Below are 144179 nucleotides of genomic sequence, written 5' to 3'. Positions count from 1 at the left end.
ATCATTGAGAAAAAATAGTTTATTTTGGGTAAAACTTTCATTTTAATAGTGGCTATTCGTCATATTAGAGAAATAGGAAGATTATTCCAGCGCTCCAGGTCACTATAAATGCTATCCAGAAGTGGAGTAAAGTTTAAATGAATTAAATCAGTTAATTTAGGTGAGATTTTTAAGCCTAAGTATTTTAAATTACCTATAGGAAATGTGTAGTGTGGGTCCTGGCTTGCAGGGTTCCATGAATTTTCTGTAATAGGTAGAAGTGTTGATTTTGTCCAGTTAATAGAATAATCTAATAACTGTGAGAATTTAGTTATTAAGTTAAATACTTCCCCTAACGAAATAGCAGGCTTTTCTAAATAAAGTAAAATATCATCGGCATATAGATAAATTTTATGTTCTGTTACCCCAGAGTGAATTCCTTGAATCCTTCTTTCCTGGCGTATGGCTAATGCAAGCGGTTCAATAAATATTGCAAATAATAAAGGGGACAGTGGGTATCCCTGTCTTGTGCCTCTCTGTAGAGTAAAACTCTGAGCTATAATCCCATTAGTAGTAACTGTAGCTTTAGGAGAATCATATAATACTGACACCCAGTGAATAAATGACTTCCCAAAGCCAAATTTATTTAAAACAGCAAAGAGGAAGGACCAGTTAACTTTGTCAAAAGCTTTTTCTGCATCCAATGATATAATAACTGCCTTTTTATCATGCCGCTGTGACATGCTAATAAGGTTAAAGAGCCTCCTAATATTATTAGTAGAGTGACGATCTTTAATAAAGCCTGTTTGGTCGCTATGAATGATTGTCGGGATTACTGTTTCTAGTCTAGATGTGAAAGCCTTAGTGATAATTTTAATATCAGTGTTAATTAGTGAAATCGGACGGTAACTTGATGGAAGGGTAGGGTCTTTTTCTGGCTTTAATAAAAGTTTAATTGCTGCTGTATTCATCTGTGGGCGTATGTGACCATTAGTTTTAATTTCTGTTACTACTCTTAAGAATAGTGGAGCAAGCATTAACCAGAAGTGCTTAAAAAATATAGCCGGATAACCATCCGGGCCAGGTGCTTTGCCATTTGGCATACTATCTAGAGCACTGTACAACTCATTTATAGTAAGTGGCGCATCTAACATATCCTTATATTCAGTAGTTAACTGAGGTATATTTAAGCTACTGAGGAATGCCTCAATATGCTCTGGGTTAGGCTTATTCGTTTCTGAGTTTAGGTTGTGATAATAGTTATAAAAAATGTGATTAATTTCTTCTGGTGATTGTGTACATTCACCAGTTGTCCCTTTAATAGCCGTTATAAGCGATTTTTCCCGATTGCGTTGAAGTTGGTTTGCAAGAAATTTACCTGATTTGTTATTATATTCAAAGTTGTTGTATCTCAAGTGTTGTATTATAAACTCTGTCTTTTTAGTTAGCATATCGTCTAACTGTATTTTTGTATTTTGTAAGTCAGTCCATATTTGGTTATTTGGGTTTATTGCGTACTCATCCGTCAGTTGTTTAATTTTATTATTTTATTCGCTACAGCAAATCAAATGCCTCCATCTAACCCTGTCCTCTGCATCCTCTGCTCTCACTACCTTCATGTCCTCTTTAACTATATCCATAAACCTCCTCTTTGGTATTCCTCTAGACCTTCTGCCTGGCATTTGGAAACTCTGCATCCTTCTGCCAATATACTCACTATCTCTCCTCTGGACATGTTCAAACCATCTCAGTCTGGCCTCTCTGACTTTTTTTTCAAAGCCTCTAACATGTGCTGTCCCTCTGATGTACTCATTCCTGATCCTATCCATCCTGGTCACTCCCAAAGAGAACCTCAGCATCTTCATCTCTGCCACCTCCAGCTTTGCCTCCTGTCTTTTCCTCAGTGGCATGGTCTCCAGACCAAACAACATCACTGGTCTCACCACAGTTTTATAAACCTTTCCTTTTATTTTAGCTGAAACTCTTCTATCACACATAACACCTGACACTTTTTTCCACCCGTTCCAGCTTGCCTGCATACGCTTCGCCACTTCTTTTCCACACTCTCTATTGCTCGGGACTGTTGACCCTAAATACTTAAACTCCTCCACCTTCTTGGTCTCTTCTCCCTGTAACCTCACTCTTCCACTTGGGTCCCTCCCATTCAGACACAGATACTCAGTCTCGCTACAACTAACCTTCATTCCCCTCCTTTGCAGGGCAAACCTGCACGGCTCTAGCTTCTCCTCCACCTGTTCCCTGCTCTCATTACAGATCGCAATGTCATCTGCAAACATCACAGTCCATGGAGATACCTGTCTAACCTCATCTGTCATCCTGTCCATTACCATAGCAAACAAGAAGGGGCTCAGAGTTGATCCCTGATGTAGTCCCACCTCCACTTTAAACTCCTCCGTCACACCTACAGCACACCTCACCACTGCCTTATAGTCCTCATACATGTCCTGCACCACTTAAACATACTTCTCTGCTACTCCAGACTTCCTCATACAAAACCTCCAGATCTACAAAGACACAATGCAGCTCCTTCTGACCTTCTCTGTACTTCTCTATCAATATCCTCAAAGCAAATACTGCATCTGTGGTACTCTTTTTTTTTGGCATGAAACCATACTGCTGCTCTATTGTGTGGCTCATCAGCTTTATTCCTCTGTAGTTGCCACAACTCTGCACGTCTTCCTTGTTCTTAAAAATGGGCACCAGTACACTTCTCCTCCATTCACCAGGCATCTTTTCACTCTCCTGTTAAACAACCCAGTCAGAAATTCTACTGCTACCTCTCCTAGACACTTCCATACCTCCACGGGTATATCATCAGGACCAAGTGCATATCCACGCTTCATCCTCTTCAATGCCCTTCTCACTTCATCCTTAATAATCTTTGGTACTTCCTGGTCCACAACAGTCACCTCTTCTATTCTTCGTTCTCTCTCATTTTCCGCATTCGTCAACTCTTCAAAGTACTCTTTCCATCTTCCCATCACACTACTGGCATCTGTCAACACACTTCCATCCCTATCCTTTATTACCCTAACCTGCTTCACGTCCTTCCCATCTCTTTTTCTTTGCCTTGCCAACCTGTATAGATCAGTCTATCCCTCCTTACTGTCCAACCTAGCATACAAGTCATCGTAAGCCCCTTGTTTGGCCTTTGCCACTTACGCTGCATTTCCCTGTACTCCTGTCTACTTTCTTCAGTCCTCTCAGTGTCCCACTTCTTCTTAGCTAACCTCTTTCTCTGGATCCACTTCTGCACCTCCTCATTCCACCACCAAGTTTCCTTATCTCCTTTCCTTCCAGATGACACACCAAGGACTATCCTACCTGATCACATTTGCTGTAGTTGTCAAGTCATTTGGAAGCACCTCCTGACCATCCAGAGCCATCTCAACTCCTTCCTGAAAGTCATACAACACTCTTCCTTTTTCAGCTTTCACCATTTCGTCCTCTGCTCTGCCTTTGCCATATTTGTCTTCTTCACCACCAGAGTCATCCTACACACTACCATCCTATGCTGTCTGGCTACAGTCTCACCTACAACTACTTTGCAGTTGCTGATCTCCTTCAGATTACACCGTCTACACAAGATGTAGTCTACCTGTGTACTCCTACCTCCACTCTTGTAGGTCACCCTATGTTCCTGCCTCTTCTGGAAGAAAGTATTCACGACGGCCATTTCCATTCTTTTGCAAAGTCAACCACCATCTGTTCTTCTGCGTTCCTCTCCTGGATACCAAGCTTGCCCATCACTTGCTCATCACCTCTGTTTCCTGCACCAATGTGTCCATTGAAGTCTGCACCAATGACAACTCTCTCACTTCTCGGGTTGCTCTGCATCATTTCATTAAGGTCCAACCAAAAGTTTTCTTTCTCCTCCAGCTCACATCCTACCTGTGGCGCATACCCACTAACATTGATCATCACACCTTCGATTCCTAGCTTCAGGCTCATCACTCCACCATGATAGAATAACTTGAACCCTACTCCTAAGCTTTTAGCTTTGCTCCCTCTCCACCTGGTCTCCTGAACACACAATATGTCCACCTTCCTCCTCTGCATCATGTCAATCAGCTCTCTACCTTTTCCTGTAGTCCCAACATTGAAAATCCCTACTCTCAGTCCTAGACTCTTGGTGTTCCTCTTCTCTTTCCTCCTACAAACGCAGCTTCCTCCTCTCCTTCTTCGACCAACAGTAGTCCAGTTTCCACCGGCACCCTGTAGGTCAACAGCACAGATGGCGGTCGTTGTTAACCCGGGCCTCGGCCGATCCGGTATGGAAGTCATATATTTGATTTGCATGTTTGATTTGGTCAAAGTTTTACGTTGGATGCCCTTCCTGACACAACCCTCTGTATTTATCCGGGCTTGGGACCGGCATAAGAAGACACTGGCTTGTGCCCCCTTGCGGCTACATTTGTGGCCCCTTGCAACCCTATAATATAATTTAAATATAAATGTGCTAAATATGACAGATATTCAACTACTGGTAAGACACACATATGACAAGGATTAACATCCTTATAACTTCATTAATCACACAGTGCTTTCTGGGAAGCACGAATATGCTAAATAGGTAGATATGCCACTACAGTGAAGTAAGCTTGATGAAAATCGGTTTGTGAAATGAGCAAGTGACGACGCATTGCCGCAGAATGATGATGTATGCGCCAATTCTCACGTGACTGCGCGCCAACCGTCAGTCTGTCCACAACAATTGCAGATAGCCGTGTCGTAGTCGTTTTGCGCAGCCACCTTAGCTTGCTTATGCTTTTGCAGCAAAATATTTGGCTTCTTTATTCCAACGTTCAACAAGCATCGTACTTGAATCACCCGCCATTGTCACTTCTCCTGTGTTCGTCTTTTCATGTTGTTTCGACACATGCAAAGCCATGTTTGTTCTGTAGAGTGCAATAAAGTTAGAAAAAAAACTGTTCGTCTCCTTCGCTAATTCTTCTTCCACGCTTTCCGTTAACTCCCTGTGGCTGCGCTACAGCGCCACTCCAGACTTGGGATGTACATTAAAGCCGTCAAATGTCCTCAGCGTCTTTTTTTGGTCACACAAGTCTTGAAATACTTCTGTGTGTACGACATTTGTTTGAGGAACGAAGGCAGCTTATCTTCCGTCTGGACGGGGCCTATGACTTGGAAAAACAAATTGACTTTTCCATATTAATCTTAAATTATTTTTAAAAAACTAGTTAAAAATGTTTGATGCATATTTCTTCTCATTACAGTGTTTTTCTAGTGAGGCATGCAGAAAGTAACTCGATTATGTAGGAAAGACGACATGGGGCACTTCTGAAATTCCAGTCGAGCAACCAATCTTTCCTTATACCTCCTCCTACAGAGGCCGGCATGCGCATGCAAGTAAGCTGGCCGGGAAAGTTTGTCACCACCAACGATCCGAGGTCAACGGCCTCAACTCCGGAAAAGTATTCCACATATACAGTAAAGTACTGGTACGTGTGACGGTAAAGCATGAGCTGGATGCTGTCCATCTATTCGTCCGCCCGTATGAAAGCCATTGGGCCATCTTTCCCACAATGTATCACAGACACTCAATGTCAGCCGGCTTGTTAAAATTCACAAGCGCCAGGTGGAGTCCAGTAAAGTGACACACTATTTCATGCACACAAACACACACACACACGCACACCACAGCTGCCCAGAAGAAAGCTGATGGGGGCGTGACTGCCAGTGAGCGCCTACGACCCCTCCGACCCCTCCAACCACCACCAAACATTCGCACCAGCTGTACACCAGTTTGAGTGACACTGGAGGCAAGGTGGGTGAAGTGTCTTGCCCAAGGACACATGACTCAGAGAGAGCGGGATTCGAACAGCAGAACCTTTGGTTGCTGGACCCGCTCTACATCCTGAGCCATATTCGCCAGCAATTACAGTTATGTTCGTGTATGAAAATATGATGAGACCGAAAACGTGCGTTTTATTCCGAGGCGTCTCGCCTGCCCGCCCACACGATTCCAAATGGAGCTTGACCGTCATGGAAAAGCAAAAGTGACTTTTCCAAAGCAGAGGTTCTGCGTTCCCCCTTGACTCCCACCTCACTACCCCGCACACTTCATGCAAACGTGCACACACGAGGAACAGGAAGTGGTTATGTTTCCTGCTTATGTGTTCAGGCAGGAGCACTTGACTTTGTTTAATTGTCCTTGTGCTCGAACCTCTGGTGATTACAATACTCACTTTGTACACGGAAGAAAGGCAAAACTTCACAGATTGGACCGCTGTCATGCCTAACACCACACTCATCATCATCAAAGAATAGGCACATTTTCACCCTAAAACAGACTAAACAAATCTGACCAAAATAATTTTAGCAATCAATCAGACCAATTAATAAGACAAAAACAGAAAACTGATAAACTTATGTATAAAAAAAACCCTGACAAATCAAAAAAATATATAATAATAATAATAAATATTAGAAATCTGTCAGAAATCAAGCGGAAATGGCAAAAATTTGGCAACCTCCACCCAACAAAATAGAAAATAGAAAACTAGGTGAAATTACAGCAAAAAATATGAGCAACGGAAAAACGAAAATGGTTAAAAACTGACAAAAATGGGACAAAAATTATTTTCATATAAACAAAAATTGTCCCCAAAAAATTTGGGGAAAAAATGGGTTTAGCTGACAACAATCCAACTAAAACAGTCACAAAACAGACTAAAGTCTCAATAGATTTGCAAAAATCTGACAGATCTGATTAAAATAAATAAATCAATAAGAATAATTGAGCAAGAACTGCCTAATATAGTATTACATTTTTAACAACAAAAATCTGACAAACTGGATAAATATCTGGGGGGGGGGGGGCATTAAGCTATATATATATATGTTAGGGGTGTTCGAAAAAATCGATTCGGCAATATATCGCGATATTACAGCACGCAATTCTCGAATCGATTCGATATGCGGCCGAATCGATTTTTAATGGGATTACTCGGGGTTAGGATTCACACATTAAGCATGGAAGAATGTTATATTAAAGGAAAATTAAGCCTTAATATTTTATTTAAGTGCTGTTCAGACATGAAACAGACTGCAACCTGTTTGTTAAATGCAGTGGCTCAGTTATAAGCCTGAATTTTCAGATAAATAAATACATTTTCATACAAATCTTACGGTGTACATGTACAAGTTTACTGATTAGTATTTTCTAAATTTGAGTTTAAAAAAAATCGCAATAATCAATTTATAGATTTGTATCGGGATTAATCGTATCGAATCAAATCGTGACCTATGAATCGTGATATGCAGGTACTAGGCAATTCACACCCCTAATATATATATATATATATATATATATATATATATATATATATTATAAAATGTTTCGGCAAAAAATATTTCTGAAAGAATGGCCAAAAACATGTCAAAGGATTTATCAAAGTTGGGCAAAAACTAACATAAATATGAGTGACAGAACATCATAAATATGTAATTTAATAATAATAATAATAATAATAATAATAATAATAATAATAATAATAATAATAATAATAATAATAATAAACTAAAGTTTGAACAAAAATCGACTGAAAATTGCCCCATAAAACATCGGGCAAAAAAGCAAACAACAAATGTGGCAGATGTTTACGGTCATATTTGGCTACTGCCGTGGCTAAATCCGGTGGTCAAAATATTAGAAACAGCTCATGTGTCAATCAAATGGCAGCATTACATAATGTGTCATGTACCTTTGGTTTAACAATGTGAAGGTCTTTAAAATAATGTTTTCTTTTTCTTACAACACAACACGTCACTTGACGCCATTGTTCACCACTTGTCGGTGTGAATGTGGAGCGTCCGTATGACTGACACCTCCTTTTATACTGGCCCCCAAAATAAGAGACACCTGATTGGTCCGCCGATGTATCATGCCCGGCCAATCGCAGAGCGACACTTCCTGTTCTGCAAAAGATGTTTCCTGGTGATAGTGCGTGTGTGTGCGTGTCACGTGAGTGTGTCTTGATGCTAATGTAAACAAAGTCCTGCTGGCTGCAACACGTGTGCTCATGCGTGTGACTGGCCTACACTCATCAACTATGATAATACGTAATAATATATACTGTAATAATTTTTTTCAAGAATTGACTGGCAACCAGTCTGTTCGTCTGTTCCTACGTACTGTGAAATTGTAAACAAATGTTTCAATCAAGTGTTATTACTAAAACACAAGCACACACACGCATGCACACACTAGGCTGTTTGTAATATTTTGATATGAATATCTTTACCCTCTTAAAGTAATGGCCTAAGACATATTTTGACAATTTTCTTTTTTTTTTGCCTTAAACATCTCAGGATGCTGGCCACCTGTGCTAAAACAAGCTACATCCTTAGTTAAACAAATTAGTCAATTGTACCCCTTAAGATGAAGTTATTAATACAAATATGATCACTATTGTATGTTTTCTGAAAAAAAAAGATGAAAAAACGTACTCAGGCATTTATTTTAGGCGGGCAATTCCATCTTTATGGAATGTGGTTTGGATTTGTTTGAGTGTTTGTTGGATTGTGTACCTACCTGCGGGGCACAGGTTGTGCCCTGGTGTTGTCGTTGCCTGGGGGACACAGGGGAGGCTGCCTTGTTGGGTCGAGATCAATGGCGCCCCCTTTGGATGGGGTTCTCATGCATGTCAGATCCACCACACCAGCATCTACTCAAACTCAAAAAGAAATTGCTTCTCCCATTGGTCGCTGAATCAGTGGAGGCTGGCATTTGTTGATCTCACTCTGCTTCATCTATCCTTAATTCCTTCCTTTAGTCTTTCCTCTGGTCTTTTGATGTCTCCCTAATCCTGAATTCAATGGTATCTGGGGTTGGTGAAATATTCTAGATTTGTAACTCTGTGGGTGGAGGGTGGTGCCTGGTTGGTGATGGATTTCACTTTGTTTATTTTTTTTCCTTTGATCCTTCCTCTGCTCTCCTGACAACTTCATAGCACTGGCGAAACTTTAAAGTATCTGGTTGTTAAGGTGAAGGGTCTTGGATTTATAACAGGTTTCAGGTGAATTAAAGCACACACACACACACACATACGCGCACAAAAAATGATGATGAGATGTTGACTCGGGAAGGCGAATGAATAAAACTGGGCAAAAATAAATAAATAGAATTGGGTACTTAATGAAGTGTCCAGCGCTGTTGTTTGGTCCACGAGTGAATTCTGCCTAGCAACAAGTTCTGAAAAAACATGAGCCTGAGTAATTTAGCCAAAAACCTAACTTGAAACCCTAATGTCGCACCCAAACCTTGGTTTGAAACCCTAATCCATGTTTAAAACTATATATTATATGTTATACCTTAACCACGCTTAGAAACCCTAATGCTGACAGGACATTTTGTGAATAATTCACAGTAAATAAAGGGGTAATTTTCTGGAGTGTGTATGTGTGTATCTGTGTGTGTGCCCGCCTTTGCGTCTGTCTGCAGTTGGCGTCAATTAAAACCGTCCAAACCACAGAAGAAGATGAAAATTTCCCCGCCGGCGCTGCGATTGCGATACGCGCCAGTCTCCTTTTGCACAGCAGAACTGCGCGTCCGCCACCACCGCTGCACACGAAGACATGTACACAGTATGCACACACGCACACAATATACAAAGATGTGTCAGCACAAGCGGAGTCCATAAAAAAAGTCAGAGTCGGACAAAAAAAAAAACACGCAGGAAGACAGTGTCGCAATTTGGCACATAAGATCGCCGGAACACTATCAAACACAAGACAATCGGGCAGTTTTTGTTGCCACTTCCCGAATTAGGATGTCAAACATCCAATTATCTTACGTCGTTTAAGATTGTTCCATAAGAATATCCGTTGGTTTGAGGTATGTTAAAAGTGGTTTTGTCCTGATAATATTGTCCAAAATAGGTTTCAAACTCATTACATGATATGTTTGACATTTGAACGTAGGTTTCACGTTCTCACCAGGTCATTATAGTTAACGGAAACTAGTGAAATAACAAAACAAAAAAACAAAACAAAAACCATTCGTTAGCAAAATAAAATAAAAATGACTCTTAAAATTGATGAAAAAAATTATTTTACATTTACAATAACAAACTAAAACAAACTATAATTATAGTGAAATGTCCTTTGTTTTTGTCTTTTGTCAATGTATTTCATTTGGGATTTATTTAGAATATTTTGTTTTCAGTATTATGTACAATTGTACGGTATACAGAAGAAGGAAGGTCGAAGAGTTGTTTGAGAATTGCAGTACTACACGTTATCCACTTTATTCCTGAGGGCTCTCATGGTGAAACGATTGCTATAACGGGTGTCGTGTCACGGACCGGTTTTCTTGTGAATGTTTTAATTTGTATTTATTCGTTTTCAAAACGATTCTAAGCCCCCGTTACATTTAAATAATGACTTGCACAACTTGGGAACTTGTTACGCCGTTGCCATTTGTACGAACAAGCAAGGAGTTGAATCTGTGACTGAAAAAAAAAAGAGGTAGAGGGAATGATATAGTGAAAAGTGTGAATTTCCAGGATCAGGATCGCAGAGGAATTTGTCTGAGGATCTTTACTTGAAATGTCACATCAACCACCTATACTGAGTCGTTTCATTTAGTACACAAAAAGCACATCGAACCTGCTTGCTTTGCAACAATTATCGCGGCAGAAGATTTGCCGGGTGTCAACATCAACATCATACTGTAACAAATTTCTGTAAAATCTACAGTAAAAAATTACAGCATTTTCTTGTTTTTATTTTATTTTACAGTATTTAACTATATACAGCAATGCATTATGGGTAAAACAAGTACAGTAATTTGCTTTATAATAATAATAGTTTGGTCCACTTTAAACGGATCAGAGTTTGTTCCCAGGTTGATCCGGACCTTTTGTGCAGGTCTGAATACACACAAACAAATCCTGGTGCGGACCAAACAAGCGGACCGAGACTAACTTTTTGAGGTGGTCTCGGTCCGCTTCCAAACGCACTAGTTGCCGTTCGCTTCGCAGTCTGAATACGAACCACGGCTGATCCGCTCCAACTACAGGACATATGCGCCTTTTTGGGCTTAACAAGCCACTGTAGCCAAGCATCACGGGTGGGAAATATTGCCTGGTAGTGAATATTGTGCTAAATTCATTCATAATCATCCGTATTCTGTTTATCCACGGTGTTGTCAGCATGTTGTGGTGGGCACTGCTCCTACGGTTACTGCACACAATCGACGATGTGTTCCAAAATTAGAAAAAGCGTGGCGGAACCTCTGTTGAATGAGTGGACCAAACAGTGCAGGTCTGAATACACCCTTATGTTTTGACATGTATTTATGTGGATTACAGGTAAATGCTGTAAAGATTGTTGGGTTTTGGCGGGTATCTCTATAGGAGAGGAAGCAAGGACAAGAATTCAGGGAGTTGGTGAGTAATATTTTAGCATGAGGGCAGTCTGCATTGTCTTCACATCGTATTTCTCAGATAAACAGGTAACATTACAGCTAACATTCATTTGTGCATTCGGCTGCAGAACAAGGTTTGATTTTACAACAATGGCAGCACGTGGTTGACTGGTTAACATTGCAGAGGATGTGAGATTGAGTCCGGGCTTCGGCCTTCCGGAGTGGAGTTTGAAATGTTCTCCTCGTGCCTTCGTGGGTTTTCTCTGGGTGCTCCAGTCTCCTGCCACATTCCAAAGACATGCATGGCAGGTTAATTGAGCGCTCTGAATTGTCCCTAGATGATGGTTGATCCTCTCTGTGTGCCCTGCGATTGACTGGCAACCAGTTCAGGGTGAACCCCACCTACTGCCCGAAGCCAGCTGGGATAGGCTCCAGCACCCCATCAATCCTTTTGAGGAGAAAGTGGTTAAGAAAATGAATGGATCGATTTTACAACAACATACTGTATTATTCATTTACAGAAATTTACTGGTTATTTAGTTGCCAGTACATTCCTGTAAATTAGAATACAAAAAAACTGTTGTAATCTAGATTGCAGTGAATTGCTGTTTTCTAAAAAACAAACAAAAAAAACCAAAGCAAATCCACTTGGTAACTGTAATTTAAATACAGTAAATACTGCAATAGATTTTCACAGTAATTAAATGTCATTTTACAAGAATCAGTCAATTTGTTACAGTGCAGGTATGATTCTTATGTGTAAAATATGGGAGACACAACACTTTAGTTTGAAACCTTTTAGAACGGTCACAGCAATATATTGTTTGTATTATGGACAGCAAGCGTTTGCCATTAAATTGTAGTGAGCACCTTTGTAGAGATTTGCAGCGATTAACGGTGAAGTTGACATAAGATCGCATACATTTTGTTTAAGATTGATTGCAATTTATAACATTTAGTGATGTGAAGCTTGTTTACATCAAGCGTTAGCCTTCCCCGGCTGGTAACGTAGTTAACATGCAGTGGGAACGAGTGGGTTTGGCTGGTTGTTACGTCAGCTGTAAGCAAAAAAAAAAAACAGTGTCCAAACTCTTTTATCAAAACGCGACCAACTTTAGTCTTGTGAAGGTACTGATTCGCCTCACAGCTTTTGAGATTGCTCATTGCTTAGTTTGGAAAGTAAACATGCGATTGTACATTGTCGATTACCTATTTATTATAATTTTTAAAATCTCATTCCATTACCCTCCTACATTAGCAGGAAGCTAAAGCTGCAACAACCTGCGTTCCCACATTGCACATAATTCACGCAAAGGCTCACGGGGTGTAGGAATAAGGTGGATAAAGTGATATTGATTGTTTTTTCTTTTTCCTGGTATTGCTTCAGAGACGTATGAAACAGTTGAATAATCTGTTAAGATTTGAAAATGTATCCTGTGTTCATTCAAAACCCTCGAGCCACTGATCCTCGTCATTGCCGTGTCGTAGTTCCGTCTTGGAGCGGGCGAGACGATTGCCGGTGTTTTCCCAGATTGAATGCCGACGATGTCTGCTGCTGTGTCAGCTGCTTGCAAGCATTACGAGCAATACATGCCCACAATCGTACACACACACGCACACGCACACACACACGCACGCACACACACACACACACACACAATTGTATACATACCATCTGTGCATGTGCGCGTGTCAGTTACAGAATAATGCATTACGCACACGCACTCACACACACCCCCCCCCCCCCCCACACACACACACAATCAGTACCATCTGTGCATGTGCGCGTGTCAGTGACAGAATAATGCATTTCCTGCACATTTATTTCAAACTCGTCAAGCCTTCTCACGGTACATGAATAAAAAAACACACATAAAAGAAGTCAGGATGAACTCTCAAAAGTGGAAAAAGGGGGGAATGTGGAGTTTGCAGAAAATCACAGGAAGTGTTCAGACCAAAGTATTTGGACACCAACAAAGATGGACAAATTGTGGTGTTCAGACAAAAGTATTGGAATGTGAAAAGCAAAGAAAATGTGAGAATCCGGACAACAATATTGGGACACGTGAAAGTAAAAATATGGACTTAAGACAAGTATTGGAACACCCCAAAACTGAAAAAGTGTAGGAAAATAAATTGACGTTTGGAAAAAAGTATTGTTTGCAATCTTTATGAGAGATGAAACATAAACAAAGGACAAAGATAATGTGGTTGCAAAAGTGTGCACACCCTCTCATTACAGGGATGTGTTCCACATTAAGCAGTGACATTGAAAGTCATGTTAAATGTGAGCCAGTGCACACTTGACACTTTCCAGTTATAAGAGAGCGTGCACACTTGTGCAGCCACATTATTTTACTAGTTTCTTTTCACTTCTCTTCTCTAAATGTGTTTAATTGAGTTGTATAGGCCACATTAGTCACGTTTTTTTTGTATGACAAAATATTGTTATTCAGATTTTTTATATACAGAGTGAGTGTTGTGAATAGCTGTTGCGGTTTTCACCTTCTTGCTTGAATGATGTCACAGCAGCAAAAGAACCTCCAATGTGTTTTTTTGTTTTGAATGCTGAGCTTCACTGATGATGTCACACACACTGCGCCCTGTTCTTCATCCTCCTCATCTTCCTCACTGTCATTCCCACCAGTGGGACTCAGCGAATGGAGGCCATGTGTTCACGTATACGTTTGACGGACAGGCCGAGTTGCACATGTTAAATCATTAAGCGTGTTTTCCCGGTTGCTCGGGGTGACCGTACCTTAACACACGCTGGAATTTGACACGCTTGCTCCAGCTGGGTAAGCCCGCCGCCATCACCCAAAATGGAGGAGGGAGGACGAGTGTCGGACGGGTCTGAAGAGAGACGTCGCCTTGGAACAAAAACAGTCATAAAATATATATTTTTTACTTCATGAGTATAATTTTTTTTTCAAGAATCCCACAATTTTAAGATATTTTTAATATGTAGTTCATGTGTCTTAGTTACGACGGCGTATTAGGGCCATGTATAAATATATTTTTTAGAGGGTTGGGGCAATATTCTGAGAAAAAAACCTCGCAAAATTGCCACTTTAGAAAGTCAAATTTGCGACTTTACAAAGTGGCAGATTTGCGAGACTTTCTGAAGTGTCAGATTTGTGAGAAAAAAACTCAGAAACTTACAAGAAATACACATAGCGTCGCTATATTCTCATGTGAAGATTTATTGGTGGTTAATGGGACACTGTTTATAAAATGAAAAGGCAGAATTGAGACGGATTGATTCTTAATTTAAACTTTACTCATCATACACGGCAGCTAGCGCAACAATACTTCTTGATCCCCTATTAGCTGACGAACAATAACCAATCAGAAGCTAGCATACTTTAGGTAAACGCAAGCGAATGACGGAGAGCAGCAGATTCGACACACCAATTTAGATACTTGTACAAAAGAAATACCAAAATGTATGAATGTGTAAATAATAATTCTGGAAACATAAATGTACAAGTGAATATACATTTTAACAAATTAACTGAAATGCTTGATCCTCAGGGTGTGGACCTTCGCAAAGTGAGGCGTCTGTGCTGGCCATACCCAACGCTTCAAATTGCGAATGCTTAACATCATATGGTTAGTATCTCCTTATTTGAAAACCTGACCGAAAAGTATTGGCACAAACATCCGAGTAGTGCACTACGTGTATTCCTCCTAAGTTTCTGAGTTTTTTCTCTGGCAAATCTGCCACTTTGGAAAGTCGCAAATTTACAAGCTTTTTTCTCGCAAATCTGCGACTTTCTATAGTGGCAAATTTGCCACTTGATTTACCATTTTATAAAGTCGCAAATTTACCACTTTATTTGCCACTTTATAAAGACGCAAATTTACCACTTTATAAAGTCGCAAATTTATGAGTTTTTTTCTCAAAAAATTTAAGTGCCAAATTTAACACTTTAGAAAGTCGCAAATTTACTAGCTTTTTTCTTGCAAATCTGCCAATTCATAAAGTGGCAAATTTGCCACTTTATAAACTAGCCAATTTGCCTCTTTAGAAAGTTGCAAATTTGCCACTTAATTCGCGATTTTTTTCTCGGAATATTGCCTCCATGCTCTAAAATATATATATATTTAGACATAATATGCCGTCGTACTTAGTCACCCTCGTCATACTGTATTTTGGGGATTTTTTTTTTACTATGCACATGTTATTTTTGTTACTTTAAAAGAGACTTATCAACATCCATGAAATTCGAGATAATAGACACACAAATGGCAGTCACTGAATGCACACTGCGGTCACATACGCACACATACGCACGCACACACGGCGGTCGATGCATCGGGGTTCCCCCAATCTCTCCGGCGGCCTTCTGATGACTTCCACATGTTTGGCAGCCGTCCCGTCACTGACGCCTCTTTTCTCTGACGTTCCCCTCATCAGGAATCTGCACACATTTTTCACCTTCTTCCGTTTCCCACTTTCTCCTCTCGCCTTCTTCATCTCACCTCAACGCTTTATTTTCTTGAATTTGGAAATTGCAGATGAATGTGCACACACACACACACACACCCCAACACACCCCCACACGCACGCACACGCACACACACACACGTACACACATACAAACGCGTTTTGTTAAAGATTAAAAAAAATAAACATCACTGACGTCTTGTGTGAAAACATGGAGTCATGTTGTTGAGCTCATATTTTTTGCTATTGCTGCACCCTTGCATCATCTACACACGCACACACACATACACACGCACGCGCTCCATGTATTTAGACAATAGTTCAACAAGAACATTCATACTCCTTGACATTCAACACTAATATATATATTATTTTTTTTACCTCCACCAGGGAGCTTATCTACATTGGCATAAAATATAATAATAAAATTATTTGGAAATGTATGTTTCATTATGTCATTCTTTGTGTTTTTTGCAGGTTTGTTCCAGTTGTAACGTGGACATATGCGTTGAGGCAATGACGTTCAGTAGAACGTCGGACCTTGAGGGTTTTGTGATGACTCATCAAATTTTGCTGCCATGCTGCGGCCACATAACCTGTCAATAGCCAAATTGATCATTGTGATCAATATCAATCCGAGGCCGCTCTAATGTGATCTTCTCGGGAAAGGCGGGACAATATGTCAAGCTGATTAGGCAATGCGCACGGCTTGTGCACGTCTACCAAACTTTTGTTTTGTTTTTACCAATTACGGCAACGGATGAAAATGTCATCGTCATTGTTGGGGGAAAAAGCATGAACATTACCAGTTAAAAATGCATGTAGCGCCTCTCGCTGTTCTTCTTTCAACAAGGAAACTGTGAGTATTTCTGCAAAAACAGAATTAATTGCAGTGTCCATGCATTTGTACATGTTAGGTTTATTTTAGTGCTGTCAAAGTTAAAGCGTTAACTAATTGATTAATCACAACAATTATCGCATCAATCATGTATTAATGCAGATTAATCACACTATGAATTTTGACCGCAGATGATCCTTTAGCTTGACAGCGGATGGTTATGTTTAAGGTAGCACAAGTAGCACATGTTTGCGTATGACATTCAGAATATTTATTATATCTTAGTCAAAATATTGGGGTAATTTTTTTTCATTTTAAATTCTGCAAGTAATTAATTGATTAGAAAAAGAAGAGGATGAGAGCGTGCAGTGGATCGAAAAATGTAGAAGGCATCCTCATAACATTAAATACAGAAAGCATTAACACATAATAGGTGCTCTTCAAATTTGGCATTCAAAATGTTTTGTTAAAAAGCCTTTTTAATTAAGTAATTAATCATGATTAATCAAAATTCTAAGATGTGATTAATCTGATAAAAAAAAAATCTTGCTTGACAGCTCTAGTTTATTTGTTTCCCACGGCTTCGGCGCTTCTTGTTTTCATCACAGCCGCATATCAAGCCCCCAAACACAATACCGCTTTGTGATTGGTCCTTACAAAAAGTGTTCGGGATCGGTGAAAATCTGCAGGCTCGGTACAAAATAGAGATGGATTCAGTTAGCAGCGCAAGTTTAGCGGCCATATGCAAAGACAAAAATTTGAATTGTGTCAATGTAGTTTTGCTGACTTGCTAGCAAGCCAACAAAATCTCTTGCAGGATTATATTTTTCTTGAGAGGGGAGAGGGTGATTTCTAAAAAAAAAAAAAAGAAGCTTTGCTTTTCAGGGAAGCAATGTTTTTTTTTTGTCTTTAAGAATATTGAGGAGAATAAATGGTAAATGGACTGCTTTGTATATAGTGCTTTATCTACACCGTAAGGTGTAAAGCAAAGCGCTTTACAAAGCCTCACATTCACCCATTCATAGACCGCTGCCATGTCCACTGGGAGCAAATCGGGGTTCAGTGTCTTACTCAAGGACACTTTGATATGGTCACAAGGGCTGAGGATCGAAAGCACAACATCACGTTTGGGAGACGAGCCCTCTACCATGGAGCCCAAAAAATTCTGAATAAAAAAAAAAAAGTATGACTGATTAAATACTGAGTAAGTATTTTTGCATTAAATTACTTCTGAAAGAAGTAACAAGAGTTCACCCCCACACAATTTTTTTGTGAGTAGCAGTGTGCAGTGTTAGTTTGTATAGACATATAAAACACAAACAAACGATAAAACATGGGAATGCCACACAAACACACTACACACAAACATACACACTGACCCAATCTCCAACACACAAGCATGCACACGCGCACAGGTGTGTAATGTGTATCTGTATTGTGAGTGGAGCTGCGTTAGCTTTTCCACTAAAACAATATCACCTGCTGGAGCTTGGCTTTTGAAGTCAGCACTCATGATGGGAAAAAAAAATAAGAATCACAATCACAATATTAGGACGACTAATACGAATATTTCAGCTGTCCTGGGAATTGTCATGAAGCAGGAATGCGGGCCTGCTCCTCACAACCGGCGTGATCGACAACAACAATACGGGAATTCAAATACAACAAACATTCCGCAAATGGGACACACACACACACACACACACACACACAAACTCACTTCATATTCACACGCAGACACACAACATTCTGAATGCTCAGACACACAGACACGCATACACTCAAACATACTCACTCACTCACTCACTCACTCACTCACTCACTCACTCACTCACTCACTCACTCACTCACTCACTCACTCACTCACTCACTCACTCACTCACTCACATATTTGTCTCTAAAATCATCTGTAAAGGACAACTGTTTTATTTGCTAAATTTCTGTCAATGTTGGAACTCTTATTTTCTAACTTCCTTTTTGAGCGGAAGTTTATTTTGAAGGAATGCGGAAAGGGAGAATGACGTAGGAGACGGCTAAGGCTACGTCCACATTGCAGACAAACGCGACCCAGATCAGATTTGTTTGCCCAAATGCGACCTTTATCTCATCTGACTTTTTTATGTCAGTCTTGTGGCGATTATTTGGGTTGCCGTAATGGCTTATGAGAAATTTAGACGATACTGAGGGGAGTTGTAATTTCCTCAGCAACCTCGGGGGCACCATGTTGACTTTGCTTGTTTGTAGGAGCAAAATAAACTATAAAAATCCTATTATCAAGTATTCATAATCTGAAGTTGCTACTTTAGTTAATCATGGAGTTCTTTGCTTTCATAAGAGAATTACTAATCCACTCAGTAAACACAAATGATTCGGCAGAAATTTAATTTCTAGACAACAAATTTATTTAGTAAACACATATGGAGGTAAATTTGGTGCAAAACTAACTTGTGCAAAAAATTTGTACCTGTAGAAAAAAGTCTAAATTTGTATCTGTAAAAGTCGTGATTTGTATCTGTAAAAAAAATGTGTGCCTGTAAAAAAAAAATTTGTGTCTGTAAAAGAAATTTGTACCTGTAAAAAAAAAATGTGTATGTGTAAAACAAATTTGTATCTGTAAAAACAAATTTGTATCTGTAAAAACAAATTTGTATCTGTAAAAACAAATTTGTACCTGTAAAAGTCATGATTTGTATCTGTACAAAAAAAATGTTGTACCTGTACAAAAACTATAAATTTGTATCTGTAAAAGTTGTGATTTGTACCTGTAGAAATGACAACTTGTAGTCAAAGAAGTCGCCACTAGGAGTCACAAGTGGGTTTTCTGCTGCTGTTCAGTGACGTGAGTTTTGCCCCATTTGTCGCGCTACAAATGGAGCAAAACTAATTTGTACTTGTAGAGCGCCGTGATTTGTACTCGTAGAAGAAGAGGGCGGGCTCTGGAGGATTTGGGCGGGCTAAAGCTCAACCTCATTGGTTGAGCGAACGACCGTGGGTTGAACTCAAATGACGCCCATAAATCCGCAATTCCAAACAGAGTAGCCACAGTAGTTTACGCGTCATTTTGGAAGAAGAGGACGTCCCAGGCGTGAAAATGTCAACATGGTTCAATATACGAACACCGTGTGGAACAGCTTAAACGTTGGTTGACATGCAGAGCACTCCAAGTGGGCAGAAAGAAAGAAGTTTTAGTATGAAGGTAAGATTTATTGTACGAACATAGCTCGTAATCCGGTGCTAGCTAGCTAGCTCATCTCATGTTGTTGTCACGAAAACTGAACACATTGAAGTCACGATTTGTATTTCAAGATTTGAAGCCTACCAGTGTAAACATACGACCAATAGCTTGTACCTGTAAAAAAAAAAAAGTGGACAGTACTCAGCTACTTGTATTTGACTAACATTATATTCAAGCATCTGTACTCTTACTATCATAATAAAATGAAAACAAAACGTTTTTACTGCGAGTGGATCTTTAAGCCGCTCCAGGTATTTCAACCTCAATCCTTTATCCTCTGTATTTAATCATTTTATTTCAAATATTATAATTTATTGATAAATGTCAGTATTTTTTCAATGTATGCTTTGCAAACAGTTAAAATAAAAGGCTCTTACACTTTTAAACATACACATTTGCTTTCAACACTGAAGCCAAATAAAAATAATGCAAATGGGAATGTTTATAAACAATGTCTGTGTCTATCAGTATTACCACTAGTTCTGATATTAAGATGTGACAAAATCTTTGTTTTTTTTCTGGCTAACAAGATAAAGCTAAACATTTAACTGATTACGTATAATGTCAGTGGCTGTGTTTTGATGACACAGCTAGGAAGCTATGATTATTTTTTATTGTATGAATATGCTGACCCAATCATTCTATTCGCACAGATGCCAGCATGCAGTCAATCAAAGCTACTTCTTGATCAATCGCGGTGGCACATGGTGTGACATCAAACCTGCTTCAAAGTGGCTGTGAAGTCCAACAAATGAGAATCCTTGATACACTGGTTACGGTTCTGAGATAATTTCACTGCAAACACCTTTGGGAAAGTGAAGAAATTATGCTTTCTAAATGTCTTCCAATTTTGAGTTTGAAATGTTGCAGGAGTACAAGTTAATCCATATTGAGAGTTATTTGAAATAGTCAGATCAAATAACAACATGTATCATTCAATAAACAAGATTGTGCATCATTTGAAATGTTTTATTTGATGTCCAGAAGAGCCGTTTCTGCATCCATCCAAGACGAGAACAGTATTCTTCTCACAAACAGAACAAAAGTTATTGATGGAGCTGTATGAGGAATTCAAGACTCACCAAAAAAGGCAATACTGCTGCTATCACTAAGACGAGGGAAATATGATTGGCAAAAAAAAAAGAAAAAAGCAGAACGACTAAATATATAAGTTATAATTGTTTCATGTTAGATGTGTATTTCACATTAATCGTGTTATTAATTATTGATTTAATGTAAAGCACCTCGAATTTACCTACATATTCATTCTTCACTGTTACATCTCAACAGTAGCCAAAAGCGATCATGGCAGCAAGTCGGCAAGTAGCCTATAACAATATATATATAAAAAAATAAGACTAAATAGGTGTTGCCCATTATTGTAGCCACCAGAAAAAAAGACTGACCACTGCCACAGGTAGATCTGCAAAATAATTCTCCATAATCCAGTTTGATGGAATACCCCCAGGTGGCATCTCCTGTCTCTTGGCTGCTTTCTGATGGAGTGGGTCATCCTTTTCACTGATGCTTCAGCAGTGTCTCCAGCAGTTGTCTCCACCTTTTGAGCAATATTTTGAAATATATGAGATTCTCATTTAATTAAAAATAAATAAACTAACATTTGACCTAGTTACTTTTGTTAAAGTAGCTGCGTGACAGTGACACTGCTCACATCTTAGTAATACAGATAGACTGGCATTTCAAAAGCAGAATAGCCAATATTTAAATAAGAGTAATGTTACATTGGAAAATGTAACTAAAGTAGAAATTAAAAGCACAGAAAAAATACTTGCACAAATATTTGAGTACTGTGAGTGATGAGTAAACTAAGTGTAAGAGCAAAATACTGACATTTATCAATAAATTATAATATTTGAAATAAAATGATTAAATACAGAGGATAAAGGGTTGAGGTTGAAATACCTGGAGCGGCTTAAAGATCCACTCGCAGTAAAAACGTTTTGTTTTCATTTTATTATGATAGTAAGAGTACAGATGCTTGAATATAATGTTAGTCAAATACAAGTAGCTGAGTACTGTCCACTTTTTTTTTTTACAGGTACAAGCTATTGGTCGTATGTTTACACTGGTAGGCTTCAAATCTTGAAATACAAATCGTGACTTCAATGTGTTCAGTTTTCGTGACAACAACATGAGATGAGCTAGCTAGCTAGCACCGGATTACGAGCTATGTTCGTACAATAAATCTTACCTTCATACTAAAACTTCTTTCTTTCTGCCCACTTGGAGTGCTCTGCATGTCAACCAACGTTTAAGCTGTTCCACACGGTGTTCGTATATTGAACCATGTTGACATTTTCACGCCTGGGACGTCCTCTTCTTCCAAAATGACGCGTAAACTAGTGTAGCTACTCTGTTTGGAATTGCGGATTTATAGGCGTGGTCGTTCGCTCAACCAATGAGGTTGAACTTTAGCCCGCCCAAATCCTCCAGAGCCCGCCCTCTTCTTCTACGAGTACAAATCACGGCGCTCTACAAGTACAAATTAGTTTTGCTCCATTTGTAGCGCGACAAATGGGGCAAAACTCACGTCACTGAACAGCAGCAGAAAACCCACTTGTGACTCCTAGTGGCGACTTCTTTGACTACAAGTTGTCATTTCTACAGGTACAAATCACAACTTTTACAGATACAAATTTATAGTTTTTGTACAGGTACAAAAAAATTTTTGTACCGATACAAATCATGACTTTTACAGGTACAAATTTGTTTTTACAGATACAAATTTGTTTTTACAGATACAAATTTGTTTTACACATACACATTTTTTTTTTACAGGTACAAATTTCTTTTACAGACACAAAAAAATTTTTTACAGGCACACATTTTTTTTACAGATACAAATCACGACTTTTACAGATACAAATTTAGACTTTTTTCTACAGGTACAATTTTTTTTGCACAAGTTAGTTTTGCACCAAATTTACCTCCATAAACACACATATATCAGTCACAGCCTAACCTATTAATGAAACGGAATAAAAAAAAATTGAATCAAAGATAAAAAGAAAACTTGCAACCTAACTAACTAAGATAAAAGAAGGTAGATGAAAAAGGTAGATGGGGGATAAAGATGGAAGCGTTTGACCTGTCAATTATTTTATGTTTGAATAAAAGCGTTGCACGTATATGATCATCAGATTGCAATGGAGCGCAACTCACGGACTTATTCAGTCGCACGGGAGAGAGAGAGACTCAAGCGTCGATCCTCTGGCTGCTGGTCAGGTGCGCGCGCGGCGTGGAGGCACGTGTGTGAGCGCTGCAGGGGCGCCTCGGACTCACGGCTGGAAAAGACACGCGCGTTTTGGGAATGCGCTGTGTGTTTGCGAGTCCTTGCTTGATGCGCGCTTTTGGATACGCGTTGTCGCTCAAAGGAAGAAGCCGTGTGGTCACCCTCAGCGACCACGTTTCTTCTATTTAATTTTTTATTTTATTTTGTATGTGGGTGAGAATGTGTATGTGCGTGTGTGCGTGCGTGCATGTGAGTGTGTGTGTATTCATTAGTTCACCAAAAACCTATTAAAAAAAAAACATACGTTCACCTAAACCGAACACTTCCAGCCAGAGTCGTGAGGCCGTCAGGAAACCCGAGGAAGGACCAAAGAAAAGAAAGGAAAGTGAAATCCAGCACCAACCAGACACCACCCACCACCCCCCGGGCCACCAACCAGAGTCCTTCACCAACCCCAGAAACATCTAAATTCCAACAAATTAGGGAGACCTCAAGAGACCAAAGGAGAGACTGAGGTAAGGAAGCAAAGTGAGATCCACAGACACCAGCCTCCACCGATTCAATGACCTGAGGAAGAAGCAGATTGTGTCTGAGTTTCGATAGATGCTGGTGTGGTGGATCTGGCATGCAGGAAAATCTCCACCAAAGGGGGGACCGTCGACCCCTGCCAGGACAGAGCAAGCGCAACACCTCAGGGCCCCCCAGGCTGCGGCAGCGCCAAAGGACGACCCGGCCGGAGAGCAAACCCAGGAGCAGGAGCGCCCTCCACCCCAACACGGCCCGCGCCCCCATCCAACGCAGCAGGACGGGGCACTGCAGGCCCGCCAGGCACCCCACCGGTCCACAGCCACCGCTCCCCCCACGAACCCCCCGCCCGCCATCCACCCCAACCCAGCCACAGTCGCCCCCAGGCCCCCAAAACACCCAGACCCCCCCCCCCCCCGCATCACTCCTCTGTAGATATGAGATGGTAAAAATATGAGCCATGACGACGGATTTATAAAAGTCCGTGGCCCTGACACACTGGACCATACGTTTTGTGTCAGTAAAATGATTAGTAATGAGTAATCGTAACGGGGCTCGATGGCGGCAAAATTAAAGCATACGCCTCAGTCCATTCACTTTTCAGTGTGTACTTTTCTGACTTTTGACAACATCATACTTCATCATGTTTGTCGTGAGAATGCGTGTACCCTGGCTCTGTCAAAGGACCCCGGCTCAAGCATAGCTGCCCTCGCTCGCTCCTATTCATAAATCGTCTACCGGTAAAACTGAATATATTTCCCCCCCAGTACATATTCTTGGAGGTCCGGATGAAAGGGTCTGGGGGCCCGGATCTGGACCATGGTCCGCTATTTGGTGACCCCTGGTATAGAGGAAATGTAAACATGTCTGAATGACGGCGTCATGTTTGTTTTATTTTCCAGCTCTTATGCTGTAAGAGGTTTGTGTATGAGACAAACGAAAGGAGAATTAAAAGGAAACTTCAGACCACCAGCAAAGCTTCATTATTTCAACCAACGCTACATCATCTTTCCCTCTAACATTGTATTACACGGTGCCTGTTGCCAACATTTAGGGCGGCTAACAGCGTAGTGGGCATAAGTGGGTAAGTAAATAAGTTAATAAAATAAATAAAACAAGTAGGTAAGTAAATAAAATAATTAACGATAAATTAATAATACAAAATACAGCAGAAACCATAAAACAGTTAAACAATGAGTCAAACACCAAAGAACAAAGATGTGTTTTAAGAGAGTTTTTAAAAGTAAATAGAGAGGGAGGTTGCCTAATATTTAACGGAAGGTCATTCCAAAATCTATGGGCAAAGATTTGTCAAAAATCTCACTCATGTTTCTAGAAAGGAAAATAATGTGCTGCACAATTTAAAATCAAGTTAAAAAAAAAAAAGTTGATTATCTAGAAATGAAAGTTGGTCGATCATTGTTACGCCCAATTCACACTGACTGCGAAACGGACGAGGTGCATTTTCCGTATGGCTGCCGCAAAGAATAGAAAGCATTCGAGCCTGCATGTCAATTCACACCAGCTGCAGTGCAGTGCATATGCGGTGCGGAAGGGATGCGGCGCTGCGGAAGTTTTCCGCAAGCTTTCTATTTTTTCCAGAGCCCGCATGCAGATTTTCATGAAGCTGAAAAAATTACACGAGACGGACAGGAAGTCGAGCGTCTGCATCAAGGTAGATCTTATATTTCAAAATAAAATCGTTTGCGAATAATTTTTTTGGGGGAAGGAAGCTAGCTAACTACATAGCATGACTTGAGTCGGACATTTAAGACAAAAAAATGAGCTCAGAATAAATTAAACATGACATAACAACACTATTTAAACACAAAACTTACTTACCCATGGTAGAAGAGCCATGGTAGAAGTCCCAGAAATAATGTCCAAAAGCATAGAGATGTGACAACAGGCAAGTGTGGCTATACATGGTTGTTATCGCGTGAACTCAACTCTCCAGCGTGAACCCCCTTGATCTTGTGGTCTGGAGGGGGTGCAGATTTTCGGACACGGACAGCTCACGCAACGCACACTGTGCGGATGCCGTACGGAAAACGCACTGCGTCGGTTCTGCAGTCAGTGTGAATTAGGCGTAAAGTGGAAATATATTTTTAATGTCTTCTGTAGCCTATTCATAATTGTTGTTTAACCAAGCAAAAATATAAAAAATTTTATCCAAATTATTTGATAGAATTTTCCATAGGTTATTTGAATACCAAATTATTCGATAGCTGCAGCACTAGATCTGATTGCAACTAGCAGTGCTATACTAGTTCATACATAGCATAGATGGATAATGAAAGAGATGACCAGACACCTGACACTCGAGGAGGACTGGCCATCGGGAATTTCCCAAAGTTTCCCAAATGCCCAGTCAATTTTCAGGCCAGTGGCCATTCACCCAAGTCGATATATATTAATCGGCACATGTCGACCCGCCGCTGTGCGCTCTCCCTTCCCACGGCAACAAATTGCGCATAGAAAAGGCTGAACGTAAATGGCACTGAACTATATCTATTGATGATCATTTTCTCTTTCAATTCGTAGTTTCATATCTTGTAATGTGTTTATACAGTATGTTCAATAAATCAATCACGTACTGAGATGCCATCAGGACATGAAAAGCCTACCTAACCTTCATGTGCATGGTGTACGATTCTTGTAAAAGAATGTCAGATGAGGAGAAGGTGGTGCAAGCGTGTCCACTTGGAGAGCGTGGGAGTGTGTTCACGGGAAAACAAGCGAGTTGTGACAGGTGCACAGCTACTGAGCTGCTACCGAGCTAGCGGCTCAGCCCAGCCGGACCGAGCCAGGCCGGGCCCCAGACGCACAAACAAGAGACGGCTCTGTGCATTTGATCCTCTGCCGGTCACAGTGACCCCGGCGCCTCCTCAAGTAGGATAACAGAGACCCCGGCGGAGGCAGCAGCACGAAGTCAAACACTCACATCACATCTACACAGTGATGCGTAAAGTGTTTTTTTTTTAATATGAAAAGTAACTATACTTCATAAAAACATACAGTCATGATGTCATTAATTAATTAGAATGTAAGGAATGTGACATTTTTTGCCACGTCTTTTTCTTCAGTGGACATTGTGCTGCAGACATACCTTCATACATGAAACAGATAGTTACAAGAATGCATGCCTGTGAGTATTGTAATACTGTTCGTAAGGGTGCAACTGAAGATTTTTTTTAACAATCAATTAATCTGTCCATAATTTCAGGATTCATTCAGCGAATATGGGGAAAAAAAGAAAAAAAAAGGATATGATCCTAAATTGTGAGCGTATAAAAATTCACAAACAAATTGATCATGATTTGTCAAGGTTGATGTGTTGTGGTTGAGGACCCAAACGCAGGGAATGCAAAGGCAAAGACCCCAAAAAAGGTTTCTTTTTATCAAACAAAATCAAGGAGGTTAGCAAGGCAGGACTCGAAGAGGAACAAAACAACAAAAGTCCAGATCCAAGCATGGTGAGACGTGGGGGAACAATAAGGCAAGAAACTGAGACGTTCACTGACAACAATCACGACAAACGATCAATGGACCGATCAATGGGTGGATGGGGGGCGGAGGTTGGGGGGTCGTGGGGCGAGCGGGGGCTGTGGACCGGTGGGGTGCCTGGCGGGCCTACAGTTCCCCGTCCTGCTGCGTTGGGTTGGGGGCGCGGGCCGTGTTGGGGTGGGGGGCGCTCCTGCTCCTGGGTTTGCTCTCCGGCCGGAGATTTCACTTTCCTTTCTTTTCTTTGGTCTTTCCTCGGGTCTCCTGACGGCCTCACGACTCTGGCTGGATTCTGAAGTGTTCGGTTTAGGTGAACGGTATGGGATTTTTTTAATAGGTTTTAGGTGAACTAATGAATACACACTCACACGCACGCACACACGCAGATGCACATACACGCCCACATACAAAATAAAAATTAATAAAAAAAAAATTCAAAAAGAGCAATGATGATGACATGTCAAATCGGTAAAATTACCGAATGAACTGAGCTCTCCAGAAGAAAATAAATATATAAATATATATATATATATACACATATATATATATATATATATATATATATTGCTGTAAAAGCTAAGGAGGTTGCGCAAAATGACTACTACACGGCTATCCCTATTGTTGAAAGACTGGCGACTCGCGCGCAGTCTTGAAAGAATTGGAGTATACGTCATCAAACTGGAGGAGTATCCCGCATATGGTGTCCACATTGGAACGTACTGGGCGCATTTTGAAATCTTTCCACTCTGGAAACTTCCAAAAGTGATCGGTTTTAAGCTCCCAAACTGTGTCGCCGTGTGGACGAACTGCCCAAACTGTAAAAAACTTGTGTACATTGGAACGGGCTTTTGTGTGGAGGAGGCCTAAATACACCAACACTCATTGACATGACAAGACACCTGGGCAAGACACTGGTGGCAGAGGGCACTGATTGGTTGACACACGAGGAAGGTAAGGCAAACACAGGTAGATCACATAAAGCTTGATGAGACAAGAGAAGGACACAGGGACAACATAACAAAACACAGACACAGACAAAGGACGCAGGGCAAAAAAAAAAAAATATATATATATATATATATATAAATATATATATATATATATATTGTCCCCCCTCGGGTTTTCTAAAATAAAATATGTAAATGACCCTTGTTTTTGCATTTTTGTATTGCAGAATCGCGTTGTTTTATTGTGCTATTATAATACAGTTAACACTTTTATTTTGAAGGATACAGGAAAAGGTCTCATAAACCGGTAAGAACTGACGTAAGTAACCGACGTACTTGGTAGCGCCGTCTTCCAAGTGCAGAGAAGACGTGTGCGCGCCACAGGAAATCAGAGAAAACTGAAGTTTATAACTAATTCAGTGAACGATTCTTTAGCACCTGGCTGAGAAGGGAACGAGGTTCGTATTGGAGCAATGTTTCATTGTTTAACTAATGTTGCTATATTTCATGTTCATTGTGTAATTTACTGCATAGTAAAACGTTACCGTTTTCAGCCACTGGAGTGTGCTAACGCTCCTTGGTAAATATTTAGCAATGCTATTGCTCATGATTCTTTTTTATTGACTAAGAATCTGTATTTCTGTATGGTTTATTTTTGTTTTAAGGTATTTATAAAGGCAACAGGCAAGGTTAAAATGTTTATTTACAATATAAATTTTACTCAAGAAATTGTCAAGGCTATAAAAGATAATAATTTAAGGCAACGTGTCCTCTTTTGGGATGACAGACCATTTTTTTACGTCCTGTTGAGGCGTCCGGGGTTTTTATAAATTCATGAAAATGTCCGGTTGGCATTGCGTGACTAATAGGAGGTGAAATACGGTACGCGTAGAAGAATCAGATGAACACCTTTTTTTGTTTTTTAACTTTATTGCAATTTACAGAACAAACATGGCTTTGCATGTATTGAAACAACATGAAGAAGACCGACACAGGAAAAGTGACAATGGTGGGTGATTCAAGTACAACACCGCTTGTTGGATATCGGAATAAAGACGCAAAATATGGCGGTTCGCGCGCAGTCATGCAAGAATTGGAGCATATGTCATCAAACTACGACAATGCGTCGTAATCGACCTGCGACTATTACGTCATCACTGGAGGAGTATCCTGCATATGGTGTCCAGACGGAAGCGTTGAATCGGTGGAGGCTGATGTCTGTGGATCTCACTCTGCTTCATCTATCCTTCCTTCCTTTCCTCAGTCTTTCCTTTGGTCTCTTGAGGTCTCTCTAATTTGTTGTAATTTAGATGTTTCTGGGGTTGGTGAAAGATTCTGGTTGGTAACCCGGGGGTAGTAGGTGATGTCTGGTCGGTGCTGGATTTCACTTTTCTTTATTTTCTTTGATCCTTCTTCGGGTCTCTTGACAACTTTACAACTCTAGCGGGATTCTGGAGTATTCGGTTTAGATTAACTGTATGGGATTTTTAATAGGTTTTAGGTGAATTAACACACTCACACGCACGCACATTTGCACACACACATACCCGCACACTTACATTCTCACGCAAGTACAAACAAAAAAAAAAGAATGAGAGAGAGCAATGATGATTACATGTCGAATTGGTAAGATTACTGAATGAACAATACTGAGCCCCCCCCCCCCCCAAGTTTTTTTTAATAAATAAGGAAAGCGTATGGGCCGTGTTTTGAAGTCTTTCCACTCTGGAGCCCGGTTTCTAAAGTGATCGGTTTCAAGCTCCAAAACTGCGCTGTCGTGTGGACGAGCGGCCTAAACGGTAAGAAACTTGTGAGGATACATTGAAACGGGCTTTTGTGTGGACAGGGCCTCAGTTACTGGTTTGATCCGTAATGTGACGTTCAATCGGCAAAAACGTTGATCGTTGTATTCCAAAGTCAAAGCAGATTTTTGTGAATGTTTTATTTTGATAATCAGCCTGGTTTCGTAAAGGACTAAATAAATCTTTAAATATATAAATATTTGCTCTACTGAAAATTTGGAGGATTTGTACAATTTTACGTTAAAGAATTTCTGTAGACAAATAATCAACTTTCACATATTTGTCAATTAATTTGATAATCGATTAGTTGTCGTTTAAGTGATGGATGGTCTGTCTTGCTTCATGTTATAGCACCATCACACGAATGCTACTTTTTTTTTCTTCCCCAAAACATGGCGTTTTGCAAACATTGCATTGTTTGCTAGCATTAAGCTAAACAGACTTTAGGCAGGCCGGTCTGTGGCTGTAAATTTACAACATATTTGTTTTATGCTTTATTTCTGGAGTAAACTTCTCCTGGGTGTGGCATTAAACAGCTTCAAGACTTTTTTGTGTGGAAATTGTTCAATAGCTATCAAACTGTTCAAATTTCTTAAAAGTTTTAGTCGCAAGACAAATTCAAAAATCGGTTAAATGATGGCTTGTATCTCGAAAACTTGTATGTTGGTAAAGTTGTATCTCAAGTCACTTCTGTAAATTGCTTTTCCAACTTTTAGTACCACTAAAGTGATTCCAAAAACATGTTTTTAAACACTTGTGGGGATTTTCTATTGTCTAGTTTTGCAGATGGCTCTTCACTTGACTGTTCACGAGTGAGCTAAGATAACGACTTGCTTTTTCTTTTCTTCTTATCTTTACAGTACTTCCATTTTCAACAGGTTAATTTTTTTTTCATTGTTTGGTATAGGAATATGGATTTTATGACAAATTTTTATCGGCCAGTTACTTTTCACCCACTCCTGCCATATCCTTGATTTAAAAACTTTTTTAAAAAATCCAGGTTAAGGCCAAAGTTGAGCTGGGTCCCTGCTGACTGTGTGTGTGCGTGTATATATGTAGCCTGAGAATCTTTTGTACAAAAAATTGCGTGATCAAAATGTAATTATCCTCATCTGGAACTCCTAATTATGATGAAACGTATAATTATAACGTGGAAGTGTTATGTTTGTTATGCGCAAACAGTTGAAAGCTGCGACAAGGAAAAGGTCATGTGACGTACATGAGAAAAGGTGCACATCATTTGCATATTGTGACAACTTGCAGAGTATTCTTGGCATGCTGTAGTGGGCAGAGCTTATCTGTGTGAATGACAGTGCGTATGCGTGTATTGTGAAACCGGTTCATGCTAAAAGCAATTACATTTCTTTTTTTGAAAATAATGTTTTTCTTGTACTGCTTACCTTATGTAGGGTAAATCGGTTCAATTAATTATTAAATCAATAATTGTTGTTTATTAAATTAATAATCAATTGACTCAATAATTGAAGGAGACTCCAATTTAATATTTAAACAAATTTTGAGACTCGCATGCGGAGCATCGCATCTATTTTTGATAATTTTATCAGGATAACAGATGAGAACTTCATTAAATCAGTCATTAAAATGAAGGTTGTACCCTGAAAAGGTTCAGTTCAGGAGAGGGATGAGCAAGATGGGTGGTAGCCTCACGGCCTGAACTGCTGAGGCTATGCTTTGGGAGTTGACCTGCTGGCGGAAAAAGGGGCCTTTTTGGTTTCGGCCTTAGAGTGCCGTTTTTAGCAATCCGTTTTAGCCTGGCAGGGACAATAGCAGTGTGTTTTGCTGGGCCTGTCGCGGAGCGATGTCGAGCCATGAGGTAGTTGTGTGCTGGCCTTCTGCTAGTAGCTGTGCCAAAGCCAGAGGCCAAAGAAAAAGAGAGAGTAGCGGCGGGGGAACATGGGTCTTATACTCGTGTTGCCCCACACCCGCTCCAGGGGTGCGGTCTCAGGTCTCAGAGAAGCTGGAAATTTACCAGCTTGGTTGAACTTTTGGTGGGGGTGAGACAGACTGTCTCATGATCCCCCAATCACCAACCACCTTGGCGTGTCCAGGACAAAGAAATGAAGTTCCTTTGTCCTTGATGACGTTGTAATCTTACAACCAGCCAATAATTGTTACACTCACATTAAGATACAATACAATACGGTAACTTATGTTATTCTAAGATGATGTTGCTTTGTTTTGTTACAGTACCTGACCTTGGATTGAGTTATGACAGGCTATGATACGATATTTGACATTATGTAACTTGGCCATAATTTACATGATGTTACGATATGATCCATCTACATTACCTTGGGCAAGTATAAATTCCAAACGGACATTTCTGATATTTTCACAATGCAAATGCTTACTTAATACGGTGATAACAAACGCTGTATTGTATTGCTTTTGTCTGTGACTAGTATACAACCAGGCACATTGTTTTATTATTCAAATGACATTTCATCACATTTTTAAATCAAAATCCATCCATCCATCTATCCATTCCATCCATCCATCCATTTTTAATCCTCACAAATAAACGATCCAAAAGTCCAATGCTTCAATGAGCAGAGAGTTTCCTTTTACCATTTTGACTTGTGACGTAAGCTCGGAATTGTCAATTGACTTATTTTACTTTACTTTATTGTATTACTTGGTGAAATGACCCTGTCCATCCATTGACATATAAATATAAATGAAGGAGATTAGCGAGAGCCACCACATCGCGATAACTTACATTCCTGTTTCTGTATTTGGCAATTTGTAACTAATGGTTGTGTTTTTATAGTCAGGAACCCAGTTGCTGCCAGCAGGATCGAGCAGACTACATCAAACGACACCTTACAGTCACCAACTCCTCAAGATTCACTTCCAATGGGCACTAAGGGTTAATATTTGGAATCAAGGTCAAAATGTGTTTTGATTCAATAAAACAAAAACAACAACAACAACAAACAATTGATTACAATCAGCCATCTGTTGTTTACCTTTGCCTGGATTGCTTTGAGGTCGCAACTTCCCTCCTTTTGAAATACATCAGTAGTGTAGTAACAGGCTATAATAGAGGAGTACTAACATGCTACATGCTCGTGTGCAGTACCAGGGTATAATGGAGTAGTGCTAACATGCTAGAGTGCAAAAGCATTAGCAAGCTAGTAAAGTTTTGCTAACATGCTAGATGCTTACATTGCAGCCGGGTTGTCCTGAGGTGCACCAAGGAGGTTCAGACGAGAACACGGAGGAATTGCTGCGGCTTGCATGTTAATTAAAGAGGAAGATCAAAGAGCACAGATGAGTCATATTCGTGCATGTGAGTGTAATGATCCTAATAATCATCACAGTAACGTGATGTACCTGTCAAACACATTGATTGAGTGGAATGTTGGCAGTTGACCGGGTTCCCATGGAATCCACTTGACATTTACACACCGACATGTACACAAGCATGCACAACCATGGCAGCCAGGACAGATGACACACATTCAGTCGATATAGAATGTCTGCACACCCCTGTGTTTTTGTGTTATTAAAAAATATCCATCCATTTTCCGAACCGCTTATTCCTCACAAGGGTTGCAGGGGTGCTGGAGCCTTTCCCAGCTGGCTTTGGGCACATATGACAAAGATAAATCATTTAAAAACTTTCATTTTATTGTGTTATTTTTTTACTATTGTAGCCTCATATCACAAGACAAGCTAGTTCAAACTATTTAGCGGTTCCAAAACCTAGATCAAATCTTCTCAATTCTTCACTAATCAGTAGGAAGGAACATATTACCTGATATTATCATGAATGCACAAACAAGAATATACAAACAAAGTACATTTTCAAGAAAAAGTTAAAAGAATACTTAATGGAAAAAAAATCTGAATAACAAAGGCACGTTGGGGTTCAAGGCATGAATATCTTGGTGTTTCTAGTGGGATGGAAGTGTGGGTAACAATGTTAGGAGAAATGGTTGTGCACTCAACATGTGACATTGAATGCATATGGATTTTTCTTTTGTTTGGTAGTTTTTCACAATTTATCATTATTATCATGGTGTCTTTTATTTGTATTCATTAGTATTGTTATTTTATTTTAATAATAAAATAAAAATAGCAATTGTTTATATATTTTGTATTGTTTTGTTCTCCATGTTTATGGACCCCAGGAAGATTAGCTTTTGCGCATTACAAGAGCTATTGGGGGATCCAATAAGCAATAAACAAATGTAAAGTTTGTAAAAGTACCAATAAACTTATAACTTGCACTCAGTTGGGGGGAAAAAAACTAAATGAAAAAGCAGGCGAGTCGAGCCATTGGAGCCTGTCAAGGCATGATCTGTGACCCCTGCAAGATCTGCGCGCATGCGCAGAAGATCGGCCATCTTGGATCTTTAACTACGGCAATCACATAGGTCAAAACACGTTCACACATGCAAAATGAAACAGACAGACATAGGTACAGGACAGGTGTAAATTTGTTTTTTTTATTTAATCAAAGCAGTTCTGTACCCAAGCATATCGTGTGCGAATTGAAAAGATTTTGACACATACTGTAATTATATTTACGGTTTATTTTTATTGTCTTTAGAACTATATGTGGCCATAATCATAGTGTAACACGTTGTTTGCAAATGTGTATTTTTTTTTATTTACTTGCAATTGACTTATATTTGTTTTGTGAATTATTACTTTTGGTTTTGGTTTTATTTTAGTTTTACATGCTGAAGTGTTTTGTGTACAGTGCATGTCATGAGCGCAGAGAGAGGAAAGAGAGGTGCAACCAAGCGAGCCTCATTCGAGAAGAGAGTTAAATAAGAGAGACGTGCTTGAATCCTGTCCTGCCGTGTCTGGTTAATTTAGCAGGAAGACACCAGAAAACACCAACTCGAAACTATTTGTAGCCTGCCTTATAGCCAGCTGAGACTGGGTGAGGGGTGGGGGTCTTTTAAAACACACACACCGCAGACTACTAATTAAACAATGCAGACTCACTGGAAATATAATAGGGTCAAATGTAAAATGCTCATCTTTAAAACGTAAAGGAACAAAAGTTGCTTAGTTAGTTACTTAATAATTCATCAAGAACCTAAGGTTTTTTTTCATGTATCATTTTACGAATGATCAATATCGCGCAGACATATGAAGGTATTTTGTTCTAGTGTAGTTGCCGTAGTTAGCAATCCAAGATGGCCGATCTTCCGTGCATGCGCGTCACAGATCGTGCAGGGGTCACAGATTGTGCATTGACAGAGCCAAAAGTCAAGCAGACAAATTTGTCGCCTAGGAGCGACGTCATCTGAAGGTGCTTTTCTATTGGCTGCTGCTAGATTACGTCACTTCTGTGTGACACACTTACAAAAGTCTTTATTCCGGTTAATATTGAAATAAATATGGTTAAAATCACATTTAAAATCATCCCCAAAGGCTCATGTACTAAATGAATTACCAAAGACTAAAATGAAGGACATTTTTACTGTAATTATAGTTCAATCAATCAATCAATTTCATTTCATTCATTTCTCCTTTTTATTTTTTTTATTTTTATTTTGTATGAGCGTGAAAATGTGCATGTTCGTGTCTATGTGTGTGTGCATGTGTGCGTGCGTGTGAGCGTGTACTCGTTAGTTCACCTAAAACCTATTAAAAATCCCATACCGTTAACCTAAACCGAATACTTCAGAATCCAGCTAGAGTCGTGAGGTTGTCAGGAGACCCGAGGAAGGATTAAAGAAAAGAAAGGAAAGTGAAATCCAGCACCGACCAGACATAACCTACTACCCACCGGGTTACCAACCAGTCTTTCACCAACCCCGGAAACATCTAAATTCCAACAAATTAGGGAGACCTCAAGAGACCAAAGGAGAGACTGAGAAAAGGAAGGAAGGATAGATGAAGCAGAGTGAGATCCACAGACATCAGCCTCCACCGATTCAACGACCAGAGGAAGAAGCAGATTGTGTTTGAATTTCGATAGATGCTGGTGTGGTGGATCTGGCATGCAAACCCAGGAGCCAGGAGCGCCCCCCACCCCAACATGGCCCGCGCCCCCAACCCAATGCAGCAGGACAGGGCACAGCAGGACCACCAGGCACCCCACCAGCCCACAGCCAACCCCCCCCCCCCCCCCCCGCCCCCCAAACAATTGTGTCGCTTAATCGATGTTGTAATAAAGAGTAAATCTAGAAGTCTGAGGTTATTACAATCCTTCTGTTCTAGTTTCAGCCAACAGTTAGTATCTCTGTTGGGTTGTGCCCATAGAATGATATATTGTAGCTGGTTAGCATATAATTTGGTGCCTCTAGACCTCCTTTGGATTTACTTTTCTGAAGAGTAGATCGACTAATCTTTGCTTTTTTTTTTTATTCCAGTAAAATTTGAGTCCAACAACTGGAACCAGTTAGCCATAGGTTTAAATGGAATCATTGAGAAAAAATAGTTTATTTGGGGTAAAACTTTCATTTTAATGGTGAATATTCATCTTATTAGAGAAATAGGAAGATTATTCTAGCGCTCCAGGTCACTATGAATGCTATCCAGAAGTGGAGCAAAGTTTAAATGAATTAAATCAGTTAATTTAGGTGAGATTTTTATGCCTAAGTATTTTAAATTACCTATAGGAAATGAGTAGTGTGGGTCCTGGCTTGCAGGGTTCCATGAATTTTCTGTAATAGGTAGTAGTGCTGATTTTGTTCAGTTAACAGAATAATCTGATAAATGTGAGAATTTAGTTATTAAGTTAAATACTTCCCCTAACGAAATAGCAGGCTTTTCTAAATAAAGTAAAATATCATCGGCATATAGATTAATTTTGTGTTCTGTTACCCCAGAGTGAATTCCTTGAATCCTTCTTTCCTGGCGTATAGCTAATGCAAGCGGCTCATTAAACATTGCAAATAATAAAGGGGACAGTGGGCATCCCTGTCTTGTGCCTCTCTGTAGAGTAAAACTCTGAGATATAATCCCATTAGTAGTAACAGTAGCTTTAGGAAAATCATATAATACTGACACCCAGTGAATAAATGACTTTCCAAAGCCAAATTTATTTAAAATAGCAAAGAGGAAGGACCAGTTAACTTTGTCGAAAGCTTTTTCTGCATCCAATGATATAATAACTGCCTTTTTATCATGCCGCTGTGACATGCTAATAAGGTTAAAGAGCCTCCTAATATTATTAGTAGAGTGACGACCTTTAATAAAGCTTGTTTGGTCGCTATGAATGATTGTCGAGATTACTAGTCTGGATGCGAAAGCCTTAGTGGTCATTTTAAAATCAGTGTTAATTAGTGAAATCGAACGGTAACTTGATGGAAGGGTGGTTTTTTTTTCTGGCTTTCTAGCTGGATCATCATTATAAGGGGCATATAAATTACCAAATGTATATATTTTATTAAATATAGTCACCTGAATAATAATGTACTGGCCCTCTGTATTATTTGGAGTAAAGAATAAATTCTTATGTATGAGTATATAGGCTAGAATAGCACGTTCCTGTAAAAAAAGGATAGATTCGGTGTCGGTTTTGGCTGCACACCCCCACTCTTCAATGCAATAGCTCAGATATGGAACAATCAATGAATTATATAACAATAACAAAGCATTCTTGTTCAATGATTCTTTGACCTTGTGTAACACGGCTATGGTTTGTGACACCTTCGATTTGACATATTCTATATGGGCTTTCCATGCTAAATGTTCATCAATAATGATCCCTAGAAACTTAATTTCGCTAGTCCTTTCTATTTCTATGCCTTGCAGAGTCAGTGTTGCTTCGACATCCATATTTCTACAACTGAAAATCATAAATCTGGTTTTACTAAGATTTATACACAGTCTGTTAGCAATGAACCACTTCATAATATTCTTGAATTCATTCTCTATTACTTGTAATACTTTATGTATATTTTTCACGACACAAAACAAAGTGGTGTCATCTGCAAACAAAATACATTTGAACAATTTCAAAATGGTTGTAATATCGTTCACATAAAGAAGAAAAAGTACTGGCCCCAGAATTGATCTCTGGGGCACCCCACAAGTTACATAACTGTGTTTTGATTGTCTACTATTGAATTCAGCATATTGTTTTCTATTTTTTAAATAACTGGCAACCCATTCATGTGTATACCATATTTAAACAATATATGCAGTAATATTTCATGATCTAAGGTGTTAAATGCTTTTTGTAAATCCACGAAAACACTTACTAAAACATGTTTTTTATCCATGGCTGTGCAAATTTTTTCATTTAACTCCATTAATGCCATGGTAGTTGAATGATAGGAGCAAAACCCATATAGTTATTTTTAGTTAGTTTTGTAAACATAAAATGTAGTTTCAGTTAATTTTCGTATTTTAAAAAACATTTTCGTTTTTATTTTATTTTGTTAACGAATCAGTTTTTTTAATTTTAGTTTTAGTTTTTTCGTTAGTTTTCTTTAAGATAACCTTGGTGCACATTTATGCAACCACATTATCGTATGTTTATATTAACTTTTTTTCTTCAATTGAGTTGTACAGGTCACATTAACGGTGGAGAAAACCAAATTATAAAAGCAAATCAACAAAACACTGGACATAACAAAATCTACAATATGGAGTATATACTTTGCAGCAGCGGTGCCCTAATCTGGTCCTCGAAAGCCCACTATCCAGTCTTTTTTCCATGTTTCTCTCCACCAACACAGCTGATTCATGATCAGGATCATTATCAAGCATTTGCCAAGCTTTCTGATGACTTGATCATTGGATTCAGTTGAGTTGGAGGAGGGACACATGGAAAACAGACTGGATAGGGGCTCTCGAGGACCGGACTTGGGCACCTCTGCTGTACAGTATATAGAGCAGGGATAGGGAATCCTTGTCCTCGATAGCCACTGTCCTGCCTGTTTTCCATGTCTCTCTCTTCAAACACAGCTGACTCATCTGATCAGCTAATCAGCAAGCTCTGTAGAAGCCTGATAACGATCTTGTTCATCAATCAACTGTGTTGATGGAGGGAGACGTGGAAAACAGGCAGGAGAGCGGCCAGGGTTCTCTACCACTGATATAGACCATATAGTTCTCAAACTCCTGTCCTCAAGGGCCGAAGTCCTGCATGTTTTAGAGGTTTCCCTCTGCTAGCACAAGTGATTCAAAAAACATAAGTTTACATATTACACACCTTTAATAGTTGACTAAGTTTTTGAGTTTTTGGAGACAATAATCTTGTAGTAAACAGTTTAGATGACAAATTATGATTCAAACAAAATTACTTTTTAGTAAAAAAATAAAAAATAATAATCTAAATTTGTTGTCAAAATTAACACTGCTGTCCACATATAACACATGTAATGTTTTAGAACACCTGCAAGCTGGAGTAATATGTAATGTTCGAAGTAGGAGTGCCTTTTTAAATTATTTTTGTCCATTTAAATTGCTTCTTTGGACCTTGGTGTTGCAGTGTAAATAAAGTTTCATTTTTGGTTCTAATTTGACACTTGTTCAGAGGTCCACCTGCCTGTCATACTGAAACATGTTGAAAGCTTAAACACATGCGACCGTGATCAGACACATGGCAGAAAAAAAGTTTACAAAGAGACTTTGTCCCAAATCAAATGATAAAAATTAAAATGTATATTAATGTAAGTGTGAATTTACACATTGAACAATATTATTTGAAGAGTTTCAGTTTTATAGAATTGCTTTCTGGCGTTGTCATGACGACAGGGTAGTAGGCTGTGTGGCTTCATTTCATGAACCACACTACCTCATGTGGCTGATTTGGTTACTGCATGTAATTACAAAAGAACAGTCAACTGTGTCTGTGCAACTATATGCTGTCTTGATCTATTTTGGGTGTATTGGAGGGGGAAAAAGCTCACAGTCTTCTGGGTCCGGGTTGGAGGGGATAGCTGCTTAGTTGGAGAGCTCTTGACGAAAGTTAAGAATGTTGTTTAGCTTGATTGGCAGCAGGTAAACCAGCATTTCGGCATATTACCGCCACCTAACGGACTGTAGTGTGGATTAGTAGGAAGACTGGAAATAAAACTGCTATTCTTATGGCTTTTCTCTAAATTCAATCTTGATGCGTCAAAATAGTAAGAATAAAAATGTACTTTATTTTTATTTTGTTAAAAGTGGTGTGCATGTTACCGGTGGAAACATATTCTAATATCAGTCATGCTGAATTCAGGCAGGAATGCTGTAAATTGAAAACATGTTTTTCTTTTCCTTTACTAAGCTTTTTGGTAAAAACACCAGCTACGATGCAAATTATTGAAAATAAATATATGTATGAGGAGAAGCTGCCGGCCTGCAACCTCGTTAGAGAAAAAGTACTGTATCCACAATGGAATTCCTTTCCATGAATCAAAAAAAAAGTGAACTAAGTACAAACAGATTGATAAGACAACAATGCACACCTGGGCAAGACACGAGTGGTGACCTGAGCGACTCTGAGAAACAAATGAGAGGCTGTTGAGAAACTGACTAATTGGAGATTAAGTGCATGGTATTGCTCATCAGAAAAAGATGAGACACAGGAGCAACACTTAGTTTTGTTGTCTAAGATGATCAATTATATAGATGAGACGTGTATGAGATCTCATACATGTCTAAGCATTTATTTTCTTCCGGGATGTTTTCCTCTGTGTTACGCTGTAAAATGCCACTGCCTGAAACAAAATAAAATAAATAAATATTTCCGAAATTATACATGACATCATACTCATGTAACACACACTACTTGTCAAGTTTGGGATATTGGGGTGAAATTTCAGGACGAACATAAAATGCACTACAATCTTTACATGTGAACTTTCGTTCAGTTTAAACTTCCCTAAATGTTTGAATGCCCACGTAACAATATAGTTCACTATATAAAAATTTAAAGATTGCTTAGGGAGCAGGGAAATTTGTGAATGTCGCTGCGTTCTGAAGCATTCACTCCCCAATTACTAGATATGATTAGTGTAGGCCTATAATACAGAAAGGAAAGGCGTCTGTGAGTCATTTGAGGACACGATGACAGCCAACTGACTTGTTTCTGCAAGTGTCACGTGACGTCATCTGCCGAATGTGTGTGAGATGACTCAGATTGTTGCAACCCTAGTGTTCCAACTACTATTTGTTGTTTGTTGGTGACGGCGAGAGACAGACAGACATATTGTACTTTTACTTGAAAGCAATTTAATTGTGTTGTTCCATTAGCTAGCCGCAAATGCACAAAATCGCACACAAGTACAAACACATGCACAAGTAGGGGAGACCGCAGCTAATTGTATCACTTTTTATACTTTTATATATTTCTTGGAATTTTATTTGCGAAACACGGAACACACTTTTATACATTACAAACAGAAGTTTGTCATAATATCCTTGCAATTCCAAAGCACTGACTGACAAATCAAAACACGCATGAGCCAGTTGATTAAACACATGCACATTAGCTGTTTCAACACATTATTGCTGTATTGTAGACAAACCGATCAGGTTTGAACACTCCAAAAATGCAGCAGGTAAATTCACCTGCTTTTAACCAAAATGGAAGAAGTCGGAGGAAGAAAAGTGAGGGTGAGTGCGAGATTGAGATAGAGATTGAGGAAGACCTGAAATAGGAAGAGAACGTCCTCAAAGAAGACGAGGACCAAATTTGTCAAGTGCAGCTTCTGCCATGACCGGCACAATCGACACATAGTATACATTCTAATTGACTATATCGTTTTGAAAATACCATCTATCCATCCATCCATCCATCTTTTTTTCCCATGCAAAAGACTGGGAGGTATACATGGTAATTTCTTCACAGTAGCCTATTCCAAAAATTATAATTTTATCCTGTTTTTGTAGGTTTTATGAACTGGAAGCCCAAATTGTGTAAAAATAAATAAATACCTGAAAATTAAATGACTTAAATTGTGGGCCCTGAATCTATAATCTGTGAAAGTTTGACTTTTTGAATGGAATTATGGAAATGTTTAAACTTTTCCAGGATATTCGATTCCTTTTTATTTTTATTTTTTTAAGTGTATGTAAATCCAATATCCCCTCGAAATAGGCGGTGTGGTGGGGTGGAGGGGTTCGGGGGGTTGTATGGATTTAGTATTTTGTTTTATTTTGGTGTGTTTGTCTTGTGTTCCTGTGTGTTTCCCCTGTCTCGGTATGTCTGATTACGTCCACCTGTGTGCCTGTTCCCTTCCCAGTGTGTTTGACCAATCAGCACCCTCTTCCTATTGTGTTCCCCAGGTGTGTCTCATTAGTGTTGGTGTATTTAGTCTGTTGTGTTTGTCCAGTTGGTGTGGGAGCATTGTCTATGTTAGGCGGTGAGGTCATGTGGTGCTGGCGGTGAGGTCATGTGGTGCTGGCGGTGAGGTCATGTGGTGCTGGCGGTGAGGTCATGTGGTGCTGGCGGTGAGGTCATGTGGTGCTGGCGGTGAGGTCATGTGGTGCTGGCGTTGTTGAAGTTTTGTGCTGGCGGTGAGGTCATGTGGTGCTGGTGGTGAGGTCATATGGTGCTGGCGTTGTTGAAGTTTTGTTGTCTAAGGCAGAGCCTGGTGTGGAAGTTGTTATGTCTCCGTCAAGTCAGTTACGTTTCTTTCGTCACTGCCAAGCCTGCCTCGTCTTCACTGCCACGCCTTCCTCGTCTTCACTGCCACGCCTGCCTCGTCTTCACTGCCACGCCTGCCTCGTCTTCACTGCCACGCCTGCCTCGTCTTCACTGCCACGCCTGCCTCGTCTTCACTGCCACGCCTGCCTCGTCTTCACTGCCACGCCTGCCTCGTCTTCACTGCCACGCCTGCCTCGTCTTCACTGCCACGCCTGCCTCGTCTTCACTGCCACGCCTGCCTCGTCTTCACTGCCACGCCTGCCTCGTCTTCACTGGTCGTTTTGCTGGTCAGAGTCACGCCACAGCCGTCCCTACTTGTTTCTATAAAGTTTATCCTTTTGTTCACCCCCTAATGTTACTTTTTGTGAAGTTTCAATTTTGTTTTGCCACATAACAACTCACGATTATAGGCTGTTGTCGGCACTACCAGCCTAACCTTAACCACAACCCTGAAAACATACAGGCTTTAGCATAAATAAAGCAGGAACCGAATCCGTAACCTTGCACTTATGGGGGCGATATAAATGGCACAGCTAAATACAGTTAAACGTTTATCGGCGCAGAAATTATTTACACGATTCACAGCATAGCGCTAGGTGGTGAGTTGCCGGTCAAGGCAAGAGCGTTCGAAAAAGAAAGAAAATCGGATCATGTATTATTTACCGACATAAACAAATGGCCGAAAGTATATGAACAATCAATTCTAATTCTGCCAATCACATGATTTATTTTATTTTAATTTTTTTTGCCGAATACATGAATAATGGTCCTGGATTGGTTGGCAACCAGTACCCCGCCTACTGCCAGAAGCCAGTTGGGATAGGCTCCAACACCCCCCGCGACCCCAGTGAGGAATAAGCAGGTTAAGTAAATGGATGGATGGATGAATAATGGTGTTGAGAGAGATTCCTTTTATTTCCTACGTTCCCTGAAGGTACTAGCTGTAACTGGGGGAGGTTCCAAGCAATTATATTCAGCTGTCACTCATGATTCTGTGCCCAACTCAGTTGATACCAAGACACCCACTTAACATTCGGGTGAAAAGTCTGAAAATTTAAAAACAAATTTTAATATGAAAGCAAAAAAAACAAACAAAAAAGATCTGATCTCTGAAAAGATAAAACGTGCAATGGAAAAAAAGACCTCAAATGTTAAAATATATATGAAAGCGTAAAGTGAAACATAAATAATAAATTCAAAAGAGGGACCAAAGTGAATCAAAATTAAATTTGACTCGGAATTTTTTTTCACGCAATTATTATTATTTTTTATATTTTGAATAAATGTTTATCCATCCATCCATCCATTTTCTTAACCGCTTGTCCTCACAAGGGTCACGGGGAATACATTTTTATATTTTGCAAAATTCAACATCAACACGTGAATTTCAGTTTCAGTACAAAACTTTTGACCCTAATTCATCTCGTGACATGATATTTTATTCACACAAAGGCGACGACCAAAGAGTATTAAGAAAACCCACATTATAGAGGATCTGAACGCATCATTGTACGCCCCTCTTCATCGTCACTGCTGCTCCCACAATGCAGCGGTGTAATGTATGAACATGGCGTTAAGTGCTGCTGTTATGACCAGGCCGTGGCTTCTGCAAAATATGTAGGACAGAACCACGAAGACAACCAAATAATAATCTTAAATCGACTTTAGAGCTCGAAAGTAAGTTAACACACACCTATATTTTTCTTATAGATCAAGGCCGATATTAATTTCTTTGAAGGTTTGATGTCTGGCAACTGGACGATAGAGTATTGTTTGTTTCCCGTTAGCTTGTCCATTTTTTTTTATTAATTTTTTTATAATTTGTTTTTATCTTTCGAAGTCAACGTATTCAACAGAAAGCCAACTAAAACCATACCTTATAACACAAGTGTCACTTTTTGGCATAGAATATTTGTCGTCCCCTCCAAACTTAGTAATTGTAACGTGATGTTCACTCGTGTTTATGTTTTGAAAGTTGTGCTAACTTAACCGTTCACATGCCGTTTAAGCCTTTTTTTCAACCATGATAACCATAAAAATAGCTACACTTATGTAATGAGTGCGGAATCTTGGCAAGGCGTGTTAACTTTAACTGTTAATTTTAACTTTAAAAATCACCCAACAGAAATTATACATGAGCTTTGTGCTTGACAGAATCACAGATCTGTGTTAATTGATTTTGGTAACAAAATTATTTATTGATATGCATATTAGTGTTGTGGAGTGTTGCTACATTAATTCATGGTGCCCATTGGAACTGGTAAAGTAACAATTAAAAAAAAAAAAGCCACAAGTGGTTTCCATAACATCCAAGAAAAACTGAACAGATTGGTAAACACTGCATAAGCGGCTTAGAAAATGGATGGACACGTTATGCTAGGCTATGCTATACTAAAACAAAATACTCTAAATGCTTCTTGTAGTTTAATACCTCAGTTTTGAAATATTATTACATTGATTAAACTATTATCCAGCAGCTTACCCACTAATTGGAACTAATTGTTGTTTTTGTAATCAGATTCATGGAATTTAGAGATGTCAGGTTATCATGTATTTGACACCCAACACACATACACTTTTCCCCAGACTTTCTGTGGTGTCCCCGTTGGGCTTTATTCTTCATGGTGTGAACTTCATTCAAAAGACAAAACAGCATTTCTTCAGGAATGGAGGAGTCTCTATGTCCTTTAAAGTCAAACAAGGAAGGAAGCAGACAACAGAGTTGCACATAAAGAGACCTCTCCTGTTGTGCTAGGTACACATGAGAAAGTCACCGTAGAACCCCCAAAAACTTTTATTGGAGCTCCGGGAAATTAAAAGCGTAATGGTGTGTTTTAAAGAATGTTTTTTAACTTTTACTACTTTATCACGAAATGTAGCCCTGTGAATAAATTTGATGTTTTTCTTTTAGGATTGAAAACTCTGCTACACTGATGCATCACACTGTTGAGGGGTGCACAGCCGTGGCACCAATTACAATGGAAGGATCGCTGACAGAGCAACAACTTGGCCTCCGACAGGCAGAGGAGCGCCTTTACAGAGATTATATCCACAGACTTTTAAAAGTACTGTAATAATTAATCTCCTGTTCATTTTAAATCATTCAGAAAATATGAAATGACCAACTTCAATCCTAAAATGAAATCTGAATACAGTGTTCCTTCGCTATAACGCGGTTCACTTTCCGCTGTTTCGCGGATTTATTTTAGTGCAATTTTGTATGCATTTTTTTTTTTTACAGTAATGTACGTATTTAAAAAAATATATATAAAGGTTTGAACATTAAGAAATGTGAGAAAATGTAACTGCCTCAATGAGAAAACTTAACTACTTTGCGGATTTCATTTATTGCAGGTATTTTTTTGGAACCTAACCCCAGCGGAAAATGAGGGAACACTGTATATCAATTTAAATATGATTGCAACTTTATGCAAGTTAAATGTTTATTAATCTTTGTTTTCTCAGCAATCCCCAGAATACCCAAAATATCAATACATATGCAAGTTGTGTTCGGTTCATATTGAGCACATTCAAGCAGCACACAAACACATTAAGGAGAAGAGACACAAAAAGAACATAATGGTAGGTGAATGCAAAATTAGCATTTGACTAAACATTCCTTTCTCAGTGCCACTTCCACTGAAATGTTGTTGTATTTTTTTAATGTTTTTTTCAAATGAACCGGGATTAAAGTGAAACTATTTTCGTTCTGCTATTTTAGGAAAAACAGGAGGAAAATGACCTGCGTGCCCTACCACCCCCCTCTGCCTTGCACCTGAGAGCCATCGAAACGGCTGTTCTGGAAGCAGCCAGGCAGCATGGGATTTCTGAGGAGGACTTTGACCATCGAAAGGCTGTGGTTGTTAGGATGGAGGACATCATAAAGAAACACCTCTCAGGTTGTATGTTGCTAAAGCAATACACCACTGAAAACTCAATTTTCCAGTATTCGATCAGGTATTATGTATAAAGAATAAACGCGCAAGTATCTCTGGCATCTTATTCCCTGATTTTTTTTTAAATCAATCACGTAATTATAATTACGTATCCTATGTGTAAACAACGGCCACTTTTGTTCATTTGAATGTGACGTAATAGGCAAGTAAAATGGTGTCTTCTATCGCCAAATACGGTGCCAATTCTGATTAGTGTATTCTTCAGCATGTCAGGTTTCATACCCTTCCTTGGGCAGTGGGGTGGGGCTTCCACCAATGTAGCTCTTGGTGTACTAGTCATTTCTAATGCAAATGTGTTTTTGTTTTTTTACGTTTCCCTTCATACTATACTCAACGAAAATACAAACGCAACATTTCTTTTTAAGCTCCCATTTTTCATGCGAAAAATACAATATCACCATTTTGCTCAAATATTGTTCACAAACAACCAGTGTAAATCTGTGATGGTGATACTGACTGGTTTTCTGGTTTCCAGTCAGTACTGATTGGTTTTCCGAGTCAGAGGTTTGTTGAGTGTAATTAAGGCATTGTGTTCTTCTGTTTCAGACCGCACGCACGCACACACACACACACACAATTGTATACATACCCATTTATAGATAAAACAGCTATAGTTGTGCTGATACTGATACCGTGTTTTTTGGCCCCCCGATTCCGATATGCAGTTTTGCAGTATCAGCCGATTCCGATACCGTACCGACACCTAAGGTTTTTTTTTTTTTTTTTTTTATCAACATGAAAAAGCTGTCCTGCCATTGGTTCAGAGCATTCAAGGACTAATAGGATATCTTGGCTTGCATGCATTGAACATGTCACACATATCAGTGAATGTTGTGTACGAGCAAGACACATGCTGCATCCAAAGTTCTATATTATCGTTGGAAATAATGGTATGGGCATGTTACTTGTTAGTACTCGCCGATGCAGATACCACTGCTTTAATGCAGTATCGCGGCCTCTCCCGATACCAGTATCGGAACAACACTTAAAAACTATACACACATACATTCTCAATTACATGTCCATAACGTCTGCTACAGTCAGCGTAAATTATCTATAATAATGTGGACAACACTACATTAACTGTAGCAGCTCTCTTATGTCTCTGCTGTAAACAAACTGCATACACACATTGTGTAAATCCCTTTTGTTTTTTGTAGTTACAAAAAAGTTACTGTTTGCAACAAGGACAAAATGCAGTAGTTAAAATAAAAGCATCTTTTGGTTAAAAAAATTAGTCATTCATTTTCACTAAAGATGTTAAAAAAGTCTAATCGAAATCGCCAAATGAAAATCGATTCGAATTGGGTTTTGAGTGAATCGTTAAATACCTAGCAGAAAGCCACTTTTTCACAACTTAATGATAATGCATCAGATGAATATAGTGCTTTTTTGGACACTCAGACGCTTCTCAATGGATACATTATTCACGTACTCACACATTCACACTCTGGTGGTGGTTAACTACGTACACAGCCACAGCTGCATTGAGGCAGACTGGCTTTTTTTTTTAAAGCCTACAAGTTCATTTTGTATCTGATGCACACTGAAAAGTACTATACAAGTTAATATATTTTGAATGGATGTTTTCTTATTTTCTAGCTTGCACCCTAAGACCCTACGGTTCTTGTCTTACCCGATTTGCCTTTAAGATGAGTGATATCAACATTGATGTCATCTTCCCATCCACAGTAAGAAAAAATCCGTTTTTAGTTGACATTATTGAAATGCAGTGGGGTAAAATAATTGGTGCTGTCAAGCGGTTACATAAAAAAACAAAAAACAGTTTTACCAACCTCACCTAACCCTGCAAACTGCATGGACTACATATGAAAACTCACCGCCAGAAACGCTCATCTTACGTTAAGTCTTGACTGCAGCATAAAACTATCTGTAGTTCATCTTTGTCCGTCTTTGTGCCAATGACTCCTATAAGTGTGGCTGCACATCTGAGCAGAGGTTATAGGCTACTTGCTATCAGGTACAACATTGACAAGTATTGCTTCAGTGGAAAGTAAAAAAAAAATTAACATAGAAAAAAACGCATTTGGACAGAAAAAACACAATACGTTATGGCTGCCCATGGAATGAGTTATTTTGTATTTTTCAATTATGTGACTGCTGACAAAAGCAGGAGGATAAATTCTGAAGTGTTTTGGGCAGAGGTGGGAGTAAGTCTCAAGTCTTTGCCCTCAAGTCCCGAGTCAAGACTGATAAGTCTCAAGCAATTTTCAAGTCCTACACTTATCAAGTCATTTTAACAACATTGTAGATTATATTATTTTGGCTGGTGATTATCAAAGTAGGAATCAGGGACTCAGGGAGTGAACCCAGAGTGGTGCAACAGATTGCCGTGTTTGCACTGTTACCAGTGAGTTTATAGTCTGATTAATTATGCAGCGAGCAACAATAATTAGCTGATAAACACATGACATTAGCTTACTTACCATTCTTTGTGCAACTTCAGATGTTGAGCGAAGTTTGAAGTTGTTGCCTCTGCGCCAGTGAGCTAATCTTGGACATACCGCAATACATTTTTTGTTGACCACCTCATAGTTTTTGTACCCGACCAGAGGTGCAAAAGATCACGAAAGTCACGGATCGGATTGTTTTTCCATCCATCCATCCATCCATCCATCTTCTACCGCTTATCCGAGGTCGGGTCGCAGGGGCAGCAGCTTTAGCAGGGAAGCCCAGACTTCCCTCTCCCCAGCCACTTCAACCAGCTCTTCCAGTGGGATCCCAAGGCGTTACCATGTCAGCCGAGAGACATAGTCTCTCCAGCGTGTCCTGGGTCGTCACCAGGGCCTCCCGCCGGTGGGACATGCCCGGAACACCTCTCCAGGGAGGCGTCCAGGGGGCATCTGAACCAGATGCCCGAGCCACCTCAACTAGCTCCTCTCAACGTGGAGGAGCAGCAGCTCTACTCCAAGTCCCTCCCGGGTGACCGAGCTTCTCATCCTATCTCTAAGGGAGAGCCTGGACACCCTGCGGAGGAAACTCATTTCTGCCGCTTGTATCCGGGATCGTGTTTTTTTTTTTTTAGGTAAATGTAGGAACAGAGATCAACCGGTAAATCGAGTGCTTTGCCTTTCAGCTAAGCTCCTTCTTTACCAAAACGGACCGATACACAGTCCACATCACTGCAGACGCTACACCGATCCACCTGCCGATCTCCTGCTGCGTCCTGCCCTCACTCGTGAACAAGACCCCAAGATACTTGAACTCCTCCACTTGGGGCAGGATTTCATCCCCGACCTGGAGAAGGCACGCCACCCTTTTCCGCTCCAGAGAGAGTTGGAGATCACAGCCTGATGAAGCCAACAGCACCATATCATCTGCAAAAAGCAGAGATGCAATGCTGACACCACCAACTGGACCCCCTCAACGCCTCAGCTGCGCCTAGAAATTCTGTCGATAAAAGTTATGAACAGAATCTGTGATAAAGGGCAGCCCTGGCGGAGTTCAACCCTCACTGGAAACAAATCCGACTTACTGTCGGCAATGCGGACCAAACTCAGACACCGGTCGTACAGGGACCGAACAGCCCGTATCAGGGCTCGGTAGCCCGTACTTCCGAAGTACCCCCCACAGGTCTCCCCGAGGGACACAGTTCAATGCCTTCTCCAAATCTGCAAAACACATGTAGACTGGTTGGGCGAACTCCCATGCACCGTCAAGGACCCTGCGAAGGGCGTAGAGCTGGCCCACTGTTCCATGGCTGGGACGAAAACCTTTCGACTTCCCGACGGTCCATTCTCTCCAGCACCCCTGACCTTATCAGGGAGGCTGAGGAGTGTGATCCCTCTATAGTTGGAATATTGGCACACACCCCGGTCTGCCAATTTAGAGGCTCTGTCCCCGATGTCCAGGCGATATTGTAGAGGCGTGTCAACCACGACATCCCCACAACCTCCAGAGCCTTTATGAACTCCTGGCGGAACTCATCTACCCCCGGGACCCTGCCACGAGGAGCTCTCCAACCACCTCAGTGACTTCGAACCCAGAGATAGAAGAGCCCACCTCAGAGTCCCCAGACTCTGCTTCCTCAAAGGAAGACGTGTCGGTGGAATTGAGGAGGACTTCGAAGTATTCTTCCCACTGACTCACGACGTTACGAGTCGAGGTCAGCAGTACCCCATCTCCACTATACACAGTGTTGATGGTGCATTGCTTTCCTCTCCTGAGACGCCGGATGGTGGACCAGAATTTCCTCTAAGCCGTCTGAAAGTAGTTTTCCATGGCCTCAACGAACTCCTCCCATGTCCGAGTTTTTGCCTCAGCGGCCGCTGAAGGCGCGTTCTTCTTGGCCACCCGGTACGTGTCGGCTGCCTCCAGAGTCCCACAGGCCAAAAAGGCCCAATAAGACTCCTTCTTCAGCTTGATGGCATCCCTGATTGCCGCCACGACAGGCACCGACCATCTTACAGCCACAGCTCCGATCGGCCGCCTCAACAATGGAGGCGCGGAACATGGCCCACTCGGACTCAATGTCCCCCGCCTACCTCGGTACAAGGGAGAAGTTCTGCCGGAGGTGGGCATTGAAACTCCTTCTCACAGGGGATTCCGCCAGACGTTCCCAGCAAACCCTCACAATACGTTTGGGTCTGCCAGGTCTGACCAACATCTTCCCCCACCATCGGAGCCAACACACCATCAGTTGACAGCTCCGCCCTTCTCTTCACCCGAGTGTCCAAAACATGCAGCCTAAAATCCGATGACACGACTACAAAGTCGATCATCGAACTGCGGCCTAGGGTGTCCTGGTGCCAAGTGCACATATGGACACCCCTATGTTTGAACATGGTGTTCGTTATGGACAGTCCATGGCGAGCGCAGAAGTCTAACAGTACATCACTCTGGTTCTGATTGGGGGGAGCCGTTCCTCCCAATCACGCCCCTCCAGGTCTCACTGTCATTGCCCACGTGAGCGTTGAAGTCTTACAGCAGAACGAGGGAGTCCCAGAGGGAGCGATCTCCAGCACACCCTCCAAGGACTCCAAAAAGTGTGGGTACTCTGAAATGCTGTTTGGTACATAAGCACAAACAACAGTCAGGACCCATCCCCCCACCCGAAGGCGGAGGGAGGCTACCCTCTCGTCTACCGGGGTGAACCCCAACGTACAGGCGCCAAGCTGGGGGGTAATCAGTATGCCAACACCTGCTCTGCGCCTCTCACCGTGGGCATCTCCAGAGTGGAAGAGAGTCCAACCCCTCTCGGGAGGATTGGTACCAGAGCCCAAGCCGTGTGTGTAGGAGAGTCTGACTATATCTAGTAGGGGTCTGCCAAAAAATCTATTCTCATAAGAATCTTGATTCTCATTTAGTACGGTTCAGAATCGATTTAAAATGTCCCAAAATCGATTTTATTTAAATTATTTTATACTGTCTTCCCTTTGTTTGTGTGTGCCTTTTATTGGGAGCGCTGTTCATGTTATACCCGATTTGGCCACTTAGGGGCAGTGTGGTTCCACGTGGTCTGATACACTGTTAAGTTGTAGCCACATTAGAAGGAAAAAGTCACAAAGTTATTCCAATAAAAAAAAATTTGCAGCGTGGAGCCGTTCTTTTGAGTGCTAAAAGTGCCCCAAGTAGCGTGCTAATTAGCATTAGCGAGTCGGACCGGAGTAGATCATTACGATTCCTTGAACATCTATAAATTGAAGCACAAATCATTCTTAATCGAAAATCGATTCTGAATCGAATCGCACAAATCTGAATCGAATCGTGATACATTCAGAGATTCCCACCCCTAATATCTCGTCGGAATTTCTCTACCTCACACACCAGCTCGGGCTCCTTCCCCGCCAGAGAGGTGACATTCCATGTTCCAAGAGCTAGCTACTGTAGCCGGGGATCAGACCGCCAAGGTCCCTGCCCTTGGCTGCCGTCCAGCCCACTAAGCAACCAACCCCTTTGGCCCCTCCCACCGGTGGTGAGCCCATGGGAAGGGGGGGGCCCACGTTGCCTCTTCGGGTTGTGCCCTGCTGGGCCCCATGGGTGCGGGCCCGGCCACCAGGCACTCGCCAACGAGTCCCACCTCAGGTCCTGGTTCCAGAGGGGGGCCCCGGTGACCCGTGTCTGGGCAAGGGAGACGTAAGACCATTTATTGTATTCATCATTAGTGGTCTTTGAGCCGTGCTCTGTCTGGCCCCTCACTTAGGACATGTTTGCCATGGGTGACCCTGCCAGGGGCATAAAGCCCCAGACAACATAGCTCCAAGGATCAGTGGGACACACAAACTCCTCCACTACGATAAGGTGCTGGCTCACGGAGGATGGATGATTTTTCCTCCCCCCCAAAAAACTAACAAAAAACATTATATTGCACTTGTAATGCACTTGAAGTTGTATTCCTAAAATCCAAATGGCCATAATGGACATTTTGAACGTTTTTTATTTCAATTTTAATTTTAATTTTTTTACATTAATGTTTTATTAAAAAATTAGAAATGAAGGCAAAGTTCTATTTAATTATTTTTGATAATGAAAAATACATTTAAGTACAATTTAATTCCCTTTGTTTAAATAGGGAGAGTGGATTACAAAGTAGCATAGGTCCACAATAAGAATAGCAGGCGAGCCAAGCAACAGCTGTCAAACTACTGTTGGTAGCCAGGCACTCGATGCTAATGCTAACAGATAGCTACTAGCCACGAACGCCGGGGACTTGTACCGTACCGTGCAATGACGGCGTAATTAACTTGCTGTTTCTTCGCGTCCTAAATTCGTTATTCAATATACTTTCAGGGTGGCATGATGATAATAGTGGTAGAAAATATGTAATTTCAATAAAAACGTTGATAATGCAAGTCAAAATGCCAAAGGGAAGTAGTAGTCAAGCTGGCGTTCACGCCACCATGCAGGCAGACTTCAAAGTAAAATCCGCCAAGGCTGTTGCATTGGCGTCAATGTATTATTTGGTCAGCTTTATTTCGAAGTTTGCCTTAGTGTAGGCGGCGTGTGTTTGCGCCTAAAGTCTAAAGTCGTCAAATTCATGACTCGAGTCTGACTCGAGTCCAAGTCACATGACTCGAGTCCACACCTTTGGTTTATATTATTTAATATTATTTCGAGTCTCACAGAAATGTGATACAGTGTTCCCTCGTTCTCCGCTGGGGTTAGGTTCCAAAAAGTACCCGCGATAAATGAAATCCGCGAAGTAGTTTTATGAATAGTGAGGTATAGCAGTATTTTTATAGTACAGATATGCCTTGAGACCCCAGGCCGCAACCCTTAATGCAGAATGCAATTATCGTTGTCATGCGCAATCTAAATCTCAATGCACAGATCTGATTTTAGATGTGTAAACCTGCACTGACAAGATCTGCCATGACCTTTTTCTCTCATACGATACCATTATGCAAGAGTTAGTCTTACACATGGTTTGTTTTAATGATTTTACATCTAGATGACACAACCAGAAGTCCTGATTCAAGTGCTTGACATCCTCAAAAACAGCAGTAAGTCAAATTTAAACTTGGCTGTAATTCTGATTTAAAGTATGGGTAAATTGTGCAAGTGTTTTTATTTTTTTGTAGCCTTGTCTACAGTGCATCCACAAAATATTCGCAGTGCTTTACTTTTTTCACATTGTTACAGCCGTTTTACAATGTGGAACAAATTTATTTTCTCAAACATTGTTCCCACAACACCCAGCGAAGCAAGTTTTTTTTTGTGTGTGTGTGTGTGTGTGTGTGTGTGTGTGTGTGTGTGTGTGTGTGTGTGTGTGTGTGTGTGTGTGTGTGTGTGTGTGTGTGTGTGTGTGTGTGTGTGTGTGTGTGTGTGTGTGTGTGTGTGTGTGTGTGTGTGTGTGTGTGTGTGTGTGTGTGTGTGTGTGTGTGTGTGTGTGTGTGTGTGTGTGTGTGTGTGTGTGTGTGTGTGTGTGTGTGTGTGTGTGTGTGTGTGCGTGCATATAAATATATATGTGTGTAATGAGCTCTTTATGCGGAATTGCGTAAACAGCTTGGTAAAGTTCAATGCCTTTAATTAACTTCTGCACGTGTGCGAGGAGGGGTGGGTGGCGTTTGGGGTGGTTTGATCAGACACGCATTGTGTATGAGAAACTGGGAACTGTTCTAAAAAAATTGCTCACCACTGACTTGGTAAGAAGAATTAAAATAATTTTTTATTTTAGCTTTTTGTGTCCTCCATACTAAGGTTCTTTGTAAAGTTGTGACTTAATTTCTGGTTTAATGTAATGTGAGGTTGTTTGACTTAGTTAACTCTCATCAAATTCCTACTCCCTTAAGATGAATTTTCAGAGGTTGTGTCAGACTTTCATGCCAAAGTTCCTGCCATCATCTGTCGTGATGTCTTGAGGTCAGTTCTGCCTTCTTATGTCTTGTACTTTTAAAAATATGAAGTAAAACCTTTGTGTGTTTTAGAGGTTGTGCACACTTGTGCAACCACATTATCTCAGGTTTTTGTTGTTGTTGCTTCTGCTTTTAAAAAGATTGACCATAATTCTCGAGAATAACACACTTTTTTTGTTGCTAAAAAAAGTCAAACCGAGGTGGTGCTTTCTACACACAAAATAGTTGGTACCCCTCTGTTAATGAAAGAAAAATCCCCAATGGTCACAGAAACCACTTGTAACTTACAAAAGTAACAGAAAATTACTGAAAATCAAACAATCAAAATCAGCCATTACAAATGAATGGTTATTCAACAGAATTATTAAAAAAACAACAAATGAATCAGGCATGGACAAAAATTATGGTACCTCTATAAAAGATTGAAAGTAATTTGACCATAGAGACATGTTTATTTTAAGAAATACAATAAAGGAAACACAGGCAATTTCAACTAGAATAAGAAATAGAAGTGTAAGCGTAATAACTAAATGATAATACTCATATTCTACGTAAAAGTGTGTAATAAGTATAAAACCTTAGCTTTACTCAATTGTGCACCAGATGTACGTTTGGTTAATTTGCAAAAGGGTGCACTCAAAGTTGTGCTTGCTTCATGAGGAGGAGGAGGAGGATGATGATGAGGAGCGATGAAGGTGCTCATCACTAAAAAAACAGCAATTTGGCTGAAGAAAAATGGAAAGTAAAACTATATATATATATATGTATACCGTAGTTCATGAATCTTGATGGCAAGGTCAGGTGAGCTTAGGCTAACATTTTGCACGCTGATAAGGCCCGGCTGGTTCAGCTTGCGTTTAAGAGAACCTTAAACTGAAAATGCAAAAATTAGTGAAAGGACTCTGTCACATTATAGTTTTAGAGGAGGGGTGGTAAATTTATATTGCAAAAGGGCCACATGAGAAACTGGAATATTTGCCAAGGGCCAAGCCAACATGCTAACCTTAACTTTGTCCGTCTCTATTTTTTTTATGTATTTATAAAAAGCGTATTGTCTTGTTTCAATAATTTGCTATGTTTGCGGATATGGTATGTATTGTTAAAATTAGGAAATACAATTAAACAATTTATGTCATTAAAGTTGTATATTTACTAGTGTTCTGATTTTTTTGGCCCCTGATACCATATCATACCTCCTCGATATTACTGGTGTCTTTTTTGGGGTGATTACAAATTTTAAATATTGCGAAAGTGACACTGTAGGGATGTGATGACGTAATCCCTAACACCATACATAATCTTGTCCGTTTGGACGTACATGTGTTGTTCGCTACTGCATAACAGCAATGTCGGAGAGTGTGAGCAGCCAGTTCCGTCACGTCTTCGGCCTTAAAAGAGGATTTAGTGCCAAAAGTGGGAGCTATCGTTGGGGTTGTGAGGTTGTTTGATTACAAGAGTGATATGATGGGAAATACAACTGTTTGCAAATATGCAGGAAAACAAACTACAAACAACAAATTAGAACTTTAACACACGGCCAAAAATGTGAAGTCTAAAGACACGTGAGGAGGACATGAAAACAGCTTGTTGTTCGGCGTAAAAGTGAAGAAAACTTTCAACTGAGCATTGCTGGATCATTCATTAAAACAGCAGACAGTGGTTGGATAATACTGAGATGGTCGCGTATTGTTTGCAAAGTACAACTTGTGCGCCATATCCTGCTTGGTCACAGTTCTTGACCAGTAAAAGTAGTAAAATAGAACTAAGTATAAAAAGAAAAATATGCAGTAATTTTAATTAGACTGTGAAGGTGGTGCTTTCTATTTTGATCTGCAAGCGAGCAAAAGCAAGGCCAGGCCTTCAGTGTTACCTTCAGTTTTTTGTAATGAATGTTGACTTAATAGCACTACAACGTTAATAACGTTTTATTGACTTATTTTTAACTTGGTTAAAAATGTCACCTTACTGCCGAACCCTGCTTTTAACGCAACAACTTAATGGATCAGTGTTGAAGCCAGTCTGGTCCCATCACTCCACACACTACATAACTTTCATTTTCAGCAACAATGACAAATATCCTTATTTCCTAATACAGAAAGAACTAAGGCAAGAATTTCATAATATTCAACAAAGTAGAATTTTACAAGTTAATAATGAAATCTGGCATTTTTGTTTCCCCCCCAAAATCTACAGTGGTTTGATGTGCAAAGTGAGTGCAGGCAATGATGTTGCTTGTCTCACCACAAATCACATGGCGGCCTTGACTAAAATGGAACCCAGGTTGGTTCCCCTAGTGTTGGCTTTCCGGTATTGGGCAAGGGTGAGTACACAAATGACAAAGCAGTTAAAATAAAAGATCATAAATCCACATTATCGGACTTGACGTATGTCTTGAGTATGTTAATTGAGTTACTGTATTATGTTGATGCACTAATGTGATGCCTAACTTCTAGTTGACTTTAATTCTATAGCATTTTAATTTGGTCATGTAGTCTTGGTGTCTTTTTGTCACTTGAAATGTGCTTTATACACCTAAATTATTATTAAGGCGCTCGAAAAGTAAACTCTGCTTTTGTCATTTGTCTGCAGCTGTGTCACATTGACTGTCAGGCTGAGGGTGGAATCCCATCATATTCATTCGCTCTCATGGTCATCTTCTTCTTGCAGCAGAGAAAAGAGCCTATCCTCCCTGTCTACCTGGGCCACTGGGTATGTTATTGTAAAGTATAACTTATTGTCACTACCGTCTAATGGTGCAACAGATCACAAAAGTCACAATTCAGATTGAATCACAGATTTGAGCCACAGATCGGATTTTTTTTTTGGATCAGCAAAAAAAATTATAAAAAGTTGTAGATGACCAGAGATTCAGTGTATCACATCTTATGTTGTGACTAGGAGTAGAAGTGTTGGTAAATTTCTATGGCACACTTGAATGCAGCAGTGTACGCACCACCAGTGTACTGAGGTCACCCACTAACGCTGGATTTCATTCACGCTACAGTTCCGGGTTTGTGTGGAAACAAGCAAGATTTGACCGCAGACAAGCCAAACAAGAGTGAAGCTTCACGGTTCCTAGCATGCTTTGTTTTTATTTGTTTTAAAGTTCTAAAACAAAAAGTGTATCCTAAACGGAGCCACTGGCCAGGCCAGCTGAGAGATTAATGTCTAATCAACACGGCTGTCTTTCTGTGGGTGTTCCGTCATTCTTGTGTGCCCCATATGCCACTGCAGTCTTCACCATACTGAAACAAACAGCATTGAGTGACTTTCACTCTTCACCCACATACAGGAACGCACATGCACTCGCTCACTGCTTGCTTTTATCAATATTTCCTAACCTTTGCCCGCACGCTAATTCCCAAATATCAGCTAGTTCGCAAACTAACTGTTAGCTCGCGGGCTGACCATTACTACTCCCAAATAGCTATTAATTCGTGAACTAGCGGTTAGCTCGCGAGCTAACTGTAGCCCGCACGCAAACTCCCAAATAACGGTTAGCCATCCGGGGTCAGGTCGCGGGGGGCAGCAGCTTTAGCAGGGAAGCCCAGACTTCCCTCTCCCCAGCCCCTTCAGCTAGCTCCTCTGACGGGATCTCAAGGCGTTCCCAGGCCAGCCGAGAGACGTAGTCTCTCCAGCGTGTCCTGGGTCGTCCTCGGGGCCTCCCGCTGGTGGAAGATGCCTGGAACACCTCTCCAGGGAGGCGTCCTGGAGGCATCCAAACCAGATGCATAAAGCCACCTTAACTGGTTTCTCTCTACGTGGAGGAGTAGCGGCTCGACACTGAGTCCCTCCCGGATCTCTAAGGCCGGACACCCTGCGGAGGAAACTCCTTTCGGCCGCTTGTATCCGGGATCTTTTTTTTTTTTTTTTTTTTAGGTAAGGGTAGGAACAGAGATCGACCTGTAAATCGAGAGCTTTGCCTTTGGGCTCAGCTTCTTCTTTACCACAACGGACCGATACAGAGTTCGCATCACTGCAGACGCTGCACCAATCTGCATGTCGATCTCCCGCTCCAAGATACTTGAACTCCTCCACTTGGGGCAGGATCTCATCCCCAACCCGGAGAGGGCACTCCACCCTTTTCTGACTGAGGACTATGGTCTCTGATTTGGAGGTGCTGCTCTTCATCCCAACTGCTCCAGCGAGAGTTGGAGATCACGGCTTGAAGAAGCCAACAGCACCACATCATCTGCAAAAAGCAGAGATGCAATGTTGAGACCACCAAACCGGAGCCCCTCAACGCCTCGGATGTGCCTAGAAATTCTGTCCATAAAAGTTATGAACAGAATCTGTGATAAAAGGCAACCTTGGCGGAGTCCAATCCTCACTGGAAACAAATTCGACTTACTGCCGGCAATGCGGACCAAACTCTGACATCGGTCATACAGAAACCGAACAGCCCGTATCAGGGGGCTCGGTACCTCGTACTCCCGAAGCACCCCCCACAGGACTCCCCGAGGGACACTGTCAAACGCCTTCTCCAAGTACACAAAGCACATGTGGACTAGTTGGGCAAACTCCCATGCATCCTCGAGGATCCTGCCGAGGGTGTAGAGCTGGTCCACTGTTCCACGGCCGGGACGAGAACCACACTGCTCCTCCTGAATCCAAGATTCGACTTCCCGACGAACCCTCCTCTCCAGCACCCCTGAATAGACTTTACCAGTGAGGCTGAGTAGTGTGATCCCTCTATAGTTGAAACACACCCTCCAGTCGCCCTTCCTCCCAATCACGCCCCTCCAGGTCTCACCGTCATTGCCCATGTGAGCGTTGAAGTCCCCCAGCAGAACGAGGGAGTCCCCCTCTGGGTGAATGTGTCTTTGTAAAAACGCTTTGGGCACCATATGGTGTCTTTGTAAAGCGCTTTGGGCACCATATGGTGTTGATGAAGTGCTATGTAAGTGCATTCTATTTACCATTTATGTAATATAGACACGCGGCAGAAAATGTTATTCTGTTCTGTATGACTTTGCAGTTCGTTTTTCACTATGTGCCCTGAGTCAGGGCAGACTGTTCTCAAAGTTCAAAGTAGGACAAACAGAAATACATAACTGATATAATGAATATTTGATATATTAAAAAATATACTTTTTAGTCTGTTCTCTCTTGCTTGCTGTTGATAGCTTTGTTTCTCTTTATCCGCTGTTAATGATAACAATACTTGTGTAGCTTATTATGTGCCGTCATGGAGGTGAGGAGTAGTCACTTAGAGGAGAGGAACCACACCATGGGAGGATAAAGTTTAGCCGCACCAGCAAACAAATGCACCATAACCCCTGCAAAGCTGCAGCCTCTGACAATTTCTCATGGGACGACTGTGCCCATAAGCTGAAAAAGGTACAAAAAACATTTTCAACACCTCATGCCAAATGGAATGTGTCCCAAGCTGCCTAAAGGCCACCTTCATCATCCCCATACCTAAAACCTCCACAGTGACAGATCTGAATGCCTATTAGCCAGTAGTTCTCAATCTGATAGTCATGAAGAGCTTTGAGAAGCTGATCGTGGCACAGACTAAAAAAATAAATAATACATTGACACCACTGTGTAGTCCATCACTGGGGAACTGGGTCCTGGACTTTGTGACCAATTTTTTTGACAGAAAACAGCACTGGCTCCTCCTCCATCTGCTCGTCAGTGCACAAACTAAACAAATTGGTATGCATGGTTGTCGTCCCAGAAGGAAGCATCTTTATCCATTTTTTTTTAATGAACCTGCGATTGGCTTGCAACCAGTTCAGAGTGTACCCCGCCTACTGCCCTAAGCCAGCTGGGATAGGCTCCAGCGCCCCCCGCGACCCTTGTGAGGATAAGTGGTTAAGAAACCACTGTCATTGTCATTTTACACTTCATATCTTGCACTGACAATTTGCCTTGTTTTTTTCCAATTTGCACACGTCCTCAGCATGCGGGCGGACACACACACACGTGCGGACACACACACACACACACACACACGCGGACACACGCACGCCCCCCCACACACACGCATACTAAAAACAAATGGTAGCATGCATGCTAAAATCAAACGACAGCATGTATACTAAAATACGGTATAAAGCATTCTACCATGTGTTTTAAAATGGCAACTGGAGTAAAACAGTGAATTCAGTTGTACTGAATTCACTCTTTTTTGAAGTCTTAAATTTTTTGCTCCGCAATCTTTTTTTATTGTTTTTACTTTGCGCGGGGTTCGTACCTATCGCCTCCAGTGCGGCAGCTCAACACTTGCCACTCAGCTAAAGTTCTGGGCCACCGTCAGCCAGCCAAAGTAAACGTTGCAGTGCACTCTGCCTCCCATTTTGCCGCACAACGAAAAACGGTCAATTACAAACCCGCCCGGACGCCCGAAAGAATGTAATAAAGTGAATATCTCCCTGTAAAACAGCCTAATTCCTCACAAAATCAAGCTAACAATAGCAATGCCAAACACCATCTAAAGTGAAACAGCCAGTTAATCGAAGCACATCCACAAAGCCAATCTTTCCTTTTGCACCATTCTTTGTGAAAAGTACGAATAATTTTTCGTCCCTTACTTTGCTGAAGATTCGGTAGCTAATGCGTTGGTCTCCCATCCTTCAAAACATTTTGTTTTCCCTCAAAAGAAAGGCGTGAAAATAGTTTTATATTCTCCAGAGTGGCGTCATCTTACCACTTTGCTGTGCACTAAGTGTGTTTTGAATTCACGAATGCACTGTGTGAACGTACATTCGCAAAGGAATAATACAGCGACGTAAAAAGGTTGTGTAGCAATTTGCCTATTTGCGTAAAGGACTTTTCTACTGGGAAACTGACTACGCATGCGCAAACACACATCGCTATGTGGACAGGGCTGGGAATGCACCATTTTTGCCCGCAGGCCAGACGAAGTAATGAGTCATTTTTAATTGAGGTATGAAAATCACCAAATGTTGTCACTTTTAAACCTATATGTAGTGTAGGCTTTCTGAAATGAAAGAAATAATTAAAATAAATAGAAAAAGCCAAACGGTTTCAACTTTCATTTCAGCCAAGCAACTTGCCTATCCTGACCGCACATCACTGCTTTAACAGGCGTTCACAATCCATTCACATACCGCGGCGTAACTCGTCCGTCCGGCGCGGCCTTTGTTTTGGTGGATCGCTCCAATGCTTCTCGCAACTTGGAACGAAAAGTTTCAATGACCAGCGGTTGAATCCTCCCGGAATGAGCCTCGACGTTTTTTTGATTCCTCACCTTCCGAACCATGGATTTATCGATGTGGAATTATCTCGCAGCTGCTCTATTCCCATATACAACCGCGTAACTGATAGACTTAAATTGTGCCTTGTAAGCATGTCTCGACTTTAAGATGATGCCATTTACGGAGTTCCGCCGCAGTTCGAGTCGTTCTGCACATCACATCGCCAATTGGGTGGGGTCCAAAAATGGTAAACGAAATTAACTACAGGACAGGAGGTCACACTGCAGTCTGGCGTTTTATTTTATCTCTTTTTATTCACTTTCTCGCTCCATCTCCACATTTGAATACATACAGCCACAACTCTCTTCTGCCTTCGCCGCCGCCAACCTCCCATCCCCCCGGCAGTCCCAACACAGGCCAGCAGCCAACCGAGAACAAGCGTGAACCAGCCCACTAATCAGAAACGTGCATTGAAGCAGCAGCATTTACCCTGAAAATGGCTGGAAGGAAAACGTCTCCGGAACTTGGTGCACACATAAGACAAATTTAAGTGCGCCTTATAGTTTTAAAATACGTAATATTTTTTTGAAAACTTCTTAGGTGGTGACCAGTTTACTTTGGGCGCCCGCCCAAGTATTAACATGGTGTGGGAATGACTGCTCTTTAACTCAGCGAATATGTGAGGGGGATTGGGGGAGCTTCCAGTGCAGCAAGATTAACCTGCAGGCTAAAAGACTCGTGAAAGCCAAGGCTCGCTTAAGTGTTTTTGGTACTTCCACAGTCCGGGTGATATCAAAAATCGCGGATAGGGAGTTAGGAGGAATAACATATCCATATGAACTACTCAGTGTATCAAAAATAAACGAATACACACACACTCACACGCACGGACGCACACACGCACATACACATACTCACCCACATACAAAATAATAAAATAAAATAAAAAAATAAATAAAAAAGAGCAATGATGATGACATTACCGAATGAACAATACTGAGCTCTTCAAAAAAAAAAATAATAATAATAATAAATGTCCAAAATGGTCCTAGTTTGGGGCACAACCAAAATATATGAACATGATTTGCTGGGGACAAATTGCACCTGCCGCATGAGTCATTTACAGAGGGGTAGATCTTCGACAGCCTGGCATTAGTATAGTTACCCTAAATACATGCATGAACAAGACACAAGGCCGAGTTCCATTTTTGCTCAGATAATTCAATACCAAGGCTTTCCTCCTATATATTCTTAATGGCCGTCAGGAATGACGAGGATGCTAGTCAAATTGATTTATATAAGACAGATTTATATAAGACATCCCTTGGCAATAGAGTCCACCGACAGAAGAGTGTCTAACAGGGTTTCAGGGGGTCAATTTGGAAAATGGGGGGAAAGTTTTTTCACAAAGTCCCTAGCCTGGAAAAAACGGAAGAGGTGATGCCCTGGGAGACTTTGGAAAACTGTTCAAATGAACAAAACATATTGTCTACATACAGATCATTAACTGACCTTATCCCCTTGTCATACCAGACCCGGAACACTGGATTGGTTCTCGATGGTTAAAAAAACATAGTTTCTGTAAACCGAAGTCTGGACAGATGGGCTGGAGAGCCCAACATGCTTCCTGTACTGATTTCAAATCTTTAAAGAAGTTAACACTACAGGACATCCAACTACACGTGAGAGTGGAAGTGGGAGTTGCGAGCACAAAAGTGAACGCAACAAAAATGGTGACAGTCTATTTTCCAGATCTACCCATCCTGGCGGCAAGTCCGGTTTTTCGCACAACCAAAACAAAAGCTTCTGTATGTTAGCTGCCCAAAAATACCTAAAAACTGGCAAGGCAAAACCACCTTTGTCCTTAGGAGACCGACTTACGAATTCTGCTTGGTTTACCAGCCCATAAGAACGTTGAAATCAGCCTTTCCAACTTCTCCCCAAAAAAAAAGACTTAAGCAAAACAGGAAAGTGTTGAAATGGGTACAAAAAGTTCCCCTTTGTCTTGCTGATCAGAGGACTGAAATTGTTGCGATATATACCCGAAAGAGAAATCTGTATACCCAAATATCAGAAGCCGCCAACCGACCATTTAAATGGTGATATGGAAGGGGAAACCTCCTAGGCAGAGTTGTTAATTGTCATCAATTCACTCTTTTGATAATTAATCTTATAACCATTTAAGATATTAAAATCATGGGAAAAGAGGGTCCGAGACATAGAGAAGGTGAGCTGCATAAAGAAACCTTATAGACTGTACTCGCCCGCATAATGCCTTTAAAGTTAGCCTCTGAACATAGCCAAATGGCTAAGGGTTCTATCACCAAAATTAATAGCAACGGGGAAAGTGGGCAGCCTTGCCTAGTGCCACGATGTAACAGGAAATGGGGAGGTAACATTTCATTTGTCCGAACCAAAGCCTTCGGCAAACAATAAAGACGCTTCACCCAATCTACAAAAGCCCTGCCAAGCCCACATTTGGCCAGTACTTTGTGTAGAAAGCCCCATTTAGCCCTGTCGAAGGCTTTCTCTGTGTCAAGTGATACTACAACCTCCGGCACTAAGGAACTTTTAGAGTTGATGATGTTAAGAAAGCGTCTGGTATTGGATGAGGAGTGTCGACCTGGCATATACCAGTCTGATCTGGTCCAATGATAAGAGGTAAAACATGTTGCAGACGAGAGGCAAGAATCTTTGAAATAATTTTAAAATCAACATTCAAAAGAGAGATAGGCCTATAACTGCCACAATTCAAGGCATCCTTGTCCTTCTTAAGAAGCAAAGTAATAGTGGCCTCCGACAGTGTATCAGAGAGACGGCCACAGGCAAAGGCTTCATTATACATGTCTCTCAGAATGGGACAAAGCAAAGATGAATAGGCCTTATAATAGTCAGCAGTAAAACCATCCCGGCCAAAAGTAATACGGGCACCCAAAGGTCCTGAAGTAGCATTATCTACCTGGGGAACGTCAATTTAGTCAAGTATGACATCGGGAAGGGCAGGAGCATCTGAAGTATAAAGAGCAGCAGAAAACTGCAAAGGTTTGGTTTATACCACTTGGATCTGTTATGGTTACCCCTGAAACAGACTTTATCATTGGGATTACTCTATCAGATGCCTCAACCCTGGCCTGATGTGAAAGAAGCTTCCCTGCTTTATCGCCAGATTCATAAAAACACTGTCTGGATTTCAAAACTCAAGTTCTGACCTTTGTGGTAGAAGCCAGATCAAAGTCCATCTGTAAAGTGACACGTCGTTTATAAAGGGTGGGATTGGGATTAGCAGCGTACTGTTTATCAACGTTTTTAATTTCCCCAAAAAGACCAGAAATAGTGGAATATTCCTCTTTTTTCCTATTAGAGACGAATGAGATGAGCTGGCCCCTGATATAGGCTTTAGATGCCTCCCAAAGAGTGCCCCTAGTAACATCTGGTGTATCATTAATATCAACAAATAAAGAAATCTGAGATTGTATAAATTGTTTATAACATTCCTCAGCCAAAAGCACAGAATTATACCTCCACATTTTAGGTGGGCCAACTCTCGAAAGCAAGGCCAGATCAAGTGAAGTTGGCGCATGAACAGATACTGCAATACTTTGATAGTCCACATGTACAACCTTTGAAAGCAATCGCACATCTAAAAGAAAAAAATCAATACGTGAATACTAGGGGTGTAACAAAAAACGATTTGAACCGGAAATCCGGTTTTGATTTCAACGATGCGAGTGCACCGGCACACGGACTAATGAATCGGTCTAAAAATAGCATGAACCGGCCGATGGCCCGGTCAAAACATTATAAATCGATTTTATGTAGCTGGTACAATTTACAGGATGCATGCTCCCCGTTCGTCACGTTGCCAATGACGAGGAGGGGGGAAACATGGCCATTTTCAATTTGCATACAGTAATCCCACAATCCTCGATGCGGCCAGGGACTCACGTGATTGGTTACAGTTCATTCACAACATCGCTCCAAGCCAATGACGCAATGCTTATATAAATGCGGCAATGCCTTGTATGCTAGTAGGCTGTTGTAAATACAGTAATGTAATGTTTTGATCACTTCTCAATGTCAATTTCACGAGACGGCGTCTATGAAAGATGACACGCCACTCGTCATGCGTCAAAAATGAACAGCCAGCTTGAGTCGCAAAAATCACTACAAATTTTCTATTTATGTTCTTTAAGTAGGATGAAATTAAAATAAAATGTGAAATATGAAACTTGAATATGAAAAATCATTGCGATGGTCCCTGCGATGACGAAACCATCACCCCTCCTCAAACTCCTTTCAGGGTAGGGTAAGGAGTGACTTAAATACAGTAATACAGTATTGTTGTGTTTATTGTGTATTACGTTGGGGGGGCTACAGTCTGTTGAACCATCATAACATTTTAATTTCATTTATGTGACACAGGCCACACCAAATTGCAAATAATCTTTTAATTCACACAAAATTAATCATTCAAATTTCCCAATGCGGTATTATGACCTCATTTAAACAAGGAAATACCACAAGGAGCAACAATAAAATAACCAAACTTTGGCTGATGCCTCAGAAGATGAATTGTAAGATGAATGAATGTGATCTTCAAAGTTGAGGCTGAGTTCATCTGTTGAGAGGTCAAACTTCCTAAACTTTTAAAGGGTTCAAATCTCGGACATTTTATATATTATAGATATTTTAACAGTTCCTGAAAATTTCCGGTTCATATCTTTTTCCTAAGGTACTGTTTGCTATGGACATTTGAAAGATGCAAGTACCAAAACTTGAAACCCTTTTTTCTCAAAACTAGGGATTTCAACCTTCCAACAGTCAATTTTTGAGCTACGTCCATGTATTATATATCATTTTAAAGGGAATTAAATGCAGAAATCGAATATATCAATATCTCTATATTGATTTTTTTCGCACATGAGGACCCTTTTGCCAGAGCTGGTCACATATGTTTCATAATAAAAATGAGAAAAATATAGGGGTAACTAACTACCGGTATACAGACACAAAAATATATATATAAAACTGTCACTCTACTACCATTTGGACCAGCATCATAATACAATAACATAGTGGAGCTGAGTGTTCTTAAAAATGAGGTAGTGGATTTATTCCTAAAATAAACTAGTATTTATTATTGTAGGCCACTGCAACAAACATTAACACTGTGCTTGCATATAGGAAAATAAAAGTGTTATGTGTGATGATTACATTTGAATGTATTATAATATTGAATACAAATCATACTCAAATAAATGAAAAAAAACCCCATTGCCTAAACATTAAAGAACCTTAAAATAAGGCTGGTATTGGCACAGATACCTGATACTCGCATATCAATACTTACAAATGTTGCATTTTATTAGGCAGATGCATGTTAAAATAGCATTTTAAAAGACTACTTACTAATTTGGTCTGTAACATGTCGGAGCATTACATATGCAAAATGTTGATCGCTGTTTTCCAAAATAAAAGTAGATGTTTGCAAATGTGCAAATTATGAGATTTAGATAATTTTACATTAAACAAGATATTCAAACGATTAATGGAGTATCAAATTAATTATAAATTAATTTGGCAGTTGACTAGTGAATCAAAACGTCAAGTAATCGAATAATCATTGCACCGAATCGAACCGAATCGTAATCCTACTGAATTGAATCAAATCAAATCGTTCCATTTTAAAATCAAACCGTCTTTGTACCGGATCGCACCCCATGTAGTGGGATGCGTTTCGAATCGTCTTGGAGAGATTTACACCCCTAGTGAATACGTATGATGAACATGAGAGAAAAAGGAGAAAGTCTTTTTCGAGAATACTTGTGTCCAAGGATCGGTAAGGCTATACTGCTGAAAGAGTGAACAAGGTCCTTGCCGACCGCGTAAGTGGAACTGATTTATTAAATGAACGATCCAGCACCGGATCCTGAACAAGATTAAAATCGCCCCCATAATTATATAATGGTTTTGAAAAATGTTTGTAAAAAAAAAAAAAAAAAGAACTGTTGTCCCAGTTAGGGCCATAGACACAGACTAATAGAGAAGAGGTGTATCCGAAATCATGACATACCTTCCATTTATATCGGGAAAAGACTTATCTACCACAAAAGGAATACCTTTTCTGATAACTATAGCAGCATCCCAAACTTTACTATTAAATGTAGAGTGGTACAGTGCTCCAAGGGAATAACAAATCTGGCATCTGAAAAGGAGAAAACAAAAGAGAAAGACAAACGGTACAAGAAATGTTTTTAAGTACAATGTGTCCAATACACAAAGGTGTCAACAACACCAACCACAAAACCTCCAGTTTCCATCTCCCAAATTATAAGGAAGCATCAAGATAATGCACAAGAAAGCCCACAAACATATTGCTGAATCCAAGTAAACAAAGGACATGGATTACTGGTACAAGGTTCTGTGGTCTGATGAGACTAACATAACCTTATTTGGTCCAGATGGTGTCAAGCATTTGTGGCGGCAACCAGGTGAGGAGTACAAAGACTAGTGTGTCTTGACTACAGCCAAGCATGGTGTGGGAGTGTCATGGTATGGGGTTGCATGAATACTGGAGAGCTACAGTTCATTAAGGGAGCTATGAATGCCAACATGTACTGTGACATACTGAAGCAGAGCATGGTTCCCTCCCTTCAGAAACTGGGCCACAAGGCATGGTATTCCAACATGATAATGACCCAAGACACAACTCCAAGATGACCACTGCTTTGCTGAAGAGGCTTGAGGGTAAATGTGATGGACTGGCTAGGCATCTCTCCAGACCTAAACCCCATTTTACATTTCGGGACATCCTTAAATGGAAGGTGGAGCTGGAATATCTGCCAGGTCCGTGATGTCGTCATGGAGGAGTGGAAGAGGATTCCAGTGACAACCTGTGAAGCTCTGGTGAACTCCAAGCCCAAGAGAGTTAGGGCAGTGTTGAAAAATAATGGTGGTCACACAAACTATTGACAGTTAAAATTGACACTTTCTGCATTTTCACTTTGGGGTTTACTCACTTTTGTTGCCAGAGGTTTAATTAATGATTGTATTTGTAGTTATTTTTAGGGAGCGATACATTTACATTGTTATATAAGCTGGGATATACACTGTTGTCTATATTACAAAGCAGTAATTTCATTCTATTTTAATAGCACTGCAAGATTTTGGAGTTTATGACGACTGAAAGGCAAGAAAGGAGCTTGGTGGACAGCCATCACAAAGTCATGGTGCCCATTTACTGTATGTCACAAAAGTGATTTCGCCACATTTGTCGCATTGCCTCACTAGTCCAACTCTACATGAGCAAAGGGTGTGCCGTTACTCTTAACCTTGTGAACAAGCCAAGCCGTGCAGTTTGATGTTTCATGTATCATTAAATTGTTGAAAGTTTAAAATGTTAAGAATCTTGTTCACATACACATGTTTTGACTACAAGGGGCATTTCCTCCCAATATTAAGCACTTGTGTTAAAGTAGAAAATGTAAAAAGTCTATGCACCCATGATAAAATCCAGGTTTTGGTTATATAAATATAGCGGCAGCAGTATGATGACTCTCATTTAACAGGAGTTTGAATGTGATTAGTTAATTCTAAACACTGCCACATCCCCTGTTATAAGAGTGTCCACTCTTGTGCAACCACATTAGCTCAGTTGATTATTTTCACTTACCCAAATATTTTATTTTTTACAACTTAGTTGTACAGGACAGGTAAGGCTACAGGTTGTAAGTCACTTCAATGGTGGAAAATGTTGTTCAATAATTGATCTTGGTATCTTTTTTTAATATCTCATTTTGACCAGGGATGTATGTGGACTTTATATGCACTGTAAATTTGTAAAGAAAAAAAAGCACTATACCTATTGTTTTTGTAGAAATTGAAAATAATGCTCTGGTTTGATATCAGGAAAAATAAAGCAAATCCCAAAAGAGGATAAATAAAAGTATTTCTGAATAATGTAGTTAAAAATGAGAAATCTAAGTTTATTTTAAGGCTTTATTGGCTAGCCATAATATATACTGTATTGGTCAATGTTCCCTCTAATTGTTCAAGTGTTTGAGCATTCACACAAACTTCCTAAGCATTCCTTAGACCACGGAAAGCAACATCCACAGACTTATACATGATGTCTGTGCTATATATATATAATTATATATGAAGCCACTAGTGGCCATCTTACATTGCCACTGGATAAGCATGCCTAACTTGAATACATTGATTTCTCTGCAACATTTTCATGTTAGATTATATTTTACGGTGAAAATGACACCTTGTATGGGATACGGTTTTTATTTTGTTTGGTTTTATTGTTTTTCAGATTGATGGCTTTGATGTGAAATGCGTGGATGAGTATCATCTGACAGGAATTCAGTCAGACATGAATGTGCAATGGGAGCACAGACCTTCTAGCACCACGGCTGGGCAGGTGGAGAATCGAAATGAGTTTAGGGGGGAAGGCGGACCAAAAACAGAGCGCAGTAAACCTAATAAGACTCAGATTTCACGTGGCTTGGTGAGTCTGATTAGAGTAAATAGTTGTTTTTGCTAACAGAAATTAAGATTTTCCCCATGATTTTTTGTCACGTTTCAACATCTTTTTTTAATTGATCCCTTTAAAGGCCCGGATGACTTTTGAATTGTGTGAAGACGTGTCACTGGGACATTTATGGCTGGAACTTCTGCGTTTCTACACTCTTGAGTTTGCGTTGGAAGAGTACATTATCAGCATCCGTGTAAAAGCACTTCTCTCTCGGGAAATGAAAAACTGGCCTCGTCGTCGGCTTGCTATTGAAGGTACATGCCAAAGTCCTTAGATTAGCTTGTTGATCCTCATAAATCTCAAAAGCAAAAACTGACTGAAATCTGTTTCTTTCCCTAAGATCCTTTTGCGTTGAAGAGGAATGTTGCACGAAGCTTGAACAGCCAAATGGTGTTTGAATATATACAGGAGCGGTTCCGCACAGCTTATAAATACTTTGCCTGTCCACAGAGAAAAGGCAGGATGGAGCAGAAATGCAAGATGGCTGGCAAGCAAGGGTCCAAGTTGTCCCGCATAGAGAAAAAGGAGGCTGTTTCAACTAAAATCGACACGAATATTCAAATGACATTCCAACAATCAAAGGACGATGGTCGAAATGTGAGTGACAATAAAGCTAGTTTGGATCGGTGCATAAAGGAGGATGAGAAGACGCTTGATGGCAGCCTCATGGTTATGGCCCTCGGTGAAGAGAACAAAGCCTCTGAACACACTCCTCTTTCTATCAACGGCTTAATGCACGAAGAAATGGAGGGTGAGGATGAGAAGAAGTGTTTTTCCGAAAAAGTGGGGATTGTAACATCAGAAGAGCTTCACTATATTTTTGATAAGATGATTTTCACTGGCGGGAAGGTAATAGACAGACCATATTCAACTTATTGAATGTGTTTTCCATAATGATAATTTTTAACCAGACACAAATTGCAGCATTACCCCCCTCTCCACCTTCTTTAAATATTCCCTTATATTTCTTTTCAGCCTCCAAATGTTGTATGCAGTATTTGCAAACGAGATGGTCACCTGAAAGACGACTGTCCAGATGACTTTAAGAAGATTGAGTTGAAACTCCTGCCTCCAATGAACAACCATTTCAGAGAGATCCTTAATGCGCTTTGCAAACTGTGCCACTGTGTGTATTTGTGGGTTTTCATAGAATTTTGTAGTTATAACTTCTGTCCTTGTATGATTTAATTCCATTTACTGCTTGTTAACAAGCCTGGTAACTAATGAAGAGAAAACAAACGCAAATACAGTCCTGCTGTCCCACCTTGTCACTCTTGATGAAAATGAAAATATAAATGAGATAAAAGATGATCACTTCAGCTTTGATTTCCAGGCATTTACGTCTGCATCTGATACACCACTCTTTGAACCCACCCATTTTTTATGTGATCAAACGTATTTGAGCTTGTATCTTACACATGTTTTATTAACCCAGCTGGTTATAGTGTTGATTATTTCAACAAATGTATGAACTCAGTTTCAGATTTAAGTCTTGCATGTGCAGGCTATATTTACAGTTAAAGGTGTCGCCAACATAAAACACGTGAGAGCTGTCTATATCGTAAACAAGTAATTGGGAAGTTGAGATGAGAAAATTAATCAGAGCCATTGTACAAACATTGCCCATAAGTACAAGCTTTTAGAATGTCCTTGAGAGGAAAGAAATTGCTAATTTACTCAGTAACGGCAACAGGCGCTGACAACCTGGAAAAACATCACAAAAGAATGCAAGTTTGATGTCAATATGCCATATTCTTGATGCAGTTATTGCAAACAAAGATTTGCATGTCTTTTTCAAATTAGTCTTAGTCTTTCCATTCCATTACATTTGTTCATGACATTTCATTAAGCTATCATCAAATTTGTGTATCAGATGCAGAAGTAAATAAAAGCTGGAATGTTGATCTTTTGTCCTTGTGACTTATGTCAAACCCAAATGTCAACAGCAAAAATTGGCCTCACTGTTCCAATACTTTTGGAGTGGAGTGTGTATATATCGCTTCCGTTAGACAGCGTCCTCCCATCTCCCCAAAAAATGTTCAGGATTTTTTTTTAACAGTGTATTTTTTTAGTTATTAACATTGTGTCCTGAGAGCAATGTGTTTTTTGATCAAGTAAACCCAAATACTTATACAAAAATGCAGATTAACCTGATATATACCTTTTCCATAAATTTGCCCCTGTAAAAAATCTGTGGATATTCGGGGGTCCACTGTCTAGTCACGAAACTCCAGTTGCACATCCCTGGTCTGGGGTGTTGTACCTGCTCTTTAACTCACTACCCTGCAGGATTGATGGTACGGAATATGAATTGATTGAAGAATTGCATTTTTTTCAGAAATATTGTAGTATTGGCAATAAATCTGAGTAAAATTAGACCCACCAAATTGTAAAGTGTCTCAAAATAACTGAATCACAAGCGTGATGGATGTTTTTCTCTGATGTAGATGAACTGGCACCCACAAATACTGAGCAGCAGAAGAGAGAGCAGATCCTTGCCAGTCTGGAAAGGTTCATAAGGAAGGAGTACATTGGTAAGAACATGCATAATATATGAAATTTGATCATGCTCACCAGGTTGCCGCTGCGTTTAATATTGTGGTTTCTGGTTCAGTGTGCTAGTTACAAGACTAAAGCAAAATATTATATCTTTGAGGATGTGGCAGTAGATGTTCAGAACCAGGCCCATAATATTTTAAGGCCATGGATACAATTCTCTGCTATAATTAATACACATTAATTAATATTACAAAAAACAAAGTGTGAAGCAAAGTTCTGTGCAATGAACAACACAAGGAACAAAGTTAAACAATAAATATATAAATGAATAATTATTGTTATCTTCGTTTCTTGTGCAGTAGTTTTTCAAGAACGAGTTCGAAGTTCGAATCCACAATGGACTCAAATATAGCAAAAAAAAGATTGGGTGGGGGAAGACAGACCTCTCAGTTTCGGTACGTGCGCGAGTGCAGAGGGGGATGCCGCCGCCGACACTTCCCTTTCAGCCGTGCACTGATTGCGGGGAACTGGGGACATTGTCAGCCTGTGCTCGGCGCGGAGGCTGTCATACTTAATAAACTGTATTTGTTTGACTTGGTGCTGCAAAAATCTCGCTCGTTTGCAAACCCGGAAATGTATTAGCGTGTGAAATCCTGCGCAAATGGGTGACGTCAGTACGCTGCTGTACGTAAATGTTGCGTTCAAGTGCGCCATTGAAAATCGTCAATTGTTCTACTCCTGTACAGTCACAACTCAAAAAGACGTGCTTCAGAACTGAAACATGGCGCCATTTTACCCATTAAGGCCTAAAGCGCCTGGCAAAACTAAAATCTATAGGTGACTTCAGAGTCTCTCCCGAAAACCTGAAGTTTTCCTGGAAATTCAACAATATTAAAAATAATTTATATCTAAGCTCCTGAAGCAGCTAGAAACATAATTCAAAAAATATTTCAGCGCTTACACATGTGGCGTTCACACAAACATACGTTTATTATTATAAACCTCCCAATATATATTTTTTTAATCAACAAACAAACCTCGCATCTGCTGGTATATTTACTTTCAACACTGGAGCACATAGTTGTAATAACCTTGGGAAATTGAATGGTAATTAATCGTCATCCATTCCGTTACAAAGCCGTTGACATTTTTTGACATCCTCATTGTCTACAAAAATATTTCTTAACAATATGCCACTGTCGACTGGTTACACTGATTCGAATTTCTCCCGCACCGTTGTCAATCGCGTCATTTATTTAATAACTCCCGTGAATCTGCGTAAGCCATAAATGCTCGAATACAATTCCAGGACATGCTACGAGGCCCACGTCAACCTCTCGTGTACATTCTGATGCATTTCATGGGCTAAGAGACTTAAGAATTGGTCAAAACAAATCAAAATGAATTATCTGCTCTCCTGGCTTTAAAGGGAAAAGAGTGCTGGAGCGCTCCCGGCTTTAACGGTAGAAACACGTTCCCGGCCTTAATGGGTACATTTTTGGTGAATCGCTGCTCGGAAGTACCAACCTGAATCGGTCCATACCACAAAAAGTAGCTTCTTCGGTACCCATCCCTACCAAGGGGGGAAAAATATAAACCTATCTGACCCAATGTGAAAAAGTGATTGCCCCACCTTTCCAGCAAACACGTATAGTTGTTGGGCTTTGGGTGGGAATGGGCTTCGTTGTTGAGCCCCACTTGGGCAGTAGATGGGCGAAACTAAGAATGGTCAAGTGGGCTCTGGGCTGGGCTATTCAAAATTCTAATTTTGCACAATAACAGCATGGGTGATGGGGCTTACTCCCTGGCCTATATTTCTTTACAATTAAATAATATTTTCTTTTTGAAGAAAAAAATACACACAAAAAAATCTGTATTTCAAATTAATATATATTATTTGGACCATTAATGGACAGTTTCATACAAGTTTGATAGTGCAAGATTGATATTCAAACCTAGAAGAAAGCGCTGCACAGCATTCTGAAAATATATTGGAAAACCCCTCCACCTTTGAGCCAATTAAAGGAAGTCTGCCACCTAAGCAAAATGTTTCCACCTCAACAAGGACTTCAGGCTCATTTGAGGTGGAAAATGAATTATTCTTTTTGACATTGAGGGAACACTGACCGTTTGTTGTTTTTTGGCGTTCAATAATAATAAAAAGGTAATAGTAAGTAAGCTTTATTTGTATAGTGCTTTTCACAGACACAAAGTCACTAAGTTCTTTACAGGGTTAAAAACTGCACACACATATTCACACTACCAGTGGTTGGCTGCTGCAAATCGGGGTTCAGTGACTTGCTCAAGGACACTTCGACATGGTCACCAGGCATGAGGATCAAACCCACAACCTCATGGATGGGAGACTGCCACTCTACCACTGAGCCATGCCGCCCCATGTAATTGATAGTATTATCCTTGTTATTAAAACTTGTAACAAAATAACTGTCATCAGTGTGAAAGGAGCCCTTATGGATACAATCAGGAACACCATAATCAGCCCAGCTAGGGTGGGCCCCAGGTGGGAGAAAGCTGGGTTGTGGAATTTAGCTAGGGCCCATTTAAGGCCTATCTTGACGTGGGAGACATGGGACACGGCTGGAGGGTCAATGTCGCTTCTGTGATCGGTATAGCTTGCAAGCTATACTGCTCTACTCCGGTGGGAGCGGGACGCTAGATTTTGCCTAGCTCGGACTGGAAACACATCTATCACATCTATTTGAGGATTTTTAGCTTTAACTTTGTCATGTTTTGCATGACGACGATGATGGCACATCCACTAGCTATCCACCTATCGTCATCGAACATTAAAAATGCTACTGTTCAGTCTAAATTTCAGTATTTGGACAACAGTGATGATTAGAGTTTGGCTGACTTAAGTGATGCTTTGCTGGGTAATCTTCCAAATAGAGGTATACAGGGAGGTGCTTTAATTACTCTCATGGTAAAAATGGGAAAGTTCTCCCTTCTGTTTTGGCAATCTAAGAAAATCAGACGTGTAATGAAAAGTACACTGGCAGGAGAAACGCTTGCCATGTCCGATGGCATTGACAATGCAATGTTCTTTGCAACAATCTATTCTAAACTTACCACTGGAAAAGCTGATCTGAATATTCTTCCTCTTACCTGTGTCACTATAATAGGGCTGGGGAAAAAAGTCAACCAAGTCGTATTGGTCGACTTAAAAAGTAGGTTAACTGAATTTATCTGCGTCAACGCTCCGCCAGAACCATATTTGCGCTGTCGTCCATGTTTCACACGGACCTTTTATGTAGACGCACACAGTGTTAAAATGGCTGAAGACTCCCATCACTCCCCAAAACAACAGATGTTGTCCGAAGTTTGGGATCTTTAACAAAAGAATGACAAAAATAAAGCTTGCAATTACTGCAAAATGCAAATGGGCTGTCACAGCAGTATGTCATCAATGATGTAGCACGTTACTAGAAAACAGCCCTATGCAAAGCATTCCAAAGCAACGGGGAACAATTTTGTCCACGTGTATACTTTCAAAATGGATCTCTATAGAATTCCACGATATGGAAATTAGGGTCACCCTTAGACTTCACCATATCATGCCACGTTGGTGGTTCACACATATTTCCAGGTTACACATTGTGGGTGAGCCAAAAGTCTGGACTGGAGAATCGCAGCAAAAAAGGCCCAGAAGAAATGTAGTAAAACCAGAGCTGTCAAACGATTATAAAAAATAGATAAATCAGATTTATCACTTCTTAGAATTTTAATCATGATTAATCACTTAATTGAAAAGGCTTTTTATCAATATTTTTTGCCCGCCAAATTAGAACAGTACTTGTCATGTGTTAATTCTTTCGACATTTAATGTTATGAGGACGTCTTCAACATTTTTTTATCCACTGCACACTCTCATCCTCCTCTTTTTCTAATCAATTAATTACTTGCATAATTTAAAATGGGGAAAAAATGACCCCAATAGTTTACTTAAATGCATGTAGTTATGTTTATTACTCAAACCTACCTACGCTACCTTTACGTTACCATCTGCCGTCAAGCTAAAGGATCAACTGCGGTCAAAATTAATAGTGTGATTAATCTGCGTTAATACATGATAAATGCAATAATTTTTTTGTGATTAATCAATGAGTTAACGCTTTAACTTTGACAGCGCCAAGTAAAACTTAAATAGGAGATTGCTAAGCCTACTTAGTTAATCTTAGTTAAGTTGTGTCATGTCATATCATGTGTTTACCACTAACCGCAACGGATAGGGACCAGGATGGGCTGTGAATAGCAAAAATTTGCATATAATTGACTCCCACTGATTTTTTTATTGTTGTAAACCCTCAAAATTCTTCAACAACCGCTGATAAACCATCAATATGCATTCTCCGCAACAACAAAAAAAACGGGAGTTGGCACCCCCTCCCAAAACCCTAAACCTAAAAAGAACCCCCCCAAAATAAAATAATTAAAAAAAGGTGTATTTTTTTAAATGTTGTTTATTGAAAATTATTCAAGCGGCACAGTGTAGAGGGCCACATTCCTCACTGAGAAAAACACTGATCAACATTATTGCCCATTCCCTGACATGTAAAAGACTGAACCAATAACTGAATAATTTGTACGTGCATTTTCTGCTCTGTCAATTTGAAACAATGTCATGTATTTTAATAAAAAACTAATAATTAAAAAAAACGATTAATCAAAAAATAATAATGAACACAATCGATTATAAAAAGGTTTCGCCAGTTGCAGCTCTTAAAATGAATTGCAAAATTGACAGCTAATCAATGTGATTGGTCTCGCTATCTGCAAATCTCACTCATGGGTGATCAGTATTGGCAGCATAAACCCCTTATCGGATCATCCCTAGTCATTAATACATTGTGGGTTGATGGTGTATTTTGCCGATGCTTTGAAAAACACTTGACTGGGGATTTCTATGTAAAGAGACAGAATGGGGTATATGCCACAAAGGAGGCGGGGCTTCCGACTTCCATAAATCACACATCTATGCTGTTTCTGGTTACTGTTGCGATAACCGAATAGGCCATGTCCCAATACTCGCACTGCCACCCTTGTGTCTCTCAATTACGCGTTCCCGTTAATGGGTGCGAGCGTGTAGGATGTCTCACTTCTCCGAGTGCGTCTCAGAGTGCTTCAGCACTAGGCAATTTAGTTCTTGATACTTTTCATAAAAAACTTAAGGAACGAAATAGAAAATCTATTCTCTACCTTCAACCACCCCAAGTAAGTACATTGCACCAACATTGGTTGTATATGGATAACAAAGTACATAACGCGCAGCCTTATTCTGAACAATCTGTAGTTTATTAATATATGACATGGCAGTGCTTGACCCAGACCTCTGAGCAATAGTCTAAATGTGATAACACTAGACTTTTAACCACACTTCTCCTTAAATTGAATGGTAACAAATTTGAGCATCTTCTTATAATTGTTTCTACCCAGTTTATTTATTACTTTGTCAACACAGCATGCTTTACAGCACATATTAAATGTTTTCATGCCTGTGACTGCAGATAAAGCTCAGCTGTGTTTGTTTGGATCCTCCAAAAATGGATTTGGTTTCCATGACAGTGACCTTGACATTTGCATGACTCTAGAGGGTCATGAAACTGCAGAGGTAGGCATACGTACATTTACCAAAGGATACTTCATTGTTGATATTCGAGATGGGTTGCTTTAACATTTAGTGCTGAATTGTATTATCTGCACAGAAGCTGAACTGCAAGGAGATCATTGAAGCCCTTGCTAAAGTCCTAAAGAAGCATGCAGGTGAACGAATATTTAATTATCTATTCAGGGTTCGAGTTACAGTCCCCTCTATAAATATTGTAACGGCAAGTTCAATTCCTTTGTTTTTGTTGTATACTGAAGAAATTTGGGTTTTGGATCAAAAGAGGAATACAAAATTTAAGTTAAAAATTCTAGTTTATATTTCATGGTATTTACATCAAGATGTGTTGAACAACTCAGTATACAGCACCTTTTGTTTGAAGCCACCCACTTTTCATGTGACTGAGGGGTATTTCTAGTTGATCAAGTGTTGCCCTTTAGATTGATTCCTTAAACATTTGATAGTGCTTGTTTTTCACCTGTGGAAATATTTTCATTTGCTGTTAAGCAAACATGAAGACTAGAAAGCTGTGTATGGGACAAAAGCAAACCATTTTAAAGCTGTGAGAAGAGGGAAAATCGATTAGCGCTATTGCGCAAACATTGGGCATAGCCAATATAATAATTTGAAATGTCCTGAAAAAGAAATAATGGTGTCCTAAGCAACAGACATCGGACAGGTCAGCCCAAGGGTATGACAAGTCGTTCATGGCAGAAAAATTGTGAGAGCTTTCAAACACCCAAAGATTTCAGTCAGTGACATCAGTGCCAACCTCCACAGGAAAGGGGTGAAGGTATTACGCCAGATTCACACTGACTGCGGTATGCAATTCATACCGTGTGTGGTGCGTGAGCTGTACGTGTCCGGAAATCTGTACCCTCAAAACCACAAGATCACGGGGGTTCACGCTGAAGAGTTGAGTTCACGTGATAACAACCGTGTATATAGAGAGCTACTGTACTTGTAAACAATAGCCACACTTGCCTTTCGTTCACATTGATACTCTTTTTGGACATCATTTCTGGGACTTCTACCATGGTTCGTCTACCATGGGTAAGAACGTTTTGTGTTTACATAGTGTTATTTTGTCATGTTTAATTTATGTCGAGCTCTTTTTTGTCTTTTAAATGTCCAACTCATGTCAAGCTATGTAGTTAGCTAGCTTCCCAAGACAACGCATATTTTATCATCACTTGATCCATCTCTATAAGTATGTTTGTTAAATTAAAAAAAAAAGAGTTTGCAAATGGTTTTATTTTGAAATATTCCAGATGTACCTTGATGCCGACGCCTGACTTCCTGTCTGCCTCATGTAATTTCTTGAACTTCATAAAAATCTGCATGCGAAAACTTGTGGAAACCTTCCGCAGCTCTGGATCCGCATACACACCACTGCTGGTGTGAATTGGCACGCAGACTCAAAAAAATGGAAGGTCTTAGACTGGTCAAGTCAATCACCGGACCCAAACCCAATAGAGCATGCACCTGAAGAGGAGACTGAAGGAAGAAACCCCAAAAACAGCTCCAGTAAAGGCCTGGAAAAATTAAGAATACAACAGTCTAGTGAAGTCAATGGGTCATCAAGAAATTAGCACACATTGGCTGCCCGTACGAGCCAAGGGGCTGCAGCGTAAGCGTACGCGGTTGTCCGGTTGAGCTAAACCAGGATAGCACAGATGTGCGCTCAGGGTATGCAAGTGAGGCAGTGCTGCCCCTACTGACAAATAAAATAAAAAGTTTAAAATTTAAATAAATAAAAAAAGTTATATTTAAACTGTTTACATTTGGGGAAAAATGTTTATTATCTAAAAATTTAAACCAACTGGTTCTTCATTATTTAGTGAAATATTTTTTGTGGTCTTGTGTATTCACAATTGTTCAACAAAATGTTTTTATGTTTTATCTGAATACTTAATTATCAAATACAATTTTCAGTAGGATATCCGAATGTCAATATTTTTTTATAGTTGCAACGAGTGACCCACCCAATATTCGTCCACCGAAAATTTTGGGCCAAAAATGGCAAAAATATGCATTTTCGTCATTCAGCTGAAATAAAATTAAAGCCGAAAGAGGATGTTGTGGTGACGCAGGCAAAAAAAAAAAAAGGAGGCGTCTGTTTGGAATAAACACCAAACGCAGGGGTGAGTGTCCGCCTCGCTCCTTGCTGGCGTTTGTAAGTACCGGCAGCTTCATTCGGCACACCGGAGAAGGATAGGGGCGTCGCTTGGTAAACTATGTTGAAATAGAGAGCGCTGTCGAGTACTGCACTACAGGTGAGCTACTCTTTCTCCTGCAGCGCCTTCCTTTTTTTTCTTTGATGACAGCCCCTTGAGCGCTTCCAGTTCTTCACTTGCATTCTGGTGCCTGTGCTAAATATTTTAGCTAATGTTAGCACCATTGCTATCAACAGTTTTAAACAAGTGAACACTTACCAGTATCTCCGGGTGACTACAGATCTGTACAGGACGTCGTGTGTGACTTTGCAGTCCGTTCCCAAAGCCGATTGTGAAGAAATTTTATTTATTTTTAAACCTTGGTGAATATGTGAATGTGCCGATTTTAAGTGTGCCGCACAATGTCCCGCTCCAAATAGCCTACAAATGTGCTAAATAGGCCTAAATATTTTATAATAATATAATAATTTTATTAATTATCATAAATGCAATGATAACAAAAAATTGGCATAATTTTTTTTCGCCATTTCGGTTTTCGGCCAAGCATTTCTCATTTTCGGTTTTGGCCAAAAAATGTCATTTCGATGCATGCCTAGTTGCAGCCCTGCTTCTCATGTTGTGTCTTCTTGCTCGGTGTGTTGCAGTCTTTACTACTCCTCGCCCACCTTAAGCGAGAGAGCTTCTTATTGAAGAATCTTATTTACCCCCACAGAGGCGGAAATCAGTTAAAGGATCCGCACTGTGCAGCTTGTAGCTGCTGTAGCTTATCACCTAGCATTTGTGAGCATCTGGGAAAGCAGGGAGGATGAGTGACTGTGTAACATGGACGCAATATTTTTTTAAACAGCTCGGAGTTCATTGGTTAGCTAGACTTGTCTACTTGTGATTGGTTAGCGTGACCTGCCCACTTGTAGCATGCCACTTGGGCGGTTAAGGGTGCTATTACCGCTGCTATGGCGATTATAAAAAAAAAAAAAAAATGTGATAAAAAAACAATACATTTGTAGAGATTCCAAAAAGCTGAAGTAATGAATGGAATCTTGCATCCATTACCAGCATGGTGCTTGTAACCCATAATCTGACTTGATGTCGGCAAAAACATTTTTTGCATTCCATATAGTCACTTAAACTATTGCATGATAAGCTGGTCTCAGGCAAGTCAGAGCAAGAAAAGACCATTAAAAGTACTACACAAACAAGCCAAAAGTTATGGACGAAAAGCCACAGCACTATATTACGTGCAATACTAAAAAAGTGTAATCTTTTGAACTGGGCCAGTTTTCACAATGTTGCAGATATGAGGGTCATATGCAAGGCTCTGAATTGTCTTCCAGCAGCTCTGGCTTAATTCATCAACCAAACAGACTGTAGTGAGCGTACTAGTGCCTCTCTCAGAGGTGACCATGCAATCCCTCTGCGTAAGAGTGAATAGATCTGTTAAAGTGCTGATGCAGCAAATCAGGTCAGATGGAAGGGAATGTAATGGACTGCGATGAAGACAAAAGAGTATTGGTTTGGCCCAAGGATTGATAGGCTAAAAAAACATATTGCACAGGTGAAGTCAATGAAACTGTCCGTACTTGTGACAGTGTATCAAGAACATCGTCTAGAAGGCACAAAGGGTGGTCGATGGCAAGTTCATATAGGAGCTCGAAAGTAACTGTGATAGAACAAGAAGCCAAGGTTAAATTAATGGACAGGAAGCCAAGTCTAAAATTGCAGCAATGGAACTGGAAGCTAAGTCCAAAATTGCAGCAATGGAACAGGAAGCTAAAGCTGCAGCAATGGAGGCTATGTCAAAAGTTGCAGCAATGGAAGCTAAATCCATAGTTGCAGCGATGGAACAGAACGCTATAGCAAAAGCCGCGGCAATGGAAAAAGAAGCTAGGCTTAAGACAGTGAAAATAGAATGGGAAAACAGACTACAAACAATTAAAGGTTCAGTGATAGAATGGGAGGATAAACTTGAAACAACTAAAACAGCAACAGTGGCGCAAGAAACCAGACTTAAAAAATTAAGAAAGTAAGACCCAATTGAATTAGATCAGCATTGTTAGTGAGGTTGGACGCATGTGTTAATACAAAAAACGAACCATACAGACAGACAGGTGTCAAAGATGCAATACAAGACAAGAACACAGAAGTTCAAAGCAACACACACCTTGAACAGTCAAACTGTTCCGATACACAAGAAGTGAGAGGCAGCAATACTACAGACACACAGGAAGTGATAAAAGACACGAGAGACAATGGAAACAGTCTTACGATGTAAGACGACGGAATATGATTCCTTTATGATGTCATTTCATAATGGTGTAGAGATAAAAACGGAGAACGACCAAGATCGTCTACACTATCTGGAGCTGTACTGGGTGAAAAACCCAAAGAGCTGGTAAGAAGTTATATGCACATTGAACCAGAACAAGGATACCCTAAGGCAAAGAGCCTCCTGCAGGATCAGTATGGGAACCCTTACAAGGTTGCTAAAGCATATATCAAAAAAGCTTTGAACTGGCCTTCTATTAATGGATGGATGATGGTGAAGCTCTACATGGATTTGCTCTGTTTCCCATCTCCTGCGGAAACGCAATGTCAGACACGAATCACCTGAAGTCATCTTCTATGAACTCCCTTACGAACTGATAACAACATGGGGACATGTTGTTGTTCAAATTAGACAACAAAGAAGTCTTGATTTTAAGGATCTAATCAGGTACATCAACTTAGAGCAGGGGGCAAACTCGGTCCTCAAGGGCCAGAGTCCTGCAGGTTTTGGATGTTTCAATTCTCCAACACAGCTGATATATTATCAGTTTATCAGCAAGCTCTGCAAAAGCCTGATAATTATCCTGTTGATTGGAATCAGCTTTTTTTGGAAGAGGGAAACCTGCAAGACTTTGGCCCTCGATGGCCGAGTTTGCCCACCTCTGACTTAGAGGCTCAGGCTGTGGTAGATCCAGAGTAAGGTGAAGTTAACGACAACCCTAAATGGCAGTCTAAGTCTTCAGTGAGCCACTCAATGGAAAAGAGACATGGCAACATTGTTTTCACAACAAATACTACACTAGCCAACAATCAATCTACAGTTACAAAGACAGGCCGGAAGACTGTTACTGGAGCAAGAAATGTTTTTGAAAAACCTTGTCTCTTCTGCAAAAAATAAATACTTCACAAGGACAAATAAGTTTCTCAGAAAAAAGGGCTTCCATTTTAGTTGCCTCAAACAAGGTCACATGAGCAAGTTCTGTCAAGAGAAGATGAAATGTGAAGTATGTTCACTAACTCATCCAAGTGTGCTGCATGTGAAGGACAAAGGCAAGCCATCTTTATTCAGTAACTATGTGGAACCATCAGATGAAAGCAGGGTTGACAATGGGGCCAGCGAAATCATCCTTGCCATTGTTCCTGTCCAAGTAAAGGCAAAGTGATTGCTTCATACACGTTCCTAGACGCAGGTAGCACAGCGACCTTTTGCACAAATAAGCTTATGGATGATCTTGGCTTACAAGGAAGACGATTAGATATCCTTTTGTTCTGTAAATTGTAATATCTGTGAAGGACTTGTCAAGTGCCTTACTATTCTTATGTATTCCTTGGAGTATATCACGGCCAGGGGACTACAGATGAAAAAAAATAGCCTTCTGGCTAATTCTGGCAGTTTAAACCGTGTTTTATCATATGTCTTGTGAAATTGCACTGCCCCCTTTCAAATAAATCAATCAAATTTTCCTGTCTTCTTCAATTATTTCCCAACACAAGGGCTGAGAAACATCTTGCCTATTACAACAGCAAAAGTGCCTATCGTGAAGTTTGAACACAGGCAGAGTGGTTTGGAGGGAGACATCAGTCTCTACAATACTCTGGTGAGTGACAGAAGCCTAATTTAGAGGGTTTCCTTCATTATTTTTGGAGAAACTTGTAAAATGTGGGTCCCTTGTGGTAGGCTCAACATAACACCAAAATGCTGGCTATGTATGCAGCCTTGGATCAACGTGTGCAGTTCCTGGGATACATGATGAAGGTCTTTGCAAAGGTATGTCAGAAGTACATTAATGGATTATAGTTAGACCAGTGGTGTCCAAACTCGATCCTCGAGGGCCGGAGTCCTGCAGGTTTTGGATGTTTCCCTGATCAAACGCACCGGTTTCCAATGAACAGGATCATTACCAGGCTTATGCAGAGCTTGCTGATGAATTTCAGGTGTGTTGGAAAAGGGAAACATCCAAAACCAAAAAGGACTGTGGCTCTCGAGGATCGAGTTTGGACACCACTGAGTTAAACCATAAAAAATGTGTTGTTTTTTTAGCATGTCATTTGAACTGCTCCTCAATTATTCTGGCTTTGTCATGAAATTTATGGGAAAAGTATGTGCCGGCTGAATGACTGCAAAAACTCATTGGTGACTTGTTAGTAATCTCATTTTCAGTGCAATTCACTACCAATCGACTGTGGATGCATTGGTACAATTGTCTTTTATAAATATTTATGTTGTGTCTGTCTTTTTATATCGGCCTTGAGTCTTCTAAATAAAGATGATGATGGTGAAATCCAAAACTATGGCCAAAACATAACAGAGAAGAAACCCTTTTTGCATTTTTACATTAGTGGGTCTCAACTGTTGTCACCCTGGGACCCCCATCTTCCTATTGTTGGTTAGTCGTGAGATGACAAACAAGCGCCCAAACTTTTTTTGTTAACGTGGGTGGAGGTGGGGACCGACTACTGTTTGGGGGGGGGGTTGCACAGGTGAATATCAAATGTGAAATATTCGTGAGCAACTCCGTGGTGCTAAATGTAAAAGCTTCTGTGCATTTGATGGGCTGTACTGTCCGTCATTCGTCGTTGTGTAGCATCCCCATCATTTTTTCAAGCTAAATCAACCTGTAATCATTGGTGCGTGGGCCCGCTGTTTTATTTTACCTACGCTTCTATCGTCACTTTGTCACCGTTATTTTAGGACCGACCAACAAAGGTTGGCATTCCGTCAGTATTGACGGTCATCCATCAGTCCGCCACTAGCGTTAGTAGTCCTGTAAGTCGGGGAAAAAACTCCCCTTAGTTGATTTCACATTCACATGAAACACAGGATTAAACTAGTGTCTTAACCTTGTTTTTTGTTTGTATTTTTATTTTTTTTCATCAAGATTAAACTAGTTAGCATAGTAGCTGTAGCCAAAATAGCGTAAACTGGCGTGACCCTTCAGTCGTCAACAAAACAGGCATCCGTCTGTGAGAGAAGTACATCGGCACTTGACCCGGTGAGTGATGATTACACCAACGGACGAAAACCAATGTCTGCCATTTATTAGTCCGCCAACTTTTTCTGGCCATTCATCAGAAAAACAGGGGTCTGTCAGCGACAGCCAGTCCGTCACTCCCGACGGACCGCCCACCTCTGGGAAAACCATTTAATAAACCAATATCATCTATGTAGATGACTTCTTCATCCAACCAGAATACTTGTTTGTTTAATAGGTTACAAATGAGAACAGGTCTTGGGTCAGACTTGGGTTACAACTTTGTTACCTTGTCACGACTGGACTTTTGTGTTCACAGCGTTGTGACATTGGAGATGCATCCAGAGGAAGTCTCTCATCTTATGCTTACATCCTGATGGTGCTTTACTTTCTGCAGCAGAGGCAGCCTCCAGTCATCCCAGTCCTGCAGGAGGTACTAATTACCAATATCAATTCATTGTAAAGGGCACTTAAGGGGAAGATGAAGATTTAGGATTATGGTCAAAAGTACATGTACATTATTGATACCTCTTAGATCTTTGACGGGACAAGTGTTCCCCAGAGAATAGTAGATGGTTGGAATGCCTTCTTCTTTGAAGACCTTGAAGATTTGGTGAGGTCAACATTTGCTTTTGAACTTGAAATATTGCATTGTTCCAAACAATGTTCAGTAAAATTTTATGTGGCATTTGTTTCTTCTGTGCGCACAGCGCCTCCGGCAGCGTATGTCACAGGTGGAGTTCAACACAGAATCTGTGGGTGAGCTATGGTTGGGCCTCTTGCGCTTCTACACTGAAGAGTTTGACTTCAAAGAGCACGTCATCAGCATCCGCCAAAAGAAACGCCTCACTACCTTTGAAAAACAGTGGACGAGTAAATGCATCGCTATTGAAGGTGCACTAATGAAAGTGTCTGTTGTAGCTAATTTCACACGCTTAAAGCGGTATTGCAACTTGTTTCCACTTACTTTTCTTTGATCCTCTCAGATCCTTTTGATTTGAATCATAATCTTGGTGCCGGAGTTTCTCGCAAAAGTATGTATTTTCTTTTACCCCAACAAAACCATGTTTAAAGATTGGTTTGTTAAAATGACCATAAATACTGTTTTATGGTTAGATCAGATGAGTTATTAATTTGGTTTTGATAAACCCGCAATAATATTTAAGGTGACTGATCGCTACTGCAAGTGGTTGCATTTTAGAATACAGTTGCAGAACCTAAATATGTATTTATCGCCTTCCCCTGAAACATCTCTTTCCTTTTACAGTGACAAACTTTATCATGAAGGCTTTCATAAATGGACGAAAGCTGTTTGGAACTCCCTTCTACCCAGTCCCTGGTACTGAAGTGGTAAGGGCAAACTGAGCAATTTTTGATCATATGATAGCCACAGATTCAGATGTTAGTAGTAACTCAGAATGCCAGTAAACCATTTGAAATGTTTCATTGCCCCTGCTGTAGGACTACTTCTTTGACGCAAAGGTTCTAACAGACGGCGAGTTGGCACCAAATGACAGGTGTTGCAGGATCTGTGGAAAGATTGGACATTATATGAAGGACTGTCCTAAGAGACGCAGGTTGGACTTTTAATATGAAATCTCACTCACTTATCAAGACTAACTTCTGTTCGCTGAAGGAGAGCAATGTGCCACAAAACATATTTGGTATGGTGCATACACCCTCTTGGGGCTTGATTGAAAACTGGCAGATTATCCATGTCCTATCCAGGCACCGCCTGCACAAATACAGTATATAGCACAGTTACAGTGTCACAGTCATCCCTGTTCTATAGCTGCTCCATTACTTGGTACAACACATACTGCGGATTCACTCTATCTCAGATTTTTATTTATATAGTCCGTAACTCAAAAATTGCGGGGTTGTACCTCAATATTTCGTGGGTTTTCCAGAAATGATCTTCCCTCATTTAACTCTTGTTATTGGGGCAGTTTCTACTAGTTCAAAATTCAACTCACAAATTTTAAAATGAACTAATTCAGTTTATAGTTCATCGGTACAAAAATGAACTAGTTCATAGTTCCTTCAAACTAGTTCAAACTAATACCTTATTGTTTTTAGCAAAAAATCAACTTGGAATTTTATGGCTACAACTGTAACTACATCTAAAACAGGTGGCAAAAAAAGTTTAGGAATGCTCATCAAACACCTGTTTGGAGCATCTCAAAGGTGAACAGGCTAATTGAGAGCAGGTGGGTGACCAAATTAGGTATAAAAGAAGCTTGCCTGAATTACTCACTCAGTCACAAGCAAAGATGGGGCGAGGTTCACCTCTTTGTGAACAATTGCCTGAGAAAATAGTCAAACAGTTTAAAGACAATGTTCCTCAATGTACAATTACAAGGAATTTAGGGATTTCATCATCTATGGTCCATAATATTATTAAAAGGTTTAGAGAATCAGGGGAAATCACTGCATGTAAGCGATAGGGCTGAAAATCAACGTTGAATGCATGTGACCTTCAACCCCTCAAGTGGCACTGCATCAGAAACCAACATCAATGGATATCACCACATGGGCTCAGGTACACTTCAGAAAACCAATGCCAGTAAATACAGTTTGGCACTACGTCCGTAAGTGCAACTTAAAACTCTACTATGCAAAACAAAAGCCATTTATCAGCAACACCCGGCACCGGAAGCACCGCCGGCTTCTCTGGGACCAGCGCTCATCTAAGATGGACTGATGCAAAGTAGAAAAGTGTTCTGTGGTCTGACAAGTCCACATTTCAAATTGTTTTTCGAAATTGTGGACATCATGTCCCCCAGGCCAAATAGGAAAAGAACCATCCGGACTGTTATGGACGCAAAAGTCAAAATCTGTGTTAGTATGGGACAGAAAACCCACGCAAGCACGGGGAGAACATGCAAACTCCACCCAGGAAGGCTGAAGCCCGGACTCGATCTCCGCGTCCACTCTCACTGGGAGGCGGATGTGCTAACCAGTCAACCGCCTAAATAAAAAATATAATATAAATTAATGTATTAATTGTAACACCAGCGATGTGGTCTCTAAACTTGAATGTCCTTGTGGCTGCTTCTACATGGTGTAGAGCTAAGCGCAATTTTATATCTAGAGTTGCCAAGCACAAACAAGCCATAAGAACAGGCGGTTGCGTCAACACTTTATAGCACTGTAAAGGCTTGTTTCCACCGATGGTATCTACCCTACTCTGCTCTGCTCTACTTGGCTCTACACCAAAAAGCAGTGCGTTTCCACTGCCACGGCCACCACCCAGGAGCCCCCTCTTCACCTCGCCAGTGATGTCATGCTAAAGCGACCGCAGCTAGCGTGCACTGCACACACAGGCAAAAACAATGGAGAGCGCAGATGTTTTTTTGTAACCTGTGCTTGGTTTGTGCCTGTTTATTTCAGCCTGAGGACATTGAATGAATATTGCAGCAACCAGAAAACTGCATTCAATAATGTTAAAAAGTTTGCACCTTCTCAAAAGTCCAAGCATTAATCTGTTTGGAAGCCATTATTGTTCTCTCTTCATCGTTAATGGCAGCTGTTTTCCCGTGGTGGTGGTTTGCGCAGCTGCACATTGATGACGACATGTCTCGAACCAATCATTGGCCTCCAAAATAAGTACGTCACGTTTTGGAACTGGGCTACTTTTTTAAAAACCACAAAGGAGCAGGTACCAGAAAAGAGAGTAGAGTAGAGTAGAGCTGGGTATATTTGTTGGTGGAGACCTAAATTTTTCATCTCACAATATACATCATGCCTGAAGATGTTTATTATAAAATTAACCTACTGCTGTCGCTTTCTGTAGCAATTAAAAGCAGGATTACAGAAGATAATATTGATAATATTGGCCAAGAAAGCATAAATTCTGCCTGGTTATGTATAGATAAACTGTATAGATAAACAACAGCATTGAATAAGACAAAGCTATTGTATAACAGTGCGCTGATCCTTCTCTTAACTTATCACAATACACATGAATAATTATGCCCAATGAGGTGTATTATAAAATGAACACACACCCATGTTTTCTGTAGGTGTAAAGAGCAGGGTTATGTAAGCCCCCCCCCCCCCCACACACACACACACACATGCACATCAAAATAAAAGCATCACTTTGAAATGAAAACTCTGCGTACTTTACATTTTGAGTCAAGGACAGAGGATGTGGCCTGCAGGCTGTCCTATACGGTATATATAATACATGGTTTTGTTTATTTTTCATCAGAATGAAAAAGAAAGAAAATGACAGAGATGAAGATGTAAAAGATGAAGAGCGGGAGCAAAAAGACAGACGTTGTTTTCAGTGTGGGGACACTGGTCATGTAAGGAGAGACTGTCCTGAATACCGACATCTAAAGCAGAGGACGGCCGTTGCATCAGGTAACCATCACCATACACACACACACACTCACATATATATATATATATATATATATATATATATATATATATATATATATATATATATATATATATATATATATATATATATATATATATATCCACCAATTCACTATTTGAACATCATACACAACATATACACGGCTAAACTTGTGACTGGGATAAAAGTTAATTTTGCAGTTGTCACACATCGTCATCCTCATTGGATGACTATCTATCTGTCTGTCTGTCTGTCTGTCTGTCTGTCTGTCTGTCAAACTGTGAGGTGTGGTTGCTTTCAGTGACAGTTCGAAAACAGCATATGGCAATCAATCATTCAATCAATCAATCATTCAATCAATCAATCATTCAATCAAAGGCCTACATGCTTTTTAATTACACTAGGATTTTTGCTATTTGTAGGCTGCCCGGGTCCCTATCACCCGCAAATAGCAGGGGCACATTGTATAGAATATATATTGTGGTGATATTAATTTTTATTTTGTCTTCATGAGCATACTCTATTTTGGAGTAATCCAGTTACATTACTTTAATATTATGGTACTTGGATTACGTTACTAACTACATTTTTTTTAGCAGGTAACTTGTAACTGTAATGGATTACATTTTCAAAGTAACCCTCCCAACCGTGTGTGTGTATGTATGTATGTATGGATGTGTATATATATATATATATATATATATATATATATATATACACACAGTGTGTGTGTGTGTGTATATACACAGTGTGTGTGTGTGTGTATATACAGTGTGTGTGTGTATATATACACAGTGTGTGTGTATATATATACACAGTGTGTGTGTATATATATACACAGTGTGTGTGTATATATATACACATTGTGTGTGTGTGTGTATATATATTTATACACATTGTGTGTGTGTGTGTATATATATTTATACACAGTGTGTGTGTGTGTATATATATATATACACAGTATGTGTGTGTATATATATATACACAGTGTGTGTGTGTATATATATATATATATATATATACACAGTGTGTGTGTGTATATATATATATATATACACAGTGTGTGTGTGTATATATATATATATATATATATATTTTAGTATATATATATATATATATATTTCAGTATATATATATATATATATATATTTCAGTATATATATATATATATATATATTTCAGTATATATATATATATATATTTCAGTATATATATATATATATATATTTCAGTATATATATATATATATATATTTCAGTATATATATATATATTTCAGTATATATATATATATATATATTTCAGTATATATATATATATATATTTCAGTATATATATATATATATATTTCAGTATATATATATATATATATTTCAGTATATATATATATATATATTTCAGTATATATATATATATATATATATATTTCAGTATATATATATATATTTCAGTATATATATATATATCAGTATATATATATATATATATATTTCAGTATATATATATATATATTTCAGTATATTTATATATATATATATTTCAGTATATATATATATATATATATATATTTCAGTATATATATATATATATATATTTCAGTATATATATATATATATATATTTCAGTATATATATATATATATATTTCAGTATATATATATATATATTTCAGTATATATATATATATATATTTCAGTATATATATATATATATATTTCAGTATATATATATATATATATTTCAGTATATATATATATATATATATTTCAGTATATATATATATTTCAGCTTATATATATATATATATATATATTTCAGTATATATATATATATATTTATATATATTTCAGTATATATATATATATTTATATATATTTCAGTATATATATATATATATTTCAGTATATATATATATATATATTTCAGTATATATATATATATATTTCAGTATATATATATATATATATATATTTCAGTATATATATATATATATATATTTCAGTATATATATATATATATATATATATTTCAGTATATATATATATATATTTCAGTATATATATATATATATTTCAGTATATATATATATATATATATATATATATATCAGTATATATATATATATATTTCAGTATATATATATATATATATGTCCAGCTCATTTTAAATTATGCAAGTAATTAACTGATTAGGAAAAAGAGGAGGATAGACGTGTGCAATGGATAAATAATTTTGAAGACGTCCTCATAACATTAAATGTAAAAAAAATTATAACGCATAACTGGTGCTCTTTAAATTTGGCGAACTAAAAATGTTGACAAAAAACCTTTTCAATTAAGCGATTAATCGTGATTATTAAATTATATATATACATATATATATACAATTACTATATATAAATACTTTATTACATTACAGGTGAGAAAGGAAAGCCCAATGCACTTTTTAGCTCTTTATTTAACTTAAAACCATAAAACTGAAAAACAGTGAGCGGATGCACACACAGAATCGCCCAATGTTACACGACACCAGACCTCTTAAAACCATATTTAACATATGTATAACACACAGACTACAGTACATAGTGTTTTCTATACATTTTGTGCTCTTACTTTTTTGTGTGTTCCAACACATATACAATGCACTTCAAATTGTATTTTTATATAATGCAAATTCAACTTTTTTTTGTTTTTAGCCTTGTTAAACTGCATATTCCTCACCAAAAATACCCTCAAAGTAGTGCTTTCCTCCATTCACCCATCCCTGAGCATTCCTGCTCATTCCCGTTCACCTGCCCCTGCCAATCCAAGAAGATGATATGGAATTTTATGGAAATACACCGACTGCTGGAAACCCTCAACACGCGTCCAGTCTGACTATAGCATAACTCTTTAGTAGTCGGCGTGTGCAGAATCCAGCTTTCAGACGACATTAAGAAAGGGGCGCAGTAGCCACATGAGGAGAGGCTTCAGCGGCTTACTTCCAGGTTAAGAAAAAAGCCACCAAAATAACTCATATTTAATAAGAAATTAGATCAACATTACGCTAAAGGTAATGCATAATCCTATATATCCTATGAAAAGCTTAAAATGCAAAATGATATGGGCCCTTAAAGGAGAAGTCTGGAGTTTTAAACCGTTTCTGTTTGTAAACAAACCGTTTCTGTTTGTAAACAAACAATTTAAAACAGACCCCTCCCATGGTTCAACCCATATGAGCTCAACATTCACGTCCCCTGCCTCTGACCGCACTCAACCAAGCACCGATAGCTTGCAGTACAGCAGCAGAGGGTGTCTCAACTGTGGTACTTGTGAGAATAAGTGACACGGTATCTTGCAAATGGTCACATTACTGATCCGAGATGCACCAGCGATCACCGACAGGGATAATAGCTCAAAACGACATTCGCCTTTTAGCTTAGCTTCACTTATTGCCAATATAAGGATATAAGAAAAGTTCGACCCTCGTTCTATATTGCCGAGTTACCCTTGTCAATGTGAATTAGCCTAGCATGTCGCTAAATCAGCAAGCTACAATTTTATTTTCTATTTCGCACTTACCTGTCCAATAGCAAGCAGGCCAACTCTGCGTCACTCTTCAGCCCAAGCCGCTCCTTCAGGGCTTGGAAGCGGGTAAATGCCAAGCCAAGATTTACTCTCGTTTTTGACCGTGCACTATCCGCTGCATGTTTTGCCATGGTATACTTCCTTTTTTTCACTTTGACCGCCATTTTGAGTTATCGCAGAAATCACTCTACCCGTCTGCCTACAGTGACACGCCCACCCACTCTGCAATTGGCTGGAGGGGTAAACAGCTGTCTGTAAACCCTGAAACATCCTGCTGTTGGCAAAACAAACACAAAATGGCAAAATACAGGCTGGGGACGTGGGGGCTGAGGACAAAATCACCACCACACAACAGAAGCCCAGAGGTGTAGATTGAGGAGTTCATGTGTATACATCCTGTATTTATCTAGTGTTTATTTCTGAATGAAAACTTTGAACTTAACCTTTAAAAACAGATGTAAGTTAAAAAAAAAAGTGAACTTTATTTTGGGGATTATCAACCAATTGCTGGTGAGTCTGAAACGTATCACCATTGACAAAAGGGGCTCATGGTAATACTAAATATTGGTACAAATGCAATATAACTGCTGTTCTACCCTCATATTCCTCCTCAGCTTCTCACATGGTACGGTCTTTGGTGAGTTCTCAGTCCATCACTGGTTCGCAGGTAGCCCCAGACTGTCCTGGAAGGCCCAGGCTACCCTCGGAGAGTGTGAGTAGAAACAAATCTTAAACTGATTCAACCACCGTACACATGGAACTAATAGTTGGTCTCCTCAACCTCCACTCAGTTATACTTTGTGACATGCACTGTGAATGTTGTTCACACCATCCATCACGTAATTCACATTTAGATACAGTGGGGGAAAAGTCTTTGGACAGCCACTTATTGTGGAAGTTGTCCCACTTAAAGGGACAGCATGTGTTATTTAGTGCCATCTAATGGTGAACTAATATAATGCAACCATTTTAAATCCTGCACACTTCAGACAGACCACACTTCGCAAGGCTACCACCAATTACTACCAATTATTCTTTTGAGCGAGCGAGCAGCCTGACGAGCAGGAGCTGGCGTGAGCGGCGAGCAAGAGTGGCTAGCATGAACTTAATGGCGTGGCGAACAAGAGTGGCTAACAAGAACTAGCTGTAGCGACTAACAAGCGGCTCGCGAGAGAAGCTAACAAAAGCTAGCGAGAGCAAAGCAGAGGGAAACAAGCATTGGGAGCCCAAATCATGGGACTCGCCAACGGCCCCCTGCAGGCCCCAGCTGTGAAAGGTAAACACTAAGCAGTGGTCGGTCATTGGGTCCGACACTGGCTGAAAGCACCTCCAGACGCTACAGTAATTTTTGGAGAAGGGGGGTGGCGGAGGGGGAGGGGATATTGCGGTGCGCACCGACAACGAGGGCTCAGCAGAGTCCAACACAACCAGTATCCTTTCCATCAATTCAGATGGTTTGCCATCGCCGTGACCGTCTAACTACATTCACGAAGTTATTCTTCTTTGGGTATCCGTAGAAAGAAAGATGGCGGTGAAACGTCAGCCTCCTGTTGGCGCTGTACGACCTATGTATTATATTATGATTATTAGACCTATGATTGTATAAAAAAATGTACGTTCGGTTATAGAACTTTTTTTTTTGCATTTTAAATTATTTAATTATTAGTTCACCACTAGGTGGCGCTAAATACACATTGTCCCTTTAATATACGAATGAGAGAGGTGTCATTTTCATCATTAGAAGGAATTTTGTAAAAATTTGTTGTTTCGCCCCATCATATAGTATGTTGAAAACATAAGATTTTTTTCCACTGATGTTGTCACAGGTGTTGAGATGGTACAGCCCAAGTTTGAAGACAATAGATTTAACCGTTGAGGACAAGGGGACAAACGTATGATACCTGTAAATATGTGAAAATGGGCCAAAATTGGGCATCCAAATACTCTTAGCTCAGTTCTGTTAATTTTAGGGTATGGCTACCAAAGTATTTTTTGTTCGTCTCAGGGTGCTACAGGTGCCACCCAATTATACGTAAATGTAGCCCTTGAACCTCTATAGGGGGTGCTACAGACCCATTTTGTACTAGTGTACAAAAACTTTTAAATATCCAATTTTTCACCAGGTTCAATGTGTGTGTAAAGTGGTGTACATTTTGAAGTTTTTTTTCTCAATTTACTTGACAGGCCATAAAAAATATCCTGGATTTGATTTCTTATTGTTTAATTTGATGATACATAATAGACTTTGCATCAGTATGGTCATTATTTTCCATTAACTTTCATTGTCACTAGACATCTAATGGGTTGTTCCATGCCAAATTCATATTCTATATTCATTGAAATGTGAATTTTCAATGAATATTGGAGGATATGGATACTTTGTGACTCCTTAACTCATTCACTTCCAGCCATTTTACACTGAAGCAACCCCCTTTGCTCCCGACTGTTTAACTGGATTTTGGCAGATTTTGCAAGGCCACAGAATATTGTCTTCTACTGCTATAAAAACATGGAACCTAGAAATAGAAATATTAGAGTGTCTTCTTAGTATATTTGTGTCTGTTAACATTCTGCAGCAATTAGCATTAAAATATAGCTAAGTTTCATCAATATTCACATTCCTGGTGAAAACACTGACAAAAGAGAGCTTGTTGCAACATGGCCGTGGCTGATCTATTATACTCTGTTGTCACCTGCTGGCCGTTTTTTTTTTTTAATAGCTACCGTTGTTTTAAGCCACCTCTTCATGTCAGAAGCTACATCAAGGCTTTCTGTATGCTCGTGTGTAAGAAAAAACAAACAAACATGTAACCATGTTTTTGGGATTGAATGAGATTTACTAAAAAAAAAAAAGAAGAAAAAAAGTACCCCTCCGAAACTTTTGTTTTAGAGAGAGAGATTACATTTCATGAAAAAAACAAATTCTTGCTACATGATCCACAAGGTCAATTTTGAGGTCAACCAAAACAAAAGGTCTAAAAATTAGTAAAATATGCACCAATCTTCGAGATTGCAGATTTGGAATCCTTGTTGTATTTCTTTTCTAACAGCACATGTTTTGTGAAGATTGACCCTGCAGTTCCTAAGATATAATGGTTCAAAGTAGTAGGGATGCACGATAGTATCGGTGGCCGATAATTATCGGCAGTTATTGGCCAATTTGACGTCAAACAGATAAACCAAATAATAAAGAAAACAGCCGATAATAATAGACACGCCATGTTGGTCCATCTGTTGTGATTGTGGCTCAAGTTGTGCCGAACTCTACAAACCCTCCCCTCTCCTATAGTAGTGTTGCATATTTGTGACGTCATAATACAGGCGACCTTGCGTTCACAGACGATACATCATGGTGACATGGCAGTCGCCAGTGTGGGCTTTCTTTACTGTGTCTGCCCAAAATGTTACCCTCGCAGTTTTTTGTTGCATTTTTAAAAAGTGACTGTTTTGTTTTGGCAAACTCAAAATGAGTTACTGGTTGTCTTAATAAATCAATACAATTCAGCTTCATGGCGCTTTACACAATGCTTCAATGTATTTGTACATGTTAAACTTATAGTGAGACTCGAAAGTATATTTGTATTCAAGTTAATTTTGCAAACAATTATCGGCTTGCTTATCGGTTATCGACATTGGCACTTTTCTAAATGATTGGTTTATTGGTATCGGTTGAAAATAGCATTATCGTGCATCCCTAGTTCAAAGGAAGGCAGCCACGCCCCTTTTACCGAAAATATTAAAATTTGGCAAGCCATAGTTCCCAAACCCCTGCTCTAATTGACCTAAAGTTTCAGACTTAGTGTTGTGAGATCACTATTAACTAGTACAGCAAGTTTCATTCAAATCAAATCACTGTGTGATTTGGCATGGAATGACACAAATTATTTAGTCACGGGATTGTTTTTGCAGTTTGTGCTTCATCTTTAACGTGCATTTAAGAACATTTCAAATTGAACAGGCAATCATTGTTTCAAATTTGACTTTCTTGAGTGTGTAAAAACAGTATGAGAGGTATAATGTGTGATTCTTCTCCCCCCCCCTATTTAGTCAGACAGTCGGCAGACTCCACCCTATTCTCCACAGCCCACACCTGTATCACAAAGTTCTCCTCAGTCCTCCAGTTCTCCCAAGCCCTCCCAAAATAAAACATTTTCTTCAGGTTCCCAGAAACAGCCTGCTCACCCCCAGGTCCCCCTTTCTCTTTTCAACTTCCCCTCATCCCACCCGGGCCAGTTTCACCTTGGGACACTCGCTGCCCGAGGGCCGCTTCCCTCCCACCAGCACCAGTCGCACCCATCGCAGGGACAGCCCCACCAGCCAGCTCACATGCCCTCTCCCCCCTGGCCCATCCACAGACCTGTCCTTACTACAAACACAAGCACCACCCACTCCCCGCCGGCCTTGAAATTGACTCTTCGTTCAGCATCGGGAAGCGCCGCAAGCTCCGGAGGCAGCCCCAACCCCATCAACTTGAATGATCCCAGTATCATTTTCGCACAGCCGGCAGGAAGACCAATGAGCATTGGGGGGCCAGGACGTGAAGGACACTGGCTCAAGCGCTTGGCACAGCCTGCTTCACTTATGGGAAATGGCACTGTGGTCACGTCAGGTATTCACTGGGTGGCATTTTCGGGTTTATCATGTGGTTCTAAATTTGAAAACTAATGAGAAAACAATCACAAAATTTTTCTCAATTTCAATTTCTAAACCAGCGATTCACAATCAGTGTGCTGCCATGCATTAGTGTGCCGGGACGAATCATTAGATGTGCCGTGGGTTAGGTTTAGGGTTAAGGTCAGGAGTCCCAGTGCTGAAAAGAGGGTTGTGTTTAGGGAACTGATGTGAATGGTTTCCCATGACAAGCGACATAGAAAGCAAGAGGTCAGAGAGTGCAAGCAATGTCAAACCTCGATCTCCGACATTTCACCCTCTAGGGTGCAAGTCCCCCGACGCTACGCGGGGGGACGGTGTCTGGTCCCTGGGCAAGCCCGGAACCAAGGGGCCGTGGAGGGTTCCATTCCGGGAATGACCACCAAAGTGACCGCACACTTCCCGGAACGCCAACCTCCAGGGTGCAAGTCCCCCAACGCCTCACAGGGGGACGGTGCATGGTGCCCGGGCAAGCCCAGGGCCCCGAGCGCCCCGGAGAGGTTAGAGTTAGGGTAAGGTTTAATTTCACTTAATTGGGCTGAAAATTATTTACTACAAAGATCTATGCTTGCAGTGTATAATGATCATTAGATGTCAATCAAGGCTACTTTCACACTGCAGGCAAATGCCACCCAGATTTGATTTTTTTGCCCAAATGTGACCTGTATCTGACTTTTTCATGTTAGTCCGACCTGGGTCACTTTCATATGTGGTCCTAGATCGGATACGTATCCAAATGTTAGCAATGCAAACGCAGTCTGAACGGCCAGGCAGCATATATCTGACCTCTTTGTCATTTAAAGTCCAATATGCGCTCCGCGTCGTCCGCGCGGGCAGGGACATTAAGTATAATCTAACCTTAACCAGCCTTAAAACTTGATTTATGCTTGACGCCCCCGCGAGGTCCGCACGGTTCAGGAGACGTACGTGAATCAGCAAAGTTGTTTCGAGTAACAGTTGTGGCTTTATATTTGACTTAAATTTAATCCCATTTAAAACATGAAGCATAAAGTTGACATTTGTGGTGATATTAGTCATTTATCAACGCAGACGGCTCATTTATTACGCGCAGCAATGACGTGACGTCATCGCTCGGGAGCAAAAAAAAAAGAGAGGTCTCCGAGCGATGACGAGCTTGAACAGACTCACCTCATTTTCACAAAAGATTATTTCTACCTCCTCCCCCATCACTCCTCTGTAGTTATGAGATGGTGAAAATATGAGCCCTGACACGCTGGACAATGCTTTTTTGTTTTATTTATTTATGCACAAATGAAGCTTACAGAAAATAGAAAAACTGGACTATACGTATTTACTTCCGCAAACAGCGTTGTGAGCGAGCGCATGTGGGTCACTTTGGGGACGCATAACGTTCACACAGCAGACAGACTGGGGTCGCAAATAATAGTTAAAATATGAACGCTTACTCAAAAAAATCGGATTTCACCAAAAAATCGGAATTGAGCATTAAAACCTGCAGTGTGAACGTAGCCTTTATGTCACTTTTTATGATCTTTTTGTTTAGTAGTGTTCTGTGACATTTTTCCGAATGTAAAATATGGGCCTTGGCTCAAAAAAAAAAGATTGGGAAACACTGTCCTCAACAATTAGGATAAATAAAAGTAACTAATGATTATGACTCAAATCTTTATCTCGGATAGAAATCTATATTTTTTAATATTTTACCATGTATAACATTACAATTTATAACCTAAAATACTATTAATTTATTCTAGGGGTGTCAAAATGAGTGCGTTAACTTTGACTTCCTTTAACGGCACTAATTATTTTAACGCGCAATTAATGACCGCCCCTTATTGGAAAGCCTGTACTGGGGGAATTCCTGTCGCAACGCAGCAGACACGTACGCGTCAAAATTTAGCAGTAATAAATAAAATAATTTCTATATTTGTAAATGTGCTTAATTTCACAAGTTACTTCATGTTAAAGATTAGATAGCTCTTAATGAAAAAAAATACACTGATGTGTCACCACCGTCTTACAAATGCAATTATGCCATCTAGTGGCAGAAAAATGACTCGTTTTTTACAGTACAGTACATCTTTTTAATTTGAACTCATTTTTATGAATTATGAAATTATGACTAAAAAAATCCAGCTATATTTCTATTAGTTTAACATTTTTCTCCCCCACTTGTTTAACAAGAGTATGAAAACAGCAAGAAAAATACTTTATTGTGCATTTCATTTTATTGTACATTTAGAACAGATATAAATTTTGCGAATAATCATGTTACTATTAGTCGTGATTAATTATGATTAAAAAATTGAATAGCCTGACACCCTTAATTTACACCATACTGATCTCCCGAGAATGGATTCATTACAGTACACAACTCAAATAATTATAAATATGTTAATAACCCATTTTGTACAGCCAGAAAATGGCAATGGTACCATGTTTAGAATTAACCATGTTTGATGCTTAAACAAATTATAAAGATTATTTTGATTCTATCGATTATTTGAATAATACATTAAAAAGTTATTTTTCATTCAAGTGTATTGCTTTTTCCGATTACAACGAATTATTGATGTTTCTTTGCTATTGTTGAGTAATTAAAAAACAAACAGCAATCAAGCAATATCACGAGAGGGATGCATGTTATACTTGCCGAGCTTTTTGAAACGGATTCAGTTACATTGTTTTCCAAAGTAAAAGAAGAAGTTTGCAAATGGCTTCTTTTGATAAATGCAAAAGATAATCAGTCTGATTTCATGAAGGACTACAGATATAGAATAATTACTGCTGTGAGGTTACAATCAAATGATTTGGACAATTTTGAGTTAAGCAATGGGTCTACACTCCGTTATTAATATAGTTACAGACAAGTTGTGCTCATAAGTTACATACCCCGGCAGAAATAATGATTTTTTTTTGGGCCATTTTTTTCAGAGAATATGAATGATAAAACAAAAACTTTTCATTCACTTGTCACGCCATTTATTATCAAACAGCTGAGGTCACTCTTTAAATCATGACAACACGAGAAACTGCACAAATGACCCTGATGGAAAGTTGACATACCCCAGTTGTTAGAATTGCACCCTCTAACATCTTATGATAGCTTGGAGTCTTTTGTGGTGGATGTAGATGATGCTCTTGACTTTCTCTGATGGTAAAACTGCCCATTGTTCTTGGCAAAAGGCCTCCACTTTTTGTCAATTATTGGGCTGTCTTGTATGAACTGCACACTTCAGATCTCCCCAGAGTGGCTTAATGATATTGAGGTCAGGAGATTGAGATGGCCGCTCCAGAAGCTTTACTTTATTCTGCTGTAGACTTGGCTTTGTGTTTTGGATCATTATCAAGTTGGAAGATCCAAGTATGTTCCATGCTCAGCTTCCGCGCTGGTGAGTAGGGATGTAACAATATCCAAAATCACGATACGATAATTATCACAATATCATGGGGAGGTTGGCGATACAAAAAAAGCTCACAATAATGTGTAAAACTCACAATATTGTAAATAAATTAATTAACTAAATTACATTAAATTTAACAAAAGCTCATATTGGGAGGGAAAAAGCGCAATATTGTGTTTGTGTACCTAAGAACAGCAGTGACGGAGAAGTAGGCTTGGCCATGTCGTTGTCATGTGCTCATATTAGTTAAGCAGCGCAAAGCATCATGGTCTATGTAGTTCACAAAGTTGTGTTTGGCTGAAGCGGGCCAAAAGTAATGTTTTGAGAGGGTTTGACGGCATTGTTGAAAAATACTTGCTGGTATGACTAGTTTAGAGAAGTGATAGAGTGGCCTAAACATTCCTAATTAAAATTAAATTGCACTAATCAACTAACCAACAGATGGTGCTAGTAATGCACAAATGGAATATAACCTCACAATAATGGATTAATGGATGTGCTGCTTTTAATATCGTGACATGACGACCACCATATTGTGGCACTTTTAATATCGTGATATCACGATATTGCTACGATCGTTACATCCCTAGTAATGAGTGTTCTTTCAGATTTTTTTTGATAACATGCTGCAGTCATCTTGCCATCAATTTTGACCAAGTTTCCCATGCCTTTGTAGCTCACACATCCCCAAAACATCAGCGATCCACCTCCATGTTTCAACAGTAGGAATCGTGTACCTTTCATCATAGGCCTTGTTGACTCCTCTCCAAACTTCCATTTTGTACGACAGCAAATTATATATATATATATATATATATTTTTTTTTTAGAGGGCAATATTCCAAGAAAAAAAAAACTTGCAAATTTGCCACTTTATGAAGTCACAAATTTGTGAGTTTATAAAGTGGCAAATTTCTGAAAAAAAAGAGGTAAATTTGCCACTTTATAAAGTGGCATATTTGCGAGAATAAAACTAAGAAACTTACGAGAAATACGCATAGCATAGCTATAGTCTAATGTGAGGATTCGTTGGTGGTTAATGGGACACTGTTTATAAAATGAAAAGGCAGGATGGAGACTGATTCATTCATTCCTTCGTACGTCCTCTGACGGCGTATTAGGGCCACGTATACTTTTTTGTTTTTTGTCGGTGGGGGCAATATTCTGAGAAAAAAAACTCAGTCACAAATTTGTGAGTTTATCAAGTGGCAAATTTCTGAAAAAAGAGGTAAATTTGCGACTTTAACTCTTTGACCGCCATAAACGTTATAAAACGTTTAGCATAAACCTAGGGAAGGGCGCCGAGGACGTTAAAAGACGTTCACTATGGGTTTTTTTTTTTTTTTTTTAAACGGGTGCAGGAAAGCCTTGGGCAGCTGTGCTGAAAGTATCAGGCAGATCTGGTTAGTAAAAGACTCGTTTTGGCCCCTAGATGGCAGCGATGACTCTCTTTGCACAAGGTTGGATGGGCCGCCCACCGTGGGCGTCAGTAGAAGACGTGAGGCGGAGCTAGAGTGTTGAGGAGACATGGCTGAATAAGCCACAATGGCTGACCAAGCAACCGGTTGCAAGCAGCTCACGCTTGAGCATTTTTTTCAAAGACGGAAAGCATCGATCAATACTAAAAAGCGCATTGATGTCGACGATGATGATGACTCCGAGCTTGACGCCAAAGTTGGAAGCCTTGACGCGACTGTTATGATCACGTAGTAAGCCTCACCGGCTAAGCGTGGCTAGCGCTGCTAAGGCCGGAAAACGCGCACAATAACCGACCGGGTACTTCTACACAATCGGACATTCGATCGGGCGATGGAGAGTTGGCATTGACCAATGCAGATTGATGATGATGATGATGGTGAATCCCGAGGTTGACGCCACAGTTGGAAGCCATGACGCGACTGTTATGATCACGTAGTAAGCCTCACCGGCTAAGCGCGGCTAGCGCGGCTACCGCTGCTAAGGCCGGAAAACGCGCACAATAACCGACCGGGTACTTCTACACAATCGGACATTCGATCGGGCGATGGAGAGTTGGCATCGACCAATGCAGATTGATGATGATGGTGATGGTGAATCCCGAGGTTGACGCCACAGTTGGACGCGGCCTTTATTCTCACGTCATAAAGCAACACCGGCTAGCTCTGCTAACGCCAGAGCTTTCACATGCGGACATTTTGTCGGACAATGAAGAGTACCCCGAGTCCAATGCTTATTCATCGGAGGAGCGGGTACAGTCTGATCACGGAGAAGACACTGGTTCTGGACTACGATGCCACCATGAATGGAGTGGATAAAATGGATCAGAACATCTCTTACAACCCGGTTTAGCAACTGAAGGACATGAGGAAGCGAGACGTAACACCACCGTAACGTAACCGTAGCATGATCCTGATATTAGACTTGATGGCAACACACACTGCAGTATATACTTGCTATTCCCCGGAAAAAACGGCCTGCAAGAAAGTGGAGCTTTTGCACGCGAAGAGGCAATCTGTTGTGCAAATGCGGTTGCGTCTCCTTGCACGCAGGGGAGAAAAAACAAAAAGAAAAACTCGTTGAAACATCCACATATTTGTAAATAGCACCACAGTTGCACACATTTGTAAATAGTTTGCCAAATTGTTGTCAAATTGTTACACTGTTGAATGTAAATAAATGTATTTTGCTATCAAAAAACACTTTTTCATTCTTGGTGGTAGTGTTTTATAGAAGTAAAGCACTATTTAGGTGTTTGTGGCATCATTCATGGACAAAAAGAAGTAAAATTCACTAGAATGCATGAAATAATATCGTTTCACTAAAAGCTTGATTTCTCCGTATTTTGGTCCAAAACAGGCGAAATTGGGTGAAACTAACCATTTTCTATTGTTGATTACTAAAGAACGGAATAAGGTAGAAACAAACTTTTTTTTTCTGATGAAAGATGAAAGTCCAATCTTTCATTTGGTAGTATTGTTTCCATAGTCCAAACAGAACATTTTCTGTGGACCTTGAAAGATCAGTCAAAATGCTTAAATCGGCTGGCACTGACGGCATCCCTTTTCTGAAAACGTCTGGCAGTCAAAGAGTTAAAGAGTGGCAGATTTGCAAGAAAAAAATCTCTGAAATTTACAAGAAATACAGCTATAATCTATTGTGAGGATTTGTTGGTGATTAATGGGACACTATTTACAAAATGAAAAGGCAGGATGGAGATGGATTCATTCTTAATTCAAACTGTACTCGTCATACACGGCAGCTGGAGTGACAACACTTCCTGATCCTCTGTCAGCTGACTAACACTAACCGTGACCGTTGTGGCAGACATTTTTGTTAGTCGACGCGATCGTGGTTTGGTTACAAAAGAATCTCTCATTTTCCACTTGTTAGAGTTTGAGTGCTGATTGGCATGCTCAGTTCCTTAAATACAAGCTTATATCGCTTTCCTGATTTAAACGGTTCAATTACCTTTTCCCACAGATCTTCTGACAAATCCTTTGCTTTCCCCATGACTCAGAATCCAAAGATGTCGGTGCAAGGGTCTGACAGGAGCCCAAAAACTCAAATTTATACCTTTATACACACTAATTATAAGCAGACAGATTACATGTGTGGATGGTTACCTTTACTAGCCATTCAAACCCATTTGTGTCAACTTGTGTGCGTGTTATCAGGCTAAAATCTCATCATCATTCATATTCTCTGAAAACTAGCCAAGAAATCATGATGTCTGCCAGGGTATGTAAACTTATGAGCACAACTGTACTGTGTAGTAGTAGTCGATTGATTTGATAAACAATTAGTTGACAGTCGATAACACACACGCACATTATGAATTATGATTCCATTTGGTATGGTACAGCTCAGTTCCAGAGTATATGATGCAATTATGTTTCTTGTCATTTTACATAGGACTCAACTTGTCAGTAAGTTACCGTAAATTTGGCATTTTTTTAAGGATATATCTATGCAGGAAAAGTTGAATTCATAAGTATCTCTACATATTTTAAAGTGGAATGATTTCATTTGGTTTGATTTGATGCCCGCTTTTAAATCCAAACCGAATACTATTTGTCAGTCTGCAAGAGAGTCTTTTTTTTTTTTCGTCCTCCAAATGAATGTTGCTCTCTTAGATGATGAAATGCAAATGGCTCAACAAACGAGCCATATTTTCTGGTTTCCTGAAAAGTGACGGTGTTTAATTGTATGACTTCTCCCCTTTCCAGAATTGGGCCACCCATCCCAGTTTCTTGGCGTGAACCAAGGTTCTCAGCTGTGGGAGCACAATAAAACACCACAGTATGCACTGTCTCCTTCCTGGCCATACCGAATGCCTCCGAATTTTATCCAGCAGGGAAACAGTGGATACCAACCAGGTAAGTTAGCTACTGTCTAAGTCATGCCAGTTTTGACTTCTAAAAAGTACTGAGACAACACAAATATGTCACAGAAAAAAAAAATCAAGACTCATGTAATGAACAAACAAAATAAAAGGACTGCTGTGTTTACTTTCAATTTTCGCTGCTTATTATGTTAAACAACTCAAAACTCCCACAATTGTGGATATTTAGACTTGAGGGCCCAACCGATTTAATCGGGCGCCGATTATAATCGGCCGATTATTGCCCTTCAAACATCTGCCAAATTTTCCTCTTAAAACGTTATAATCGAAGAAAACCAAAGTTTCCGATGCTGTGAAAGTACCCTGAATGCATCATTTGGCTTGCATAGCATTAGCAACTAGCAAGTGTGTAGCGTATGTTATTCTGTTGTCCTCCAAGCGTCCTTTAAGATGTTTAATGAACCCGTGGGCGTTATTTTTTTTTGATTAAATCTTGCATTTCCTTTGAAGTGTGATAACTTAGTCATTTATGAATATTTTTTTCACTTTCAACCGCTCAAAATGTTCACTGGCATCAGACCTATCTATACATAAATAGTTAAAAAAAAAATATATATATATTTTTTTAATGCCCTCTATGGACAATAACAGCAGTATTATGCTAACAGCAAAATTAACTATGCTGTATATATATGTAAAATAAAGGTCTAATTTGAATATTTCATATGACATATTTAGAGGCTTGAATAAGTCCATAAGTCATAACAATATAATTTTTTATGCATGCCCAGTTTTCACACAATGGCAGTTTTCCGAATAGCACAAAACTCTTGTAATTTTGCCAAAATCAGGCATTTCCTTTGAAGTGAGATAACTGTCATTTATGAATATTTTTTTCACTTTCAACCGCTCAAAATGTTCACTGGCATCAGACCTATCTACACATATATAATTTTTTTTTATTTTTTATTTTTTTTAATGCCCCCTATGGACAACAATAGCAGTATTATGCTAATAGCAAGACTAACTATGCTGTATATATATATATATATAAAATAAAAGAATAATTTGAATATTTCATATGACATAGTTAGAGGCTCAAACAAGTCCATAAGTCATAACAATATAATTTTTTTATGCATGCATTTTGTATTCATTTATTAGCCTTTGGCGCCACCTAGTGGATTTTTGTGTTAACACTCTCAACACACAAATTCCTCTATTTTCATGTTTATGACTCGTCAAAGAAGCGATTGCATCAGTAATCACGGAAAATGCATTATAACACCAGGTTTACAGCATATCAAAAACTGTGATTTATAATGGGAGTCAATGAGCCAAAATCGGGCATTATTACAACAATTTAGTGTGAATCTGTCCCTCCTGTTTGGTAATAATTATAAATTACAGCATGCCGCCAATTTGAACTTCTACATTTTTAAACAATCCTGGTAAAATGTCAGGTCCCTAGTGTATTTTTTTCAAATGCTTTTTCTTTGATGAAAAACATAAAAAAGCCAGAAAATGGACAAATAACACCAACGGATTAATGAAATCTCAGTTAACTGTAAAACTAAACACACGACAATAAGAATAACATCCACTGTATGTTTAAATACAAAACATACTTATTTTTTAAAACATCGCAAGCCTAGCGCTAATGCTAAAAGCGAAGGGAAGATCTCATTCAAATGCTAACCGGAAGTTAGCATCGACTTCAGCTGTGTTTTTCCTTCAAGTAACAAATATTCACACACAAATGCTGTGGGAACACATACCCACAGGTAAGACAACACTACGCAAAGGCACAAATTCTTCCCAATGTGTGAAAAACAAGTTAAAAAAAAATAGAATTCAATCGTAACTTTAACTTATGTACTCACTTTAAGTATGTACACCATGGATGCACGGCACTACACTGCCCCTAATAGGCCAAAATGCGCAAGAACAGCCAGTATTTGTTCTTACTGGGGTTTTTTCAGTTGCTATTATTTGAGTATATTCTATTCTTGTTTAACGTTGTTATGTTTATTTGGTCATTGTCCTTTCAAGTTATATTTAAAGTTGATATTTCAACGATTCAAAGAATTTACTTTCTCAAAATTCAACGATTTTTAAATTGTATTTATTTTTGTCTTAAACACACATTTCCACATGACACAGCACAAAATAAATCCCAGAGGTCCCAGGTTAGCCCAGTGAAAATAACACTAGATAAGAATATATAAAAGAAAAGGTTCATGCTTAGAATGAAAATGAATGAATAAAAATGCAAGAGGCTTGAATTTCACATAACATTTACAACATAATTTGTACTTGACAAAAACAAAGTGCAGGGGTGAATGGACATGACGCTACAACGACACTTTTAGTAGTTGAGTAGCTTTAGAAGTTGAATAAATACAAAGTTTTGACATCACAAATTATTTTAATCATGATTTCAATTTCAATCAAATAATCATGATTGCTATTTTTCCAGCCCAATTATGTACTCTAACTATATACAGTACAGTAGTTGTAAACAAGTAAAAATGGTTTTAGTATTGACACATAAATCTATACAGTAATCTTGTATACTTCATGCAATTTTTTGATAAGGTCATACTATGGACTTGTCATTTAAAGCAGAGTAGATCTTAAGAGTGAAAGTTAGTGTGTAAGTGACACCCATTGAAAAGGAATGGGGCGGGGGGATCATTTTATGCAGTATATATATATTTTTTAAATAATTGGCCAAAATCGTTGTTTTTCTGCCAAAAATCAGTATCTGCATCGGCCTAAAAAAAATGGTCAAGTCCTAATCTAGACCATGTAGTCATTAAATTGGAATGACCCCAAAAAAATGTCTTCTGTTGTCAGGCTCTGTGGTGCATCCGAATCCAAACCTGCACATTGTTCCCCATGTCAGACACCCAGTCAATATGAATTTCATCCAGCAGAAGAAGTGAACTGCCTTTGTTGTTGTTTTTGAAATTTGTTTTATGGCCAGTGACACAACAAAGTAAAATTATGTACTCTTTGCACCGTTTAGATTGCCAGAATTTTTAAAAGAATTGTGTAATTTTTGTACAGTTTTTATGTTTTATTTTTTGGTCTCATTATGTTGATTTGTGATACAAATGTCAAATTTTTAATTCCCCAATTTTGAGGGGGTCCAAAATGTTTTTATTTTCTGTGTAAAGGAGGAAAAAGTAGTTGTATTTTTATTAGCTACTGTGTTTGCCACAAGATTAAGGCTTTGAATAGATGTTTGATTTAAAACCAGTTTAAGAAGTCACTCTATTAAAGTAGTGCCAAAGCCATTAGCACAGATAAGGAAAAAATGCATTTTAGGAAAAAATAATAAATTAATGGCAAACCATCTTGTGTCTCGTGTTTTGATTAGTCATTCGTCTTATATTTTGGTGGCTGACTGATCCAATGTCATTGAATTTCTGAGTGGAAATTCATTTGACTTTAAATTTATATTCACATTATTTTGTGAGAACTGAGCAGTTAAGAAAATGGATGGATGGATGGATTATATGTGGTTTATTTTTAGCTGATCTGCCATTGACTGCTCACAGAACTCAAAATGTTTGCTTTAGTTTAGTTTATTTGGCCAAAAACAAAGAACCTCGAGTATCTCTCTCCGCCTCCTTCCAGCCACACACAAAATTGTATTTCCTCATTCATTCAGTCAGCTGGCGAGTTTTGGCATAACATAGTTCTATACTGTTATTTTACAAAAAAAAGTCAATAGGCCTATATTAAAAGTCCACTTTCTTCACAAACATACTGGACTGTGTTTTTGATAATGATCCCGTTGATGAAGGTGCAGCATTACTGTGCAGGGAATTAAGTATTCGTCGTGAGATGGCAGATGGCACCATCAGAATCGGTTAAGACAAAAAAAAGACAAAGGGAAATAAATATTTGTACGAATAGGCTTAAAAAAGATAGATAGGCCTAAGCATATTCCATTTTATAAAGGCACTTGTGTCTTGGGGGATAAGCTCCCTCCAGAGATTCGCTCTGCTGTTCCTCCTGATACTCTGCCAATGCTATCCCCAAAATACTTAAAATGGGGCTCGAGTCTACTCGGAAAAAAATGGTCAGAATAATACTTTGTACTCTAGAACTCACCTCTTCTCCGAACAGTTTGACAGACTGAGGTGGCTCAAAATGGAGGAGCGAGGGACCCAAATCAAACTTATGTATGGTCCATATAATTTTAAATACTGCTGCCTCGGTAATTTCCCCCTTTTTTTTAACCAGTCAATGAGGTACACGATTGTGCCACAAGGGGGAGATCTTCAAACCTAGTCCCTCCCTGTCAAATTAAAAAGAAACATGGGTCATACTTTCACTACACATGTGTCCCTTTATTCATGAAGAACAAGAGTTCCCTTATTGCTTTAAATTTTGCCGTAAAGAGATGGTTAATAATGGGACAATGGAGTCAGCGAATAGGTTGACAGCCTACATACTATGTCATCTTATTTTGGGTTTGAATCAGATTTTCCTTTGTTATATATATATATATATTTTTTTTTTTCTTTTCTTATAAAGAGCTCAGTATTGTTCATTCGGAAATGTCATCATCATTGCTCTTTATTTACTTTATTTTTTTTCATTTTTTTTTGTGTGTGTGGGTGAGAATGTGTATGTGCGTGCGTGCGTGTGTGCGTGCGTGCGTGTATTTGTTAGCTCACCAAAAACCTATTAGAAAAAATCTCATACCGTTCACCTAAACCGAACACCGCCGTCAGGAGACCCGAGGGGACCAAAGAAAACCAAGGAAGGTGAAATCCAGCACCGACCAGACACCACCCACCGGGCCACCCACCAGAACTCCTCCCCAACCCAAGAAACATCCAGACCCCAACAAATCCAAAAAACATAAAATCAGGGAGGCCTCAAGAGACCGAAGGAGAGACCGAGAAAAGGAAGGAAGGACAGACGAAGCCGCGTGAGATCCACAGACACCAGCCTCCACCGATTCAATGACCTGAGGAGGAAACAGATTGTGTCTGAGTTTCGGTAGATGCTGGTGTGGTGGATCTGGCATGCATGAAAATCTCCACCAAAGAGGGGAGCCGTCGACCCCCGCCGGAACAGAGCAAGCGCAACACCTCAGGGCCCCCCAGGCCGCGGCAGCGCCAAAGGACGACCCCCGGGCCCCGCCAGGGCCACCGGCCGGAGAGCAAACCCAGGAGCAGGAGCGCCCCCCACCCCAACACGGCCCGTGCCCCCGATCCAACGCAGCAGGACGAGGCACTGCAGGCCCGCCAGGCACCCCACCGGCCCCCAACCCCCGCACCCCCCACGACCCCCCCGCCCCCCATCCATTCCCGCCACCCCAACCCAGCCCCAGCCGCCCCCAGGTCCCCAATCCCCCAGACACCCCCCCACCCCCAGCACCCCCCACCCCGCAACCCCCACCACCACCCCCCCCCCCCCCGACCAACCGGCAGCCCCCCGACCCCCAGCCCCCGGGGACCACCCGCACCCAGGCACCGGCGCCGAAGAGGGGCCGGACAGCGGAGCGGAAAGGGCAGCCGCGCCCACCCCACCCCCCGCCGTGTGGAGGGACGGAACACCGGGGGCAGAAGGGGGAGATGGGGGCACCGGAGGGCGGCCGACACCCCCGAACCCCAGGCCCAGCGGGGGAAGGCCCCGGTCGTCACCCCAGCGTTCTTTGTGAAAGTTAACCCCTGTTACTGAGTCCGCCAGCTCGCCGACTGGCGAACTCTAAACCCTAAACCGTGAATGTGACCCCACCCAGTGTATATACAAGTGTGTGTGTGTGAGTGTGTGTGTGTGTGTGGGGTGCATTAAAATTAGGAGCAGGTGAACCGGAGCCGGGGGAAATGATATTCCCACGCTCCGATCCACCCGCCTCCCAAGCATGTTACTGAGTGTATGTGGTGCATTAAAAAAAAATAGATAGGGGGGGGGGGGGGGGGGATACGGACAGGGGACCGCAGCACTGCTCTAGATTGCGGCCTCCAACCGATGGCACCCCCACAAGCCAGTGGTTGTGTGGTGCATTAAAATTGGAGGGGAGTTGTAGGGTGAAGACGGGGAGAGGCGAGGAGGGAGAGGCAGCAAGGGGGGAGGAAGGGGGAGGGGAGAGGGAACCACCGGGCACCCTGGCGGCCCACAGGCCCCGAACCGCGTCGCCGGGCCCAGAGCGACGGACCGCGCCGGAACGGCGCCGCCCCCGACACCAAGGAAAGCCCCGCAACGCAGCACCCCCCAAGAGACCCAGGGAACGGCCAAGACGCAGCCGCCACCCAGCAGCCAACAGAGGGGCAGACCCGCCCACGCCCAGCCAGGGGGGACAGCACCCACAGAATTAACCCACTGGCATGCCGTGAATCCGAATATCAACCCCTGGTGCCCATCGGAGGCGAATCCGCTCGATCCCGCTGGCAGCAGCCGGGTTCCTGACTATAAAAACACAACCATTAGTTACAAATTGCCAAATACAGAAACATCAATATAAGTTATCACGATGTGGTGGCTCTCGCTAACAGGCAGAATTAAGATCCAAGTTTAGGTTAAAAAATTCTATATACGTAGACCATGTTTCTTTAAATTTTGACATTTGGTTTTTATTTGAGGCAGATATTTTTTCCATTAAAATATGATTTATGAGGAGGTTAGACAATTGGTCGATATTCAGAGTTTGTTTATTTTTCCAGTTAACAAGATATGTTATATTTTCTTAATAAAATTGTTAATTGTAATGTTTTATTATTAATTGATGTCAATTTTACGATTGTTACCCTCACGACTGTTATCGTGACATAAATATTGACATGTTATGTATATGAGATTAAAAGTTAAATATGTTGTTTAAGGTGCCTATGTTTCCCAAATATATTAGAGTATATGTTAATGGAAGGTGAACTACGGAAGCGTATTGCATTCACTTAATTTAAAAAAAACATTTTCAAATTTTTGGGGGAGCTTTGTTTTTGTGTGTGTATTTTTTTCTGTTTTTCTGCATATTTTTTTTACTGCATATTTTTTTCTGTCATTTTTTTTCTCTGGAAAACGGAGTGAATAATTACTCAAAAAAACGAACAAAAATATTCCGAAAAACATGGGAATATTTTTTTCAAAAGAACGGAAAAAAAATATTCAGAAAAACAGCACCCGCTACGTTTTTTTTTTAAACCTCTGAACTCCAAGTGACTTGTTGCAGACTCGCTAATGGCACTTTCCCGCATACCTCCAATGTATCTTCAACTATATTACATACTGGCTCAGTTAAGTATACGAACATGTCAATTGATCGGCATGATTTTAGTAAGGTAACGGTTACGTTTCAATGGAAGCTTATTGCATGCGGGGAAGTGTACAAAAAAAATAAAAAATCCAAAAAACAGCACCCTCGGCTGTTTTTCAGAGTAATTTTTTTTTTTTAAATAATTTCCCCCCATTTTTCAAAATATTATTTTTCTTCTGTTTTTCTGAGGATTTTAAGTTCACCAAAACAATAGTCAGAAAAACAGGATATTATCCCCAAGTGAATGCAATACGCTTTTCTGCAGTGAACAAAAGAGGTTTTAACGTGCAATTCGTACAAAAGGAGGTTTGAGGTTCGGCCCGTCGATGTTTACAAGGCAGATCTGACACATTCAATATGGCGTACGCACATACGTATCTCAATATCAGGCTTACGTGCTTCAAGATGAGATCTTGTGTGTGTCTATGCTCCTCGGAAGGCGTGGCCTCCATGGAGCGGTCGGCTGTCGAAGAGGCTGCTGAGCGCCGACCCTGAACTGAAGAGGACGCAGTCGTTGGGACTGGCGCTTCAACTAGAAAGATGCTTTCAGCAACTTTCACGGTGCTGCTAGCTTTATTTAGCCTAGTAGAGAGCAAAAATAAAGACTTTTACACTTTTAAAGTTGTGAACAGTAGAGGGAAATTAGTGTCACTTGACAAATACAGGGGATCGGTAAGTTTCCAACTTTTAACAGCTGATATCTGCCGTATTTTAGTCATGTCGCTAAAAGTCTCCCTCTGCATGAAACATCGCGGTATTTGTTTACTTTTGACACTTGTTTTGGAAATTGGCTGTGGGTATTACTGATGCGGACCTGAGGCTGCTATACCATGTAGCCCCATTGGCTTACGTGGCAATTTGGCCTGCAAGAGTTCTGAACTTTCTTCAAAGGTCCGTGCTGATTACTGATTAGTAGACCGAATTTGTTCAAATGTACCAACAAGAATCTTACTCTTCGAGTTGCTTTGATTGTCAAGTATGTAATTGTGTCACACTCTGACTGAAAGTTTCGTGTTGGGGAAATGTCAATCAAGTTTCCACTGAAGCTGTATTCAGCAGATGATTTACTTTTAGCAGCCCATGGCAACGGGTATTAGTTGAATTCGTATTTCACCTGGTTAATACCGAATTCATTATATTTGAAAATTGATATTATCTTGACTTCTCAAAATCAAATGAATTATGGATCTCTGACAGAGATGTAGATATTTATAACTTAAGTTTGAGGTGTTTACAATTCCATCACAAGATGCATACAGGCCTATCTGCAAATGCGTTGCACATATCTTTAATGAAAAACCCAATACACATGAATGCAAAAGTTAGGCGCTTTGTCCCAAAATGATGTTGCAGATACCCAAAATGCCAAATGTGTTTCGGAAGAATGAAGTTATGGATATCTGAAATGTTCTTTTTGAAAAACGAAACACAACAGAACTGCAACACAGAACCAGTCTAGCTGCGGGATGTGAAAAGGACTTGCCATGCATAATAGCTTTTCAGACAGCGTAATTATACATACAATTTACTGTATGAGCTTGAGGTCATATACTTTGTTCCAGGTGAGAACTATTAGGCCTATTAAATGTGCAGATGTAATATATACAGGAGTGCACTTAAAACTTTTGGTGTGGTTCTTAAAGGTAATGTTAAAGCTTTTTCTAATCATGCATGCTCCACCAATGCCCAAATGAGTACGAAGAGCCCTGACTGTTTTACCCTGATTGCACCTATTAGCTTTTATCTTCCCTTCATAGTAGTGTGTGCGGACCCTGCTTTAAGATCGTGCACGTACTCGCACACGCAACATGAACGAGCCTGACACAGATGCTGCAGTTACGCTTTGGGCCAGAGGTGGCAGTCGCGAGTAAAAAAAAAAAGTGACAAACTGCACAAAGATCCTTTAAATGAGTACCATATTTGCTTTTGTGTTTTGGTCAAGTTAACTAATGTTAGCTACAGTAAAAGCAAGCAATGCAATCAACCCAAGCCGACATTGACTCCTTCTCTGGCAGGGCTGCTTTGATAATCCAACAAGATTTCTTGACCAGAAATCTTACTTTGCAACAATACAATATTGTTTGTGGTAATCAGGTGTGGGTAGGAACACACCAAACAACCAACTAACGTGCAATAAAAACTAATGAAGACTAACTGATTTTTAAAATACAAAAGTCAAACCAAAATAAAAACTGAATACAATGAAAAATCTCAAACTTTTATAATCCTGATGCTCCCTAACGCAACCCCCCTGACCCCTTGTGACAGCCTTTGGGGGGAGTGTGTTGTCTTAACTCATCAATTTATAGCTCACCAATTGGCCATGATATCAATTTCAGACTAACATAAAACATATTATGAGGTTTCTGAGTGTATATCCCTTACACATATCAATGTTTGGAAATAGTAAATCAGGTAGCGTTGCGTAGTGACATTAAGTCAAGCTTGGTTACAATATGGCTCTGACTATACAGACCTACAGTAGAACCTGAGGATGGCGGCCCCAAGTGGACAAAAACTGGTACCTATATGTACTTGTTATTGTGTTTATTTAGGCAAAATCATGTAATAATCAATGTTATAATTGATAGAGTACTTGATTCATAAAATATTAGATAGCTGCAGCCACGTAAGCGACTTTTGTCATATACAATTCCAAATCAGTCATTTTGTTGCTCGAGTCGTTTTGTATAGGATATTGAGGAAAATGTAACTTCTGAGTTGACAAACTTGATAATAGTTCCTGAAATCAAAAGAAAACTCTCTCTTATTCCACAAAAAAGGCTATGTGACTGATTGACACCAAGCTTCCTTATCTGTATGTGTTGTATTCTTCCAGGTGTCCCTGGTGGTGAATGTGGCCAGTGAATGTGGTTTCACTGAGGAACACTACAAAGGTCTTCAGAAACTGCAACGGGACTTTGGGCCATATCACTTCAATGTCCTGGCATTCCCCTGCAACCAATTTGGGCAGCAGGAACCCGGCAGTGACAAAGAGATTGACAGCTTTGTACGCAGAGTCTACGGAGCCTCCTTCCCCCTGTTTAGTAAAATTGCTGTTGTTGGAACGGGAGCTAACAATGTCTATAAGTACCTTATTGGTGAGTTCAAAGTGATATTAGACGAGTGACGTGTGTGCTGGGCAAATAGAGTGGGCGCAAAAACCATGTGGGCCCTTTAGAATTTTTTTTAATGTATGCTTGAATTGGTCGTAATCTTTTTTCTGATCATCCTCTAAATCACAACAGCATCTGCTTATACTAATACCACAAAAACAATAATATATTTTCATATTTTTAGAGAGCGTTGCTGCCAAATGCGAGTCAACCAGTTATTTAATCCAAGAGTCCTTTTTATGCCCAGTCCTGTGAATATTTACTTGTTATTTTCAATTAGCCGCTGGCGTCGGACAGAGACCTATGATGGCGTATTAGGGCCACATATATATATATATATATATTTATTTATTTTTAGTGGGTGGGGGCAATATTCCAATTAAAAAAAAAGCCTCGTACATTTGCAACTTTATAAAGTGGCAGATTTACGAGAGAAAAAAATTCTGAAATACACGTAGCGTACTACGTCTAATGTTTGTGCCAATACTTTTCGGTCTGGTTTTCAAATAAGGAGATAGTAATGGCTTTAACCATATCATGTTAAGCATTCGCACTTTGAAGCGTTGGGTACTTCCAGCGACAAAAACGCCTCGCTTTACGAAGGTCCACACTCTGAGGATCAAGCATTTAAGTTAATTTGTCAAAATAAATATTAACTTGTACATTTATTTTTCCATAATTATTATTTACACATTCATACATTTTGGTATTTTTTTTGTACAAGTAGTTAAGTTTATGCGTCGAATCAGCTGCTCTCCGTCATTCACTTGCATTTGCCTAAAGTATGCTAGTCCGCCGGTGCCAGCGCGGCCCGGTGTTGTGCCGCAAACTGCACCCCTTCCTTAAAATGCACCCCGCCTCCTCATACGTCGTTTGAGTTGCCCCTTGATTAACTACGCAAATAAACAAACAAAAACAAAAAACAACGATACGCCCTCCTTGTTCGGTTGTCGGAGAAAACGGGGATTAATGGAGCTCAAACCAAGCACCCCCTCGCGGAAGCGCATAGCACAAAAATACCATAGAGTAAATCAATATTAAGTGCATATTTGCAATTCGGCACCCATGAATACTTATATAGGTACCCCCCCAGAGAACCGCACAATGAGGGTGTGTTGTCGTTTTTTTTGAGAATTATTTGTTTTTGTTTAATTAATCAAGTGGCAACTCGAACGTCGTATGAGGTGGGGGTGCATTTTACGGCAGGGGTGCAGTTTGCGGCACAACACTGGCCGCCTCGGAACCCTACCCACAACCGTCGGGTAGGCAACTCTCCCCAGGTGGCGTTCAAAGCTGAGCCCTGTGTTGTTGTGTGCCCGCTAAATGGGCCGTGTGGAAAGAGAAGAGCTATGAACTATGCCGCATGACTTGTTTTGCGCCGCACGTGAGCGGAAATAACCGGTGTTGTTGAATGGCTGCGGTTATCTAATCCTGACTTTAAAAAAAAACACGATTAATCGTAAAACCGGTTAATTGCTGCACCCCTAGGATCAAACCAGCAGCAACGGCCGCCAGCAATGCAAGCGTTCTCCCCTATCAACACTCCAGATACTGGCTATATTAGCCCCAATTTGCCTTTATGTGAAACATGCCATTAGTAACTGTTAATGTTCAAGCCCGTATCGCACTAAACGGCGCCGGTTTGCAAAGGTAAACGCCGCGGCCTGCGAGTGTTGTTGTTTTTTTTCATCAGGGTTCATTCAAGGTTGCAAAACGTGCAAAGATGTACATAACGAACCATGACTTAAAAGCAACACTTGTTATTTCCCCACATATTCTGAGACTGCTCACGCATGTCACACACCAGTCTACTGGCTGTGTCTGTTTTGACTGAGGCAGGGAGGAGGAGTTTTTCAGTGCTTAGTTCATATGAGTGTTGAAATGTTACTGGAGTTGGACATTATTGTCACAAAATAATCTACGTTGTATTTTGTAAATTTCTACATAAGGTGATTAAAAAAATGTAGTTCTGTTTATTTTCAAATCTTTTTTCTTTCTTTCTTTTCTTTTTCTGTTGGGTTTGTAAGGCCATGTTACGTTTAAACATGTCTCTTGTTCACCGATACAACTAAGACTTTAAGCTAATGTATATGTATTCACCCCCCCCCCCCCCAAAAAAAAAGAATCGATAAGACTATTATAAGAATTGAATTGTCACAACCTTGAGGTTGGGAGACGGCCGCACTACCACCTGAGCTATGCCTTTGCCCCTCCTACTGTTTACTTATCTCCAAGAGGAGACCAAAAACATTGTTTCTGGTCTCGGAGTTACAAAGATTCCAGCTGACACGAGCGATACTAACACACAACAGGCGCTCTGTGGCTCAGGGAGTCGATCGTCTGTCTCCCAAGCTGAAGGTCGTGAGTTCGTTACTCAACCCTTGAGTGACTTTTATTTATTTCAATTCTTTATTTTACTCTTCCAAGTGTAATTTTACTAAAACTGAGTCTTTGGTCCCACGCTAAATAGAGTCAAATTTACTGTACAGAATTTACTGTGTAGTGAATGTGTTGCAGTAGTTGGTTTTTCATTTACGCTGTGCGCTATATATAATTTCAGTTATTAGTTTTTCATAAATATGCAGAATTCGGCGTAGACTTTCTTTTGTTGCACTATAATGTGCAAGTAACTTAGTGTGAGAAAAAACGGTTGTAATTTCCTTGACTGAGTGGAGTATGTCAAAACGCAAACTTTAAAACTGCTCTTGTAAAATCTACTCCCCCCTCTGTTTTATATATAATTGTAGTTTGTTAGCGGCACCTCTGCTGTTGTGACAAAACATCTAATAATTAACTAAGACTACTTGTATGACATAGAAATTTGATTTTGATACATAGGTAAGCTGTTTTGGGAGAGATATGAGCTTTTGTAGGTCTTTGCAGTTGTGACTGTACCGACTCTTTGTTTGGGAAAGGAACTTGTGTGACCAGTTTTGGGATAGATATGTGCTTTTGCTAATGAACTGATAGGTTGTGCACAAATGTAAGTCTGTTTGGCCAAATGAGCTTGCCGTTTTGAAAATGTCATCTCAGGTTCAAGAAATGTGCAAAACCTAGAGAGAAAAACTAATGCAATTTAAAATGGAAAACGGCAAATAATTTTTATCAAGAAAGAATTACAAAAGCAAACTCACACATCAACGCACGGCGCAGTCGCTTCCTGGTCTTTTAAATTACTGGTGGATCACATCTCTGGTGCATACCGCCACCTACAGCAGCGGAGTCCCCTCTCGATATTCGCAAAAGAAGAACAGATGGAAACAGGCATAATTCGCATGTCCGTTTTGTGCATTTTCAGTAAAAAAAAATCTCATCAAAACAATTGGATGGAAGCCCACCTATTGTTACGGAGGTCAGGTGGTAGTGCATTCCAAAGACAGAGCGGCTGACAACTCTGTCCCTGACGGTGGCTAGGCGGGCAGAAGGGATGGAGAGGTGGAGGGCGGATGAAGATTTGAGAGAGAAGGTGTGGCAATGTGGAGGTGGTTTGTAAGATATAGAAAGGCAAAGCCTTAAAAGTGCAGATCAGTATCTTGTATTGGATGCAGTAACGGACAGGGAGCTAAATGAAGTTGTTCCAGGACTGGAGTGATGTGTGCGTGAAAGGGGTCTCCTTTGTGATAATGCGAGCAGCACAGTTCTGGAGAAGTTGTAATTTTTTCAGTGATTTGATGGGGAGACCAAACGGAAGAAGTAATCCAGGCGAGAAGTGACGAGACTATGAACAAACACTGCAGCTCAATTGACCTTTTTTTATTGTTACTATTATATATTAATAGATTATGATGTTCATTATTGTGATTTTTCACAAAAATTAGGAGACAAATATCAATTCTCATCACTTTTTCTAAAATTCTCTGCCAATGCTCACATTTTTAAATAACTTTAACATCCCTAGGAAATCACAATGTCCAATAGCTGATGAGCTATATTTAACAAGGTCCTGCACATACCCATGGTGTAAAAGGCAAGTGACAACATGAACAAAACAGATTAAATTGTGTAACACTAAGTATTCTCATTTCATTCCTTACAGAATCCTCCGGTAAGGAGCCTGACTGGAATTTCTGGAAATACCTAATCGATGTTGATGGAAAAGTGGTGGATGCGTGGGGACCAAAGGTTTCTGTTGAAGAATTACGTCCAAAAGTAGCTGAAATGGTGCGGCAGATAATCCTAAAGAAGAAAGAGGAGTTGTAATACCTGACTACAACACGCTGGCTGCCTATGCACTCCACTCATCTGCAATTCCATTGAAATTCTTCAGGGGGGAAAAGCATCAAATGTATTGCACTGATTCAACATTAAAGAAAAAACAAAAAACCTTGCTTCAATGTATGCATAATGTTTGTTTTGTATTCATGTTTATGTTTTGAATAAACTTGCTTTCATGGCAACTTTTTTTTGTAGACAGGTTTAGTATTTTGTCTATCTAAAAAGATCAAGCCAAAAACTTATCAAACCAACCAAATGTGTTCTGAGGTGGAGAGACATACTGTAGTAAAAGGGTATATTTGGGGTTTCAATCAATAGCAGTCCTAAAAGATAATCTTGGATGCCACTATTGTAATTTTATTAGGATTAGTTAAGATTGCCCCTAGTGTGGGGTAAATTGTGGCATTAGTCAGAATTCAGTGGGGTAAAATTGTGCCATTGATAACTGAAGGAAAAAAGATAATTTTAATCTCACAAATGATAATGCTATATAAAAGAAAGACAAATTCAACACAAAACTTTGATTTGCAGGTTTCAGAGGCCTTTTCTTCTTTCATTCTTTTAAGTTTTCCTGTTCAGCCCTTTTATCTTCTCTTTCTTTATGAGCCTTCTCCAACTCCACCTTCTCACGTGTGTCAGTCACAATTCTTGTTTTCACTTTATTATCATTATTTTTTTTTTTTTTACAATTCTGTTCTTTGTTTCTGTGGATTTTGGCAAGGGAAAAATAACTTCTGAAGACATAACCCAAGTGAGCAGAACAACCAGATTTGTCACTTGGTGAGTGCTCGGGAGGGAAAGCCTGAGCCTATTTTTTTTTCTTATCCCTGTATTTTTTATGGCCATCCTGCAGATTTTTATCTCCTTTCAAACCTGACGTATGGTCTTCCCCTCTTTCCAACTCCTCAAGAGGAGTTGAAACCATGTCTATCTTTCTTTATCTGGTGGCATGATTAATTTTGGTAAAAAATTAAGAATGGCACATACCTTTAGTGATTAAATGTAAGAATACAGTTTATAACAATAAAATACAATAAAGTCATATCAAATAATGTTAATTTAGGGGAAGTTGTGCCATTTGAACAACTTAACCCAGGTCCTTTGGCACAAATTACCCCAAGACCACCATTTTTTGAAAAAAAAAAAAAAAAAAAAAAGCATCCCCCAGCTGTTTTGAGCCAGCATCATGCTAACCATATAGACTCATGATGTAGCTTACTAAAGCACTAAAACATGTGTTAACTGTTTTCAAAGTTGTCTATAATTGTTCAGCCATCAAAAAAACGTAATTTTACTTTGGAGGGCAAAAAAATGTTTTTTGAACTTATATGTGCTTACCTCGAAAAGCCATGTGTCTCCCCTTTTTTTTTTTTTTTACCAGATGAGCGAAATGGATGTCTCTTCAAAAAACATGTGATAGGTAGCTTGTCGTGGTTTGGGGTTACTTCCCGCTCCAAAAATTGCATGGGAAGTCAGTGAGTAAACCAAATCTAATAAAAGTTATGAAAAGGAGAAAAGGACTTAAAATATAAACATATCCCAATCCCAATTTCTTGAGAAGGGTACTCTTTTTGATACAGCTCCTCAACATACGCATTGACAGTATGCAAGTTTCTGAATTAACAAAAATGGACCTTGGGTTTGTTTTTGAAATTTTCTTTTAAATGAAACACACAACATATAAAATATGTTAACAGACATTAAATTAATACTGAATGATTGTTTTTTGACTATACTTGTCTGTACTATGTTATAAAAAACATACATTACATACGCATCAAAAAAAGAAATGCGCTTGAAACTACAAAATAATAATAATGCATGTACAAATCTGTGAATGGGTGAAGTACAGACATAAAACATTTGAACAAAACAAATAGAGTTTAGCACACCCAAGGCTTGTTTTTTTCTGTGCACACACCACGCATGCACGCCACACACGTTATAGTAAGCTTGTTAATAGCAGCACAAATATAAACAGACATACATAAATATTAACACTTGTTTCCCTCATAAGCACGTAGCAACATGATTGAGCAAAAAAGCAGACTAGTAATGTAAATAATGTATTGGTGTTGAGTGGTAAGAAAGTAAGAAACTTTTCACATATCCTGGTAAAAGTAAGGAACACTTTCTATGGAGGTAAATATGGTGCAAAACTAACTTGTAAAAATTTTTTGTACCTGTAGAAAAAAAGTCTACATTTGTATCTGTAAAAGTCGTGATTTGTACCTGTAAAAAAAATTGCACCTGTAAATTTTTTTTTTGTATCTGTAAAAAAAAGTGTAAATTTGTATCTGTAAAAGTTGTGATTTGTACCTGTAGAAATGACAACTTGTAGTCAAAGAAGTCGCCACTAGGAGTCACAAGTGTTTTTTCTACTGCTGTCCAGTCACGTGAGTTTTGCACCAAATATCTCGCTACAAATGGTGCAAAACTGATTCGTACTCCTAGAGCACCGTGATTTGTACTCGTAGAAGAAGAGGGCGGGCTCTGGAGGATTTGGGCGGGCTAAAGCTCAACCTCATTGGTTGAGCGAACGACAGTGGGTTGAAAATTTCAACATGGTTCAATTTACAAACACCGTGTGGAACAGCTTAAACGTTGGTTGACATGCAGAGCACTCAAAGTGGGAAGAAAGAAAGAAGTTTTAGTATGAAGGTAAGATTTATTGTACGATCATAGCTTGTAATCCGGTGCTAGCTAGCTCATCTCATGTTGTTAATTGTCATGAAAACTGAACACATTGAAGTCACGATTTTTATTTCAAGATTTGAAGCCTACCACTGTAAACATACGATCCATAGCTTGTACCTGTAAAAAAAAAATAATAATAATAATCTAAAAATACCTCATAAACTGCTGCTTAGTGCTTAGATGTGAAAATTACTATAGAGCTACAGAACCCTATTGAATGTTTTACAAGATGACCTAAACCTATAACCAAAAGTGGACAGTCCTCAGCTACTTGTATTTGACTAACATTATATTCAAGTATCTGTACTCTTACTATCATAATAAAATGAAAACAAAAAGTTTTTACTGCGAGTGAATCTTTAAGCCGCTACAGGTATTTTAACCTCAACCCTTTATCCTCTGTATTTAATCATTTTATTTTGAATATTACAATTTCTTGATAAATTTCAGTATTTTTGCAATATATGCTTTGCAAACAGTTTAAAAAAAGACGCTCTTACACTCTTAGTTTACTCATCATTCACAGTACTCGAATATTTGTGCAAGTAATTTTTCTGCACTTTTAATTTCTACTTGAGTTAAATTTTCCAATGTAACATTACTCTTATTTAAATATTGTCTATTCTGCTTTTGAAATGCTAGTCTATCTGTATCACTAAGATGTGAGCAGTGCCACTGTCACCTAGCTACTTTAACAAAAGTAACTAGGTCAAATGTTAGTTTATTTATTTTTATGACCCACTCCATCAGCAAGCAGTCAAGAGACAGGAGATGACACCTGGGGGGTATTCCATCAAGCCGGATTAAGGAAAAGACTGCTTTATTTCGCAGATCTTCTGCTGATGTGAATGTAGCAGGCGGAGGTCCCCTCCCCCACCTGTGGCAGTGGCCTGTCTTTTTTTCTGGTGGCTACAATAATGGACAACATATATTTACAGCTCAACACCTATTTAGTCTTATTTATTATATATATTGTTATAGGCTTCTTGCCGACTTGTTGCCATGATCGCTTTTGGCTACTGTTGAGATGTAACAGTGAAGTGAATATGTAGGTCAATTCGAAGTGCTTTACATTAAATCAATAATTAATAACACTATTAATGTGAAATACACATCTAACATGAAACAATTCTAACTTATACATTTAGTCTGTCGGCTATTTTTTTTTGCCAATGATATTTCCCTCGTCTTATTGATAGCAGCAGTATTGCCTTTTTTGGTGAGTCTTGAATTCCTCATACAGCTCCATCAATAACTTTTGTTCTGTTTGTGAGAAGAATACTATTCTCATTTTGGATGGATGCAGAAACGGCTCTTCTGGACATCAAATAAAACATTCCAAATGATGCACAATCTTGTTTATTGAATGATACATGTTATTTGATCTGACTATTTCAAATAACTCAATATCTTCACTTTCCCAAAGGTGATTGCAGTGAAATTATCTCAGAACAGTAACCAGTGTATCAAGGATTCTCATTTGTTGGACTTCACAGCCACTTTGAAGCAGGTTTGATGTCACACCATGTGCCACCGTCTAGAGATGGATCAAGAAGTAGCTTTGATTGACTGCATGCTGGTATCTGTGCAAACAGAATGGTTGGGTCAGCATATTAATACAATTAAAAATAATCATAGTTTCCTATAGCTGGGTCATTATCAAAACACAGCCACTGACATTATACGTAATCGGTTAAACTTTATCTTGTTAGCCAGAAAAAAACAAAGATTTTGTCACATCTTAATATCAGAAATAGTGATAATACTGATAGACACAGACATTGTTCATAAACATTTCCATTTGCATTGTTTTTATTTTGCTTCAGTGTTGAAGGCAAATGTGTATGTTTAAGAGTGTAAGAGCATCTTTTTTTTAACTGTTTGCAAAGCATACATTGCAAAAATACTGACATTAATCAAGAAATTATAATATTCAAAATACAATGATTAAATACAGAGGATAAAGGGTTGAGGTTAAAATACCTGGAGCGGCTTAAAGATTCACTCGCAGTAAAAACGTTTTGTTTTCATTTTTTAATGATAGTAAGAGTACAGATACTTGAATATAATGTTAGTCAAATACAAGTAGCTGAGTACTGTCCACTTTTGGTTATAGGTTTAGGTCATCTTGTAAAACATTCAATAGGGTTCTGTAGCTCTATAGTAATTTTCACATCTAAGCACTAAGCAGCAGTTTATGAGGTATTTTTAGATTATTATTATTATTTTTACAGGTACAAGCTATTGATCATATGTTTACAGTGGTAGGCTTCAAATCTTGAAATAAAAATCATGACTTCAATGTGTTCGGTTTTCGTGACAATTAACAACATGAGATGAGCTAGCTAGCACCGGATTACAAGCTACGATCGTACAATAAATCTTACCTTCATACTAAAACTTCTTTCTTTCTTCCCACTTTGAGTCCTCTGCATGTCAACCAACGTTTAAGCTGTTCCACACGGTGTTTGTAAATTGAACCATGTTGAAACTTTCACGCTTGGGACGTCCTCTTCTTCCAAAATGACACGTAAACTGGTGTGGCTATTCTGTTTGGAATTTCGGAATTGTGCATATTAATGATAAAAACGTGGCGTCATTTGAGTTCAACCCACTGTCGTTCTCTCAACCAATGAGGTTGAGCTTTAGCCCGCCCAAATCCTCCAAAGCCCGCCCTCTTCTTCTACGAGTACAAATCACGGTGCTCTACGAGTACGAATCAGTTTTGCACCATTTGTAGCGAGATATTTGGTGCAAAACTCACGTGACTGGACAGCAGCAGAAAAAACACTTGTGACTCCTAGTGGCGACTTCTTTGACTACAAGTTGTCATTTGTACAGGTACAAATTTATTTTGTACAGGTACAAATTCATGACTTTTACAGATTCAATTTTTTTTTTTTTTTACACACGCATTTTTTTTTACAGATACAACATTTTTTTTACAGGTACAAATCACGACTTTTACAGATACAAATTTAGACTTTTTTTCTACAGGTACAATTTTTTTTTTACCATATTTACCTCCATAACTTTCACTCAACTACAAAGACATACCCTGTGGCTGGACTGAGGAGGACAACGCGCTCCGCTCGTCTGCTTGTAAGCAGGGAAGGGGGAGGGGTCGAGGTGGATCAAACTATTTTAAATCAAATGGGGGGTGTTCTGTATTTTTGTTGTTAAATATTACTTTTAAACTATGGTTATATATATATATATATATATATATATATATATATATATATATAATAGCTATAAGTTTCTAGCTTGTTAAAAAGATCACACATTAAAAATATATCTATATACTATAAAAAATATGCGTCTGGTATTCACCTAATAACATAACTGCTTGCCACACACACAAAAAAAAGTTACTTTCCCATTTTACTTTGTGATTTCACAAACATTCTATTGTCTAATGTCTATTAGCTATCATGACATTACCTGCACAACAGCATAGAAATAAGAAATGAAACATTTTGAATCCTCAAAATGTTTATTTGTGCAAATATTCACATAATAATAAAAAAATTAATTAAAAAAAGTTCTCTGCGCTGAACTTCAATCTGATGGAACAACATTTTACACATATCAATCTCGCTACAGTGCCTTGGCACCCTATGGAAGCCTCGTTTGCATATAGTGAAAACAACACAGCCATCATTTATTTGAGTGATCAAAAACAGAAGTTAAAAATAAAAGGTTTCCACTGGATTCCCAATACAATAATGCTGAAGGTGTGCTGGCTGTTGCTAAGAACATGGATCATAAGGTAAATCCATAGTTGAATGTTAGAAGAGAGCACCTGAGAGGAAAACTTGAGCAAACAATAAATTATGTCATAGAAGATGTTTGATGGAACATACTGAAACGTTACAAGTTTTATTTACAAATCAGTGAAATACGCATTTATTAATTCTAGGTCAAGACAGAACTGGAAAAGACAAACATTGGTTATCATGAACGTGTAATCAATAACTCAAAGTTAAATCAACATTGGTTATAAGATAGTTTCAGCAAATGATAAAGTATGAAAGTAACATTCTAGAGGATACTCATGTACTTGATTGTGCAAGTGTTTCCGTATACAGCAGAACATCCCGACAAGTTGCAGGAAGACTTCAGATACAAATTGTCAGGGCTGCCAGCGGCTCCACTGCTCCAAACACTTATCATTGCCTAAAAGAGATGAGTGACAGAAAAGCTTGTAAACCGATAATCCAAGAAAATTTATGTGATCAGGGTATCAAACTTTCACCAAGGAGAGTACAAGAAATTAAAGTACTTCTTTTGAAACACAGTTTTGGCAAGTTACGTCAACCTTGGTTGAACAGACACGTCGTTTCGACCTCATCTGTAGCACCTTCTTCTTTGTTAATTTCCCACAGTAATCAGGCCAAACGGACGTCCATCAGGCAGGTTGGCTTGCCATCAGGGGCGTCACATTTCCGTGTTTAGGTTTCCATAAGCTCAGTTTTGCCGACCGTCAGCAACGAATGTCAGTGCGGAAAAACAAAATAATGGTTCTGGCATCTTTCGTCTCACACAAATATGTTTTTAAAATGACTGTATAAGGTATTTTGATGTAAATATCGACTTTGACGGTGAAATCCGACTTGAATTGAAATTCGGGTTATATCGCCAGCGTAGGAACTCCGCCGTAACTCGAGGACTCCCTATTTTTATTTGCAACACAGGTAGCTTCTGAAAATGTGTATTATTCACGCATACATTTTGCACAATTATGAAGTAAAATGGTCAGTAAACATGACTAAAACATATGTCTATTTGAAATAATCAACTGGATATAATTATCCTCTTCACCTGCATGTCATATTAAAATGAAATTATGACAGACAACACAAACATTGTCTTCATCACAACACTGGAAATGGCAACAGTTGTGCAAGTGTACCTGGATACACTTTGGCAAAATCTTATTTACAGTGGAACCTCAGAGTTTGAACGTCTCGGATCTCGTACAATTCGGACTTCAACCAAAAAATCTGTGTAAAAAATGCCTCGGAGTTTGAACTCATTTTCGGAGTTTGAACACCCAAGCAAAGAAAGCTAAGCCAAACATACCTTGAAAACGGGTAGCCGAGTGAAGCAGAGCGAAGCCGAGCAATGCCGAATGCTCACAATGCGGTAGTTGAGACGATGCACTACTCTTTTCCAGTCAAATCGTGAATACTCCTGGAGGTGCTCCATACTCGCGAGTGCATTTTGATTTTTCCATGACAAATTTCTTCGCCATGGGCCCAAAGAAAGACAACACTGCCAGTGGCAGCAAAGAAAAACATACAGTGCTACGAACCACAGTGGAATTAGGAAGGAGATTATCACGCCGTTGTAACTATCGTAACTACTTCTGTAACTACTGGCACGAGGACCCCCCTTTAGCTGTTCAACAACATGCCTGACGTTAAACAACGCACGCAAGGACCGCTTAGTAGTCTAACAATATGCAAAAAGAAACAGGATCAAAAATTAGAAAAAGACTTGGAAGATAAAATTAAACAACTGACAGATGAGTACGCAATAAACCCAAATAACCAAATATGGACTGACTTACAAAATACAAAAATACAGTTAGACGATATGCTAACTAAAAAGACAGAGTTTATAATACAACAATTGAGATAAAACAACTTTGAATATAATAACAAATCAGGTAAATTTCTTGCAAACCAACTTCAACGCAATCGGGAAAAATCGCTTATAACGGCTATTAAAGGGACAACTGGTGAATGTACACAATCACCAGAAGAAATTAATCAAATTTTTTATAACTATTATCACAACCTATACTCAGAAACTAATAAGCCTAGCCCAGAGCATATTGAGGCATTCTTCAGTAGTTTAAATATACCTCAGTTAACTACTGAATATAAAGATATGTTAGATGCGCCACTTACTATGAACGAGTTGTACAGTGCTCTAGATAGTATGCCAAATGGCAAAGCACCTGGCCCGGATGGTTATCCGGCTATATTTTTTAAGCACTTCTGGTTAATGCTTGCTCCACTATTCTTAAGAGTAGTAACAGAAATTAAAACTAATGGTCACATACGCCCACACATGAATACAGCAGCAATTAAACTTTTATTAAAGCCAGAAAAAGACCCTACCCTTCCATCAAGTTACCGTCCGATTTCACTAATTAACACTGATATTAAAATTATCACTAAGGCTTTCACATCTAGACTAGAAACAGTAATCCCGACAATCATTCATAGCGACCAAGCAGGCTTTATTAAAGATCGTCACTCTACTAATAATATTAGGAGGCTCTTTAACCTTATTAGCATGTCACAGCGGCATGATAAAAAGGCAGTTATTATATCATTGGATGCAGAAAAAGCTTTCGACAAAGTTAACTGGTTCTTCCTCTTTGCTGTTTTAAATAAATTTGGCTTTGGGAAGTCATTTATTCACTGGGTGTCAGTATTATATGATTCTCCTAAAGCTACAGTTACTACTAATGGGATTATATCTCAGAGTTTTACTCTACAGAGAGGCACAAGACAGGGATGCCCACAGTCGCCTTTATTATTTGCAATATTTATTGAACCGCTTGCATTAGCCATACGCCAGGAAAGAAGGATTCAAGGAATTCACTCTGGGGTAACAGAACATAAAATTTATCTATATGCCGATGATATTTTACTTCATTTAGAAAAGCCTGCTATTTCGTTAGGGGAAGTTTTTTAACTTAATAACCAAATTCTCACAGTTATCAGATTATTCTATTAACTGGACAAAATCAACACTTCTACCTATTACAGAGAATTCATGGAATCCTGCAAGCCAGGACCCACACTACTCATTTCCTATTGTTGGACTCAGCCGTTACAAAATTTTACTGGAATAAAAAAAAAGCAAAGATTAGTCTATCTACTCTTCAGAAAAATAAATCCAAAGGAGGTCTAGAGGCACCAAATTTTATGCACTACTATATAGCTAACCAGCTACAATATATAATTTTATGGGCACAACCCAACAGAGATACTAACTGTTGGCTGGAACTAGAACAGAGGGATTGTAATAACCTCAGACTTCTAGATTTACTCTTTATTACAACATCGATTAGCGACATAATTGTTTTAAAAATCCAATGATTTCCGCCACCCTGACTGCCTGGTGGAAGGCACTAGAAATTACAAAAGCCCAATTGGAGCCCTGTGGGCTTTCTCCCCTATGGCATAACCCTGACTTTCAACTTAACAAACAATCGTTTTATTTAGGTGTGTGGGAGCAGAAAGGAATTACAGATCTCCACCATCTGTTCTCAGATAATATGTTTATATCATATACATCCTTGCTCCAAAAATTCAAAATAAAAAACTGAATTTTTTTACATTATCTGCAAGTTAAAAGTATGATAAAGACACAAATTCCAACACTTCAGGGTACGCCTGAAGACAAGCCTGTTTTAGCTAAAGATATTTCCAAGCTTTCTCAGATAACAACAAAAAAAATTCTCAAAAAAATATAAGTTACTTTCATATACTGATAAAACGTCTTTACCCATTTCGAAATGGGAAACAGACTTGTCTATAGCTCCGGAATCTGACTTTTGGATTCAAGTTTGTGAAAACTTTTTTAAAATGACAAAACACACAAATTTACAACTTATCCAATATAAAATTATTCATATAACATGCATTACTCAATATATGATGAAGAAAATGGGACTCTCAGACTCCGACATTTGTCTCCAGTGTTTACAAAACACTACAGACACTTATTTTCATGCTCATGTACTCCGGTTATGTATTTCTGGACTAAAGTCTGAGAAAAACTTTCCGCTATCTTGGACTGTAGGATACCGTTCTCTCCAAACTTGTGTTTGCTAGGTGACTTAACAACAACTGACTTACCACATAAACAATTTCAATCTACACTTGTAGCCTTTACTATCGCAAAAAAACCAATTCTTGTTAACTGGAAAAATAAACAAACTCTGAATATCGATCAATGGTCTAACCTCCTCATAAATCACATTTTAATGGAAAAAATATCTGCCTCAAATAAAAACCAAATATCAAAATTTAAAGAAACATGGTCTACGTATATAGAATTTTTTAACCTAAACCTGGTTACTTAATTCTGCCCGTTAGCGAGAGCCACCGCATCGTGATAACTTACATTGATGTTTCTGTATTTGGCAATTTGTAACTAATGGTTGTGTTTTTATAGTCAGGAACCCAGCTGCTGCCAACAGGATCGAGCAGATTCACCTCCAATGGGCACTAAGGGTTAATATTCGGATTCACTGCATGCCAGTGGGTTAATTTTATAGGTGCTGTCCCCCCCTGGCTGGGCGTGGGCGGGTCTGCTCCTCTGTTGGCTGCTGGGTGGTGGCTGCGTCTTGGCCGTTCCCTGGGTCTCTTGGGGGGTGCTGCGTTGCGGGGCTCTCCCTGGTGTCCGGGGCGGCGCCGCTCCGGCGCGGTCCGTCCCTCTGGGCCCGGCGACGCGGTTCGGGGCCTGTGGGCCGCAGAGGTGCCCCGTGGTTCCCTCTCCCCTCCCCCTTCCTCCCCCTTGCTGCCTCTACCTCCTCGCCTCTCCCCGCTCGTCCTCCGCCTCCCTGTCCCTCCTCGTCACCCTTCCTCCTCCTCTCCCACTCTCTCTGCGGCCCTGCCGCTGCCCCTTGCCCTTCTTGTCGTCCCCTTCCCTCCTCCCTTCCCCCTCCCCTGTACGCTTTCCTTCCCCTCCCCTGGGCCGGGGGCTCCATCCGTGGACCGGGTCTCGGCGCTCCACGGGCCGGGGGGTGGATTGGTTTGGTTTTGTGCCCACCCCGCTCCGGTGGACATCCTGGCACCTCGGGCGGGCCCCAGTATCCGGGTTAGTGTTGGGGTGAGGGGCGCTCCTGCTCCTGGGTTTGCTCTCCGGCCGGTGGCCCTGGCGGGGCCCGGGGGTCGTCCTTTGGCGCTGCCGCGGCCTGGGGGACCCTGAGGTGTTGCGCTTGCTCTGTCCTGGCAGGGGTCGACGGCTCCCCTCTTTGGTGGAGATTTTCATGCATGCCAGATCCACCACACCAGCATCTATCGAAACTCAGACACAATCTGCTTCTTCCTCAGGTCATTGAATCGGTGGAGGCTGGTGTCTGTGGATCTCACTCTGCTTTGTTTGTCCTTCCTTCCTTTCCTCAGTCTCTCCTTTGGTCTCTTGAGGTCTCCCTGATTTTTGGGATTTGTTGGAATTTAGATGTTTTTGGGGTTGGTGAAGAACTCTGGTTGGTGGCCCGGTGGGTGGTGTCTGGTCGGTGCTGGATTTCACTTTCCTTTGTTTTCTTTGGTCCTTCCTCGGGTCTCCTGACGGCGGTGTTCGGTTTCGGTGAACGGTATGGGATTTTTTTTTCATAGGTTTTTGGTGAACTAACGAATACACACACACTCGCGCACACACACCTACTCACCCACATACAAAATTTAAAAAAAAAATTAAATAAAAAGAGCAATGATGATGACATTACCGAATGAACAATACTGAGCTCTTTAAAAAAAAAAATGTCTAACAATATGCCCAATGTAAAATACACAAACAGCACTGAATCAAAGCTAAAATTAACATAGCATTTATCATCCACTGATGTCATCACACCACAACAGGTAAGGTAAGGTATTTTTTTTATTGTTTAAATACTGTACTGTAAATGTAAAAAACATAAATAGAAATTAAAATGGGAATTTTCTGTTTTTGGAGCTTGGGAACGGATTAATTGCATTTACATTATTTCCTATGGGAAAAAAATGTTTTGTAGGTTGAACAATTCGGACTTTGAACACTTTGCAGGAACAAATTATGTTCAAACTCCGAGGTACCACTGTATTTGCAACCGCAGACTTTCAGCTTCAATTTGAGGATATTCACATCCAAACCAGGTAAACGGTGTAGGAATTACAACAGTTTGTGTACGGGCCTCTCACATCCATTATCATATTTGTCATTGTGTGACTGGATAAAGTTTCAATGTAGAACGTCATAGCATAGCAAAACTCTCAAGCTACAAAAACAATGACTTTGGTATGTTGGTTTTTAAAAAAAAGTCACTGACCTTCTTGATATGCACCATCTGCCATTACTAAATGAAGGATGTTTGGATACAGATGCTGGTGCTCATTCCCTAAAACGCTAAATGCCAAACTGGAGCCCAGATCGATATTATCATCTTCATCATCACGTATTGCCTGAAATATCAAATATGGGTTTGATCACTTCCAAGTAAATATAGGTTGAAATAATGAGGTTCATGATAAAAACAAGAAGAAGCACCTTTATTTTATTGTAGGCCTCAATAAACTTCTCAAAGCCCAACTGCTGCTCCAAATTAAAGCGATGCTCCTCCAAGCGACTGTAGATGCTGTCATAAAGCTCACTCTCTCCTTCTTGGTCCTCCTCACTGTTATCTAGTAGTAGAACAGAGCAAAATTAACAGAGTTAATGAAAACTAATGAAATAACTAAAATTTAAAATTGAAAAAACATTTTCATCAACGGTATTAGAGAGGATTTTACGACAAATTTAATTGTCTGATTCACTTAAAAAAATAATATTTTTCAACCTGTAACAGACTTGTACTTATGGTTAACAAAGAATAAAAAATATATAAACTGTGGACCTGGCGGGGAATGTTCGATTCTAGCCAAATAGAGCAATTCATATATTCTAATTCTACACTTATTCCCTTTCAAATTATGTATAATACGTGGTGGTACCTCGACTTCAATGTTGGCAGGTTAAAATCTCCCGTTTTGAGAAAAACTCATTTAAAGTTTTTGGCACGTACATCTTTTAATGGGATCTTCAGAGTTAGTTTGGGCTTGAGGCCAAAATCAGCATTTTTGCTCGATTTCATCAGTTGAGATGCCAAACTTCCTCAGACTTTAAAGGGTAAAAATCTTCGATGATGCCATTATCTGCTATTAGAATTGACTTTCCAACACTTTTTCAACACTTCCTGAAAGTTTGGGATCAATAGTTTTTTCTTAAGGTACCGGTAGCTATGGACCTTTAAGCTTACAATTAATCTTTTAGGCCTTCATCTGTCAAAGTTTGCTAGTGTAATTCTTGCTACACTGTGTGTGCGTGTGTGCGTGCGTGCGTGCGTGTGTGTGTACTTGTACATACTACATTGTGAGGACCAAAATATGTCTTTAACCAACAGATTGGCCGGTCCTCACAACTCAAGACCTCTTTTTGGTGTGTTGTAAAAGGTTTTGCACCAGAAATGATATCTAGGACCTTCAAGGATCACAACCAACAAGTGGACAACCTGGTCAACTAGCTACAGGAAGACAAAAAACACTCTTTTTGGGATATTGTCCTTGCGAAATTTTTCTATAAATATTTAGATAATACAATTGCATGAATTGTCCTACAACTTTCACATTTGGCAGAGAATATCCTTACACGTAGAGAGGCAAGTAGGAAAAAATAAAATATAAAATACAAAATATATATTAGGAGTGGGAATCTTTGAATGTTTCACAATTCAATTCGGATTTTTGGGTTTGCGATTCGATTCAGAATAGATTTTCGATTAAGAACGATTTGATTCAAACTGATTTTTGCTTCAATCTATAGATATGCAAGGAATTGTAATGATCTACGCTAGTCTGACTCGCTAATGCTAATTAGCGCGCTACTCGCAGCACTTTTATCACTCAAAAAAACAGCTCCACGCTGGAAAAAAAACTACTTTTATTGGAATAACTTGATTGTGACTTTTTCCTTCAACTCTCTAATGTGGCTACAACTTAACAGTGTATTAGACCGCGTGGAACCACACTGCCCCTCAGTGGCCAAACCGGGTACAACATGAACATCGTTCCAAATAAAGGCACACACAGACAAAGGCAGGACAGTATAAAATAATTTAAATAAAATCGATTTTAGGACATTTAAAATCGATTCTGAATCATACTAAATGAGAATCGATTTTTTGGCACACCCCTAATATATATATTTTTGCCTAACATATTCTCATGCAAATTAATATTTTCCAATACTTTATGGTGAATACCTATGCCTAATTTGTATGTAACCACCCCATAGTTCATAATTTTGCATTTCAGTCCAAGATTGCCTTTCTTTCAGCTGAAAAGTTACAAAGGGTGGGTCCTAACAATGCAACCCATATTGTGGAAAAAAAAGAGTCAATTATACTGGCATGATCATGATTAGCATTCTATTTCTGATTATAATTTTTTTGTAATTAGTTCATGCTAGACAAAGACACATGTAAGAGACATTGCCATGCCACTGAATTATGAGTCTGGTGGCAAGAGTTGTGAAGCACCAACAATACAAATTGATACGTCAAGGACAGTCTGCTAACTACCTGCAGTTAATTACTCACATGACATGTTGACATGTTTATAAAAATCATCAATGCTCGTTAATATGAAATCTTTCAAAGACTGCACCATAATTCTACAGTATGTCAGAGAAATGGTTGGAAGACAATGCACCAAAGTGGCACCCAAAATGTCCTAATTGCTAAATAAACGAAAAGAGCAACCAATGTTATGAGAAGAGACTTTCATCTGATGTGAGTGTGAAAGCAGCAGATTTGGCTGATCCAGGATCTAGCTAAGACGTATTTAGGCCAATTATGGGGATGCTTCAGCACCGCCAAACTTAAACAATATTACCCTAAATTTTTTTGCGTATATAGATATATTTTTACTGTGTGTTCTTTTGAACAAGCTTGAAACGTATAGCTATAATATACTGTATATATAAAACCATAGAGTTTAAAAGTAATATTCAAAACAACAAAAATACAGTACACCCCCCATTTGATTGAACATGGTTTGATCCACCTCGACCCCTCCCCTGCTTGCGTTGTCCTCCTCAGTCTAGTCACAGGGTATGTCTCTAGTTGAGTAAAAGTGTTCCTTCCTTTTACCAGGATATTTGAAAAGTTTCTTACCTTCAACCACTCAACACCAACACATTATTCTCATTACTAGTCTGCTTTTTTGCTCCTCAATCATGTTGCTATGTGCTAATGAGGGAAACAAATGTTAATATTAATGGCTCTATTGTGCTATTGGCTAGCTTACTATAACTTGTGTGGCGTGCGCAGGCTTGGGGAGTAACGGAATACATGTACCGCCGTTACGTAATCAGACTGCAAATTTTTTTTTACTATTCCATTACAGTTACAGGGAAAAACATGTAATCAGATTACAGGTACATTTTTTAAAAATGGGGATTACAATTACGATGAGAGAGAGAGAGAACGAGAGAAAACGAGAGAGAGAGAGAGAAAAAGAGAGAAGGACAGAGCGAGAGAGAGAGAAGGACAGAGCGAGAGAGAGCGCGTGCACGCCAACGCGAGTGGGACCGTTGCTAAATGTTGGGGAGGTGGGAACGAACGAACTGACTAGTCGTGTCCTCCACACGCGGGCAGTTTGAAAAAGCTTCACGGACGGGAGAAGGAAATGACGACCGGTATTCACTGGAACTTACTCTGAGCAAAAGTTTGAGCTGAGAGTCCAGCGGCATGCTACGCGCTGTAGCTTTTTGCTAGCTAGCCCGCGAGCCTACAACCATAATGTGAGTTACACCTTCCAAACAAATCTTCCTCCCACAATTTCCCTATTTAAACATCATACTCAACATATACACGGCTTAACTTGTGACTGGAATAAAAATTCATTTTGGGGTTGATGTCGCTGGCCGGCTGGCTGTTAATGTCTGTCTGTCTGTCTGTCAAACTGTGAGGTGTGGTTGCTTTCAGTGACAGTTCGAAAACAGCATATGGCCTTCAATCAATCAATCAATCAATCAATCAATAGCCTACATGCTTTTTAATTACGCAAGGATTTTTGCTATTTATAGGCTGCCCGGGTACCTATCACCCGCAAATAGCAGGGGCACATTGTATAGAATATATATTGTGGTGATATTCATTTTTATTTTGTCTTCATGAGCATACTCAATATTGGAGTAATCCAAAAGTAATCCAGTTACATTACATTAATATTATGGTACTTAGATTCCGTTACTAACTAAATTTTTTAGCAGGTAACTTGTAACTGTAATGGATTACATTTTAAAAGTAACCCTCCCAACCCTGGGCGTGCATGTGTGGTGTGTGTCTGCACAGAAAAAAAACTAGCCTCATGGAGTAGGTCATGGACAAAAGATTGTTTTTCAGCAAACAGCTCTATTTTGATGTATTTGTATTAAAGACAAGATGTAAAAACGCAGACACAAACAGTGCTAAAGTAAATTTGTTTTCTTCATATGTTTTATATGCGTCTGTACTTCACCCGGGCGGCACGGTGGCTGACTAAACCTGAGCTTCGAATCGCCTCTGGTGAATACTATCTTTGGTTGTGTGTAGGCTCCAGGTTACCCTCAGCCCTAATGGAGAACAAGCAGTTTCTAAAATGTATGAATAAACTGTTATTTAATATCATTATTATTATTATGAACAGTCCTTTTAGAATGAAATAGGGAAGTTTTTATGTTAAATGAGTGCCTTGGCTCAATTGAAGATTGTGAGACGCTGAGTGTGGTATCACTAAATTGGTACGTGTTCAACTTTAAGGTTTGGCGCATTCATCCAAGGCTTAACGTGCATGCTGTTGCATTTACTCGTCTCAAGGAATAACTGAAGGCTCCTCTTTTCAATAATCAATAAGGATTTCAATCGAAATGTGTGCGTAACTGGTACAGTGAAATTCTGAGGGAGCTTGATATAAAAAAATGAGGAGTATTAAACTGATTCTTGACTCATCGAGCTATTTTCAATAGTAAAAAGATATTTTGTCTATAATTTATGTAATTCTTTGTTATTTTGCACAAACAATTATTACCTTTCAAAACCTATTTCTCCACTTGCTGTCGACTGAAGATGACATCACTTGTGCTGAGGAAACAGGTAATAACCAATCATGGCTCAGTTTGCTGACCAAACCCTGAAAACAGGTTGGCCGTGATTGGTCATTCCCTACTTCCTCAGCACATGGTGATGTCATCTTCAGTCGACAGCAAGTGGAGAAATTGGTTTTGAAAGGTATTAATTGTACATGAAAAATAATGAAGTTATCAAATGTATTCTGGACAAAATATAAACTTTTTACTGCTGAAAATGGCTCAATGAGTCAAGAATCTCTTTAATCAGACATGTGGTTCAGGTTTCATGTGTGCATCAGGTGTACCCCTTGATAATGCCCTAGAGAAGCTGATGAGACGAGAAGCAGATTATATGGAGGATGATAAACATTAAGTGTTGTGGAAAGTTGCAAAGTGTCTTCGTGTGGATTATATGAACTGCATGTGGCAACCTCGTTAGGAACATTCAACTTAGATATCCTTCTGTTATCAGATGCAAGCAGGTTCCACACTGCCACATTAGAGGACAGTCAGTGATAGCAGCAGTGAATCAGAAAACTAGAAAACAAAAAAACAAGATTGAAAAAAGATACACATTAATACTAACTGTTGTAATTTGGAAATGTACTTTAAAACTTTGTTTTTCTAGTTCTGGCTAAGAAGAATCTAGGTGAAAATAAATGATTTGCTGCCAGGAATTTTTCAAAAACACTGAGGCACTGATTTGCAAAAATGATAGCATGGTATTAAGTTGCCAGTCCGAGGTAAATTTTACTCAATTCAGTTTGATGTACACTACAGAAAGCCAGAAAAGTTATGCAAATTTGACAATGTTTATTTACATATTGACTCATTTGCATAAAACTTGTAATTAAAAACATCTTCTTCTTAAACTAAAATAATCAATTGGGCATGTTTCATGGCAATTTTTATTAGTTGTTTTGTTGTGGTTGTTGTTTTTACCCTATTCACACCTGTAATCTTGTGCTTATTTGGACCTGTAGATTTCCAGTAAATAGTTGACTACACTCTAAAAATCGATTGGTTAAAAAAAAAAAACTACCAACCTAGTAGGTTAAGCTCATTTTGGCTTGATTAACCACAAAAGTGGTCAGACATTGACCATTCCGGGTGGTTACGTGCTTGTCCACTCAGGTTGTGATCCTTGAAGGTCCTATATATCATTTCTGGTGCAAAACCTTTTACAACATTCTGTCTGTTTTCCAAAAAAAATAGTGGTTTTGCCCCCGGGTAAATGGGAAATTTGATTTAAAAAAAAATGTTTTAAGATTATTTGCCATGCTGTGACAAAGTTTATTGATATTTTATCATCATGTATAATACATCTGAAATACATGTAACCACAAAATAAAAAATGCCATTTTTATGGTTCAACAGTTTGTTGTTTTTTTCCTCAACAGAAGGCATCAGCACTGTATAGTATTTACAAGTCCCTCCAAATATGCACTGCTTTGCATTATGTGGCGGGGAAAGCTTAAGGACCATCGCGATTCACCATCTTTTCATTTTCAGGTTCTATATTTCACAGCAAATATTTACCTGTCATCCCACTTAAACAAGCATAAAGTGGAAAACTGTGGTGGTAGTATGCAGAGTGATTTGTCAATGACGTATGTGATGTGTCATCAGTAGCTAACATCGCATTTCCAATATATGGACCCCCAAACTGTCAACCAAATGTACTGCATCATTAAAAAAAAAAGTACTTAAAAAGGGTTAATATCTCTACAAATAGCACAGCTATACTTTTTTAAGTGCAGATTCTGATGGACAGGATCAGAATACATCAATATAGAAATTTACAGGTCTGTACCGACATTGAAACAAAAGATAGGGGTCACCTAATATGGTCAAAAATGTTGTGTACAATTCCCGGATCCCAAATATGGGCATGTCACACAAACTTTCAAGGGCCCTAATTCAAAAACCGTTTGAGCTAGGAGGCTAAAACTTTGGATTCTTTCTGTTGACATCATAAAGCCCAATTGAATAAAATAAGGAAAATTGAAGAGGTGTCTCTGGGGAGTGTGTGCATTGGCACGGAATAATGATCCTGTGGCAAGTGGCTTTGCAACATTTTGCAAGACTGAAGGAAAAGCCTGCCGAAAAAGCAGCACTCGCTACTCGCTCGCAAGCCTGCGCCGCTCAGTGAGATATGGGCTTCAGATTGCAATGCATTCTTATGAAATGTCCTCTTACCTGACTGCCATTCTTCATTAAGTTGACTTTTATGAGTGTGGTTCTCTTCTCCCACACCATTGCTGAGCAACTCTCTGGCTTCCTCATCAACGGGACTCCCTTTCGAGCATTCTTCATTCTCTTCTTCATTGTCACCATCAACGTCATCATCACCTACAGCAATCTGATTGTTGTCCTGCTCAAGTTTGACTATGATCCTGTTGAAAAGGCCTTTGTCTTCTCTTCCATCATGTGGTAGTTTCCTCATTAAGTCACTTTCTTCTTGCAGCAGTCGCTCCATGGATGCCCTGATGTCCCGAAGGTCTTCATCCTCATACGCACTAAGAAGCATGCAGATTCCAACATAGATTAGACCAATTCCCTCTAACTCATTCACTCCCAGCAATTTTCACTGAAGCAACCCCCTTCGCTCCAGACTGTTTTACTGGATTTTGACAGATTTTGCAAGGCCCCCAGAATATTGCGTTTTATTGCTATGAAAACATGGAACCTACCAAAAGAAAGATTAGAATCTCTTCTTTCATCAGGAAAAACGTATATTTGTGTAAATTTCCATTTTGCAGCAATTAGCATTAGAATATAGCTAAGTTTCACAAGTATTCACTGGTGAAAACACTGTCAAAAAGAACTTGTTGCAACATGGCCCTGGCTGATCTCTTATACTCTGCTGCTACCTGCTGGCCGTTTTTTGTAATAACTAGTACTACCATTGCTTTAAGCCACCTCTTCATGTCAGAAGCTGCATCAAAGCTATGCTCTTGCATATTTTCTTTTAAAACATAAAAAACATCTAAATACGTTTTTGGGACTGAGGACAAAGTATTTAAAACATGTTTGGGTTTGAATGAGTTAAGGAACACCTGTGCAGAAGTTTCACATGTGGCAAAAGCATACTTTTTTGGTTGTGAGTGTGGTTGTCTTACTCCTCAGTCTCTAATTGATCATCATCCTTGGCTTCGTCCTGGTCCTCATTCTCCAGGTTGCCATCTGGAGCAGTGATGTCTTCAGTAATAATGACAGATTCTTGCTCAGAGCTGAAGACCCGACTAAGGTCTGGAAGGGAACAAGTCCGCAGCATCTGCCCACAAAAAAATTAATAATTCCTGCTACGTTTAGAGGTAACTTAACAGAAATCAGAATAAGATCAATTGGGAGAGTGGTAATTGTAATTGACAACCACCTCCAACAATATCAAATTCAGTGCACAAGAATGTTGTGCAACACTGAAGAGATGTGTCATAGCAGTTCCAGAACTGGTGTCACTAAAGAATCCAGACTGCAAGAATTCTTCTTCGAGTCAGGTCACTAAGTTTGTGCCAGCATGGCAATATTATTCTCAGCGGTGAAGCAGCCACAACTTGGCACTTCTTGCGCACAAACAAAGCAAAAATCTATAGTTAAAGGATCTTTGTGCAGTTTGTCAATATTTTACTCTCATCTGCCACCTCTGGCCCAAAGCGTAACTGCAGCATCTGTGTGTGTCAGGCTCCTTTATGGTGTGCGTGCGTGTGTGTATGTGCATGATCTTAAAGCGACAGCCACAGTTGACAAAGGAAGACATGACTTCAAATAATGTAAGAAAAACTCCACCCCTCCTCAAACAAACTGTGGAGTGTGCAGGGTCCGCTCTGCTATATAGGGAAGATAAAAGCTGATAGCTGCAGTAAAAGTAAAATAGTCAGGGCTCTTCGTACTCATTTGGGCATTGGTGGCGCATGCATGATGTAGAAAAGGCTTTAACATTACCTTTTTAAACGGCACAATGCACCTTTAAAGGTTTATTGTGCCAATAAAAGAAAATAATAATAATTCCAATGTGCCATTACGCCAACGTGCCAGTACCCCAAAGTGGCTCAGGCTGCGAGGGCCCTTCATAGGTGCTTGCAGCTCTAGTATCATTATTTTTTTTCTTTTAAAGTCCAGCAAAAGTCATACATCTAATTACAGCAACATTAAATAGTAGGGCTGGGACGATCCACTTCTGTCACGATCCAAGCCGGATCCCGATACTTTGGTGGCGATACGATACGTATTGCAATACTTTTTAAGTTTTATTTTTAAGCTTTTTTGGAGGAGTTACTTAAATATTAAAGTATAAACCTTAAAACATGTATTTAAAAAAGGGATCATTCTGCCAGGATGGCCCATTTTTCACTCAAACTCGTTTTTAATTTTTTTTTAATCGGGAAAATTATATTAGCAGGAATTTTCAATTTCATCCATCTGTTTTGGAACTTCACAAAAAAATAACTAATGTGAATTGCAGGACACATAGATCATTGACATTTCTCGGCTACCAATGGACACCCGTCCCCCTGTGCGCAACTCGCATCACGGCCCCCGGACTCGGCTGAGGCAGCTACTCGGCAAGGCGGTGGCGGATTCCTATCGCGCGCCGACCGCCTCCGCAACTCCTCGCCTCTGACCTCAGATCAATGAATTTAAGCATATTACTAAGCAGAGAGGAAAATAAACTAACCAGGATTCCCTCAGTAGCGACGAGTGAAGACGGAATGCACCCGTTCGTCTAGTGTAGTAGGTTGCACTTCTGTTTGTGTCTTTTCTTGAGTTGCCTCTCGGCTGTGTTGGCGCAATGCTGCCCCTTATCGGTTTGGCAGATTAACATATGACTGGCTACTTGTAATGTAGCCAGCGGTGCACGTGCTGCACGGCAATGTAAGGTATCGAAAAGTATCTATCGACACTCAATGAATCGATACCGCTGATCGGGACAAAAAGTATCACGATATATTGCCAAACGATATTTTGTCCCAGCCTTATTAAATAGCATGTGTTCATTTAATCCTTTACGAAAGCAGTGGTTTGCAACCTTTTATCACCTGCATTCTCAGAAAAGTAATTGTCACACCTGCAAATTAATATCGCATTTAAACATCAATACAAAAAAGCCGTAAAACATTTAGTAAATTAAGCAAGTGTCATAAAAAAGAACATACCATTCAAGTACAAAGTCATACTAATTTCATGTCCATCAATCATTCAGGCTGTCACCTTAGGGTTGTTGGCATCAAACAGGCCTGTTGAAAGCCCAATCAGCAGAGCATTGTGCTGCTTGGAGCGCAGAGGTGAGACTGAGCGTGAGCGAGATGCCAGAGAAGAAGAGGATTCATCCACCGAAGATTGGGCCGAGAGTAAGGCAAGAGCAGATGTGCGTCTGTGAGCTGGAGAGAACAACTTCACAAACAGGGGTTTGTCACCCTGTGAGGAACCTGCATAGGGATGTAGACGAATGACAGCACATTACAATAAGTATTTAAATGCCTTTGATGGACCATATAAATCCAATGTATGACTATTACGTTCTCCCTCGTTCTCTGGTGCTGCTGCTCCTTGGTTTGTATTGACCTCCGGTAGCCTGTAAAAAAACACTTGTTGATCAATGATCAACAAAAATGACTCAATGCCAAGATGGCACAGGTGAGGGTGACTGCCGTTGTACCTAATCGAGGCT

General features: G+C 39.7%; 3 protein-coding genes and 1 long non-coding RNA gene across 18 annotated transcripts in view; 2 read left to right on the top strand and 2 right to left on the bottom strand.

Annotated features, from left to right (window-relative positions):
• Positions 1-20860: 20860 nt before the first annotated feature.
• Positions 20861-22272, bottom strand: LOC147165174 (uncharacterized). Its single transcript, XR_015096519.1, has 2 exons — positions 22125-22272; positions 20861-21470 (listed from the first exon to the last, which is right to left on the bottom strand). It is a non-coding gene; the product is annotated as an uncharacterized LOC147165174 (long non-coding RNA).
• A 21787-nt stretch (positions 22273-44059) lies between these two features.
• Positions 44060-109685, top strand: tut4 (terminal uridylyl transferase 4). 5 transcript variants are annotated; one of them, XM_086089133.1, is made up of 30 exons: positions 44060-44194; positions 45104-45344; positions 45429-45582; positions 45983-46099; positions 46239-46419; positions 48076-48164; positions 53885-53936; positions 54726-54795; positions 56982-57108; positions 57378-57497; positions 70275-70469; positions 70576-70750; positions 70837-71345; positions 71472-71622; positions 72944-73030; positions 78521-78624; positions 78719-78776; positions 84555-84658; positions 84739-84828; positions 86352-86465; positions 86568-86645; positions 86743-86926; positions 87019-87066; positions 87300-87382; positions 87494-87609; positions 90249-90403; positions 94583-94680; positions 98016-98577; positions 106209-106358; positions 109184-109685. In XM_086089133.1, exons 3-30 carry the CDS (start codon positions 45451-45453, stop codon positions 109270-109272), a joined length of 4038 nt encoding a protein of 1345 aa, XP_085945259.1. In that variant the 5' UTR covers positions 44060-44194; positions 45104-45344; positions 45429-45450; the 3' UTR covers positions 109273-109685. The 5 variants fall into 5 exon arrangements, 4 of the variants coding, with proteins under 4 accessions (XP_085945259.1, XP_085945260.1, XP_085945258.1 ...); XM_086089134.1 differs by lacking the exon at positions 45104-45344 and having other exon boundaries at positions 44066-44194; positions 46239-46416; XM_086089132.1 differs by lacking the exon at positions 45104-45344 and having other exon boundaries at positions 44066-44194.
• Positions 109686-114047: 4362 nt separating this feature from the next.
• On the top strand, positions 114048-121128 carry gpx7 (glutathione peroxidase 7). Its single transcript, XM_086089136.1, has 3 exons — positions 114048-114275; positions 116443-116704; positions 120756-121128. Exons 1-3 carry the CDS (start codon positions 114144-114146, stop codon positions 120917-120919), a joined length of 558 nt encoding a protein of 185 aa, XP_085945262.1. The 5' UTR covers positions 114048-114143; the 3' UTR covers positions 120920-121128.
• Positions 121129-127108: 5980 nt separating this feature from the next.
• Positions 127109-144179, bottom strand: part of nek1 (NIMA-related kinase 1) — a 60273-nt gene continuing 43202 nt past the window's right edge. For all 11 annotated transcript variants that reach the window (XM_086090136.1, XM_086090143.1, XM_086090147.1 and 8 more), the window contains 7 exons: positions 144028-144083; positions 143720-143937; positions 141631-141785; positions 140708-141027; positions 133910-134043; positions 133692-133824; positions 127109-127810 (listed from right to left, as the gene is read on the bottom strand). In XM_086090136.1, coding sequence (XP_085946262.1) covers positions 127767-127810; positions 133692-133824; positions 133910-134043; positions 140708-141027; positions 141631-141785; positions 143720-143937; positions 144028-144083 — 1060 coding nt within the window. In that variant the 3' untranslated portion in view covers positions 127109-127766. The remainder of the gene's footprint in view (positions 127811-133691; positions 133825-133909; positions 134044-140707; positions 141028-141630; positions 141786-143719; positions 143938-144027; positions 144084-144179) is intronic.

Source organism: Leptonotus elevatus, chromosome 11 (assembly GCF_054856555.1).
Source record: "Leptonotus elevatus isolate MCC_2025b chromosome 11, RoL_Lele_1.0, whole genome shotgun sequence".
NCBI lineage: Eukaryota > Metazoa > Chordata > Actinopteri > Syngnathiformes > Syngnathidae > Leptonotus > Leptonotus elevatus.
The sequence above is the reverse complement of the archived record's forward strand: the minus strand, read 5'-3'. Positions and strand labels throughout refer to the sequence as shown.

Excerpts from the sequence above, each read along its gene's own strand:
- gpx7 (XM_086089136.1), top strand. The coding sequence starts at position 114,144 with ATGCTTTCAGCAACTTTCACGGTGCTGCTAGCTTTATTTAGCCTAGTA. Across the intron at positions 114,276-116,442 it reads TTGACAAATACAGGGGATCG|GTGTCCCTGGTGGTGAATGT; the intron begins GTAAGTTTCCAA and ends GTATTCTTCCAG. Across the intron at positions 116,705-120,755 it reads TGTCTATAAGTACCTTATTG|AATCCTCCGGTAAGGAGCCT; the intron begins GTGAGTTCAAAG and ends CATTCCTTACAG.
- tut4 (XM_086089133.1), top strand. The coding sequence starts at position 45,451 with ATGCATCACACTGTTGAGGGGTGCACAGCCGTGGCACCAATTACAATG. Across the intron at positions 54,796-56,981 it reads ATCTGTCGTGATGTCTTGAG|TGGTTTGATGTGCAAAGTGA; the intron begins GTCAGTTCTGCC and ends CAAAATCTACAG. Across the intron at positions 90,404-94,582 it reads GAGGACGGCCGTTGCATCAG|CTTCTCACATGGTACGGTCT; the intron begins GTAACCATCACC and ends ATTCCTCCTCAG.